This window comes from Equus caballus, chromosome 1 (assembly GCF_041296265.1).
Source record: "Equus caballus isolate H_3958 breed thoroughbred chromosome 1, TB-T2T, whole genome shotgun sequence".
Classification (NCBI taxonomy): Eukaryota; Metazoa; Chordata; class Mammalia; order Perissodactyla; family Equidae; genus Equus; species Equus caballus.
The window spans coordinates 114,098,024-114,242,202 of NC_091684.1; the positions used below are offsets into that span (position 1 = coordinate 114,098,024).

Below are 144,179 nucleotides of genomic sequence, written 5' to 3' on the forward strand. Positions count from 1 at the left end.
AAAATTATACGGTTTTCCGCAGAATGAAGCTCTAAATGAGATTGCAAAAGCCTTACGAATTCACTTTCTCTTCAACATTTATTGTTTAGATTATAAAATGAGTGTTATAAAACCACATACCTGCACATTTCCACAGTCACCAACTTATTCCCCATGAATGGAAAATACAGGGAATTGCTCTCAGAAAGAATAGACTGATAAAAATACAAAGGAACATCTTTACAGAGGGACTTAAAAAATGTGTTTTAAGAGTTTTGAGGTGTTTTATTTCCTTATCCACAGTGGAGGAGAGATCTGCTCCCATTTGACTTTTTCCAATCTCCAAAGTTTCACTCAAAGACCTCTAGGTCTCTAACCTTACCACCATCCTCTCACGGGACTTCGAAGACCTCAACCCAACACCTACAGTGAAAGTTTGCTGCTGGCTAGAGTTATATAATATCACAGAGAAAGATGAAGAATTACATTATTGTAGTTGCTGGAAGGCTATGTTATACCTATTTCACAAGAGAGATTTATAGCAGAATTTAATGAATGCAACTAGTTTTGTTAATGTCAGTAACCATACCCATGCTGTTCGTACGGCAAAATTAAATTAAGCCATTGTAATAATCTTACAAAGGGTGAATATTTCTCAGTGGCAATTCTGGCTACATGAAATTGCATTAGCTTGATGCCATGGTATTATTCATTTTGATACAGGTTGTTGACCAAGTCTGCCCCAAATGTGCCTTATAATTTTTAGGCATTTCCCTATTAAGGAACCTGAAAAGGTCTAGTTTTAGGATGTAGATATTATTGGAGTTGTCAATCTCAGCCTACTTAAAAATATCTCAAGCTAAAACTTTGGAGCACTGTTCTTTTGAAAATTAAAATTTTCCACTGTGGAGCAATTTTCACATATTTACTGTGGAAGTTATTTTTTCAGGGATCGTTGTATGAAGGGTCATTATATAGATAGGCTAGAATACTGGGAGATTCAGAACGTTAATTCAGATTTTCAAAGAGTTGCTAAAGAAAAAAATCAGTCTGGAGCTCATGAAAAATTATCAACAGACAACCAGGTTATTTTAAAGTCTTTATTTAACATTGGCTCCCTGGTAATTTTCATAAATATTTAATTCTGAGAGAATATATCACTATTAATAAATTTTGGAAATAAAATTTTCTAGGTTGTTATTTCCCTTTCCACTGATATTTTTCCAATTTATGTTGTTCAAACTTGAAATAATCTGGGCTAAAGAAAAAAGGTTGTTTTGTAACAATTTTTGAATGAATATCTGGGAAGGCCAGTGGTTTACTGTTAGCATTTTTATTTTGGAAACCTGATTGGACTTATGTAAAAGAAGAAAAATCAGGATTCTTTGATTTTCTACAGAGAAAAAAAATTGGAAACCAGAGAAATTGTACGGCAATGTTTCTTAGTCTCAAGTGTGGGTGTTTGCTATTAACTTCTTATTTGTACAGCTTAAAAATTAAGAATTGTCATCTTACAGCTTGGTTTGGCCACCCCAAATTCAGATACTGGCACTGTCAAGAGACACGTGATCCACAGAGCTGCTCTTGCAGTCATAAGTGTCAAAAGCTTAGCTGCACACCTCCCAGGTGTTCTAGGTTTCCTGATTGACTCGGCATGTGTAGCCCATTTCTAAGAGTCTTTATAAGCAATAGTGCAAGTTGAGGGCTCTAAAGATGGAGGCCCCCTGACTGCATAGGAAGTGGCAGAGTTTAACGTCTCCCAGTCTCACTTCCCAGATTCAAACATCACTTCCCCGATGCCCAGAGGAAAGTCCTTCTTAGACAGTCTCATTGTCCCCTTCTTCATGGTCTTCATAAGGTTTGTGATTTTTTATCTGCCTGATAATATCATAAAAGTCTCTCTTCCCCCCTAGTGTTGCTAACTCTAAACTGTGTTGCTCATCTCAGCATCCTCAGAACCTGTCATAGAACCTGCCACATAGTAGGTCCTCAATAAATGTTTGTTGTGTGAATGAAAGGATCCACTAAATCCACTTATGTTCCTTATATACAGACATCAGACCAGTGGGTTGTTCAAGACTGAAGACCCCTCAGAGGTGAGCTGATTAATCTTACACTTATGATAGTACCTCGATTTTGTAGAACATGTTTTCAAAAGATTTTTTTAAAACTTATTTTATCTATGACATTGAATTTGTTTGTTAATGTCAGTGAAATGTTTCCAGCAAGCAACTCTTTGTGTATTTATTTATGTGCACAAAAGGACTCAGTCCATGCGATCTGAGAATCCTTTCTGAGCTGAGCAGATAATTTGGGTGAAATAAAAAGCAGAAGGCTCTTATATAAATAATACGGCTTACTATTAATTACTTATTAGATATTCCTGCAAAAACCTGAATACCAAAACAGCATGTCTCACTGTAAAGAAATTCACAGGTAAATTAATTTGAAAAACACTTGACTCTTGAATGTTTCTCTCCTTTCCTCGACTATCAATGCAATTCTAATTTAAAATAACCAATTTCTTTTTAAAACAAATGTCATATACCACTTAAAAACTGACTTTCTAATAACACCTCTGAGTTTTCCTGTATTGTGGATATTTAAGAATTTACGTATACATTACCAACCCTTATTAATTTTACATTGCAATCAGTGGAGGCCTTAAATTTTAGTTTTAGCTATAGAATTGCTCCTTCTTCAGGATCCATTTCAAAATAAAATTCATTTTAACCTACTGATAGAAAGGTAGAATTTTAAATTACATTCAAATTTTACATTTTAGCTAATGTTTTCTTTCTATATTTTCTTCAAAATATATATTTGACAAAGGATTTTTTGTCTTTCCACTTCATAGAATCTTTTAAGCTTTGGCTTAAAGTTTTAAGGATTTATTTTATTTGTCTAATAAAAAACAATAATTAAACATTTGTGAATTTTTATCATAATCCCGTAAGATTAGAGGATCCTAATTCTTTCTTATAAATCATCTAAAATCTTGGACCATATTTTCACACAGTAGTTAGTTACCTATTGATTAAAAGCATCCTTTGTTTTCAGTAATATTTATTAGTAGCTTTCACAGTAAGCTTTGCTATCAACTTTCTTATACAACGCACACAAAAAATTGCATCTCCACATTGCGTTAAAACTAAAATAAACCTTCAAAATTTTTTCAAAGGTTTAAGACTTAAAGAGTCAGATGTAAATAACCTAAGAATATTCTGCTTGGCCATTGTTGGAATGATATTCCATAGGGGATATTGTTAATGTGACTGACAAGTCAATTATATCCCATTCACAAATGTTTTGATGTCTGCAATATTAATAATACTGCATTGCCCATGAGAAGTGCTACCCTAACTACTGGCACGGAATAGTCACAATAAATGGCAGCAAATGTAATTCTAACCTCTGACTCTGTGACAAACAGCATGGGTACTCTCTGCCGCTCTGACTTTAATTTCAGTGGCATCAAAGGGAAACTCAAGCGCCTCGGAAAATAACTCTAGCCCCATGTCTCTGATAAAATAAAATGCTTACCCACAGACATAAATTACCATGGAAATAAAAAGAGGACCAAAAAAATTACACAGTTTCCTAATGCTCTTAAATCAAAGTAGCAGAGGGAGTGGAGGGCTGTGGGTAGAGCACATGTATTATGCAGCATCGCTGCTTGGTGAACAATCTTTCATGGCTTTAATCCAACAAGTTTGCTCACTTGATGATGGGGGGAGTGTTATTGTTAATTTTCAAGAACAGAGTATTTTAACAGTCATTTCTGTGGATGTCCATTTGGAAATTTTTGCTATGAAGGCATTATAAATTAGAATTCAGTCAATATAAGGCATAACTGTGAGTTTAATAGTCACGAAAGTATCGACTCAGTGGGATTCCATGCAGCAAACCCAATGACAGCGTCCTTCCTCCCCATGTTATAAGCCATGATTTGCCTGTCTACCAGCTCTCTGTTCTTCCTTCAGTGTTTCTTAACTCCCTTCTCATATTCCTTTCAAACTTCCTTCTTATTTATACAAGAGAAATAATTGTCATTAAAAATAAACACACAAACAATATGCATAAAATTGAAGCCCTCCTTGGCACCCACTCCTTAGAGGTAACTATTGTAAACGATATGTATTGCATCTTTGTGGTTCTTTTTCTGTACAGGCACATACACATGCACATACATGTACAAAAATATAATTGCTGTGTTTTAAATTACAAATGGGATCAAACTGTGCCTATTGTTTGCAATTTTTAAGAACTTGACATGACTTGAAGTCACTTCAACAGAGATTTACCTAATTCCTTTAACATGCTGCATAATATTTCATAGTACGGATATATCACAGTTTATTTAAATATTCCTTCCTTGATAAAAATAGAAATTGTTTCCAATAGTTTGCTATTGATGATAAAGCTGTAATGAATATATATAAGTAGGACTGGTGCACACACAGGGCTTTCTCTTGGGTTTAAACCAGAAGTAGGATTGCTAAGATAATGAATGTGTATATTTGAAGTTATCCTGGGTGTGGCCACCTTGCCCTCCAAAGGAGCTGCACTGATTCAAGTCCCGCCATTCTCTACAAGATCTTATTACATTACATGCTCTCTAGGTCTTGGGATTGTCCAATGTGTTGACTCTTGCAAATCTGATGGATATGAAATGATATCTCATTGTGATTATAATTGTATTGCCCTAATTACCAATAATGTTGAGCCAATCTTCATTTGTGTATTGACATTCTGTGAATTTTCTATTTTTGCCCTTTAAAAAGTAGCAGCTTGTTTGAGACATAACTGACAAACTTTAAAGTTCACCCCTTTAAAATGTATAATTCAGTGGTTTTTTTGTATTTACAAAGTTGCACATTGATCATTCTAAAAACAAATCTTAGACCCATTAGCAGTCCACTCCGCATTACCTTCCCTGGCAGTCACTAATCCACTCTCTGTCTCCACAGATTTACCTATTCTGAACATTTCATACAAATGGAATCATACATATATACCACATATGTTGCATTTTGTGTTTGGCTTCTTTCACTTAGTGTCATGTTTTCAAAGTTTCCTCCATATTGTAGAATGTATCGGTACTTCATTCCTTTTTGTAACTGAATAATATTCCATTTTACAGATATACCACATTTCATCTATTCATTCATCATGGAAAAGTTGATAGACTTTTGAGTTGTTTGTAATTTTTGGCTATTATACATAATGCTGCTATGCTTATTTATGAACAAGCTTTTGTGTGAACATATGTTTTCAGTTTTCTTGGGTATATATCTAGCAGTAGAATTTCTGAGTCATATGATAATTATATTTATTCTTCATTTCTGGTTGGTTCTTTTTTATATTTTCCAGTTTTTTGTTGACGTTCTCACTGTGTTCATCCAGTCTTCTCTCAATATCAGTGAGCATCCTTATGAGTTTTTGTTTGAACTCTTTGTCAGGTGGATTGCTTATTTCTGTTTCATTTAGTTCTTTTTCTGCAGTTTTGTCCTGTTCCCTTACTGGGAATGTATTCCTCTGCCTCCTCATTATGCCTCTTTCTCTGTGCTTGTATCCATGTATGAGGTGAGCCAGCTATGTCTCCTGATCTTGAAGAAGTGGCCTTATGTAAGAGATGCTTTTTGAGGCCCAGCAGTGTGCTTCCCTCTCATCACCAGTCAAATGATCCAGGAGTGACCCCTGTGTGGCCTACTTGTGTCCTTCTGCTGTAGCAGGGTTGCTCTTACTACAGGTACCCAGGAGTCTAGTCTTTCCTTCCCTGGCTCGCTGTTTGTAAATCGGGTTTGGGGAGCCCCAGCACCATTGCCTACAAGGTCTAATAGCACTCTCCTGTTGCAGTTTTCCTGTTAATTGGGTAGGTATCCAGTGTAGCTGGTTGCTAGGCTTAGGGCTTACAGTTGCCATAGGCCTCAGGTCTGCAAGGCTGTTGTCAGCTCTTTAAGGATTGCAGCTGAATGGGGCTGGCCCTAGGCACAGGAGGATGCAATTGTTTCAGGCTTTGGTGGTTGGGGCTGATCCCCTTTGTGGCTCTTTGTGAAGCTCAAGTCTTCTGCAACTGATAATCCCCACCTCCCACAGGTCTACACACACCGTCAACACAGTCCTGGCCTGTGCACACTTCCCAATCCCCTGGAGCATATCCAGTCGCCCCACTGCAGAGGCCCCCACCTCTCCACCAACACCCCCCACAGTTTACCTGGTTCTCACACAGGCCCTGACCCACAGAGGTGGACACACTCGCCTGCCTGTAGAGGATCAAGGCACCCAGTCAATGCAGGTGGACAAGCAGCCTGAGGGCTTTCTGTTGGGTGGCTCTTGTCCCTAGGGTGGGCTGCCTGCCCTGGCTGAACTTCATTAAATCTGCATTCTAGTGGGTGTGGCAGACCCCAGGGCTAACAGGCCAGGGGAAGAGCTTCAGTGGTGTCTTCCAGTGTCTGTGTCAGCATGCCCGTACTAGGTCACAACAATGCCTGCCACCAGTGTCTCAGTCTCCAGAGAGGTCTCACCTCTCACCAAGATGCACCCAGAGCCTACCTGGTGAGTCTCTTTTCACAAAGGACTGTGCAGACTTCTTTCTGGTGATTTTAGGTTGCTCTCTGAGACGGATGAATTTGTGCATGGGCCCTTTAAGAGCTGGGTTTTTTCAGCTTTCTGTTGATAGCTTTTCTGGGGGTATCCCCGCTGCAGTTAATAGCTAGCAAAGCCAGGTAGTAAGACCCTCGTCTCAGTTGTGCTGAGTCTGAAGGATGCTTATAGTAGTAACAGGCCCCACTCAGGTCCCCACTTACCCAGGGAGGGCTGCGTACCTTAGGGTGGCTCCTGCCCGACTGGCTGTGAGGCTCCAGGGCTCACGAAGGTGGGTTTTTTTCTCTCCAGAAGGAATTTCTCCCTCTTCCGCCTTAGTCAGGACTGTCCCTTGTTGTGGGGCTTCTTTTTATCCAGTTTTCAGTTTTCTTTCCAGCATAAGTTTTCCAAAAAATAGTTGTAACCTGGTTGTGTTTGAAGGAAGAAGTGAGTTCAGAGTCTGCCTATGCCACCATATTGATGAGGTCTTCCCAAAATCAATAATTAAGTTTAAACTTTTGAGGAACTGCCAGATTGTTTTCCAAAGTATCTGCACCATTTTACATTCCCATTAGCAACGTTTGAGGGTTCCAAATTCTCCACATCATTGCTAACACTTTTATTATCTGTCTTTTTGATAATAGTCTTCCTAGTGGTGTGAAGTGGTATCACATTGTGGTTTTTAAATTTTTATTACTTTTTTAATTGAAGTATAATTGACATATAATATCATATTAGTTTCAGGTATGCATCATAGTGATTTGATATTTGTATACATCATTACATGATCACCATGATAATCTAGTTATCATCTATCACCATATAAGTTATTACAATATTACTGACTATGTTCCCTATGCTGTATATCACATCTTTGTGACATTCATTTTATAACTAGAAATTTTTACCTCTTAATCTCTTTTACCTATTGTGCTCACCCCCAAATCCACACCCCTCTGGCAACCACCAGCTTGTTTTCTGTATCTATGAGTAAGTTTCTGTTTTGTTTTGTTTGTTTGTGTTGTATTTTTACATCCCACATATAAGAGAAGTCATATGGTAATTATTTTTCTCTGTCTGATTTATTTCATGTAGCATAATACTATCTAGGTCCACCTGTGTTGTCACAAATGACAAGATTTCATTCTTTTTTATGGCTGAATAATATTCAATTGTATATATATATATATATATACACTACATCTTCTTTATTCATTCATCTATCAGTGGGCACTTGGGTTGCTCCTATATCTCGGCCATTGTAGATAATGCTGCAATGAACATAGGGGTACACATATCTTTTCCAATTAGTGTTTTTGTTTCCTTTGAATAGATATCCGGAAGTGGAATAGCCAGATCATATGGTAGCTCTATTTTTAATTTTTTTAGGCATCTCCATACTGTTTTTCATAGTGACAGTACCAATTTACCTTCCAACTAAGAGTGCACAACATCCTTGCCAAAACTTGTTATTTATTGTCCTTTTTTTTTTGCTTTGGTGAGGAAGATTGGCCCTGAGCTAACATCTGTTGCCAATCCTCCTCTTTTTGCTTGAGAAAGATTGTTGCTGAGCTAACGTCTGTGCCGATCTTCCTCTATTTTATGTGGGATGCTGCCACACAGTGGCTTGTCAAGTGGTGCTAGGTCCATGCCCAGGATCTGAACCTGCAAACCCCGGGCCACTGAAGTGGAGAGAAATGTCTATTCAAATCCTTTGCTCATTTTTAAATTGGGTTATTTGTCTTTTTATTGTTGAGTTGTAAGAGGATTTTTTTTTTCTTTCTTGATACAAGCCCCTCATCAGATATATGATTTGCAAACATTTTCTCCTATTCTGTGGGTTGTGTTTTCACTTTCTTCACAGTATCCTTTGAAACCTAACAGTTTTAAATTTTAATGAGGTCCAATTTATCTAATTTTTCATTTGTCGTTTTTGCTTTTTTTGTCATTGTGACAGCAAAATCCAAGGTCACAAAGATTTGCTTCTGTATTTTCTTCTAAAAGTTTATAGTTTTAACTCTTACATTAAATGTCCTTAGTGAGTTTAGAGTTTATTGTTGCATATGATGTGAGATGGATGTGAGATAGAGACAGAGGTCCAATTTCACTCTTTTGCATGTGGATGTCAGTTATCCCAGAACCGTTTGTTGAAAGACTATTCTTTCTCCATCAAATTGTCTTGGCATCCTTGTTGAAAATCAGTTGACCATAAATATGAGGGTTATTTTGCTTCCCCCCTCTGAAGTCTCAGTTGTATGGTTCTTATGTCTCTCTTTATGCCAGTTCCACACTGTCTTGATTATGGAAGTTTCGTAGTAAGTTCGAAGTCAGAAGCTTGAGTCCTTCAATATTCTTCTTTTTCATGATTGTTTTGGCTAATTTAGTACCAATTTTTCTATAGGGTAGATTTTCTTCCTCTTATTGGCCTATAGAAGTTCTTCTATATCCTAAATAATAGTTTTTAGCTTTTGTTTGTTTTTTGCTGAGGACGGTTCGCCCTGAGCTAACATCAGTGTCAATCTTCCGCTTTCTTTTAGTATGTGGGCCACAGCACAGCATGGCTGCTAACAGAGTGGTGTAGCTCTGCACCCGGGAACTGAACCCAGACCACTGAAGTGGAGTATGCTGACCTTAACCACTGGGCCACCTAGACGGGTCCCTAAATAATAATTTTGTGTTTGCGATTGTAAATATTTTCTCTGAGTCTATCGCTTGACTTTGCATTCCATTTATTATATTTCCCATATATTACACGTTTGAGGAAGCCAAATTTATTGATCTTTTCTTTTTTGGCATCTGCATTTTGCATCTTAAATAAAAAAGATTTTTAAAAATAAAATAAATTCTGTCAAGAGTTTCTTTCTTTCTTTCTTTTTTTTTTTTTTTAGGAAGATTAGCCCTGAGCTAACATCTGCTGCCAATCCTCCTCTTTTTGCTGAGGAAGATTGGTCCTGACCTAACATCGGTGCCCATCTTCCTCTCCTTTATATGTGGGATGCCTACCACAGCATGGCATGCCAAGCAGTGTCATGTCTGCACCTGGGATCCGAACCAGCGATCCCCGGGCCGCCAAAGCGGAATGTGTGAACTTAACTGCTGCCACACCAGGCTGGCCCCTATCAAGAGTTTCTTTTAATAATGTGGTTCTTCCTTTAGTTTTTAAATTCATCTGTAATTTATTTTGAATATTCTCCACGGTGTTATAGCTTTTTTTCATTTTTTCTCAATTGAACAGACAGTATTCTCAACAACATTTAATGAATATTCTTCCATTTCTCCACTATTACAAAATCCCTCCATTGCTACGTATTAAATTCTAATACATATGGTTATATCTATATCTATATCATCTATCTCTACATATGTATGTGTTTGCTTTGGGTTTTCTATTCTCTCTAGTAACTTACTTATCTAGGGCAATGCTAGTAGATACTCTTTTTTTTTTTTAAATTAAATGTTGTTTATTATTCCCTAGATGCTAATTTTTAAGGCAGAGGTAGAGGTGTTTTTCCAAACTTTAAAAAATAGATTGCAATCTCATTATGGAAAAAATAGATGTTTTTAATTACTATGGCTTTATAATATATTTTGCTATTGGTGTGGCAGTGCCCTGTCCCCATTATATTCTTTCTTTCTTTCTTTTTTTCATTTTCTTGGCTATTCTTGTATGCTATTATTTTTTGATATAAATAGTAGAATTTATTTGCCAAGTTACAAAAAGTCTTGTTGCTATTTTTGGGGGGTTTTGTTAAATTTATAAACGTTTGGCATGGTATTGCCATGATTATAGTCTTCTGTCTAGGAGCATAGGATGTCTCTTTATTTGTTTGGGTCTTCTTTTATGGCCCTGTATCAAATTGTATGGTTTCCTTCACATAGGTCTTGCAAATTTCTCATTAGTTCAACCTATTTCAAATTTACATTTGATTGCCAGTTCTTGGGAACTGGAAACTGGTTTTCCACAGAAATGATGGAATACATGGTGATTGGTCCCCAGACACAGCCACACGGGCTATGAGTTATAACAGAGGCAGGCAAAGAAGCTTAGTGGTCAGAGTCTGAGCCCCAAAGTTAGATGATCCGGGGATGTCCTCCTAGCTGTGTGACCTTGAGCACACTATCTTCTCTTTCTGTGCTCATTTTTTTGCTTGTAAAGTGGTGGTAATAGCATCTCCCTCATAGGTTGTTGTGGGGGGTTTTGTTGGACACACAGGAAGTATTCAACAAACATTAGCTGTTATTATTAATTTTTATGAGGACTTGGTTTGAGATGCAATGTGGGCAGCTGGTTCAGGCACACACCTGACTGCCTTCTTGTCTTTCAACTTTGTGACTGAGGCAAAGTTAAAAGGAATGGATTTGGTCTGGTAGGTGGGGTTGGGACACTTGGAGGCCTCCAGGTAGGGGAGGGAGAGGAAAAGCAGAATGGAATTTAGCAATAGCCATTTAAACACGAGAAGCAATTTGGATGCTGTTTTCACAGTGCTCTTCAGAGCTTCTCTCCACCAGAGGATGCCACACCATCCTAACTAGCCTCCCTACCCTGGTCCCTCTACAGCCAGGACCCCTTTGCAGCCACAGGGATCTCCCTAAAATGCAGATCTTATCGTATCATTAAGCCCTTAATAGTTCCACAATGCCCTCAAAACAAGATGTAGGCTCCTAGATGTGGTTATAGAATGTGGCCCCTTATAACTTTTCTAGTCTCATATCTCTTTTCTCTAGTGATTGTTAATTTCTTTCAGTCCCTCCCTCCTCTTCCACACTCTTTCCTCCAATCCTTTAGGCTTAACGCAGAAACCATTTCTTTCTGAAGATCTCCTTGACTTCCAGCCTCTCTCCCTACTCGATAAGTATGTGTTGTTTTGTTGCTTAAATTGTCTTCTTGAATCTGATCATTCTAAAATTGTCCTTGAGTCTGGCAACTGTCCATATTATGCCTATTTAAATGTATTTTGAAGACAAATGTGTTAAATGGATGCACAAATATTCTTTTTACCCCAAATTTCCTGGTCCTTTGCTTACCATGCAGAAAGTGTGGTGGAGATACATATTGTAAAATGCCTATAGGTAGTCTATTGTATTTCTACTTAATTTATATAATGCCAGACTACATACAATACTGCATAACATTTTTTCCCAGACATACATTTGAGGTTCCCACAGAACTTAATAGAAGCTTAAATATTGTCCAGAAGCACAGTGGTTAACCCTAGGATTGCCAGTAGGTTATGGATGCCAAGATGAATCATAAGATAAATCTAAGCTTACCTAGTTATTTCTGCTACAGACAGCGATCCAGACTGCAATCTGGAGCCAAGGTGATAGAATGCTGGTCTCAGCTCTGGTCCAAATGGGCCTTTGCCTTGAGTGGGTATGGAAAAGCTTCCAGGTCTTGCTCAGTTTCCCACCAATGAACCAACTAGAGACTCTTCCAGTGTTCTCCAAAGCTTCATCTAACTAAAAAAATTTTGTCATTTTGCACCTCTCTCCTGGAGACGTCATGGATATCTGCTGCGTTCTGAATTATTTGTTTAGTCCTTGGTGAAAGAGGCTGGACACAAATGAAACAACATATCTGACCCCTACTTTTATAGAATTTTCAATATATTCAGAATTAAGTGATACATAAACCATTTACTTTAATTTCATGTTTTGATGTCTTGAGTTTGGATAATGAGCCTGTTTGTTCAAAATCCAATTATCCATTCTATTTTCTCACCCTCAACTACATATGTGAATACATTCATTACCCACTTCCCAAACCACTCCCCAATTCCACAAAACACATAAAGAGAGCTTTGTGAAAGAGGTGGGATTCGAAGCAAGGGGAGGGGCAGATTTGAAAGGAAGGGCATTATTTCAGGTCTCAGAACCAGTGTGGAGGAAGTGTAAAATCAGGAGTGGGAAAATCAAACACCAAGAAGATAAGTTTGGGGAGAACAGAGGGAGCCTTGAGGGCGAGAGGGTCTTCAGAAGGGACCCAGTGGAGAGGGAGGAGTGGAAACATTTTCAAACCAGGATTCAATGGCAACTACAAAAGAGGAGACACAAAGGCTAGAACTAATCTTCAAAAAGAGCAAACTAAGGCACAACTTAATAAAGATATTTAAATGACTCAAACACTCTCCTTGTTTTCATCAATTAAGGGTGAAACTGGGTGAGGTCCAAATATCTACCTATGAAGTGGCCCTGAAGTTAGACATTCAGTACCCGTCCAATTATATCTGTATAGTCGTCAGCTGGCATCTGTTCTCTCATCAAAGCAATGTGACATTTAAGATACAGAGTCAAACAGATGGCTGTATTTTGCTGAACTGGACTTTAATGAAAAAGTCCAGATTCTTTTGTTGCAGTGGAAAGGGATTATTGCCTTAGAGAGTGTTCATCTTGGGGGGAAAAAGATAATGCTACATCAAAGAATTGAAATGGGGACGGGAATATTGAGATGATTTCACCTCTCATGAGAGAGAGAGAAAAAAGGAAACTTATATAATATGAAATATTCCAAATTCATAAAAAAGAAAGCTAAAGCCAGGATCCATTTAAAATCCTGGGTATTCTTGTTAAAATGAAAGAAACCATAGTTGACTTCATTCAAGGCAAAAATCAGGAACCATTGAATGAAGTATTCCTTCCACTAAAAAAAGAACAAATGCAAAGAGGTAGGATTAATACTAATTTATCAGAGGGGGAAGATTGCAAAAATTTAAGTGTTTCATAAAACCTCAGCCTTTCGAGCTGAACAATCCCGAAATGACAACGGTGCTCTCATTTTTGACAAATTATGCAGTTTCCTCCTCTTCATGAGGAGTTTGTTAGACTCCCCCTAATCTATGTTGTACCTTTATGGGCTTGCCAAAGGGAAATTATCTCATCAGCTCTGTCTCATGGCATCTTGTCAAAGATCTAGACTTGGGTTCAGGTCTGTGCTTGTCACAAAAACAACTCCTTAGACTTTTTATGTAATTTAAATTGTTTCGAAACTCCTGGTTTTGGACTTGCCATTTCCCAAATAATTATCTGTGCAACATTTTAAAAGGGAAAGCACAGAGGAGTGTGTATGAGTATGTCTTTTCCAAAGCTCATTAATTGAAAGCAAATAAATCGTAAACTCATTACAAAGCAGGGTACTTTAATTAAAAATGGGTACGTGTGATATAATAAAAACAAGAGAATGAACTTTACTTAGAATTTGATAACCTTTTATAAAAATAGTTCCTAATCAGTAGCAGAAAGGAGCACAAGAACATTTGATTCTTTTTTGTAAATGTAGATGTCTTTTCAGTAACTGTCTTTATACATGAAGTCACAGAGGGAGATTCGCTCTTGAAGGCTTAGAATTCATGGACTGCATGTGAAAGTTACAGGCTGCATGTGGCATTCCAGCACGGTACTATTCAAGATTCTGAGAATCGAGTGTCTCCAAAGAGGTTTTCATTACTTCACTCAGGACCAACTCGATATCTCATGACACAGATGGTTTCAAATCAGGGGTTTTAAGTGCATCTTCTGATAACTACAGGCAAAGGAGAAATCAGTTGCTTTCCTCCAGCTCATAAAAATAGCACTGATTGTCAGATAAACGTAAAAGGAAGTGATCAGTGAACTTGACTTTGACAAATACGAAAGGTTCTTAAGCAGCACGTCCAACAATGATTACCTGTTACCTTGCATGTGTCTACTTCAATGGAATATTTCACCCACTTGATATTGAGTTCATTTAGTTATAAAACACAAAAAATGCAATTCTCAATGCTCTTTTATCATGAAAAATAGAAAATCAGTAGAGTTCTTTTTTAAAAGACTCATTTATTATTATAGACTTTACTGTTGCTAACAGGTCATGCATACCCTTCTGGATCATTCTGTGTGCACATATTTTTTTCAGCAAAATGAGATCATACTATACACATTGTTTTGCAATTTGCTTCTTCCAGTCAATGATCTACACATTTCTACTTGAGTAAATGTTCATGTAGTGATACTCAGGCTGTGCTTGGATTACACAACTGACCCCAAATATTGCTATATGTATTGCAGGACCACACATTGAACTTGGCTGTTAAGCCACTGAGTCACTTTCAATTTAGCACCTTCCCTTTCCTATGACTGTCACTTGCTAGAGAGAATGGGCCACTTGGTCTGCAGAATGCCCCACCTTTTAGATTTGTCAGCTTGTTTCCAATTCTGCTTTTTTTTTAATCCATGATAATAAGATTCTTCTATTACTTGGATGGTCTATTTTTATTTTTTGGGTAGAAATTGGTAGTTTAATTTAAATGTAACTACAGCAGCTAATAAAATGGTCAGAAGGCGGAGTTAGTTTTCACAGCACGGTTGTCTCTTTCACTTGGCGGCCCTTCTTGTAGAATCATAAACATTCTCCGTTTGGACACTGGATTAAAAAGCAGGCTTATTTCAACATTTCCTTCCCTATTCTCTTGCTTTCAATACTGTATGGATGAATATAAATTTTTATTCATAGCATCCTTTAATAAAAAATTATGAGATTGAAGATTCAGTTCTTAGTGCTTTGCTTTGTTTCCAAATAATGCTTCTGATAAGTGGTCAGCATGAATGTATGCTAATATATGATAATAATTTGAGATCATTTTCACTGTCCCCATTCCTATGGAAAGTTATGAGTTCTTCTTCTGTACTATACCTCTGATAATCGTTCCAAAATAATGATTAAAATGGGTTAGTAATCCAAGTGTCAATCATTTTTCCAGTCTCTCTGATTTTCACATAAGTATTTGCACACAAGTATGTGAAAATCAGAGAGTTTTTTCTGGGACGGAGTTTAATAAGCCTTTTTACCAATTTCAACTGCATATCATGCAATTATAATCAGCTAAGAGCTTTAAATCTATGTAAAAATTACGTATTCTTTTAAAAACTAGCAAGAAATCTATATCAACGTTTTTGTCTATGATGGATTTATCAAACAAATATTACTCTCTGGAATTAGATACTTAAATTTACCATAATAAAACAGTAACATTTAAAAATAGAAAACATTTATAGAGTGCTTACTATGGGCTAGACACTGGAATTAGTAATTTGTAAAAATTATTTTATTTAAACTTCATGTAGATCCTTAAGGTATAGATACTATTATTATTATATTCATTTTGCATGTGATACAAAAAATAGAAATGTTAAAATGCATTTTTACTGGGCAGAGACAAATTTAAAAATGTACTGTTGTTAGAAGCAAAAGTAGAAATATGCCTAGTGACCTATACTTTTCAGGCTTGTCTATTTTAGAATAGTCCTCTGGAGAAATTGCCTGCAGTAGTTGTCTGCCATATGTCTGGGTGGAAAATACCTACCTAAGGCAGTAGCATTTTATTCCTCAAATAGGAGGAGCCAGGAAATCAATACCATGTGAGGATCGTGAACTTAGCTTCAGGAAGCATGAGGATAGAATTGTTCTAGCCTGTCACTGAGGATATTGTATATGAAGCAATTTAGATTAGAGGGCCTTTGGAGAGTTTTCATAGTAGACAGTGGTCCAAAGGATCTACACCCCTCAGGATCCCCCCCTAAAAAACCACACTCAACCTTACTTGTATTCGTTATATTGGGTATTTGGATTTACTCTACATATCTGCCTGTGCTAATGATGATGGACTCATTCATATAACAAGAGCGTTTGCTTAGAAAACAGACAGAAAAAGGACATGTAAATAATATTCTTTAAAGACTTTTTGTTTGGTGGTCTACTTTCTTTTTGGAATAAAAAATAATAAATATCTTACAGCAAGTTTAATCAAGTATCCAGAAATTAATAATCTGACTAGAAGAATGAATCTTAATTGTATAGTTTTACCCTTTATTGTGATGCATCCAGTGTTTCAGGGTTAAATGAAATTAATAATGAAAATATATGAATGTTAAATAAAAGAAGAGTTCAGAAAATAAACATTCTCCTTAATTTCTAGAGTAAAATATTGTTGGGCTATACTAATGGCCATAACATGTTGTGACTCAGACTGATTGGTTATATTCCTAGACGGACACTAAGTGTAATCTGGATGGAACAAAAGAGCGATGTTATTTCCAGAGCTCAGATTTGAGAAGGTTTTAATGAGATCTCCAAAGTCAAGAACATCTACTCAAACTCAGTGATCTCAAACAATATGGAAAATATTATTTAACAATGGTTACAGTAATAGTTACCATTACCTGGGCACTCATTTTATGCTGAGCACTTTACCTGAGCTAATTTAATCTTCATGATAATTACTATTATTCCCTGTTTGCAGATGAGGAAACTGAGGATTAGAGAGAGTAGCGTCAGTTCTCCTAACCTCAGGTCTCACAACCAGGACTGGCTATTTCCTGGGTTTCAAAGGAGGTCTGCTCAAAGTCCAAGACTTTGACCCCTACATTATAGTAGCTCCCATACTTTTTAGAGTTCAGCTCAATTTAGTACCAAATATTTGATAAAATGTGTTGAATTGTTGAAAATAGTCATGATGTTTCTACTAAAAGATCCCCCATTGTCATAGAACTGAGATCTAGAGACCATAAACACCATACTCAGCCCTCTATAAACTTCCAGACAAGTAGGGAGAGGTAAGACAATTATTAAGACCAAGTAACTATCGGTATGCATGAAAAGGGTGCATTTCTGATTTTAGCTCCCTTTCATGGAGAAAGGGTGACAATGGGAAGGTGCAAAAGTCACTAGTGTTTAAAGTACAAAAGTAACAAATGCTTCTTATGGGCCAAATGTGTCCCTGTCACGTAGAGAGCAAAATCAACAGAGTCAAATAAAAAAAAAAAGACAGTGCACAATGTCCATTGCACATCACTCTTTCTGGAGCTCTTATTGTGACTGAATGACTGGATTTGTAATATTTGTTTAGCTGCAAGTTTCCTAGATTTTATTTCCTTATTCCGTCATTAAATGGAGTATGCTTTTTTGTACATTGAAATACACATTTACTGCTCCAGCATGGTGATATGCAATTGTACATTTATCAAAATCCAGAGAAAAGGGTGTTAAATGTTATAATCAACATTTAAGACATGAAAAATTATCATTAAACTTTATAGGATAATGAAAAATCATGGGAAGCATTTAATATGTTTAGTGTCTGAAATTATTGCTTGGATAATACAGAAATGCAGCTTCTTTCTATATTATCCATCCCATCAAGTCTCTTCCTTTTGAAAAGTGTTAGCCACTATAATTTTTTCCATGATGATACTTTCTGCACAAATAAAAATCAGGTTCCCTACGACCTTTATTTCTACATAAATTCCTCATTTCTTCCAACATCAGAGGAAACCTCTTAATGGAGCCCAGGAAACCAAGTGATTATCTACCCATGAGCCTAAAATGTGAACGTTGGGGATTATCAAGTAGGTATCATTATGAGAAAACCACCTGCTTCAAGCCAGTTTCTTACTTACCACGTAATTTACCTTAATAGAAATTCTGTGTCAATTAACGCCATCCATACAAAGAGCATTGATGAGAAAATCCCACCATCCAGCATGGTCTCTAACACATAGTAGGTGCTCACCAAACAGTTTTTTTGTTTTTAACAAAAGGATGAATAATAGACATTTGAAAAATCCTAAAGTATACAGCATTACATTTATCATGAATTACATGTATTACTTTAAAAACTTTCTTATCTTGGGATGCTTTATCGTATCAAAAGAGCAAGAAGCACTGCCAAAAGCAAAACTGCTTGAGTTATTCAACTTTCATTTTGTGCTGGATGTTGTTCCAGATGCTGGAAGTTCCGGGGTAGATAACCACAGGGCCTGACTCAGTGAACTTCCAGTCATGCTCCTTTCACCAGGACCTTAAACAGAGCTTGAGCTGGGCTTTGCACTGGTAATCCACTAAATGATAAGACCACAGGATTTTATAGTGCAGATTTACATAGCTAAAATTCTTTCTAGACACTCTATAAACCCAAAGTGTAAGCAGCTACTAACCTGAAGAGAATTGCACTGTCAGTTTATGAAGGGTTGGTCTAACTTTCAAACTGGCCAACATATCAACTTCTGCAGGTTTAAGGTGGCTTTCATTTGGGCTTCCAATGGAACCAACAAAGGTAGATGAGAAAAGAGCCAAAACAAGTGGGAAGACAATTCCTGTACCTCTTTGCTTTCTTATGGATGCAGGCTGAAATTTGCTTGTGGTGTAGTCACCAAACGATGAGGAGCCTTCCAGTTTAGAGGAACCAAGAAAGCAAAGACTCAGCCCTTGCAGGGGCCAGGCCCAGGGCCAGGTCAGTATTGAAGGCTCTACCCTCTACCAGACATGGGAATTCTTTGGTCACACCTTGCTCTGTCCTGCTTCCTTTCCTTCCTTTGTCTTTGGGTCTAGGCATGGATTCTTTCCAGGTTTCTATTACTTCCATGATTCATTGTGTGACAAGATCAAGAAAAGTGGCAAAGAAGAAGATGTACTTCTAATGTAACAAAGATGTACTTCTTTGTTTCCAAAGAACTCTTGCCATGGAACATTCGGGGCGGGGGGTTGGGGGGTGGGGGAGGAACTTAAACTTTCTGTATCTGTAAAACGGAGCTAAAAGTACTTCCTTTCTTGTAAGACTGTTGTAAGAGTCAGAGAACATAATATATGTAAAGGGAGCCAGCAGGTGTGGTAATCAAATATCATTCTTCCTATTTTATAATTAGTCATCCATTGTAACGTGGATTCTGCTCCTCACTGCAACTGTTGACCGAACTTCGATGGCTGGAAGGATGCCTGAGGACTAGCCCAGCGTAACAATCCAGATGGGAGGTTTAGCATTCCATTTTTGTCCAATAGCAGTTGCTAACTGTAGTCTAAATTTTTATGCTATTGATTTCCTCTTCTTCGTTATTGGACTCTTTCAGTGGCTTTTATTAAAATGAACAGAAAAATGAATAGTATTTTATACTGTATGAGGCAGTCTTACATACAGTATCTCATTTCCCCCTCACAACAACCCCTGGCATCTTTATTCTCATTTCATAGATGAAAAACTGAAGCTGAGCGATAACAGGAAATTTACCCCACGTAAGTCGGACAACGGTATTGGACTATAGGCATGTGTTGCTTGACGATAGAGATAAATGTTCTGAAAAATGCATCGTTAGGCAATTTCCTCATTGTGCAAACATCATAGAGTATACCAATGCAAACCTAGTGGTATAGCCTACTATACATCTAGGATATATGGTGCTACTCTCATGAGACCACCATCGTATATGTAGTCTGTTGTTGACCGAAACATCATTACACAGCTTAAGACTGATTTTTCACTACTCCACTGTTTATTGCATCTCTGTCTGTTACATCTTTTGAAGTTGGTTGGTTTTACGTGAAAGCATAAATGAACTTGGGATAATTGACATAAAATGAGTAAGATTTTAGCATGGGAAAAGCGGAATGTGCACATATAATTGTGATCTACAGAAATACTCTCTAGACCCTAAAGGTCTGACTTGGCCTTAAAGTTCAAGGGGGTGTAAGAGCCCTCCTTTTGAATTTGTAACCTATGACGATAGAATTCAAGTTTACCAATTTTTATCCCCAACAGATACATTTCAACTTTTTTAATGATGAGAGCTTTCTTTGAAAATCAGCTAGGGGTCTGACATAGCCCTGTGTAGCCCACGGAAAAGGATAAACCAGAGGCTAGATTACTGCCTCATTCTTCTTTTACCTTCTTGTAATTGATCATACCGGATTAGGCGTCATTTTTCAAAATTCTCCTGACTGGCTAAAGCACTTGAAGGGTTAACACATAATGACCAATTCTTTCATTATAAGCCCAAGAACCACTAAAAAGTGTAGAGGGCCATTTGTCTGTTTTCTTTTTAAAATTTTGAATACATCCTACATCTGAATCCTTACACGTATTATGAAAGCCCTGAAATCAAACAATCATGGTTCATTCCTGGCCTTTGATTTTTATATCCATGCATGTGAAAAAAAAAGAGAGGGAAAACCAAACATGTGTGCTGCCTTTTAATAAAGATCATATTAAAAATTCAATAAATAGCAATATCTCTGATCTCTTAACAAAAGCTTCTGGTGTACAGGAAATTAAATGAAAAAAAAAACCCTGTTAATCCTTTTTGATTTCTGTACATTGTAGCTAGAAGCAGAATTCTTTAACTCACAGATTTCTCCCTTTTTTTCCTTTTTAACATTTTCTTTAAATCTTTTCTTGCACAAACGTTGTCTGGGCAACACAATAAATGCAGCTTGATTCTTGGAAACATTTAAAAATAAAGGGGGTGGGGAAGGGAGCAAGCAGTTGTGTCATTGTCTCATCCCTGTGGCCTTGAGGAGGAATCCACCTCGAACCAGGTGATAACCTGATAGACTTTATCTTGTCTTCTGCCGGCCTCCCTGAAGCCTGCCAACACTTCGGCTGGCTGTTAGGCATTTTAAATATCCCCCCTGAGCCCTAACCTCACCCCCTTTCTCTTCTTGTCAGCTGGAATGTCTCAGAGCTGTCAGAAGCTTGTTGCTTATTGATGTTTCCGTGTGTTTTATGTCTTTTCTGAGATATGACAGGCCCTGACACAGTGCTGATTTCAATCAGGCTGCTTCTGGAGAGGCCTAAGATTTTTAGTTGCACAATCCACGTCTTGAGCATACTTCAGAGGCCTCTGTCTAATGAAAATGTTTCGGGAGGCCGAAATAAAGGCCCTGTGCTCAGCAAACAGCGGCTGAGGAATTCACAAGGCTTGAAAAAAATGCATGTATGTATGTGTGCATGCACACACACACACACACAAATGCACACACCATAGTCCTCCCCCCACCTCCTTTTGTTATAAGAAAAGCAAGAAGAGAAAGTGACCTCGTGAGCCAAAGGTGCTGACACTGAATCAAATCCCTTTAGGCCTGAACTGACAGGCTAGGCCTGGCTTTAGATTACGTTATCACATCTTAGAGCAGGCTTGTAGGTACCTCAGGATTCCCTGCGTGTAAAGAGCTGGCGAGTTTACCCCTGCTGCCTAGTTAAAACCTATCACACAGAGGGCTGGAAGAAAGAGGGGAAAATCAACAACCAGAAATCGAAATAAAATGTGTAGCTGGTGGTGAATTCACTTGTTATTTACAAGGCTGGCCATGGGGAGATTAAGAATATTACAAAATTATTCTTGGTAAACCATATATGATTTCCTAAAACTTATATCAACAACTAATTTTATACCATGTTGGTCATATTTAAGCTGGGCCAATAAAGGGCTCTGGATACCACAGGCATTTTATTTAGCCTACATCATTCCATGTATTTGAAGGCCACCATTAAATCCTTTCCCAGAAACCTGAGCAAGAGCTTAGGACACTTAGTTTTGGGAGTGTGTCTGGCAAGTTGTACAAACTTGATCTGGTCAAATGACCTGACCTCTTTGTGTCTGTTCCTCCAATTTAAAATAGGAATGCTGAAGTCTTTTATTCCTCAGAAGAAGGGCATTTCATTATTGGTCTTTTGGACTTTAAAAGTCAAGCAATTGGCACAAGTTTCTAACAAGGCAATAAGGCGCCAATGAGGAGGACCAGATTTAAAAAATTCTCAGTGCCAAGTGTTCTGCTTTCTACTTAACAATGCACCTCTTGCTGACCTGCAATTAATATTTGTGATATGATTAGGGATTTCTAGGGGGAAAAACCCACTTAAATTATAATATGCCAAGAGCATCTAGAATGAAAATGTGTCTTGAAGGAAAACTAGCCAAAATGAAACGGGTGTTAATCAAAGAATCTTAAAAATTTTTTTGGTGGGGATTGGTTTTCTTTGTCCGGTAAGTGTGGAGCAGTAGAGAGAATACATGCTTGAGAGCACAGGCTCCTGAATGTTGGCCCTCAGGTTAGACGTGGGCCACAGCCTGATTCGTTTATGCTCATGTGTAAAAAGTGAGATTTCACATTATAATCTGGATTTTTGGCTTCTTTGGAAAAAAATCAGCCGGTCTAGAAACGGTGACAGTTGGCTGGCTCTGAGCCACAGCAGCCTTCATTAGACGGGCCCAGCATTCTCTGGGGGCCACGGCCGACTCTCTCTTTTTGTCTCCTCTCTATTTAGGGTCTGGCCATGGCAGCCTCTGGTCTACAAATGCTAATTTGGAGTCAGGCTGCCTTGTCTCTGGATGTCAGCTCTGCCACCTACTAGTAGTGTCACTTCAGACAACTTACTTAACCGTTCTTGATTTTCTTAGTTCCAAAATGTGAAGAATAAGTCTACCCTCAGTTGGAATGTTGATTCTTTGACATCGCAAATACAAAACGCTTGGCTCACAAAACATCTTCACTAAGTTGTTGGTTCCATCTCCCATCCCCTCCTTGTAGAGGGTAGAAATGTGATCACTCTTGAACGTGTTCTGTTTCCAAGTCAGGGTCTTTACTGTGCTAAGTTAGAGTTTTAGTGGTTTTAGCTTAAAAAAAAAAAAAGATCCTCTGCCTCTAAGCCACATTGAGTGAAAATTAACACTAAAAAAAGTGTTCCTCCACCTTCATTCCATTTTTAAAATGTTATGATATTTTTAACAATATTAATATAATAACAGTAGCATGCGTTTATTGGGTTAGTCTGTATTTTATGACTTAGTCTCGAATTTATGGCTTGTTTCTACCAGTGCTGTCACTATTAATTTTTGTTCCCATTTTTTTCATGAGCTGGAACATTGTCATAGAACTATTGCCTGCCCATGATAAGCAGCCTCTGCTATTATTATTTCAGGTCTCCTTATCAACAGTCAACACATCTCCCCAAATTATTTTTTTTAGAACAACTATGTTATCAATTTAACCCCTTGGTCACCAAAGAGCCCCTTCCTTCCAGCCACTCATAAAAATTCTGGCATGCTGTGCTGTGAAGTCAGAGAATTAGGAGAGCAGTCAGAAAGAGAGCTGTCACTATGAAAATACCGCAGGGGGTAGGGAATGCCTTCACAGTATGACTTTAAGACAGAAATTTCTAGTGGTCCTGACTCCTGACCCAGCCCAGGCGAACTGCAGCCCGGGAGCCAGAGCTGCTACTGACCCTTGGAAGGGCTGGTTGAGAGAGAAACGCCGGCCGGGAACTCCCAGAGATCACGGGCCTGCCAGGCTCTCTGAAAATGACTGCCAATTTGGCCTAGTCTCAGCTGACTGCATGCCCAGGAGGGAGGGAATGGCAGTAATAAAGCAGTTTAGTGGAGAAAGATATTGCTTCAAGCTCCCAAGGCTTCCAGTCTATTTTATGACAACATTATTCACTCCACACGCATACACACACACACACACACACACACACACACACACACCTACACACATGCACAGACGCGTGAACGCTCATATGATCATCAGGATACATATAATATTTTGGGCAGAGAACGATTTATTCCTAAACCAGAAATGCTATAGTTTAAAGCTAAGATAGAAATTATCTCAGGTGTGGTAGACTACTTTCATTTTCCTTCTATAATTAAATAATGAGAAAAAGCTGATATATAACACCAAGAGGCTAGTCTTGGACTGACGACTGACAGTTCTGTTGTCACCCCCACTACTGATGCCCAGGGCAGTTCTCTGCACTCTAGCTTACCCTTTAATTGGGAGGGGCATTTGGTTCATGCAGATGCCCAGGGTTAGAATTCCAGGAATCCTTTGTAACTCTTCAGAAAGTGACGCGACTCACATAATGCAAGGTCGTATGTATATGAACTTACAATAATGATGTATAATATATATGTACAACCGTCATGTCGGGATGGCATCTTAAAGCTAACTATACTCTACTAAAATTTGCCATTTTAAGATATTCGTGCTTTTCTGAAAAAATAAAATACTACAATTCTGAAAATTCGTAGGAGAGGAAACTGGTAATGGCTAGGGAGAATTTTATATTTTTTATAGTAGCCCCCATTTCAGAAGCAAGTATCAAAACACCATTTTACTGTTAGAGCGAGAAAGATGCTATGCTTTACAGTGAACATGAAGAACTGAGTTTTACTAGCTGCAGTCAGACCAAGAAATATTTATCAAGTACTTAGAATGTTCATGTGCTTTTTTTTGTGATTCTCACAACCACCCAGAGAGGGAGGGGAATCGCTGTTCCCACTTCATGGAGGACAATACTGAGGTCGGGGAAGTCATCGCCACAGTTAGCATGTGAGAGAGCTAACATTTTAATTCAGACTTTCAGATGTCCCCCTTCTAATTTTACAAAGCTTCGGAAGTTCACTGGATAAACAAACTTCCTAAATGTTGAGGCCCTTTGTAGCAGGATTTTGTTCTGTAAGCACATGGAGAAAACTTAAATATTTTACACATTTCTAGGAGGAGTACAAGTTTTTAAAATAAAAATAATAACGCCAGTTAACAATACGTAGACGAAAATAATAGATTTTATTTTAAAGCTGCCCTGCAGTAACTGCTTGGCATCTAGTCTGTGCGATATAGGTAGAGAAAGTAACGCTAATTCCAATCCGTTTTATGAGCAAAGTCATTCCTCTTCACATTTGCTGTAAATTGAGATTCAGATTTAAAGATCTGATCTAAAAATTTTTAAGGGAGACAAGCCAGTCTTTCCTCTCTTGTGAAAGTAACAGCATCTACGATTGACTAATTACAGGGAGAATTGGGCATTCCATGAAGATTAAGGGCAAGCAGCTAATTACACCCACAAGTGGCTAACAGCAGCTACAATTAGCTGTTTATAGGAGCAATTATTGGTGTAGCCAATTTGGTACCCCAAAATAATTACAGGTGCAAAGTCTCACATGCCGTCACAAGTGTTCTCTTTCAAGACACTGGCCCTGTGGATATAGATTTCTCCATTCACTAACCTAGACAGAAAAATAACCAGAGAGATATAGAACTTGAGATGCCAAAATGCTAACGACTTTAAAACTGTGTTTAAGAAATTTATTTTTATGCTGGAAAAAAATTGCAATTAATTTTACTTCACATGCTCTGTTAATACTTGAAGCATTAGAGAAATATAACATTAGAGAAAGCTTATAGAGAGAAGTTTCCTTTCTACTTTCTGAGGATAATACACTAAATAGTTGATAGGAAAATATGTTTTACAACATGTCTAAACCATGAAGTAAGATCTAGCCACAACATATACGAAAAGTGTTATAGTTCAACTTCTGGGTTTATTCCTTGACCTTGAGTCGAAATTCATTCATGTTCTCAATTAATAGGTGTTTCTGGAATTCCTAATAGATTTCAAGCCTTCAGTCTGGATGTGCATACTGGAAAGGAAAGACACCTGTGGGTGATTCTGAACTTTCCAAACTTCCTGAAATTTATTTCTTTCTCTGGGGAGCCTAGAAATATATGTATGATCAGAGTTATTTTTCAGCTCAGAATTGAAGCCAATAACATAATTATCTTACTATACCTCCCCCCAAAAAACACGTACACCTCCATCCCCACTAAACACAAACTACAGACAAACAATAAGCAGAAGTTCTATCTGGCTTCTAAATCATATGATAATATGATTTTAAAAATGGCTATATTTTTATCTTTTTATATATTGGCAATTTCTCACTAAAAAAATAAAAGTTCTGGTGATCATGTTGTTCCATTGTGGATTATTTCAATCATTATTTTCCTTGACGCCACAGTGCAGGCATCAAACAATCCACTCTGAGTCAGTCACGAGGCATTATTTTTAAGGGATAACGCCCCCTGATTTTGAAAAGCCAAGGTTGGAAGGCAAACATGAGACTTAATGAGATTGTGACCTATTTGTGGCTGTATATTTCCAGAAATGAATCAAATGTATGAAAAATTCCAAATCCTCTTGGTTGAATCATATAGAGACACTATTGCTTAATCAGCAAACAGCATTATTTACAAGTAGAGAAGGGAATTTAGGCTAAGAAAACAGAATGCTTGGTCTTCGCGGAACCACAGAGCTGTGATCTTGACACACACTACAGAACCTTTGCGCTCTGACTGTGCCTTTAATTCGGCTGTCTGACTTTCAGCAAGGTATTCCCAATCAGGAGCAGAAAGATCCTTTTCTGGAGGGACCAGAGATACCTAGCTTTGAAGCCCAACTCCACCACTTACTAGCTCCGTGACCTCATGAAAAATTCTGCAACCTCTTGGAGACACAGCTTCCTCACCATAAAACCCATAAAATAGGGATAATAATTCCCCTCCTCATGGGGTTGCTCTGAGAAATGAAGCAATGTACAGTATGCAGTGGGACTTCAGCTTCTGCCTGCGTTAAATGAGAGAGAGAAACTTCATAATTTCTAACCTTAAAAAAAAAATCAATAAACATCCTAAAGTATTCCTTGACTCACTCTCTCTTTACAAAATATTATTCATGACAGCTAACCCTACTTAGATCACAAAAAAGGACTCTACATTAGTTCGTTCATTAATTTTCCAAACAAATATTTATTTAGTAGAAAAAATATCTAATTTGTATAGCACTTATTGTATGCTAAGCACTCTTTCAAACCCTTTACATATGTTCATCTTTACAACCACCTCCGTGAGATAGGTACTATTATTAGTCTCATTTTGCAGATGTGGAAACTGAGTCACAGGGAAGTTAAGTAACTTCCACACAGCTGGAAAGTGGCAGAGTCAGGGTCTGAAGCCCCTGGTCTGATGCTATGCTATCTACTATGTCCAAATTTCTCAGGGCTGGGTCTAGACATACAAAATCCAAACAATTAGAAGGGCTCTCAGAATCTTTCTCTTTGTTGGAGAGAGGCCACAGCAGTTCTGCCCAATGGGGAGATGTCCTATTGTGAGGCGTGCCTTCCAAGCGTGACACTCATTGCACCGCCTTATTGTTATGACTTGCTTGTTGTCTGTCTTTCCAGACTGTGAGTTCCCTAAGGCTCTTTCTCTGCCTGTTGGCTGCCGCACACCAGTGCCTGGTACATGGTGCTTAATAAGCATGTGGTAAATGATAGAAACCATTCCAAGATGAAAAGCCTTCTTTCCTGCTGCAGAGGCTGGAAAAGTCCCTTGTTCTCGAGCACAGCAAAATGACCCAGCTGCACCGGAGACACAAGCGAGATCTACACGAGTGAGAGGTTTGTAAAATACTCAAACTGCCTTGTTCACTCCAAATAAACTAATTCAATACTTACTTAATTTGAAATATTGCTCACTTTTATGAGGAACTCTGTATGTGATTCATAAAAAAATGTTTCAAACCTGAAGAAAAAGTTCAGTGGGTTCTTTTGCCATAGAAAAACTATGAATGCAAATTGTAGCATCTTCATGAATATTGAAGCAGTCAGTATAGTAATAGACTGATTCCTGAGAAGCCAGGGAATCTGACACGACTCCCTTCATAGCTGGAGCTCCCACGGTGGAATTCAGCATGGCGAGGTCAGGGCTGGCAGGAGTTTCTCACTCCTGCTTTCATGTAATTTGGAACAAGTTTAGCTTATACGTGTCCGCTTCCCCACATTAAACGAACCTCGAAGGTACCAGAAACAGATCACTTTTGAAACCTTTTCTTTGGATGTAAAGTTAAGTAACTTCCAGAATCAGATTTGGGACTTTAGCCAGAAAACACTGGACTGTAAAATCAGAAGGGTCAAGCCATCAAAACAGAATCTAGTTACTAGAAATCCAGGAAACATTCTATTGCCTTTAAAAGAGAGGAATTGTCAAGTGAAGCTGGACACACTTTTAAATTCTAACTTGGATAGTAATCCCCCAAAATACATATCTGACCTAAAGAGAGGTAAGAATGGCAATGAGCTTGTTTAAACTGTGGAGTTCTTTACATAGCCATCTAATTATTACCTCCCTGCAAAATGGTATGTTAATTTGTATAGCAAAACCAGTGTAGGAGCATTAGAACTCAGAAAATACCTCTGCCTGGAAAACTAAATTTCATATTCATCAGTAACATAAAATTTGTACAATCGTATTCAGTCCTTTCTTTCTTTCTTTCTTTTTTTTTTTTTTTGATGAGGAAGATTGGCCCTGAGCTAACATCTGTGCCAATCGTCCTCTATTTTGTGTGTGGGATGCCTCCACAGCATGGCTTGTTGAGCAGTGTGTATGTCCATGCTGGGGATCTGAACCCGTGGACCCCCGGCCACTAAAGCAGAGCACAAGAACTTGACCACTGTGCCACCAGGCCAGCCCTTTGTATCCATTTTTTAAGAATAATATTTTTAAAAATTAGAATAGACATATCTACTGATTTGATCTGAGTTACTATTAGGGATTAGAGATGCTGAGAATTTTCTTTCTTCCTGTCGAATATCTTTTCCAAGAAATGTGGCTTCTGCTCGTTCCCCCTGATGTGCAAGGACCTCTGTTTACAGTTAGCCTTCCCTCCTCAGTAAAGCTAAACCCTGAACCCTCTTACACTCTTCTTTCCTCTCTGGCATCTTGGGAATCTGGGAAATGATGAACCTGGAGCCCTGGGCCACTGTTTGGGGCTCTTCCTCATCCAGAGTAAAGGCTGGCCCTCATTTTGTGATAAGACACGGTTTTGATCTTCAAGAGTGGGGTTCTTTATTAGTGACCATGGACCCCTTTGCCAAGGAGCCCAACAAAATCATGAGTGTTCCTCCCAAATTTTATTCTACTTTTAAAAGCATCCATGACCCACAGAATATGAAGACCCCATTTTAAGAGACTTATCTAAAAATAGGCACTAACCTCACCCTTAAGAGGAAAACACATTGCAATACTGACCTGAATGTGGATTTCAAGATTCTGATGATTTGTGAGATGAATTGGGCCATTTCGCGATGGAATGTGTTTCATGCAACGATGAGCTGCTCCCATTCCTGTGTTCGTTGCTGCTTTTCCATCCTAGCGCCCTGTTAATTTAGTGACTGAATTTCAGCTGATTCTCATTTTAGGCTGATGTATTTCTCTTGTTATGCCATGCTCCCGGTTCACCTCTCCCCACTGCCCGCAGCTGTTGGCCTAGAGAATGTCAACGTGTCACTATTAGCCTAAACCAGAGCAATCAGGAAAATTGTTGCCAAAAATGTATGGGAGTCTTTCCAAACCTTAGCAAAATTGGTTTTACAATTTTTGGTGGCACACGTTTTCATACTCTGGGAGAGGAGAATTTCCATCTAGGATGAGACACTTCCAACTTTTCCTCCAGATAAACAGAAATACAGGTCCCCTAGGTGGAAGGGAGCTCCTTGTTCCAGGCGGCTCTCAGCTGAATTTGACATAGGGGTTCCTATGTGGCTCGGAGTCTCTTTGCAGGGGTTGGTCAGAGCAGGTTTTCACCTTCTTCCTCCAGGAGATCATCCAAAATTTAGACAATCCTACAAGAGATACAATCATGTCACCCACTTGGCTGGTGCTTAAAAAATTTCATGGCTCCCCACTGCCCACACAGTCCATAGGGTGGAATACAAACAAGGTTGTTCTCAATCTTTCCTCTATCCGTGGTCAGCATACACTATCCCTGACCCCTTTTACCCACATCTCTGTCCCCTAGGCTACTTAATTTTCAGTACACAAATTGTATACAGGCGGGGGCCGGCCCTGTGTCCAAGTGGTTAAGTTTGTGCATTCCGCTTTGGTGGCCCTGGGTTCACCAGTTTAGATCCTGGGTGCAGACCTACACACTGCTCATCAAGCCGTGCTGTAGCCACACCCCACATAGAAGAACTAGAATGACCGACAGCGAGGGTATACAACTATGTGCTTGGGCTTTGGGGAGGAAAAAAAAAAGAGGAAGATTGGCAACAGATGTTAGCTCAGGGCCAACCTTCTTCACCAACAAGCATTAAAAAAATTGTATGCAGGACATTTTCTGCATTGCTCATGTTGTTACCACTTGGGTGTTTATAAACCCTCACTACCCACATCTGCTTGACAAATATCTGTTCACTCTGCTTGGCCAATGTTTTAAAAAATTGAGATATAATTTACATATAACATTGTGTAAGTTTAACGTGTACAACGTGTTGGTTTGATATATTTATATATTGCAATATGATTGCCACCATAGCTTTAGCTAAAACTTCTATCATGTCATGTAATTATCATTTCTTTTTTGTGATGAGAACATTGAAGATCTAGTCTCTTAGCAATGTTGAAGTATATAATAGAGTATTATTGACTATAATCACTATGCCATGCATTAGAACTCTGCTTGGCCCATTTTGAATATCCGTCTTTCTCTGTACGTTCTCTGACCTGGCCATTACAGATAAAGGGCATCCCCTCTCCTACAAAGAGAGAGACTAACTTGTTTATACTAGTCTTGCTACTTGGGAGTAGGTGTGTAGCTTAGCTTTACTGCTGTGGTGGAGATTGTCTGCCATCCACCCCAATCCATCCACCCTCCTTTTCCATAAGAGTATGGTTGTAGCTGGACATGCAGTTATTCAAGGAAGAACTGTATTTCTCAGCCCTCTTTGTGACTAGGGGTGCAGCGTGACCAGGTCCTGGGCAATGGCACACGAGTGGGAGTGTTCTGGGATGAGTGAGCCTACATCTGGGACAAGATAGGAAACCTCTCTCATGCCCCTTTCCCTTCACAAGCTTTAACCAAGCAGATGAGCACAGGGGAGGGCAGAGAGGCTGGATGGAAGACCAGGGGATCTGAGTGACCACGTGAAGCAGCAGCCCCCTTGTCTCCCAAGACTACCACCCAAGAGAAAGAAACCTCATTCCTTAAGCTGCTGTTTTGTTAGATTGCTTTCTGTTTCTCTCTTTCCTTCCTGCTGTCATTTTTTTATAACCACTTAACGTTTTACCTACCTGCCATCATCATTTATTGGTTTTGTGACCGTAGACAATTGACTTAACCTGTTTCTGAATCTGCAAAAATGGAGATAATAATGTCATATGGTTTTCTGAGGATTAAATGAATTGATCTATCTAAAGGGCCCTCTTGGTGTCTGGTCCGTAGTTAGTGCTCAATAAATATGAGATGTGATGGTGGTGCTCATTGTTATTAACATCTCCTAAATAATTTTTTTTCCATGAACTGGTCTCCTGGCCTCAGACCTTGCAGGTGGCATGTGACATTTATTTTTGTATTCCCGGTGCATGGGCTATAGCAGAGTCTCCAAAAATAAGTGTGGCATACATGCTTGTTGAATGGCTAATAGGGGACTGGAGTGTCTCCTCTCAAGCTCCTCCCATCCTCTGGGCTCCTGTCCAGACTCATGCAGGCCCTAATTCTCCAGCCTCTCCCTGCACCAGCACCTATTCAGAGGGCTTAGGAAACTCACCGGGTATCTGCCTGATCTGGTCCCCTGGTTCACTCACACCTTTGTGTATCACTTCATTCCTTCAGTGCACATCTATCAAGTGCCCACTATACCTAGCACAGTGCTAAGGGCTGAGGATAAGGCGGTGAACAGCACACATGAGGTCCCTCTTTTAATTACTCTTGTCATTTTTTTGAGGGGAAATAAATGATAAATGAATAACCAAATAAACAGACAAGAAAATGACAGTGGAGGGGAATGCCATTGGGGAAAACAGGGCGATGTGCTAGAAAGACTGAAAGAGGGTATTCCAGGAGGTGATGTCTGATCTGCTACCTGAACCCTGCATGGGGATTAGCCATGAGAAGAGTGTTTTACTCCATCAACTTGGGTTACCTCCTGAGCAGCCCCATGCAGCCCGTTCTCAAGAATGCCCACCTTCACTGCAATGGAAAACTGCTTCCCTCCAGGTCCCACATTTGGCCAGACCACCCACTGACATGAGTTGCCAGAGTTCATCACTTTCACAAATGTCAAAGGAAGTGAGAATCTGGGAGCTGGAAGAGTGAGCTTGGGTTCTGGAGAGGCACAACAGAGTCAACCAATTTTTTGACTTTTAGTTTGTAAACATCTGGAGATTTTCAGATAGTATACCTTATTCTGTTCAAAATATGACACTAGACGAAATGAAAGATTCTGAGAACTTCTGAACAAAACTTGTCATAATTTTACCTAGAAGGAGAAAAACAAACAAAGATAAACCCCTATTACAACCGTAGTGCCACTGGGGACCAATGCAGGCTCTGATTTGGAGTTGAAGAGGTGGGTTTATTTTGTTCGCAGCCTGAGTTCTCCAGGAGCTACATGACTATGCCAAGGCAGCTTATTAGGTAGCACTTTTTTGTTTCTTGTTTCGTTTCAATCATCACTCTCTCCAAATCTTAACTATGCCTGAGTTGGGAGAGAGGAGGCATCAACCACTATTTACTGAGCACCTTTCCAAGGTGCCCAGCTAGCACAAATAGACTTGGCTGCTTTTGTTCCAACTTCTGTTTGTGGTCCTCCATTCCTTGGTAAGAACAGTCTTCCAACCTGATGTTTATCAATTAATGCAGGCAACTACCTGCAAATTCTAATATAGAAAACATATGAAGAGTGCTTTCTAAATGACTAGCGTTTGCTCCATTCTGCTTTCCATGATAATGGCGGGCGGATGGGGCAATGGGGGAGTTGCTGTTCAGAGAGAGAAAGATATGGCATTTGTTGAACTGAGCTGAGACTCTGCTTAGGTTCCCCTCTCCCTACCCCACCCCCAAAGATTCAAACTAAACCTGTGGATCCTTATATTTAAAACTGATCCCTAGAATAAACATCACTTAAACAAAAGTGCCCTTCTTTGCTATAGCTCAGAATCACCTCTTACCGTCTTACTGTCCAGTCTTTTGTTATTGGAACCTCACTCTGACACTTCAAGATGGCACAGAATTTGATATAATGCGTTGCCATGAGCCCCATTCAGGTGTTTAGCTATTGAGCTGCTTACCAAAAGGGCATCGTCTCAAAGGTGGTCTCACCTGCGAGGCAACCCTTCGGCATGACCTTTGATGTGTTGGATAGCAATCTGATAGTGGCTCACAGCCATGGCTGCCCTAATATCCCTGAGGAGGCTTAAATGACCTGGTCAGCCCCAGGGAATTTGATTTCATGGTCTGGAGTGAGCTTGAAACTATTAACATTTCTAAAAATCATCCCAGATTATTCTAATATGCATTAGGTTGAGACTCTCTGCGTGAAGACTTTTTTAAAAACAGAAAGCATTAACAAGGCTTACTCCTCCTAGTCTCAGATTTCAATGACTTAAAATGGCATTTTTTATCAGTCACTGCAGATGAGGACTAGAAAAGGGCCCGTTATCTAATAAATTATTGCGGCAAGCATGCAATGTATAAACATTCGGAAGGGCATGGTAAAAACAATACCTTCCAGATACAATAAGTTGCTAATCTTAGTTGCCTCAAATACTTCTTTTTCCCCTTATTTAAGGCAAGTCTGTCATTTTAGCAGGACTTTGGGGCCTCTAATTCCATAACCTCTCAAATAAGCCAATGAAGAACCACCATTTGCAGTGCGTGCGCCAAAGGTTTTCTGAGATTGTAGACAGTTTACATAGGGCCATTGTAGAGGACACTGTATTTGACTGTCAGGTACATAAAAATCCCTCAGAGGCAGACATGATGCTCTTCTGCATTGGCACTAACAGCTGAACCCCTGGTAGATGTGTCTGTGCTTGTTTATCTAAAGTATCAAATAAAGAACAGTATGCATTTTAATCTCTTATCTATGAAGATTTGGGATTAAATTCAAATCCTACTTAAACACTGCATCACTATTTTCATTTTAAGGCCTGGTGAGTCTTTTTCAATTCTTTGGAAAATGAATTTAGGTGTGTGAAAGGAGATAAGCAACAGTGTGTGAACTTCTCTGCTTGACCAGTGAGCGGACAAACTATGGATAATTGACTATTGCGGGGCAAATTTTCCCATCACAGTATTTTATAAAAGTGTTTGGAGTTGCACAGAAGAGCAAACTGAAGGCATGAAATCCAATTGTTATGGAAGTCCAACCCTGGCCTCTCAATTAAGACAACTAGGTCCATCTAAATAGAAACTTTGAGTTCTACATACGTGGTTTATTTGTGACTCTCAGAGAAACTGCCAAGCATCATTTATTGCTATTGAAGTAGAGTCCCCAGCTTAGAAGGGGCCCCTGAGTAGTTCCTGAAATACATTACTTTCCTTCCCCTAGGATGATGTTCTTTAACTTTCATTCTCAGTTCACCTCATCTGGGGCACTTTTAAAAGCAGATCCTTAAATATATTGGGTTGGACTCTCAGGAGTGAGGCCTGGGGGTCTGCATTCTTAACAGTTGCCTCATCTGAATCTTAAGCAGACTGAAGAGAGAGAAGCACCACATTAGGCGCCATTCACAGGGGAAGTCTGAGACCAGAGGAGAGTCTCTCAACTCCCATGAGAATTGCTAGGACACTTTCCATATTGAGTGGCCTGGATATTTTCCTTAATAAACCTAAATAAAGAGATATGGAAACATCTCTGTCCGCATAAATGAATAAATAATAAGCGGCCAATGGTTTCTCGTTCTGTCCTCCTTTTGGAAGTTGGTCTGATTAGGATCTTGTGATTATTCTCTGAGGATCTCGGTTGTAGCATGCCAAGTGTCATGGTCCTGAAGAAGCTCTGTCATCACTGATCCTTAATTTTGTTGTCTAGAGGAACTACGTGCCTCCAGGAGCACTCATCAGGCTTTTCAACATGAGTGAAATCTTATGAAAAGAAATGCCCGATTTACAAACTCCATGAGTGTGGCAAAGTCCACCAGACCCTGTAATGGGGGAAGGACTTTGCAAAAAAACCCTAACTTAGAAACACCCGGCTCTGGACAAACGAGCCAGACATATAAAGACCGTTCACACCTCCCTCCTCTCCTTGTCCCCAGGCTTTCCCCTGGGGTTGGTGGAGTCACACTGTGGCAACTCTGAACTTTTAGATGATGTGAGAACTCAGAATTACAGGAAAGAAAGGACAAAGAAAAAAATTAGGGGAGGAGTCTCAAATTGGCAGCTAGCAGAGTGTTTTCATTATTGTGAAATTTCACATAAAAATCTGGAGTTCCAGCTTTTCTTGAAGAAGTGAAAAATATGGCAACACTGGGACTGCTCCCACGTGGCAAGAACTGGCCAGAGATGAGCTGGGTTAGGCACTGTCCAATTTGCTGTAAGTCTTTTCAACCCCGAATCCATTGTTCTAGACCAAGCCCACTTTCCTTGCTTCTGTCACCTGCCAGCTCCTCTAGTAATGTATTTTGTGACCCCCTAGCTTAGTGCAAGTTATTCCTACAAATAGCTCCTTCTCCACTCCAAAAATGCAGAAAGGTTTTACTTCGATTCCTGAAATTCCAGCTATCAAGCACATGTTAGTATAAATTACCCTGACCAGATTGCTTTTTTTCAGACCTTTTGAGTGTTGAAGGAATGAGTGTTTTTCTTGGGGCTAATGATCAAGAGAAAATTGAAAAAAGCTTGAATAGGGAGCATGTGAGGAAGGCTGAGATTTTCACGAGGCTGTGGTGAGGCAGACAGTGGCTTTGGAATGGGATGAGGGAAACGTATGTATGGATGGAGGGGTGCTGTGAAGATTTAATTTTACTTGTCAACTTGAGTAGACAACAGTGCCCAGGTGTTTGGTCAAGTATGAGTGTAGATGTTGCTGTGAAGGTATTCTGTGGATGTGATTAACACCTACCATCAGTTGACCTTGTGTAAAGGGGATTGCCCTCTGTAATGTGGGTGGGCCTCATCTAACCATTTCAAGGCCTTAAGAGCAAAGCCTGAGGTTTCCCAGAGTAGAAATTCTGACTCCAGACTGCAACCTAGAAACTCGGCCTAAGTCTCCAGCTCGCTTGTCTGTCCTACAGATTTTGGACTCAGGACTATAACATCAGCCCTTGCCTGTTTTTAGCCTATGGCCGTGCCCTATGGATATCAGATTTGCCAGCCTTACAGTCCTGTGAGCCAATGTCATAAAATAAACACACACACACGCACACATACACACATATACACGTATCCTATTGTTTTGTTTCTCTGGAGAACCCTGACTGATATAGGTGTCTATTTTAATATTCGTTCTGGGGTCCTATATGATCAGAAAACAGATCCCTAGATGCGCTATGTGGCCAGTCCTCTTAGCATCATGATTCCATAATGTATTCATCCAACAGCTTCCTGTGGTCTGTCCTGGGATCCCAACACATCCCCCACAGGAACAATATTATAAATTATAAACAACGATTTTAAAACCACCATTTGGAAATTATCTGTCCATGAACTGGGGAATGCCCATAAAGAATAAATGATGTGCAGACACAGAAACTAGAACTTCACCACTGCCTCAGGGTGACCCTCAACGCACACCCCTCCAGGGGCTGTGCACTTGCTCCATTGTTCAACACATTCTAAACAGGTATTCTTTCAGCTGTGATTTTGGTTTTCACGTGGTTATGTCATAAGAAAGTTGGCTTTGTTATTTCAAATTCATATTTGATGTTTTTTACTTGACATTATTTTGCCAAGCTTGAATATCAAATACTTATTTTCTAGCCCTGGCAGTAAATTATTTTTGTCTGATTCCAAAAATAAAACTTATCTTTTTACGCACTGATTCCCTGCCCCTGAGGATTTTCTCAGGCAGGTATGAAAGTTGATAACTCAAGAGAAGTTCCAAAATTCTTTAAACTATGCCACTAAGCAAATTAAAACAAAAAATGGTACTGGTTTGTAAGTAGGCGTCTCTGGAGTCTTTTTTATTTATCATCATATGCCCAAGCGCCATCATTATATCACTTTAGAGTTTACAAAGCACTTTACATTTTAAAAGGCAATTTGAGTGTCCTCCATGGGCCAAGAAGTGTGTAAGAAACTGGGCACTATGAAATGTGCAAGAGATATAAAGAAATTATGTATTGGTTGTTACCTTTACGAACACTCTGCTTACCCATCTAGCCATCCATCCATCTAGTTGTCACTCGGCATTATTTCTTAAATGCCTGCTATGTGTCAGAGACTTTGGTTGATGCCAAGAATACAAAAATAAACAAGATAGACATGGTATCATCCCTCCTGGGTTTGATAGTCTAGCAGGGGGAAAGGCAGTTAAAGAAGACATGATAATAACATATGATAAGTATGATGAAAGAGGATGAAGAGAGTCCTAAAGGAGCAAGGAGTAAGGGAACTGAGGCAGGGCTACTGATGTTGGGAGGACATCCTTGGAGACCAGCATCTCTATGCTGAGACCTGAAGTATTTGTAGGGAAAAGTGAGAAGAAACCTAATTACCTAGCAAAATAGAGCATTCGCATTTGATTCAACAAGAAGTAGAAAAGTGACTGAACAGATACATAAGAAAAATTTGGGAAGATAATCAAGGATCTCCCATTTTTAAATAGGTGCCACAGCCAAATGGTTTTTCAGTTGAGGGCAATGTAACTTTTAAAAAGTGTATAATCATGGTGTTATTTACACTAGTACTTTTCAAACTTCAATATACTTACATTCACCTGGGGATCTTGTAAATCTGAAGATTTTAATTCAGCAGTTCTGGGGAAGCATGAGATTTTGCAGTTTTAATAGGTACTCAGATGATGTTAATGCTACTGATCTAAAAACCACACTTTGAGGCACAAGCCTTTAGATTAATCCAAACCAAAGTTTCTCAGTTCAAGTTATGAACCTGGAAGAACCTTAATTTCAAGACCTGGTAAAACAGTGTAATTTTGCTTCAAGTATGAATTAAAAATGTATTAACAAGTTGAATTTGGCAATGTATTATAAAGATAGCATATCATGACTCATAGAAATTCAGAAAAGATTCAATATTTGGACTTTTACCAACATAATTAATTATATCAACAAATATAATCTATTTAATCAGTGGATAAAAAAGACATTTTCAAAAAATTCAGAAGCTATTACTAATAAAATCTTTATAGCAAAATATAACTACATATCATTAAAATCTATATCTCAAAACCAACGATCAACACCATATTAAACAGTGAGATACTGAAATCATTTTATTAAATTCAGATTCAATGCATAATTCTCACTATCATCACTATTATTTAACATTCTTTTGAAGGTTTTAACTAATTAAATAAAGCAGGAATATGTAATAAGTTGAATTACTTATTGAAAAAGAAGAGATAAAATTATATTTATTGGTAGAAGATATGATTGCATACTTGGTAAACCTACACTAAAGAAGCCACTAAAATCTATTAGAATTAATAAGATATTATGGATAATTAGAATTGATAAGGTAATATAGATATTCATAGCCCCTCATGTATAGTAATCATTAGCTGAAAGTGGAAAGAAAAAAAAAGTGCATTTACAATAATGAAATAGAAGGTAAAATTCCAAGAAAAAAGTAACAAGAAGTCATAAGATTTAAGTGAAGAAAATTGCAAAATCTTATTGAGGGTCAAAAACCTGCAACAAATTAGACAGAATAGTGAGTACTATTTTTATTTCACGATATCATAGAATGGCAACATTCTCAAGTTAATATAAAAATTTGATATGATTTTAATTAGGATTCCAATCAGTTTTTTTGAGGATGAGTAAGGAATGTGACAGAAGGAATTTGAAGTTCACATGGAAAAATAAATATTGAAACTAGCCAAGAAAATTTTCCAAAAGAAAAAGGAAGTATAAAAATAAACTAATTAAACATTCAGTGAATATTTGAATACAGTTAGCGTGGGAAAAGGCCTTCTCAAGAGACTTAAGAAAGTTTTCAGAGGGAAAACACACATAGCCTGGGAAGATATATTTGCAAGGCATGTGAGAGACAAAGAATGAGTCTATGAAATCCTACAAGTTATAAGAGATACAAACAATAGAAAAATGGAAAATGGACATCAGCACCCAGTTCAAGGAAGAGGAAATCGTGGCAGACAATAAACTTAGTCAAAGATGCTGAACTTCTCTCACAGGGAAGGGGCCACAAATGAAAATAAGACAACACTTTCATCGTTATTATTTGCAAAATGAAAACAGCAACAAAAATAATGTAAAAAGCAGTAAAATATTATCAAGGAGGTAGGCAAATGGCCCTCTCAGATATTGCTAATGAAAGTCTAGATTATTACAACCTTTTGGGAAACAATCTGGAAATATCTATCAAACTCAAAAGTGCATGGTGCCCTTAGACCCAGAAGTCCCACTTGAGAGAATCTATCCTTTTGAAATAAAGGCATCAGTATGTAAGGACTTACATACAGGACGATTATTCTCACTTGCAAAGAAAGAAAAATACAAGGAAAGAAGACAGAAAGTAAGAAAGGAAAACATCCTGAATATTCAGTAATAGCAAAATAGTTTAGTAAATGATGGTGTATGGGCAGCACAGAATATCTTGCAGCATTGAAAAGAATGTTGCTGTATTTCTCTCTTTTGATCTAGATAAGGTCCCTGACATTGTTAAGGGACAAGAGCTAGCTGAAGAGTAACATGAATAATAGGATCCCAGGTCTGTAATAAAGACTTCATATGTATATGTATATATATGTTTGTAGAGGTTTGATGTGAGCATGGGGAAAGCTGTGGATAAATTTAGAGAAGGCTCTTTGGCCCGATTATCTCAAAGGAGTAAATAACGCAGAGTTTTAGGGGGACCAGATGAGATGATTACATTTTCTTTAAAATAATAACAATCATGCCAACAGATCCCAAGACAAACTCAAAAGAATGATTGGCTGTTAGCTAGGAGGAGGCGGAAGTGGGGAAATGTTCCAGGTAAGGGGGACAGCCCAGGAAACAGCCTGATACGAAAACTGAAACAACTCTAGAATGGAAAGAACATGGATTGGAAACAGCTTTGTAGAGCAGGTCGCTGAGTTTGGCTTGGGACTGAAACCACTGAGAAGAGGTTGGTTGCTTTTAAGCCAGGGAGAGACCTGATCAGATTTGACTTTTAGAAGTGATTTTGACTGTGGAGCCGAAGGTGGACTGAAGACAGCGGAGAGAGAGAAAAGAAACCAGCAGGAAGGCTGCTACCATCGTTCAGTTACAAGTGCTGAAGGCCTGGGCATGGCACATGGGGGATGAGGCGGCAAGAAAACATGTGAGGATCATTTTGGAGACAAAACTTAAAGGCCTTCATGAGTAGTTGGATGTATGTGATGAGGGATAAGAAGCAGCTGAAGTTCCATTGGCTGCATGGCTTGATGTTAATACCCTGACAGAGGCATGGAAAAGATGGGAAGGAAGGGTGGGTCGAGTGGGGAGAAGAATGAGTAGTTTGGGTTTGCTGAACCGGCTCTCCCAAGTTTTCTCATTTAATGCTTCAGTGCCTTGTCTCCTCTGACAGTGGCACCTTTGGAGGGCCTGATACTCATGTGGATGGTTCGGTTCTGAGGTGTTAGTTTACAAATAAGTTGCCTTGACACTCCCAAGTCTTGGAGGAAATGCCAGTTAGAGCAGCATGCCATAAGTCTGTTGGCTGTTACTTGCAACTTGCAGACTGGCAGCATGTCCATTGTTGGAGGCACTCCCACCTCAGGGTGGATCTGATAGCAGCTGTAGCTATTTCAGCTCCCCTAAAGCAGACACCCCCCCATACACCTCCCCCATTACTTCCAGAGAGGAGCCTTAGCCTCATCCTGTGGTGCCACAGGGATCCAGGCTGAATACTCACCGTGACTCAAAGAGGAAACCTGCGTTATCAGTGTCTGCCTAGCAACTGAAAGGTGACACGTGGGGCCTTCTTTTCAACCCATTTCCTCTTGATGAGAAGAAGGGATTCTCCTGCGAGTTATTACCTGAAATAATACCATATGGTAAAATGTAAACAACATCTGCATATTCATGTAATAATTTCATCTGTTTAATTAGTTCCAGCAAAGCAGTTTACCCTCTGAGGCCCTTGCTGTCAGCCCAGCGCTCATACATCCAGGGCTGGCTGTCGGGCTTGACAGCCTTCTATTGTTCATTCTCTGCTTGCACCTCAGCAGTTACTGTAAGTGAATCTTCCGAGGGGTGGGGCGTCTGTCCCCACTGATCCAGATACAGTGTGGGGAGCTGTCAGCTCGGCATAGGGCTCCTAAAGACAGACTTGACAGATCAGGTGATGCTGGAAAAAAAAAAAAAGACAGATAAGATTATTTCTTGTGGTTTCCTAATTTGGATGTGAGTTTAGATGAGCTCTTGTGGTAATGAGGGTTTAATTCTTTGACTGTGACCCAAGTGGAAAACTTTTGAGTCAGACCAACAACACAGCAGAACTAGGGTCCTCATCCCATTTGGCTCCATCTCAGGGCATTTGACAGCACGTTTGTTTAGCTGAACATGAAGCTAAACGGTGTGCCTTACAGGCTCAGGGCATCCATGTGGTAAAGAAGCTAAACATTTGAAAGTGAACACACACACACAATACAGAAGTGTGGAGTTGTTCGTTTCAATTCAAGCAATTTGTCTTCCCGTTTCCCCCAGAACAGAGTTGAAAGTGATCTTAAAGATCCTTCAGACCAGAGCTTCTCCCTGGGGAATCTTGTTAAAATGCAGATTCTGATTCAGTTGCTCTGATGGGGGGTCTAAGATTCTGCATTTCTAACAAGTCTCAGGGGATGCAGATGCTGCTGGTCCATGGACCATGCTATGAATACTAAGGATTTAAACATCATACTAATTTTATAGATGAGAAAGAAGACCAGAGAGTTGAAGTGACATGTCCAAAGTCAACCAGCTCATTAAAGGTCAAACCAAGACTAGAACATTCACTTTATTTGAAGCCCATGGCTTTTCACATTTGGTTGTTTTTTAAAAAAATTTTTGAAATCTCTTAAACACACACAAAAAAGTGCTGAGCTGGTTTTCTTGAGAAGCATATAATTAATATATAGATAGCAATAGACCTCAGCCTCTCAATGACCAACAATTTCTTTTTAACCTCTAAGGTCAGGTTGACATAAAAAACGGTGAAGTGGTAAACTTGGTCATTGTAGTTCCTTCACCTTCTAAGAAGAATTCCAGGATATTTTTATATTTCTGGAGATAAACAGTTCTTATGTTAGAGAATCTGAAATCAGCTAGAAGCCAAGAGCTATCTCGAATGAGGGCTGTGAAGAATCGCAGGGGTTTGCTCTTCTCTTTGACATCCCAGTCAAATCATTGTCTAGATTTGGTCTGAGCATCTTTTCTATAGGGAGGAAACTGATTCTTGGGACATAACTCTGCGTTTGTGACAGCAAGCTAAATGTCATATATCTCTTTCTTATACTGACCCCAAATAGTCCCAACATATGGGCGTGCTACCACTCTCTGGAACCATCAGAACTATCTGAAGTTGGATGCAAAATTAGTGGATATGTGCTTTTGTTCTGGGAAAATCGTGACCCCCCCCCCCCCACCAAAAGATAAAACCGTATGGCTAGAGTTCAGTGATTTAACTCATCTGCGCTGTATCTACATATTCATCTCTAAAATAGCGTTATTTTTAAGGGTATTTCTACACCATACTACTTTATCACAGATCTGGTTAATTCCAACTTAAAAACTCCTCACTAAATATGAACCATATCAGGCCCTCCATTTGGCTTGTCAGCCATAAGGATTGGACATTCCCACCTTCAGACTAGCTAGAAGTTGTGACTTTGTTGTCACTTGGCTGTACATTTTCAGTGTGTTTTTTTTCCTATTCTAGAAAGAAATCATACAACTAATGGAAACATTTCCCCCCCGCAAAGTACAATAAAATCATTCTTTTAAGTTTCTCCTTCCATTAAGTGGCTCATATGTGGAGATTTTTATGCAGCTCTAAAGTGATGCCTAAATTAGCACTCAGAAAAGTCAATTATACTTTTAAGGCGACTGTCTATAATTGTTATGGTCTCCTTGTGCACGTATCCAAATTGTTTCTAATGGGCATCTCAGGGCATGGGGGTTAATGTATCTTGGTGAAGCAAAAATGCTGGCCAAAGCAGGGTTAATTTATCAAATAACTTTGCATGGTGTTGTTTCAAAGCAATTTTAGTGGTCTCCAAGTCTACTTAACTCACATCTGGGCTTTTACAGTGTTTTAAAGTAAAAATATAGCATTAAGTTGCTTTATATTAACTCAGTTGCTTTAGGTAATTTGGTTTAGAATCTACCCAGGTTGAAGATTTTACTTCTACTTTGAAAATGAAAAGAAACCATCTCAAAGATGAAAACATGCCTAATTAAGCTATTTTTGATCTCCTATTCTGTCAGTTCTTTGCTTTCTTTTCTCCCTCAGAAACTTGATGAGGGAAACTCCCATGTCCCAGTTTGCTGGTCTCTGACTAATCCAGTGGCGCTTGCTATGGCATTGGCCATGATCAATAACTAATTATTAAACCAGCATTTCTTTCCAGGGCTCCTTGTTAAAAAATTGCTTTTGGCTGAGAGAGAAGGAAAAAGGTCATCACTTTGACATGGTCGCAAGTCTTTCAAAATCCAGTGGGCCGTCCAATTGAATTACTGTCCTAAACTAATTGATATAAATTTGAACAGAAGAATGCTTGTTACTGCAGAATCTCATAATGATATCCTTGGCAAGAAAATCTTGGGGAAGAAAAAAATCCCGGCACCAATTACAAAGCATCCACATACCACTTTAGAATTACAAATTGGAAAAAAATTAAAGTTGGGGTGGGGAGGTGGCTGGACAGAGTTTGATGGCATGTTCAGACTTATCATGTCCACAATATTATGAACACCGAGGTAGTCACTCTCTCCTATTTTTATAGTCATAAAAAGGCAGAGAATCCTTTGATACATTATTTAACTTCTGTACTGATTATAACTTGTAAAGAATTTGAGTGGCAGCTGTCATTTCATCATTGCCTAGGGCTCTTGGTTTGGGCCAATTTGTTAGGATGTTGCTTTCTGAATGACACAACTTTGAAAACTGGGATTGTAAAAAGAGCAGCAAAAAATATTGCAAGCATTAAAAAAATAAACTGTTTCTCCCAGTCACCAGCCCTCCTCCCCCCAATTGGCGAATGACAAGAGAGTGAATAATGTAGCTTCCCGCATGAACTCCTTTATGTTTGCCTATCGATTTAAACATAAGATTAGACTAAGACATCCAACACATAGGTTTGTTTTGATGAAAAGTTTAGATTTGGAGCAACTGATTTAATTGAGCTGTCGAGTGAGAAGTAGATCTACTCTACCAATTTGTGGAGAAAAATCTCTTATGCTGGTGTTTCTAATTGTGCTTCAGAAATGGGCATGCCCTCTAGGAATCGCACTTTCCCTTTTATTGTTGACTTTGTGGGACTGCTCCATCAGGCTAGGCCAGCCTTTTTCCAGCTTTAGCCAATCTCCAAGTATTTGTCCCATTTGAGGTTGAAGTTCTAGAAATTTCCTTTTCTCTGAAATGCTCTCTGCCTTGTCCTGATAGAGTATCTTGAACATTCATATATACTGGATTTATTTCCCATTTTATTAAACTGCTTAGAACTCATTGAATTATTCCCTGCCTCTTTTTCCGCTCAATTTTAAAAACAAATTTTCAAACAATAGCCTTTATAATATAAGCAAGCTCTAGAACTCAACCCTCTTTTGCAGTGTTTTAGTTGATTCTCTTTGTTGGTACTCTGCAATATGATAGAATGCTTAAAAATTTTACAGATTTTTAGTCAAATAACTTTCCTTTAAAAAATTTAAATCAACGTTTTTTTAAAATATCCTTTGTGTCAAGTTTGGTCAGATAGCACAGTCATTTGGTCACTATAGAAAATTGTATACCATTGAGTCATAATGACAATAACCATAATCATAGTCAACATTGAGTCAGGCAGGAGGCTGGGCCCTTTCCTTATATTTTTTCATTTTCCTTCAAAACAACCAAATCGGGCACATAATGTATTTTAATTTTATAGATGAAGAAAGTGAGATCTATAGCTCTTAAGTAATTGCTCAAGGTCCTGGAGATCAGAAATGGCAAAGTGGATTTGAATCCAAATCTGTATAAGTCTGGAGCCTGCAGTCCGTAGTGAAATTCTATCATAGTGATCATAAGCTGAGGACTTAGGAGGTTCAGTTACTGGGAGGGCCAGGTGTCAATGGACAAATGTTTTTTGAGCTGGACCCCTGGGATGGGACTAGTGTTCGCAATGTCTATCAGGAAGCATGAAGGTGCCAAATAAACAATAAATGCTGGAGTTCCCTCAACCTCCTTTAAATCAGAACTGGCCTGATGCCTAAAAGGAAGCATTTGTGGGGCAATCTTCAGGGAGAGAAATGGGCGGCTGGGATGCACAATGAGATATTCTAAGATCTTTGGGAAGAGTTTTTGAGCCCCCAAGACTATGGGTCCCAGCCTTGTTTTTTTTCCAGCAGAAAAGATCTTTTACTGAAAAACATCTGTCCCAGACCATCTGACATGTTCCACTTAATCAACGACCTGTTGTTACCCAGGAAGTTTAAGTGGGGGCTGGAGTAATTGACTCCTTGGTGAGAATTTACTTGCTTTCAAGATGAGTTCAGAGTAAGAGTGATGAGGAAGAGGGAAGGATGGAGTAAGACAGTGGGCAGTGTGTGGGGAAGTGAGTCAGCAGGAATGGGTCGTAGGGGAGGGTATGGGCAGCCATAAGAGTCAGAGGAGCAGAGGAAAGAAGGAAAACCCCAAGAAACATCAAAGGGCCTCAGAGAAAGAGGGACTGGTTCCAAATGCTACCTTTACCTGATCCTAATTCTACATTATCATTTTTTGTTCTTCTCTTGGAAGTGGAATCCAACACAAAAGAATGGCTTGGAATTTTATCCTGAGAGCCAGCAGAGGTCCGTTAAGGTGAAGAACATTCCGAGTGATACGTGCGCCCATCCACTGATAGAAATATGATCAAACATACTAGTTATAATAGTCCACTTGCAAAAAAGATTGTAATTTCATATAGAAAATGGGCCTCAGATTAGAAACGAGATTCAACTATGAGCTGTTTACAAGAAATGCACAAACAACATAGTAACAACAATGAAAACTGGGAGGCAAAAATACATCTGGAAAAATACAAAAGGAAGAAGAATAAAGGTTTACAATCTTAATACCAAAGTACAACTCTTTGGTTGTGGGGGGTGGTGCCGGGGTGGGGAGGAGAGGAGAGAGGAGGCCATGATAACAGGAAAAAGCACAGTGAAGGCACAATAACATGAGCCTTCATACGTGGATAACATTATATTGAGAGAAAAAAAAGAAAAAAAAATATACTGGGAGACTTTAAGCCATCAAACAGATAAAAATGAGCACGGTTTGGGGAGATCAGAACAATATTGTAAGAGTGTGTAAAAGCAGCCTTTGCGTGCTAAAACCCCAATGTTCCCAAATGAAAATTTGAAGCTCAAGCATCTGAATGAAAGAATTTGGCCTCACCTCGACCTTAAATTAAAGTTAATTGCTTGTCTGACTCTCCTACTTGAAATGACAACTTAAAAAAGAGAGAAAGCAACCAAGTCATTTTTATTTCTGTTTTCTTGTGGCGTCTTGCTCTGAGCTTTGTACAGGAAAAGGAATCAGGAAGTCTTTTTCAAATAACAGAAATGTAAGCAACAATGAGCCCATTTGTCAGGAGTAGCACATAAGTGGTACTTCTGCTTCTTAGCCGCCTCCCCATGGCTGTCCTAGAATAAGGTCACACATTCCCCCAGTGAGTTGGCTTCTACTCTGTGTCCAAATTCACTGCTAGTCTCCTTCCCACTTGCTTCAGTTCAGTTAGGTCCTTGACTACAGTGGGGATATTGGCTTGTGGGGGTCTCTCTTTCTGGATCTCCTTGTTCCTTCTATCTCCCTTTCCTTCCAGGTGTTAGTGTACATATCACTTTTTCTGAGAAGCCTTCACTTGCATTTAAAAATGTTTCTGAAATTTGTTTTTATCAGCTTGGTAATATGTGCAAACACAGAAATGACTGTCACAAAGGAAGAAGTTTGTACTCCCAGATGCCTACAAACAGGAGGCACGCCGAGCCATGCAAGGCCACATAGGGACGTGCCGGGGTCAGACAGAAGGCAGAGGAAGTGAGAGGAAAATGTGGGTAGGGAAAGACAGGCTAACCAGGCCTGGGATTGGCTAATTTGAATAATTTCAGCACTCTGGGCCCTGGGGTTTTCTCTAGTTGTCTGATACCTGGCCCTTGGGTGGTTAGTATATATGGAGAGTAGCCCAGAGTGTGAGAGCTGGATAAAGAAGCGAGTTGAGGAATATGGGCTTTGGATGGTTGGTTTGCATATGTAAGCAGGAATTGGTTAGCCCTGAGAGGGACTGTCTCCCCAAGATTAGCAAGTCTCCAGATGTCAAGGTATCAGAAAACACAGAAAATAAAAGGCATAATTAATACACACCTATGACACTTCATCACATTATTGTTTTTGTTTTCTTCCTAGCACTTCTCATATGCTCTATGTTCAAAAACACTTCTACCTGCTTCTCCAAGATTTAGCTGGGCATGTTTTTTTGTAGTTTTCATCCCTGCCTACACATTAGGACCACCTGGGGAACTTTCCTAAAATACTGTTGCTGGAGACGCAAGCATGGATATTCTTATTTGATTTCTCTGGAGTGGAGAATGAATGGGGGTGTTTTAAATTAGGTAACTCTAAGGTGCTCCCCGAGTTGAGAATCACTGCCCAGCCAATGAATGCATTGCATGTAATGATCAGGAGAAACCCAGTTATGATAATTTCTAAATGTTGACATTTACTCAGAGACAAGCAAGAAGGTAGTGACTATTTACATAAATTATATGCATTTAAGAGCATTTATTTACTTAGAATTTTAAAATTAAACTAAGGGTGACATTGAAAAATCATCATCTATTTTGGATCTAATGCAATGCAATCCTATTTTTTCTGTATTTATGAGTTAATCTTCTTAATTGAAGAATTTTATTCATTGCAAGCACTTATTAGAGTTTTAAAAGTTTGAGATGTCATCTAAAAATTCCTGAATCATATGAGAGAACTCAGAACACCAGAGATGAAATGCTAATGAAAGTTAAGAGTAGAGTTCAAATAGACCCTGAGATGGAAATGAAATTCCTCGATGAAAATGGATGGAGAATACTGAAGGAAAAAAAAAGGGAAGAACAATTGGAAATGAGAAGGGGAGAAAAACACTGTTAGAATAATGAAGTGAAAGTACTGGATTCAAATAATGAACACAGTGAAATCAGTGCGGACTAGCAAGAGATAGGAAATATGAATTACAGCCGAGAGAGCTGCCAGATATTGGGGGCAAGAGTTAATCCCATCAAATAACATACCAACTGCTATCCTGACGGAGAGGTTTCACTCAACCTGCTGTTGGAGGCCCTGCTTCTGTTATGAGAACTGCTCATGGCTGAATACAGACTAACACACAAGAAACCTCACAGAGAAGTACAGCACAACCTAGAAACACTGTCCAGTTCAGTGAGGCTGAGCTGAAGTCCCCAGCTACATGTTCAGAAAATGATCGTTGGTTTTATTCAATATTGTGTGTAAGAAAGAAGGGTACCATATGTTTGTTAATATTTTATTAATTACTATTGATATCTATTAGAACACTGCATGTTAGAACAGCTGGAACTAGTTGGTAATTATTGTATTTTTTTGTTTGTTTACTTGTTTTTGTCTGGTTCCTCCAATAAACTATAAGCTTCCTGAGAGCACAGACCGTATCAGTCATGATCCCTGTTCTCTCCTTGGTTCCTGCCAAATTATTTGGCACATGGTGGATGCTCAGTAAATGTGGCCTGTAATGTGATATAATGCCCATACTATAGGACACAACTATGGGAGCAACATAAAATAACACCAGGAGGAAAAAGAGGGTCCAGAGTTGGGAAGGAGAGCTTGAATAATCCCAACTGGAGACTATAAGTAAGGTTTTTGAAGAAGGTGGCAAGTGAAATGAGCCTGAGAAGCTTTCAAAAAGTAGCAAAAAAAGAGCAAGAATTGAGCTTACCACCGCAGCCCCAGGTGTGACCACAGGGTTCCCTGGAAACATATCAACAGACAAGTGTCAGTACTCCTGTCTCCTCAGTCTCTGCTGGAATCATCCCCTCTTGCTCTTTCTGTTCCTTGAATCTCAGCCACCCAGAGGATGCCATGATTGCCAACCTCTTAGGTGAAGGGTATATTATTTTATCTGTGATCCACCTTGCCAATTCCAGTGCAATACTTTTTTTTTTTTTTTTTTGCTGAGGAAGATTTGCCCTGAGCTAACCTCTGTGCCAATCTTCCTCTATTTTGTATGTGGGTTGCCAGCACAGCACGACCACTGACGAGTGGTGTAGCTCCACACCTGGGAACTGAACCCGGGCCGCCAAAGCACAGTGTGCCAAATTTAACCACTAGGCAACCGGGCTGGCCCCCTCCAGTGCAATACTTCTCTTATCTGCCTTTCAAAAATGTAAAAGAGGCTGCCCTAGAGCTTGACAATCCTGTGATACAACCAGTGGGTTAATTTTTTTGTGGGTTAAATTTTTTGCACTTTATCCTCTCCATTCCATCGTGTCTCAGGCACAAGAGCCTCCAGGATTCTGCTAGAAAACAGAAAGTAGCTATATGCCACATGCATATAAATAGTCTATATGTTGTCATTCTGGGAATTGTCCAGGCTTACCTCTCATGCAGCAGGTCAAAGGGAGGAAAGCACTAAATAATGAGTGAGGAGAGAAATGATAACTTAATTAGCAATCTTACCTATTACTAAAGGTTTTGAAAAATGATTTTTGACATAGTTACTGACTTATCTAAGGACACTGTCTTACTTTCACAATTGTTTGAATGTTTCTTATTTCCTAAAAAAATTCTAGTTCTAGTTTATTATAGAAATCAAAGTGAAACAGACCAAGTAGCTCTGAGGCAGGTTGACAAAGGAAAAGCAGTTTGAACATCCTCAGTGTGGACCAAGGAAAACAACACATAAACACTGCTGTTTCGCATTTTTCCAGTGACATAAATATGAAGGTATGGAAAACCTATAATTAACTTTAAAAAATTCCTCTTCCCACTCCCACCCCCCCCAAATTCATCACACTCTATCTGCAGAGACAGCTCAATGAAGAAAGAAAGGTCTCTTTTGGGATTTACAATATATATTGGCCCTTAAAATTATAACTTGGAAGTAGGTGGGCTCTACCTTGGTCCTCACCGAGCTGTGTTTTTCACGACCAGTGAAAGAAAGCTAAAAGTGCAAAAAAAAAGCATGTAAACCAGCCTCCCCACATGAAAACAGAGTCAGCCTATTGCCATTTCCACTTCAAGGGTGACCTTGTTTTTGGGCTCTGCTACTTGAATTTAGATCTGAAAGACAATTCTCAGCTTCTATTTGCCCTTTCTCAATCAATCAAAAAGAGTCATGGAAATAATTATTAGGCTAGATAATTATTTTACAAAATGGAAGGTGCTTTCCTTGTTCATTTACATTTCAGTGTCACTCATTACTTCTCTGAATACTAATCATGGTGTTCAGCCTTGATCACTTATTTTAAGGCAAAGGGTCAGCTGAAGAGACCAACCAAGGAGGACTCTGAGCATTTGCAATGTAAAAGAAACTTTTCACAGAGGAGTGTTAAATAATAAATGCAATCCCAGAGATGCCACCTTGCATTTCTGTCAAACATGGAGAAGAGACCACGGAAGCACCACCATCGGCTGTCTAGTCCTGGAAGTGCTAAATTAATAGCGAGTTGTCCATTGGTTCTCGTCAAGGTGGGAATTGTTCTGTAGCTGTGATGTGAGTAGAGAGAAGACTACATTTGATCAGGATTTGGAAGTGTCACAAGATTTCTTACCATCTCATATTTTTTCATTCTCACGCGAGCAAAAGTCAGAGTGCTGAAGCAAAGTGTTTTCCTTGCTATTATTATGTCTGTCTTCATCCAAAGTAAGCTTTTTAGGAGACTTCCCTTCCTTTTCTAGTCCAGTTTAGCTGGCTTCTGGAGGCATTCAGCTCAAATTCTCCTTACAGCTGAGGTCTGCTTATCACTGCTGACTCTCATTTTTGGAATGTCTTGTCTTGAATGGTGACCTGGCTCAGTCTAATAGCCTGTCTACGAGCTGAACCCTGGCCTGACCTGGTACTAAGCAAGGCTTCCTTAGTTCTTGGAAGATAAAACAAATGTGCAATTGCTGCAACAATCTGGTCTGAGATATAAGATACGTGGCAGGCCCGCACTTCCTCTTTATTTATTTATTTTTAATTGACAAATAATTGACATACATCTATGTCACCTATTAGTTTCAGGTGTACATCATAGTGATTTGATATTTATATACATTTTGAGATGATCACCATGATAAGTCTAGCTACCATCTGTTACTGTACAAAGTTATTACAATATTATTGACTATGTTCCCTGTGCTGCAGATTACGTCCCCGTGACTTATTTGTTTTATACCTGGAAGATTGTACCTCTTAATTCCCTTCACCTATTTCACCTGTTCTCCCGACTATTTCCTACTCTGGTAACCACCGATTTGTTTCCTGTGTCTATGAGTATGTTTCTGCTTTGTTTTTTTTGCTCATTTGTCTTGGTTTTTAGATTTCACACATAAGTAAAATCAAATGGTATTTGTCTTTCTCTGTGTGACATTTCACTTAGCATAATACCCTCTAGGTCCCTCCATATTGTTGCAAATGGCAAGATTCATTCTTTTTTATGGCTGAGTACTATTCCATTGTAAATATATTCCACATCTTCTTTATCCACTCATCTATCCAAGGACACTTCACTTGCTTCCGTATCTTGGCTATTGTAAATAATGCTGCAGTGAACATAGGGGTGCATATATCCCTTCAAATTAGTGTTTTCATTTTTTTAGATAAATACCCAGAGGTGCAATTGCTGGATTTACGGTTGTTCTATTTTTAATTTTCTGAGGAACCCCCATGCTCTTTTCCATGTTAGCTGCACCAATTTACATTCCCACCCACAGTGTACGAGGGTTCCCTTTTCTCCACATCCTTGCCAACGCTTGTTATTCTTTGTTTTTTTGATAATCTCCATTCTGACAGGTGTGAAGTGGTATCTTATTGTGATTTTGGTTTGCATTGCCCTGAGGATTAGTGATGTTGAGTACTCCATCTTTAGTTAGGTTGTCCGAGGACTAGGGTTTTCCTCTAAGTTCTGAAATTCAGTACCATGAAACATTGACAGTTACAAATCTAAGGTGATTTTGAACTTAACATTTACCTTCTGGGTCATGACAAGGGAAACTGTGGAAGAGAGGGAATTAGTATGCTTAAAAAGTTGTCATGTGTTTTCCCATCAGTCTTCTCATTTCTTCTATTCAATAACCTTGCTACATACGGATTCTCATAATGTCCATTTTTCAGTTGTGAAAACAGAGACCTGGTGGCAATTTGAGCCTATGACTTCTTGACCCCAGTCCCCGTCCCTGTGCTCTGCATCACGGTGTTTCTCCCGTCTTCTGCCCAACAAGGCCCAACAAGCATCACGGCCTCCTTCCCTTCTCATGCCCCTCAAGGTACCCTTTTATTAATTTTTCTATTTTGAAGTCATGGCATGTGTTACTGGTTGTCTACTTATAATCCATCCTTTGCAGGATTCCCCAATTTAGCTTAGGGTAGCAATGTACCCACTTAAGAAAATTAATTTCTCATTCTTCTTTGCAACCAAGAGAGGCCTTGTCTACTTTGGTCAAGAAGATATGAGCTGAATTCTACTGGTGGTGTTCCCATGAAAGTTATTATTGCCCAGATATAAAGGGACAGATGCTGTCTGCCTTTTGCCTTTGATCCTTTACCTTTCTGCCTTGATTGAGACTGTACCCACACTCACATGTTGCAGTAGTGGTCTTACAAACACAAGGATGAAAGAGACACAGTAAGGATTGCTGAATGGAAAGAAAGAAGGTGCCTGGGTCTGATGGTATATTACAGCTACCTTGCCATCCTTGGAATCACCTAGTTTTGGACTTCTTAGTACAAAGGAAAATCATTTTATTTGGGTTTCTGTTACATGCAGCCAAATGCAATTCTGAGACACAAGACTATCTTTGTAATTAAATTAAATGTACCCTCTAATAGCTTATTGCTGAGGGGTAGTAACAAAGAGGGTTGTTAGGGCTGGAACAGTAGGAATCTTAAATATTATGAAAAAACGTTGTGAAGTCAGTGTTCCAGTTATCAACTGCTATGTAACGAATCACCCCAAACTTTGGGGCAGAAGGAATAATTTTTTATGATGTTGACAGATTCTGTGGGTTAGAGATATAGAAAGGACAAGGTAGGGGATGCCCACCATGAGGTAGGGGACATGATGTCTGGGCTCAGCTTGGATGACTCAAAGGCAGGAGGTGTCTTGAGGACTGAGGTGGAATCAGCTGAGGGCCTGCTTACATACATTCCAGAGCTTGATGCTGGCTGCGGGCTTGGGCCTGAGTTGGGGAATCAGCTAGAATACCTACAAGTGGTCCCTCCATGTTTTGTCTATACTTTGTTGCAACATGGTGTCTGGGTTCCAAGTGCAAGCAACCCAAGAGCTGTACCACTTTAGTAGCCTAGCCTCAGAAGTCACAAAGCATCACTTGCCCCATAGTCACAAACCTGCCCACACGTGGGGGCGGGGGCACATAGACTCCTCCTCTTCTTGGGAGGAGTGCCAATGTCACAGAAGAAGACCACGTGAGATGGGAGATTACGTCATGGCCATCTTGGAAAATACAATCCGTTGAGGCATTCATTGGAATTTGCCAGGCACCCGCAGGAATACTAAATTCTCTTTAGGCTGCTTTGGACAAGAACAGAAAGAAAAGGCATAAAAAACCAGTAAACACAACTTTTATCTTTTCAGTTCCTTTCAGTTTTATATGTTTGTCAAAAAGATTTAAGATACCAATGAGCAACAGCTTCCACTGATTGAGATGTTCCTGTGGGCCAGGCATGATATTAAACTCTTTACACACGTCGCCACTTTTAATCTTCACAATACCCATGAGGTAAGAATTACTATCCCCGGATTACAGATGAGGATCAAAGAACTTTCCCAGTCTCTATAAGAGTCACATTGTTATTCAAACACAAGTCTGCCAGTCTCCAATCTTTCTACAGCTTTCTATAACTTTCCATTCATATAAGCTAGGAACTGCCTTTCCTGTCCGGTCCTTTTAGCTCAGGCAGCTCATGGCTGACTCCCTTGTCCCACCTTATTTGGTCCCAACTCATGTATTCTTATTCTTCCAGCAATGCCCCGGCTCTTACTGCCTCAGTTGCCTGCCTGAGGGCCCCTTTGTTTTGGATCTATGAATGGAGATTTCCAGCTCTGGCTCTTCCCTGGTATTCAGTGTCCACATTTGCCTCATGTGGGAATTTTCTACTCCAGCTTTTCCAGCTTGGAGGTCCCTGCCTCTCCCTTTCTCCTCTTGGGAAGAATTTAGACATAGGTAATTGGCTCAAAAAGGAACCTTTGTTTGAGGATTGCCAACTTGTATTTTCTTGTTCACGTATAAAGAAGACAACTCTATTCCATGCAATGATGTGGCTTTAGTATCAAGCAGTGGAAACAAGTCTTAGAAACAGTTGGATGTATTGGTTTAAAACTATCAGAAAATTTGTGTAGGGCAATCCTTCTCAAACTTTTAAACGCATGTAAGTCACCTGGAGATTGTGTTAAATTGCAGACTGAGGCGCATTAGGTCTGGATGGAGCCTGAGATTCCGCATTTCTGACCAGCTAGTGCTGCTGGTCCTTGGATGACACCTTCAGCAGAGAGGCTCGGGCAGCGATTCTCAGGCTTGGCTGCACATTGGAACCACCTGGGGAGCTTGAAAAAAGGCTGACAACTGAGTCACACCCAGAGATTCTGAACCAACCCAAATATGATGTGGCCTGGATGTTAGGATTTTGACAGCATCTCAAGGCCATTCTAATGTGTAGCCGAGGTTGAGAACCGCTGCTCTAGAGGGTTGTACTTATTCACTCACCAGACAATTTATTGTGCAACTACTGTGTTCCAGGCTCAGTAGGGAGATGCTAGGGACAAAACAATATACAAAAAAGACTTAGACTCTAAAAGAGAAAACAAATAAATAGGAAAACAAACTCCTAATAAGATGTGTTAATTCGATTTAAAAACAACAATGAGATTTCATGTATGAAGTATAATACCACTTGAAAGAAAACCAATTCTGGAAGTGTTAATGGCAGTCTTCTATAGATTTTGGTGAACTTGTCAATTGTCCTAGTAAATAAAGAGATATAAAATTGTCCAAATCCTTGGATGCAATAGCTTCCCTCTTAAGAATTTGTCTTGAGTGGAGAAGGAAGATAGACCCGGGAAAACTCTATGCCTTGACATCTAATTGAGAAGATTTTAATAGTGAAATAGAAAATTAGTTATGACCCCCAAACTCATTGAAGTCTTGTGTAACTATCAGTGTGTAAGCTCCATGCAGGCAAACACCATGTCTGACTTGCCATTTGCTGCAGACCCAGAAGCCCAGGGCCTGGCACATGCTGGGGTCTTAGGGAGTATGCACTGAAGGAATTACTTAAAAGCCATGATTGTAAAGAGGAGGAAAATATGTGGAGACATTTGAACTATGATATTGGGTTACAAATGGAATTATAACATTGTATGTTTAGTGTGATTGCAATTACATCAATATTAAATAATTTCCAGAACAAGCTGAGAGAATAAATGCATAATAATATTTTCTTCAAACCAATGGAAAGTGGTAAACCGTGAAAATAGAAATAACTGTGTCAGACAAAGGAGTTTATAGATGATTTTTATAGTTTTCAAAAATTTTTTCTTAATATTTTCATAGAGTTTAACAATTTACAAAATGGGGTTGGGATCCACCCAGGTGTTTAACAAGGCCACAAAAAGATTCTTTTGATCCCTGATCTAATTGTAATCCACTGTTAGAATGCTCATAGTGTGCTTTACATTTTAGTTCTAATCACACTTTGTAATTGTATACTTAACACGTGAGATTGTTTAAGTCGGCCTTGGTTTCCAGATGGAAACCAGCATAGGAGAGCAAGGACCATGTGTTGTGTTGAGGACAAATGAGATCTGGCATGATTCAAAAAGTCAATAACATTTGTGATGTGAATGAATAGTTAATGAGGCCCATTAGGAATACCTGATCTTAAATTCTCTCTTCCAGATACGATGCTGAGCCTTGGAATCCCAACCTGCTATTTGTTGAAGTACTTGGTTGGAATTAAAATGACTTTTAAAGGAGAAATAATATGGCTTATCTTTTTTTTTGGGGGGGGGGGGCGGTGAGGAAGATTGGCTCTGAGCCAACATCTGTTGCTAATCTCCCTCTTTTTTACTTGAAGAAGATTTGCTCTGAGCTAACATCTATGCCCATCTTCCTTTATTTTGTATGTGGGTTGCCACCACAGCATGGCTTGATGAGCAGTGTAGGTCCACGCCTGGGATCCAAACCTGTGAACCTGAGCCACCAAAGAGGAGCATTCCAAACTTAACCACTATGCCACTGGGCTGGCCCCAATATGGCCTATCTTTAGGTGAATGAGAACTGGCTGGTACCTGGGCAGCAATACCAGCCAGATAAATTTTCACAACAGGTTAGCCCTACACTGACAGATGTGATATCAAAAATATGAGACCGCTCCATAATTAATAATGAAAAAGTTCTTCAGATAACAAAACCTCTACTATAAACTGACAATACTCCCAAACCACATGCACTTTTTTTGTTTTTTTTTTTGGTGAGGAAGATTGGCCCTGAGCTAACATCTGTGCCAATCTTCCTCTATTTTTTTGTATGCAGGATGCCACCACATCATGGCTTGATGAGTGGTGTGTAGGTCCATGCCTGGGATCTGACCCATGAACCCTGGGCCACTGAAGCAGTGTACCTGAACTTCACCAGTATGCCTCTGGGCTGGCCCCAACATGGACTTATTTAATATTGAGACTTTCTCAGTTATCTAAGTTCTGCTTGGAAAGATCAGCAGAAAGTGGGGATGTGCCATTCCTACGCCCAAGTGGCCTGGAATTATTCCTCTCCCTTCTCCTTGCTCTTTTTGGTATCTCAGGCTGCATGTTCCCCACCCTCAGGTCAGATGACTTCTAGATTGGGTTCCGCCAGCAGCAGGCAGCGGCAGGAGACTAGAGGAAGGGTACAGCTAGGGTATTTCTCTCTTTCTTTCTCTGCTTTGGCTGGCAGCTCCAGAGAAGCTGTGATCTGTGGCTCCAGCTTCTCCTGAGTGACTTCCTCTGTCTGTCCGGTCCTACGACAACAATGACTTCCTGCCCATGCTGCTTTACCTTTCCTGGCTGGGCTTCTAGGTTCTTCCATAATCTGTGAACCAATCTCCCATATTATTTGTTTTAATTAACCATAGTGTTTCCATCTTCCAGGTTGGACCCTGATTGATTCATGCATGATTTTAGCTCATTGTGAAATGCATGGTTTTAGTGGGGTTAAGATCATGTTATAAGAACTGTTCTAGAGAGGCAATCTAAAACTCCTTAAAGTTCCAATAAAATTTATGTCATTTAGAAAATCTTGTTTGAAGATTCTATCCAATGTCTTTCTAAGATAGATCCCTCTAATCAATTCATCCTAGAATTCAGAGTCAAGAATGTGTTTTCCTGCAGACTGCAAGCTCCTTGCAGACGTAAACTGGACTTTATTCTTCATACCAACGGCACTCAGCACAGTGTGGAGCATATGGTGAGCGAGGAACAAACACTTTTAAATAAGTGATTGATGAAATGGAGAGACTTGCGTGGTTCCTTTCATCAGACATAAGAATGCACACCATAAGATTTCTTTTCACTTCACGTCTGCCAGGAAGCTCTGAGGCCACTTTCACAAATAACCTTAGGTTCTTGGGGTATGTCTGTTTCCTTTACATATCTTTGTTCTGTTCTAAAATTTTTCAGGTTCCTTTTTCTTTTTTGGTTTATAAGCTTCCTTACATCTTTCATAAATACTTCATAACTGAGGATGTTGAAGAATCTGGAAAACTGACTGGGAAAATGGCAAGGAATGAAAGAAGATATTATTAAAAGGAATGAAATCATGTTCATTATTATTATTTTTATTTATGTTTCCTTTCTCCATGTGCTCCATAATGCTTATTGACTTATAGAATGTAGATAAAATTATCCTATTCACCCATTTTCGTTTTTCCAGGTAAGGCTTTGTATCATTTTAACTGTTGACCATTCTGTTTTTATAGCAAAGAGGGAGGTTTGCAACTTGATTATACAAGGTAGAGATCCAAGCATTTTCATTTCTTTTCTTTTTTTTTTTTGGCTCCTCAGCTAACAACTATTGCCAATCTTCTTTTTTTTCTTTTTTTTTTTTTTCTGCTTTATCTCCTGAAACCCCCCCGTACACAGTTGTATATCTTAGTTACAGGTCCTTCCAGTTGTGGGATGTGAGACTCTGCCTCAATGTGGCCTGACGAGCAGTGCCATGTCCGCGCCCAGGATCCGAATCCTGGCCTGCTGTGGCGGAGCACGCAAACTTAACCATTCAGCCACGGAGCCGGCCCCAGGCATGTTCATTTCTAATGAAAGGAGCATTTTCCATGTGTCTTGACTCAAGGAACAGGAAGGTTTTCTCTGGGAACTTTAGCAAAATCTGTCACTCTTCAATTCTTCAAGAATGGAATCGAATTGATAAATAACAGTGAGTCAACCCTTCCTGAGTCCCCACTATGTGCCCTCACTCTCTTTAAAGCACGTTTCATGCATTAGTTCACTGAAGCTTCATGCTGACCCTATGAAGTAAACCTGTTAAGGTGCCCATTTTATAGATAAGGAAACAGAGAGAGTTTCAGTACCTTGTCTAGTTCCCACTGCTTAATGGCAAAGCAAGTTTTAAATCAAGAAGATCTGATTTTTGAATGCTCTCAATCACAGTTATACACCGCCTAATAGAACTACTAGAAATCTTAGACAGATATGGTTGGCCTCAAATAGATATATATTTGCAGAGAGAACAAGTCTGACACATGCCTAATATAGGACAACGTAGATCAAATTTATCCCATTAATTATGACATAAACCATAGAGAAAGAAACCAGTATTCTTTTCACTTGGTAAAATAAGAGAGCTGAGGCTCAGAGACATTCAGGGCCTGCCTCAAGTCACACAGCTATTTAGCAGGAGACTCAAGAGACCAGAGCACTATGGTCTAGTGCTTGGCCTCAACTCATTGGAAACACCTGTAAATTAAGAGCCATAGTGCAGGAGATAAGCTCACTGTCTTGACTCAGTCTTGAGCTCTTTCTGCTCCTCTTACACTTTCCTGCTTTGCATACAAAAGATCACCAGCCTGAGCCAATTGAAGGTCTCTTCTGAAAAAAAATGAATAATTTATATTTCTTTATACATAATGCCTATATATTTCCCTTACAATGAAGTACATATGTGGTGGTAAAGAGTTAAACAAAAAAAGCATGCATTAAAAAAAAAATCCGACCATCCATATAGGGCCTTCTCATCGCTATAATGATATCAGTTGCAACAAGTCCAAGGCCCGACCTCATTACAAGGGTTTAATTGCATTGTTACACAGTCTCACTTCTCCTCTCTGGCCTCTTTCTCTTTATGACAGCTTTAGAAAGGAATTTCAGCTCAAGGTCAAAGGAAATTAATTACTGCTTTCTTAATCTGTGCTCATCTACATTTAGAAAACTTTAGGCTTTCTACCAACATATTTCTTGTCTCCTATTTGTATAGACCCAAACTTATAAAAGTAACACCTCAGACCTTTGTGGAAAAAAAAAGTGCACAAAAGCACTCCAACAGCACGTACTTAATAAGTGTGGATCATATCCCAAGAAAGCACCAGGTGTAGAAGAGAAATTCCTGCCATTTAGCAAAAATAGCAATGCTTTAAAAGTTGAGAATTATCTTACATAGAAAATTGCATCCAATAATGAGACTGAAAGCTATTAAACTGGAGTGTTAATAATGTTAATCTAGTAATGCCAGTAAAAAAGAATGATCTAAGATAAAAGGGCCACGAGTGGGTATATTGATTGGCAATAGAATGACATAGCTATAGATTTAAACATGGCTTTCTGTGGAGCATCCCTATCTGTAGTTGGTGTAAGCTTTAGGAAGAACTTATCATTTTCGTTGTTACACTAATATTCTAAAATGTCCTTTCCTTTCTCATTTCTTCATTGGCCAGGGAGATGCCAAGTCAAAGGATGCAAGTCAATGAATGCAAAGATTGAAGGATTGGAAGTCTGGGTTTTATAGCTTATCAATAAATATAAATGTAAATCAAGGATGAATAACTCCAAACACCTCTACCTGGGTGTGTCTCTTGCCTATCAAGGGTGCTTTTTAAGGCCTGGTAATAGCAGGAGGTTCTACTGGACATCAGGAGATGTGCATTTCAGTGGCAATTCAGACAATAAGGAAAAGAACAAACTGATATAATAATGACAGGGAGTGATAGATGCTAGGTAGAAAAATAAAGCAGTATAAAGGAAAGAGAATGGAGGTGGGCAGTGCTCCTCTCTGTGAATGTGACACTTTAATGGTAGTCTGAGTGAAGCGATGGAATGAACTTAAGATCTGGAGGAAGAGTATTCTGGTTAGAGGGAACAAGAGTTTGAACTGTTGGAGGAACCACAAGAAGTTTCCCACATGAGGCTGTAACATGAAAAAGTGAAGCAGAGAATGGTAATGGATGGAGTTGGAGTTGTAGTCAAGTTCAGAAGATGTAGGGTTTGGTAGCTTATGGTAAGAACTTTATTTTATACATAATGGAAAGACAGTAGAGAGTTTTGAGCAGTAGAGTGAGGTGAACTGATTTAGGTTTTTAAAACATCATTTGGGCTGCTGTTTGGAGAATAGACTGTAATGGGCGAAAGAGGAAGCAGAGAAAACTTTTTGGAGTCTGTGCCCATGATCCAGGTTGCACTAAGCTGTTAGTAGTGGAGGTTGAAAAGAAGTGGATGGATGAAAATCAGACTGAAAGCACTGAGAAGGACTGGAATTGGAACATGAGAAGAAAGAAGTCTTAGTGATTTTTATATTTTTTGCCTGAAAACCAAATGAATACATACTAAGGTGTGGAAGTTTGAGGGCAGAGTGGGTTTAGGGTAAGGGTGTGAGATACCTTTTATACATCCAAATGGAAATCTCAAGTCAGCAAATTGATATACAAATCTGGGAGAGAGAAGAGGACAGGAATGAGGACATGAATTTTAGAATATATCTTCATAGTATTTAAACCAGTGGACAGAATGAAAGAATCTAGGAGACGGCGAAGGTCAAAAAGGAAAGAAGGGAAAGAGGGACTACTGTTTGTTTCATTTCTGCTAACTGTTAAGCTTTATGCTAGTATAGATGCTTTTACTTATATCATATCATATCATGAGGTAGATACAATGGGCCCTCACTTAGTGTTGAGGATATGAGGACTCAAAGATATTAAGGAGTTCAAAGTCATGCAGAAAGTAAATGGAATAATTGGGACTCAGTCCCTAATCTTGAGTTCTAATTTACATGACAACTTAGGTCACAGGTAAAATAGCTTTGAATCAGTAGAGATAGGAGTTTGGGTGGGGCAAGGCACATTGTGGAAGCAGTTACAGATAACACAGATTTGAAGCTTAAGCACCCAACAAAATGGTGAAAACTCTACAGAATTGGAGAAGTCAATGCTTTGCCTGAAGTCAAAGAGGAGAGCTTCATGTTTAGCCTTAAACCAACTTGGCAAGATATGAACCGATGCAGTCATAGTAAGATGGGAAAGCAGTGCTGTGTATGAAATGTACACATGGTGATGATGTGTCATGAAGGTGAATTAGGACCTGTGATAACTGATGCTTGGCTTCACTGATTCTCATCTTATATACGATCCTTGAAATTGCTCATTTTGAAGACAGAGGCTAAATTCCTACAGTTGAGTCTCCCATGGTTCAATGATAACTTTTTAAGGTTTGTAAGGAGATACAAGACTTTGAAGAAAATTCCATCTAGCTTGGCTTCAGAGGACATTCCAACATTTTAGAGTACTCCTGATAAACCCCAGATAAAATGACTTACTTGTTGGTATCCTACTCTTTCTATGTTAGCATCAGACTCCTCAATGTTTAACCACACTATGATTCACTACATTCTATTCATCTGCTGAGTTCCTTGTGCTCACATTTGCTCTAGTGCCCTGGTGGCACCTAAGTTTAATGGTGTTCCATCCCGCTAATGGGGTCTCCCTAGCTGACATTGCAAGCTGACATTTTTATATTATTTGCTTGATTATTTAAAGCTGAACTTTCCAATATGGTAGCTCCGAGCCACTTGTGGTTATTTAAAGTTAAATTAATTAAATTAATTAAAATTTAAAATTCTTTCCTTTGGTCACACTACCCCCATTTCAGTTCTCAATAGCAACATGTAACTAGTGCCTACTGTTTTGGATAGAACATATAGAGAATATTTCTGTTATCACAGAAGGTTCTATTGGATAGCATTGGGTTTTTTTTTTTGAGGAAGATTAGCCCTGAGCTAACTACTGCCAGTCCTCCTCTTTTTGCTGAGGAAGCCTGGCCCTGAGCTAACATTGTGCCCATCTTCCTCTACTTTATATGTGGGACGCCTACCACAGCATGGCGTGCCAAGCAGTGCCATGTCCACACCCAGGATCCGAACCAGTGAACCCCGGGCCACTGAGAAGCCCCATGTGTGAACTTAACTGCTGCACCACTGGGCCGGCCCCTGGATAGCATTGTTTTAAGCTGCAGTGTTCTGCTTATCTACAGATCCTCTGTTTTTCAAATATATCAACTCTTTAAGAACTTTGTTCTTTGTAGCAATTGATCCAAAGACCCCCTCCCAATCCCCAGCTAGACACACACACCTGCCCCAATGACCAAAGTTCAGTTGATAATGTCATTGAGAACAACTGGGGATGGGAAAGTAGCAGCCAATGGTGAATGAAGACTGTGCAAGGGTTAAGTGTCTTACCAGTGGAATGCTCCAGCTAAATGAGCATGCAGAGGCAGAATGATAGCTCAGAAGGTAGGAAAGTAAGTAACAGTCATGAGGTAATCATTACATTGGCATAAGCAATAGAATCTTCTATTTTATTCTTAACTGAATACTTTGAAGTAGATCAAGAAAATGTGGATCTGGCAAAGGAGAGTGCAAAGGAATCACTTAAATCTTTGAAATTCAGGAGTGGTTAAAACAAGTCAATGAATTTTGAGGCTAATTTGCCTGGAATAGGGTCTCAAACTCTGTAACACCACCCCCTTCCCTGCCCCACCTCTCACCTTTCCACTCATGTAAAAGCTGTCCTAACAAACACCTGGATGCCAGCCCCTCTGAACCTGCTCTTTCTCACACTCTACGCACAGTCATTTGCATAATGATGTTAAAGTAAGGCATTGGCTGTAAGTCCCAGCCTATCTTCAGTTCTCGTAAATTTGAAGTCAATTATAAACCACTCTAAACCACAAGCCTAAACTTAAAACTTTAAGATTCTTATCCTTGGAAGAACCAAAATATGAAATGAAATCGATCAATTTAGAAGTTGAGTTTCATGGTGGTGAACAGGGAATTCTTAAATTTTTTTTTTGCAAAAACTCCACTTTCTACAATGAAATTAGTAGATTCTGAACTAGGAGATTTTTTAAAAGTATAAATTAAATTTTGGACCAAAACTTCCTTCAGGGCAACTCTTTTTACCTGGGCTTATCACATTACTTAAGATTGTGGAATCATTTTATCTCAGCTGTCACTATTCTTGTTGTTGGTCACAGTTATTGTCACTTGTTCTGTGCTAGATGAGGAACCTTAGCCTGGAGAAGTCACTACCTCACAGTCACATCCCCGGTAAATGGCAGAGCTGGGATTCGATGAAGGCAGTTCTCTGCCTCTCTGATAGAATATTTTTCCGTATCTTGTAGAAACTTAAAATCAGGATAAAGGTAGACTGACCTTAAGTTCACTCAGAGAAGATCACGTTTATGAACATGAATCTTAATGTGTCAGGATGAAATTGTTAAAGTGTCACGAGAGAAGTAGAACTGTAAAGCAAGTTAGCGTTTCCTATACCTGCCAGAAAACAAAACCCATTTACCAAAAATGTATTAAAAACATTTCAGTAGAAAGTATTGCAGCAGTGAATGCCTAGCTGGATATCCTTGCAGCTTTTTTTTGGTGTTCTAAATTGGTAATCTGAAAACTTGTATTGGTCACACTGAGCAGTTGTGTATTGATAATACAAGAGCAGGAAATAATTAGGAAGGAGAGGGAAGGATAAGAAGTTTAAACTTACAGAAGTAGTCGTCCCAGGACCTTTTCATTGTGTTTTCCCTAATGCCACTGCTCTGGCCCTGTCTGCATTCCTCCTCAGGCTGGGTTCATGGATGGCCCAATAACTGGTCTCCTGGTCCCCTGTGTTTCCTTCTCTTGAAGCTCTTGTCACATTGTATTCTCATTTTCCCTCGTCTGGGGCCACCACTTGTCTGTGCACTCCTCCATGGCATCTTTGTGTCTCCATGTGTGTCATCCTGCCAGGCCCATAGTAGAATCTCAACAATTACTTGATGAGTAAATAGATAATTCAACATCACTTAGTGTCATCAGTTATAGATAAATACCTCTCTCCAAAGGTGGTTTGATCCTCTAGGCAGCAATAGATCATCTGACCTACCCAGGAATCGTGAAAATTTCCCACCCATGGAGGGGAGTGTCTGATATCTGGAGTCAGGGCTTTGAGGTGCTTCTGGTGCTGGCCATGCAGGAAGCAAGTCTCTTTGCAAGGCTTACTTAACAAACACTTGGCACGGATGTCAGAATTCAGTCGTCAGGATATATAACAAAATGCTTTGACACAGAGTCCCTTTCTCTCCTCTTTCCCTCTCTCTCTCTCCATCTCTCTTTCTCTGAATATATATATATTTTTTAAGTCTTATCTGAAAGGTCCTGCAGTGCAAAATGAAAAACTATTCATCAAACAAGGGTCTGGCCAGGTTAGACACTTCGGTCAAGCAAAGTAATTCCACCTACCTGCAGTGTAATTGACTGCAAAACTAATGCTATAGTATGTAAGGCCATTGTCACATAAAATTGTTAACCTAAAGAAAAAGCAGAATTTTCTTTTTGCTAACATGACGGGATTAAATGTTTTTAGTAAGTGAGGTTCACATATAATTGACTTTGATGATTGAAAAAAGAATCTTGAATGGGCTTGGCTGTATTTTTTGATCATTGGCCAAATTTGAATATACTTAAAAGCAATAAAAAGGAGGAAAGTTATTCATTTTGTTAAAAAGTCCTTTTGACTCATGGGAACTGAATAAAATGAAATTGGTAGCTTTCTAAAATAAGGCTGCTGGTTCTTCCAGGAAGTTCCTCTTATTTCACTTCTATATTAAAAATATGCCTTTTTATAAACTCACCATTAAATTTGGCACTCAGACTCCTACTTAGCTCCGATAGAAAACATCTCAAGCGTTTTCTGCTTTGAGGTAGCCTCTACGTACCTTCCAATTTAAAGGGGGCTTAGATCCCTTTTATCAGATTCCTACTCCTTCCAATCAAATTTCTTGATTTTGTAGTCATTTCTCATTGCTACTTAATTCTTTAACTCCACCCATTCTCGTTGATGCCTTATATCCTTGAGCTATTCCAGAGACAGGTATGAAGAAGGGAGTTGTGTTGATTCAGAAGAACAAGGTAAAATCCCACGATCTCTAAAGGATTACTCAGGCCCTTTTTGTACATTCCCAAATTCTGTTGACATCAAGGTGATAGGCTAAGATGACAAAAAAATACCACTCTCAAAGGCCCCTAGGGGCCAGCCCAGTGGCATAGTGGTTAACTTTGCATACTCTGCTTTAGCGGCCCAGGGTTCACAGATTCAGATTGTGGGTTCAGATCATGGGCATGGACCTACGTATCACTTATCAAGCCATGCTGTGGCAGCATCCCACATACAAAATAAAGGAAGATTGGCACAGATGTTAGGTCAGGGACAATCTGCCTCACCAAAAAAACGAAAAAGACCTTTCCCTGGAATGGTCTAGGTTAACTCCTTCATATTTTTTTAGGTCCTTATTTTGAAGCTCCATTCTCAATGAATCTTTTCCTCACCAAGTCTTACTCTGCGTCTGTACTCTTAACTACTATGAAATAGTGAAATATTGATAATGTATATATATACACACATATATATAAATAATAAATAATCCATATGTTGATTATAGTGTGATATGACTATAACTAACAATGCTAAGTGGAAGAATTGCCACATACAATAGGATATATAATGTATAATTCCATTCATATAAAGCACAAAACTGGGCAAAACTAATCTTTGCCATTAAAAATCAGGAGACTGTTTCCCCTTGGGGAGGGCAGTGGCTAAAAGAGAGTAATGGGTCCTGATAATACTCTGTTCTGTTAAATTTGGTTGGCAGTTACATGGGTGTGTTCAGTTTGTGAATATTCATCGATGAGCTTTTCTGTATGTATATCATATTTCAATAAAATACAAAATTCAAAAAGAAATGACCATATTAACATAGTAAAATTTTGAAAAGTGGGAATACAAATGGTTGATAATATAAAAATATTCAATCTCATTAATAACCAGGAGAATGCAAATTAACACAATAACAAAATGCCATCTTAAACTTATCAAAAAACAAAACATTAAAGAAAAGATAGATGATGTCCTGTCTTGTCTGGTAGGGAAAGAGACCCCTTATTCAGCATTGGGGAGAAGTTGAATTAGCAAGGCCCTTTTGGAGGGCACCTTAATAATATCTGTCAACATTTTAATTATATGTACTTTATGAGTACAATTTCTATTACTAGATATTCATCCTAAAGAAATATTCACATTTATACACAAATGTGTACATACCAAGGGTCTGTATAATAATGTTGATTGTACAAATTAAGAAACAGAAACAAGTCCATTGTGAATGACAGCTCCTTTGACGGCCCTCACTGGTGGCCACCCCCTGACGTTTATTGTTTTAAACTGCTAAGTTTTGGAGTAATTCATTACTCAACCACAGATAATCAATAAATCAATTAATAGAATAATGCTTAAATAAATTATGGTAATTCTATATTGTGCATTTTAAAAGAATGCAGTATCTCTATATGTATTGATATGGGAAGATTCTTAAGATGTATTGTTAAGTAAAAATAATAAAGTTGCAAAACCTCATGTACAATAGGCTTCCATATAATTAAGAAAGTGAATCTCTGCATAAGTAATGATATATGCTTCTAAATCCAAAGAAAAAGTTTTAAAAGGAAAATAATGAAATTGATTTGTGAAGAGAATTTGTGTGTGTGTGTGTGTGTGTGAGTGAGATTGGCCCCAAGCTAACATCTGTTGCCAATTCTCCTCTTTTCGCTTGAGGAAGATTGTCGCTGAGCTAACATCTGTATGAATCTTCCTCTATTTTATGTGAGATGCCACCACAGCACAGCTTGATGAGTGGTCCATGCCCAGAATCTGAATATGTGAACCCCAGGCTGCCAAAGAGAAGAGTACACACTCAACAACTACGTGACCTGGCTGGCCTTGGGAAATTTTTACATAATACTCTATTGCGTATAATCAGTTGAAATTTTTAAAGTGAGAATGTATTCACACATTACTTACATAAAAATTATTTTAAAGTACATTTGGAAATGGAGTTGTCAAAAAGAAAAACCTAAAAATAAACTGGCAGCTCATTATCCACTTATAACTTTTCCTATTTCCATTCTTTTCTATTTCTCTCCCTTGCCATGCAGAGATAAATATAGATATAGATATAAAATATGTGTTAACAACATTGAGATGGACTGTACATGTTATTTTGGAAACTTTTTACTTAATATATAGTAAATATTTACTAGGTCACTAAATATTTTCCAGTAACACGCATACTGAATATCTGCAGATTATTTCAACATATGGTTGTACCTTAAATTACTTAACCTGCTATTGTTGTATATTTGGCAGTTTTCAATTTTTCGCTGTTACAAATAATACTGTGCTTAATATCTTTCTGGCTTAAACTTTGCACAGTTCATGTTTATTGCCCTTAGCATTAATTTATATAAGGGAAATTGTGGGATCAAAATTAGGGACTGGCCCCATGGCTGAATGGTTAAGTTAGAGTGCTCCATTTTGGGGGCCTGGGGCTTGCTGTTTCAGATCCTGGGCATGGACCTAGACACTGCTCATCAAGCTATGTTGCGGCAGCATCCCACATAGAAGAAATAGAATGACTTACAACTAGGATACACAACTATGTGCTGAGGCTTTGGGGAGAAAAATAAAGAGGAAGGTTTGCAACAGATGCTAGCTCAGGGCCAATCCTCCTCCCCTCCCTGTCCCCAAAAATTAGAGAGAAGAAAAGTCTGTTTCTTTTCTTAAAAAAAAATGTATGTAATGAAAATTTGGGGCTTTTTATACACTTTGCAAAAAGATCACAGGCACAGTAGTGATGAATAGAAAAGAAAAACTGAAACTAATGGTGCAATATCATGCTGCCCAACTTAAATATTGGCCCCTTTCTTCACTGCTGTTTGCTGCAGAAAATAATGGTGATGATGATGGTAAATGGTGATGATAACGATTATGTTTACTCAGTAGGCTAGCTAAATACACATCTAAAAGAAGGAGGAGAAAGAAAACACAACCTAGCCATTCTTTTCTCCCTAACTTCAGTACAAACAATATTTAAAAAGAACTCTGCTGATGAATGTCTTTCAAATATATAAGAATCATGGTGGCGTTTGTTTTCAAAGAGACTTTTGACTTAGAACATATTTGTAGCCCTTGCTATGTTTTTATAGTGTTCTTGACAAAGTCCTCCAGTGTCCCAACAGATTCATACACTAACATCTACAAGTATTTATGACAGTCAAATTAACTATTTAAGGACAATTTTAGTTTGCTGAAATAAGACTTTGTGAGCAATAGTCTAGCTATTGAGAATGGTTCTGGGAAGTAAATGATGAGTAACTTCTGATTTCTTGATCCCTGAAATTAAATCTCTTTTGAAGCAAGAGTTTATAAATAAATATATAATGAAAGCAACAGCATGCTCTTTTTTTCCATTTTACTTGGAGAAAGCAGCCTGGACTACATTAGGAATACAGGAGAATAACCTGAAAATGGTTGAGGCATTGATCTTGTTCTGACAAAGCTTACTTCTAACAGCAGTTAAAGATGATGGCTTAGAAGAGCCAAAGTCTTTTTCAATATCATAGATAAGCTTAATAGACATCAGTATATGTTAAAGCCAATACTTTAAGAGAGGATAATGTATTTATTTTGTTCTTGTTGTATAAAAAAGACCTCCCTTTCTGGGATTCTATATAATCCAAAAAAGCATAATTTTTATTAAACTCTCCAAAGGATCTAGTGAATATTAGGGAGGTAAAACTAAACAGTCAATTTTTTTTTTTTAAAGTAAAGGGCTGAGTGGCAAAAATAGCATGTGAAAATCATTAGTAAAATCAGTACCCCACATCTTACAGAGGAAAAAAATAAGGCCCAGAGAAATTTGATGTCTTACCCAAGATCACAAAACCAGTTCATACCAGTGTCAAAACTAGAATTTTTCTCTTCATCTCATTCTCCAAATTGGGTCTCATCAACTAACATAATTGCTTCCCATTGTTCCACAAACTTTGTTTCTCCTCAGTAACATTATATGACCTTCTGGTTGCAAGGTATAAGAATTTCCTAGTCTAGCTAAAGCTCAAGGCTAGATTCATATTACCCTTTCAAATGTTATCAAACTTTAACTCTGCCCTGCTCTCAAGCCAATGGGAATGCCAGCACTTGCTTCCCAATAGAAGAAAATTAGGAAATACTCTTCTAATGAGCATTCTACCACCCAGGCATAGGTAAGACAGGCTGCAGGTTCTGCTCAATTTCCAGCTTACACTGATGCACGATATCAATTGTTTCATGGAGGTCTTTGACCTAGGAAGAAACTCCAATGTTCGAATGAATTTTGGACCCAAAAGCTTGTACTAAATAATTATAAGGAGCCAATAAAAATAGTTTCAGGTTAGAGGAGTGATGTCCTCAACATGCTGGAGCGAACTGTTCCCTTTATCTCTCCCTCTTTGAACTACGACTAAATGGACATTCATTGATCAATGCAGGATATCCACACAGCACAACAGGACACCTGAGAGACCCATACAACTATATATCTGAAGGTGGATAGACTGACCCCTAGGAGGTGGTGGAGCAACGTGAGCACTCCTTTGCCCCCAAGCAGCCCTGTGCATGTGCACAAATACTCTCCTGATTGGTGTGAACACCCAAAGTACTGCTGTGGCTCCAAGAGTGGGAGCTCACCTCAGAGCAACTGAGGGAGCAGGTGGAAGCAGCCCTGAACGCATGTGTGATTGCTTCCCTATCAAGTAGGAGAGCCCACAACAGCACTGCCATCCCAAGGCATGGCCCAGGCTTGGATTCTGTGATGAAGCCCTGCCCACCAAGCACAGTGGCCAGTGCAACTGTAAGAAGAGGTGGTGGTAGATCTAAACACCCAGGTGAACATTTTCCCTGCTGGCACAAGTGCCCAAAGTACCCTGCAGCTTCCAGCAGATGGGATGGGATCAGAAACACAGCTCCTGCTTCCCCACAGTGGTAGCAGGTGGAATCAGCAACCTGATACTACCACAAATGCCCGGGCAAAAGATTAGTTCATCAAACACCCTGAGAAACTACAGCAACAATTGAGAGCAGAAGGAGAATAACCATTCTCCAGAAACCAATCCTGAAGTCACAGAAATTTACAATCTAAATGACAGAGAATTCAAAATAGCTGTCAGTGAGTTACAAAAAAGCACAGAAAAACTTTTCAATGGGCTCAGGAATAAAATTAACGAAAAGAAGGAATACTTCACCAAAGAGATTGAAACTATAAAAAAAAAAAAACATGAAGCAGAAGTTCTGGATGTGAAGAACACAATTAAAGAAATAAAAAAAATCTAGAATCCTTAAAAAATGGAGCTGATATTATAGAGGAAAGAATTAGTGATTTAGAGGATAGAAACATAGAAATACTTCAAGTGGAGGATGAGAGAGAACTACAATTTTTTTAAAAAATGAAGTAATTCTTTGAGAAACATCTGACTCAATTAGGAAAAGCAACGTAAGGATTATAGATATTCCAGAGGGAGAAGAATGGGAGAAGGAGTAGAGAGTTTGTTCAAAGAAATAATAGCCGAGAATTTCCCAAACCTTTGGAAGGAACCAGACTTCTAAATACATGAAGTCCTAATTACATCAATGCTAATAGAACTTCTCCAAGGCATATAGTAGTAAAACTGACAAAAGTTAATGAAAAAGAAAAAAATATTAAGGGCAGCAAGGCAGAAGAAAATAACCTGCCAAGGAACCTCTATCAGGCTTTCAGCGGATTTGTCAGCAGAAACCTTACAAGCTAGGAGAGAATGGAATGATATATTCAGAATGCTGAAAGACAAAAACTTTCAGCCAAGAATACTCTCCAGTGAAACTATCCCTCAGGTAATATGAAGAAATAAAACCTTTCACAGATAAACAAAAACTGAGGGAGTTTTTTGCCACCAGACGTCCCCTACAAGAAATTGTTAAGTTATCCCTCACACCTGAAACAAAACGGCAAAGGTCTACAAAGCTTTGATCAAGGAGATAAATAGACAAAATCAGAAAACCACAGCTCTCTTTCAGAACAGGGAAGCAAATATTAATTATAACTTAAAAGATGTAGGAAAGGAAAGCATCAAAAGTAACTACAAAGACTTCAACTTAGTCACAAACTCACAACACAAAACAGAATAATTTGTAACAATGACTCAGAAGGGGAAGAGGAGTGGGATGGAATCTAATTAGGCTAATGGAGATAAGAGGCTATCAGAAAATGGAATACCTCATCTACGAGACCTTGTATTCAAACCTCAAGGTAACCACTAAGCGAAAAATCAGAGCAGAGCCACAATTCATAAAAAAGGAGAAAACTGAGCAGACCTCCACAGAAAACTACCAAAATGAAATATGGGCAATCGGAAATACAAAGGAAGAGAAACAACGGAAGCATAGAACAACCAGGAAGCAAGAGAGAAAATGGCAGTATTAAGCCCTCATATATGAATAATAACTCTAAATGTAAATGGATTGAGTTCTCCAATAAAAAGACACAGAGTGGCTGGATGGATTAAAAAACAAGATCCAACAATATCCTGCCTCCAGGAAACACATCTCAGCTCTAAAGACAAACAGGCTCAGAGTGAAGGGATGGAAGATGATATTTCAAATAAATGGCAAATAAAAGAAAGCAGATCTTGCTATACTTATATCAGGCAAAGGAAATTTCAAGATAAAAAAGGCAATGAGAAACAAAGAGGGGCAATATATAATGATAAAAGGAGATTTTCCACCAAAAGGATATAACACTTATGCATATATACGCACATGACACAGGAGCAGCAAATTATATAAAATAAGTATTAACAGACCTAATGGGAGAAATTTACAGCAATACAATAATAGTAAGGGACCTCAACATCCCACTTATATTAATGCTTATATCAATCAGACAGAAAGTCAACAAGGAAATAGTAGATTTAAATGAAACTCTTGATCAGATGGACTTAAAAGATACATAGAGAGTATTCCATCCAAACCCAGCAGAACACACATACTTCTCAAGTGCACACGAAACATTCTCTAAGAAAGACCATATGTTGGGAAACAAGTACAGCCTCAACAAATTTAAGAAGACTGAAATCACATCTTTTCTGACCACAATCCTCTGAAACTAGAAATCAACTACAAGAAAAAAGCTAGGAAACTCGCAAATATTTGGAGACTAAACAACATGCTAATGAACAACAATTGGATCAATGAAAAAATCTAAGGAAAAATTAAAAAATACCTGGAGACAAATGAAAATGAAGATACAGCATACCAACTCTTATGGGATGCAAGCAAAATCAGTCATAAGAGGGAAATTCATAGCCATACAGGCCCACCTCAACAACAAGAAAAGTCTCAAACAGGTAATGTTAAACTACACCTAACAGAACTATAAAAAGAAGAACAAACAAAGCCTAAAGTCAGCAGAAGGAGGGAAATAATAAAAATTAGAGCAGAAATAAATGAAATAGAGACTAAAAAGCAGTAGACAGGATCAGTGAAATTAAGAGCTGGTTCTTTGCCAGATTCACCAAGATAAAGAGAGAGAAGGCTCAAAATACTAAAATTAGAAATGAAAGAGGAGAAATTACTATGGATACTGCAGAAATACAGAGGACTAAAAGAGAATACTATGAAAAATGGTGTGCTCACAAATTGGATAACCTAGATGAAATGGATAAATTTTTAGACTCATACAACCTCCCAAAACTGAATCAGTAAGAAATAGAGACTCTGAATAGACCAATCACAAGTAAAGAAACTGAAACAGTATCAAAAACCTACCCCAAATTAAAAGTCCAGGATGATCACTGGTGAACGTAGATGCAAAAATCTGCAACAAAATATTGGCAAACTGAATACAGCAATACATCAAAAGGATCATATACCAGGATCAAGTGGTATTTATATTAGAGAAGCAAGGATTGTTCAACATCCACAAATTAATCTATGTGATGCACTGGATTAACAGAATGAGGAATAAAAATCATATGATCATTTCAATAGATGCAGAGAAAGCATTTGACAAAGACCCAACATCCATTTAGGACAAAAAAACTCTCAGTAAAATGGATATAGAAGGAAAGTACCTCAATGTAGCAAAGGCCGTTTGTGACAAACCCACAGCCAACACCATACTTAATGGAGAAAAACTAAAAGCCTTCCCTCTGGGAACAGAAACAAGACAAGGGTACCCACTCTCACCACTCCTGTTCAACATCATACTGGAGGTTTTGGCTAGAGCAATTAGGCAAGAAAAAGAAATACAAGAAATCCAAATTGGAAAGGAAGAAATGAAACTCTTGCTCTTTGCAGAGGACATGATTCTATGTATAGAAAATCCTCAAGAAACCATCAGAAAACTATTAGAAATAATCAACAACTACAGCAAAGTTGCAGGAAACAAAATCAACTTATAAAAATCAGTTGCATTTCTATACACTAATAATGAATTAGCAGAAAAAGAAGTCAAGAATACAATCTAATTTACAAAAGCAACACAAAGAATAAAATATCTAGGAATTAATTTAACTAAAGAAGTGAAAGACCTATACACTGAAAACTGTAAGACATCATTGAAAGAAATGGAAGAAGATAGAAAGAAATGGAAGAAGATAGAAAGAAATGGAAAGATATTCTATGCTCACAGATTGGAAGAATAAACATAGTTAAAATGTCCATATTACTTAAAGCAATCTACAGATTCAATGCAATCCCTTTCAGAATCTCAATGACATTCTTAATGGAAATAGAACAAAGAATCCTAAAATGTATATGAAATAACAAAAGACTTCAAATAGCCAAAGCAATCCTGAGAAAAAAGAACAAAGCTGGAGGCATCACAATATCTGACTTCAACATATGCTACAAAGCTATAGTAATCAAAACAGCATGATACTGGCACAAAAACAGACACACAGATCAATGACACAGAATTGAAAGTCCAGAAATAAAACCCCACATCTATGGACAGTTAATCTTTGACAAAGGAGCCAAGAATTTGTAATGGAAAAAAGAAAGTCTCTTCAATAAACGGTGTTGGGAAAACTGGACAGCCACATGCAAAAGAATGAACGTAGCCCATTATCTTTCACTATACACAAAAATTAACTCAAAATGTATTAAAGACTTGAATGTAAGACCCTAAACCAGAAAATTCCTAGGAGAAAATATGGGCAGTACACTTTTTCACATTGATCTTAGCAGCCTGTTTTTAAATACTATGTCTATTAAGGCAAGAGAAACAAAAGAAAAAATTAACAAATGGGACTACATCAAACTAAAAATAGACAACCCACCAACTGGGAGAAAATATTTGCAAATTATATATCCAACAAGGGGTTAATATCCAAAAGATATAAAGAACTCATACAACTCAACAACAAAAAGCAACCCAATCAAAAAATGAGCAGAGGATATGAACAGACATTTTTCCAAAGCAGGTATACAGATGATCAACAGGCATGTGAAAAAACGTTCAACATCACTAATTATTAGGGGAATGCAAATTAAAACTACAATTAGATGTTACCTTATACCTGTCAGAATGGCTATAGTTACCAAGAGAAAAAAATAAGAAATGTTGGAGAGGATGTGGAGAAAAGACAATCCACATACACCGCTAGTGGGAATGCAAACTGGTGCAGTCACTATGGAAGACAGTGTGGAGATTTCTCAAAAAAATTAAAAATAGAAATAGCATATGATCCAGCTATCCCACTACTGGGTATTTATACAAAGAACTTGAAATCAACAATACAAAGAGATTCATGCACCCCTATGTTCAATGCAGCATTATTCACAATTCCCAAGATGTAGAAGCAAACCAAGTGCCCATCCACTGATGAATGGATAAAGAAGATGTGGTATATTTACACAGTGGAGTACTGCTCAGCCCGAAAAAATATGAAATCATCTCATTTTCAGCAACATGGATGGACCTTGAGGGTATTATGTTAATCGAAATAAGCCAGACAGAGAAAGATGAACACCACATGATTTCACTCATATGTGGAAGACAAATACACACATGGACAAAGAGAACAGATTAGTGGTTGTCAGAGGGGAATGGGGTTGAGGAGTGGGCAAAAGGGGTAAAGGGGTCCATATATGTGGTGATGGATAAAAATTAAACTATTGGTGATGAGCACAATGCAGTCTACACAGATAGATAACAATGTACACCTGAAATTTCACAATGTTATAAACTATTACACCCTCAATAAAATTTAAAAATAGAAATACTTTCAGATTAGAAAAGAGAAATTTGAATGACAACATTTGGCTTTAAAATAATGGAAAGAGCTAGTAAATCAAAACTGTAGGATTACAGAACTGGAGACTGCCTTACAGTTAAACTTTACAAATGAAAGACTGAGACTACTTAGGATCAGCCTTAGAAATTGAATCCAGTTCTTTTGACTTCACTTGTAGTGCATTTTCTACTCCCTACATACAGGACTTAAGGGTTTTTCTCTTTTTCAAGCCAGTTTTGGATAATTCCTCTTTATAATATAGCCAATTTCATCCAGAAATCTCTCTTGGATTTAATAAAAGGTGAATACAATCTCTTCTACTGATGAAAATCAATTATGCTTAAATTAGAGTTTCTCTTAAGGCTTTCTCTATGTTTGCAATATATAATTTGAAACCTTTGTCTCTTTTGGGTTTCTACCTTGAGGCACATTTGAAGTTAGATGTTCCAAAACTGGAGCCAGTGAAGGGATACCCTTTATTTGTGAAGACAGACCCACCAAATTCAGTGAGGGTTTGAGTGACTGAGCCAAACGAGGTGCAGTTTCTGAGAGCTGATATTCTAAGACGTCATTTTTGGTATCCTCCAGAATTATTCTAGGTGATCAAACTATGATTCCAAAAAGTTCTGCTTCAGTAATTTAAAGAATTATTTAGACCTAAAGAGTTAGTACATGGTCTTCACTATATACAGAAAACTGGAAATAGTGGACTGGAGGGCAGGAAAAAGAAAACGTGTGACTAGATTTAGGAAATTATGAGTCGTCTACAGAATATTGAATATTGATGCTGTAGAATTGCTGGGTCCCCTTAGAAAGACTATATAGAAACACGATTAACTAAGGGTTAATACCTACACATAAAGTAATACATCAAACTGTCATGAATAACTCACAAAGAAAGAAAAAAGAAGATAGGCTTTTCAACACTGAATTGCTTATGCTATTAAGTGTTAAAAATGTAAAAGTTCTGGAAACCTACAAATTAGTTGAGGGGGGAAAAAAACAGAAAGAAGTATCTTGCAGGTGAGTTCCAAAGTTAAACGCAAAAGAATGATTTTTATTTTCTCACATTTTAAAATGCTTGAAATCAGGATGTACCTTATAATTTTAAAATTAATTACCAGCACATTTTCTTTGTTGGTGATAGATAAAATAAGGGCTCACCTTATAATCAATATTCTCTTAGATTCACTTTAAGGAGATGTTTTTGTTTTTATTTTTACATAGGAAAGGAAGGAAACCACAGTCAATTATAAACTGTATTTAAGAAAGAAAAGGAAATAGAGAAAATTATATATTTATTTTTGTACTCAAAGATTGGAGAATACAGAGTCTTTTAAAATCATACAAGATAGGGGCTGGCCCCGTGGCCAAGTGGTTAAGTTCACGCGCTCCGCTGCAGGCGGCCCAGTGTTTCGTTGGTTCGAATCCTGGGCGCGGACATGGCACTGCTCATCGAACCACGCTGAGGCAGCGTCCCACATACCACAACTAGAAGGACCCACAATGAAGAATATACAACTATGTACCAGAGGGGCTTTGGGGAGAAAAAGGAAAAAAATAAAGAAAAATCTTTAAAAAAAAAATCATACAAGATATATTTATCAAAATTGCCCATGTTCTGAGCAAGAGAGGAACTACTAGTAAATAGTAAATAATTGATATCACAAAGAACATGTTCTGTGACTACAACACTATAAATTAGATATGAATAAGAAAAAAATAGTCAAAGAACCGAACATATTTAGATATGTAAAGTACTCCTTTAATAATTCGTGGGGCAAAGAAGAAAACATAGAGAAAGATAAAATATATTTAGATGTCAAAACTAAAATAGTAAAGATCAAATTACATGGACTGTAGATAAGGCAGTACCTAGAGGAAAATATATAGCCCTAAATGTTACATCATAAATAATAAATGCTGAAAATTCTTTAGCTAAGCATTCAGCATAACAATTTAGAAAAAGAACAAAGTAAAAAAATAGAAGGAAGGAAAGAGATTTAGAAATTAATGAAATAGCAATCCAGAAAAACACAATTAATAAAAAAAAAACCTTTGATAATATTGATTGAGAAAAAAAAGTGAACCTATAATAGGAAAGACAGTATAGAATTAATGTAGAGATGGACAAAAAAACACCCTGGAATAGGGTATAGAGCTGAGCAACAGGCTCACACATGTTCATGTGAAAACATGACATCTAACAAAGTTGATATTGGAAATTAGTGGAGGAAAAATGGATAATGCAAAAATGAGACTGGATTAATTAGTGATCCTTGTGAAAAAAATTCAACAGCATCCTCATATTCAAAAAATCAGTTCTTGGTAGGTTAAGGATCTAAATCTGAAAAGTGAAACTTTAAGTATCTGGAAGAAAAAATATTTTAAGATATTCAGATACAGAAGGATTTCCTAAATGACAAGATAAAAAGATAAAGGAAAACGCTGATAAATTTGACCATGTTAAAATTAAAACAAACAAACAATGTAAAGAAAAACAGCATTAAAAAGTAAAAGGTTTTGTTACTTACTGGGAGAAGATATTTGCAGCTTATATGACCAAACAAAGGCTTAATATCTAGTACAATCATAAAGCCCTACAAATCAATAGAAAGTCAACAACTTAATAGAAAAACTGAATGAATTTATACAATAAAATATGAATGGCTAATAAATGTATGAAAAGATGCTTAACCTTACATACTGATCAAGGAAATGCTAATTAAAATCACAAGGAGATAACTATTGTGCAACCAGCAAATGTGCAAAACTTGAAAGGCTGATGCAAAGTTTGATGAGAATGTGCAGCAAAAACAACTTCTTTGAAAAATAATTTGGCAATACTTAGTAAAACCAAAGACACATATACTTCATTTCCAACCACTTCAAGCTCCGGGCTTAGAGCAGTAGTTCTCAAACTTTAGCCTGCATCATAATCACCTGGAGGGCTTACTAAAATCTGCTGCAACGAAAGAATTTGCATGGACAATAAGTTCCCAGATAATGTCAGTGCTGGTGGTCTCAGGAGCGTGCCTCAAGAACCACTGTCCTAGAGAACTTGCCTGCATGTACCCGGGGAGACAAACATAAGAATATTCATTGCACTGTTTGTAACAGCAAGCAATTGAAAGCAACTTCAATGTCCCTCACTGGGAGAATGGACAGAGAAGTAAATTGTGAGGCACACTTAAACAGCACTTACAATTAATGAGTTTGATTTTTACAAAGAAGTTAATTGGAAAAGAGGAAAATATATACAATATGATACAATTTTAATGAAGTTTAAATGCATGCAAAATCATCCTGCATATTGTTTGTACATTTATATAGAAATTTAAAGTACAAGTAAAAATATAAAAGGATTAGTAGGAAAAATATAAAAACTTGTACCGTAATAAAAGACCAACTTCAGAACTGTGGTTACCTCTGGGGAGGGAAGGGGACAATGGAATCCGGAGGAAGCACACGAGGGGCATCAACTCTACCTGTGATGTTTTATTTATTTATTTTTGTTGAAGAAAAGACCTGAAGCAAAATGGAAAAATGATAAGATTTGATGGGTACACAGATGTTTGTATATTATTTTCTAATTTTTATTATATTTGATGATAATCTTAATTTAAATGGAGATAGAGATACTAAGTGAATTCAGAAGCCTGAAGGCTCAGTCACAGACACAACATTGGGTTGGATGGAGTTTTCCTCTGACTTTGATTTTGAGTTTCTTTAATCCCAAAATTTATGCAAAAGCAAGAAAACGGAACAAAACTAGGTATTTCTGAGAACTGGGAATCTAATCAGTTCAGAGTACATAATGATGACAATAGTCATATTTTTAATTAATGTTCTATATATTTATACTCTACTTTCATATGGATATTTAAGCTTATTTAATCCTCTCAACAACTCAGAAATAAGCAGAAATGAAGTTATCATCTCCATTTTACATATGAGGAAACTGAGGCTCGAGAGGCTACGGTATCCAATAGCTAAGTAAAAGCCTGAACCTGGGCAGCCCCCTTGGTCTGCTAACTTTGATCTCTATCCTTGTATGTAGGCATCCAGGAGAGGTAGGGGTTTTGCTGGTAAGTGTTCAAGTCAATCTTATTCCAGCCTGGTAGGGGATAAAAGTTTTTACTTCAGGGGCCAACCCGGTGGCATAGTGGTTATGTTCGCAAGCTCTGCTTCAGCGGCTGGGGTTTGTGGGTTCAGATCCCCAGTGTGGACATACACACCTCTCATCAAGCTATGCTGTGGTGGCATCCCACATACAAAAAGTAGAGGAAGATTGACACAGATGTTAGCTCACCGACAATCTTCCTTTCACACACAAAAGCATTTTTTCCTCCAAATTTGTTTTGACGCTGACTAACAAGAACTCAAGGGATTTCTGCCATATTAAATTGCTTTCTGCCAGTGAGCTGTTCTGCTGACATAAAGCTTTCAGTTTTTCTAGGAGAAGCTCCTGGAAGCAGCGATGTGGTTGATGGGTGAAGCCTGGGTTTTGAAGTTTGTGTGGACGGTTTTCAAGTCCTCATGCCATCTCTCACTAGCTGTATGAAGCGGGCAATTTTATCAGCATTGAGGAGCCTCAGTTGCCTCATCTGTCAAGTAGGACCCCCTCGCTGGTGAGGCTTGCAGGGTCTACTGTGTGTGCAGGGTGTAATCAGTGCCTGGCGTGTAATAACAGCTCAGTAAGTGGGTGCTACTCATTGAACAATTGTTACATTTATTAGTTGAGATACTGCCAACTTGTGAAATTTATTCCCTCTTTCTCACTTCCTCCCCCATGAGCTTTATCGAATTCAATATGGAATACACTGAAAGGTAAACATGGAAGTCCATGCCTGTCTCACCAGTCGATTTCTGTCAATTTAGAATGGAGGAGGGGCGTGGGGAGAGAAGAAGGAGGGAAGGAGGGAGAGAGAGAAAGAAAGAGAAATTTCATTTCTAAGATTTCTAAAATTTCTGAAAATTTTCAATTCAGCAAAATACTTGAACAATTACAGAGCGGAAGAAGTCGCAAAACATAAATGCAAGCTGTTCATGAATATTTATTGAAAAATCTGACCTATGTTTAGACTATTTCTTCAAAAGCAGCAATGGAATAAAAAACAAAACTAGCCTGGTATTTTTGTGTAATCATCACTGCAATTGTGGTGTAATAGACAAATTACTTGTGAATTGCTGCAAACAGTGAGAATTTACTGGTTTATTAAGTATTGATATTTTGTTTAAAACTGTCATATAGGTAAAAACACTTGAGAAGTAGTGCTTCTAGAAAGTGTCAGTAAGCATAGTCATCCTAGCAACTCACTAAACTTTTTGCTTAAGGCTTCTCCTGGAAATAATAAATTTGGAAAGAGGTGCTGTAATAAATAATGGCTAGATTTAACTTGAAGCATCACTACCAGATAGTATTTAATAATGGCCTTTGGGTAGTGTTGCTGTGAACTAAGCTAACTTCTTCACTAGGAGACCTTTGAGAAAGAGGAGGGCAAGGAAATGCTCCGTGTCATGGTTGACACCCATTCCAACCTCCCTTTAATTTTAGGAGAGGTTGTGAGCATTATTCTGCTGCATACTCATTTCTAAACGAATGGGCCCATGCTTTCCTGCTGGTTTAAGGCTGTAGATCTTTCTTTATGCTGTTTCCTCTGCCTGGTGTGCTCTCATCCTGCCACCTCTGTCCCTTCCACCTGGAGAATCGAAGTCAACAGTTAAGGAACTAATTTAGGAATTTCTTGAAGAAACACCAGCCCCCAATAGTACTGCTGAGTCTCTGCTCTGTTCCGATAATAATAACAATCAGATAATGATAATAAACTTTTATTAAATATTTTTGTATGCCAAACATTCATCCAAGCACTTTATATAACTTATTTAATCTTCACGACAATGTCATGAGAAAGGTATTATTATTGAAAGAGTCAGGGCCTGACTTCTGACTATTTGGCTTCATCACTCATTTACTATGTGCATACTCATCATTATCTCTCCAGTGTAGGGTTTCTTCAACTATTCATTTTCCTAAGATGACAGCAGTTAAACATGAAAAATATAAGGGATAAAAATAAGCTTATTTTTTTTGCAAATAATCTCTTGGAAATTCACAATACATAGTCATAATTTAAAGGCTCAGAGAAGTCCTATAATAAAGAAAGCTGTGTAATTTTGCCTCTCCCAGCATTTCCCAAAGAAAACCATGGCCAGATTCAGACTATTTTGTTTTTTCGTCCTTTTTCTTCTCCTTATGCTCCTCTTCCAACTCTTTCACTTCCATCCCCCTTCTAACAGATACTGGGTAAACTTGCTCTAATGCCCACATGTAGTTTTATGCTTATCAATCTATCTTGTAATTATTTATTTTTACATTTATTTCTTGTATTGGCCTGTGAACTTCTTGAGGGTGAAACTGTGTCATTCGTTGTTATGTTTTTAGCTCTGTTCACTGTGACGTGAAAGTGGTGTGCAGGTTTCTTGTTTGGCTGTGTTCAGGAATGTATCTGAGAAGCTACCTCCTCTGAGAAGGGAGAAGTAGGCACCGAGATGACTAACACATTGGACCTTGGTGATTAGTAGGTCAATTGTGCCCCCAACAAGCCCAAAATATGAAAGACAGCTAGGTAGACTCGCCCAACACCAGGATGTTGATAATTAGCGTGAGAGCCCTCCAGTAAGTACACATCCAATTCTGCAGATGCCTGGGAGAACCCTATGGGTCAGGAAAAAGAGCCATTGATTGACTGGCCTATAGAATGCCCATTTGGCAATCTAAAGGTGTAAGGCCATTTGGCGCTTTATTAGCTTATGATGCAGATGTGGACACAATGGGCCTGGAAATCCCTTGAGACCCAGGGCATCAGGCTACATGATGGAATTTGCTAGAAGAAGCTTTTCTAAAAATAATCTTTTTATGAGCAAAGGCAGTACAGTATCCTAGGCCAAAGTGGCTTTATTATCTCTTACTCAAAGACTGCAAGTAAAACTACAAACGCTTATCGTAAATTAAAGCCATATGTTCTCAAATATGAAACAATCGTTAACATTGGTTAAGCAATTTCTATATTCCAAGCGTTTTATTTATGTTAACTCACTGAATGTGCACAGTAACTTCATGAGGTAGCTATGATTACTATCCCCATTTTACAGATGGAAACTGAGATATAGAGAATTAAGTAACCAGCCCAGAGTCATATAGCTAGCAGTTATGGAGCCAGGATGAAATACTGCTGGTTTTGTTTCTACCATTTATTGCACATTTCCTATACTATAAAAACTTCTTATATTGTGCTCAACATTTTAGTATCTTATAGCTGATTTACATAAGTAGTTTGAGACTGTCATACTGTTCCACGCTGAAGTTTGAGCAATAAAAAGGTGACCATTGTGAAGGATGACTAGGAGATTCATAGCCATGGTGAAGTTGACATAGGTGTTAGAAAAGTACACATGAGCCTTGGAGGAACAGGAGGAAGAGAAAAATCTACGCATCTCTTGGACTTGTAAATCTTACCTCTGGTGGAGTAAAATGGTGTTATGCAGGAAAAAGACAATGGGATTTATGAGATCATGGAAACTCATTCTTTCATCAAGGTCTCCCCTGCCCCCTTTGAGAGATCACCTACTATGTGCAAAGTGCATACAAGCCTTAGGGAATGTGACTGGCATCAATTCATCTCTCCGTTGGTTTATCATCCAGCACTTCATACCCTCAAATAAACACAAAAGTAGTAAAACAAAATGGAGTTCAGAGAAAGGAGAATTTACATCCACATTAGGGATTTTGGGGCCTGGTCTTGAAAGAATGGGTCTTTTGGCGGCTATTTGAGGAGCAGGAACTTTGATTTATGGCAAAAGATATTCCTCATGTGCTAAGCAGAGTGAATCAAGCTCCAGAGTTGAGATAGCAATGCCTTATTTAGAGAATGAGGAGCAGCCCTGCTCAGAGACAGGGCTTGGAAAACAGATGGAGAAGTGGTCTGCTAAGTGTCTGCCTGAGCAGAGGATGCTGGCGTCCTGAGCAAAGATCTTGGGAAGCCACTTTCAAAGCCATTTTCATATCTCTATGAGGCAGGTTTCAAATGCCTGGCACATAGTAGGTGTTCAATTAGTATTTGTTGACAAAATGAGTGAATTGCACAATGTAGAAAGGCAAAGTGATTGCACAGCATCTCAGCATTGCCTACCAACCAATTAGCCTGAGGCCAAATAGTAAACCAAGCTATAGAACATGTTAGCCCTCAATTCCTGGAACAACTTCCAGACATTAAACTGCTGGACTTGCTCTTTGGGAGTGCCCAAAGGTGACCAGGGCACTTGTAGCATGCTCTTCTCTGTCTAGCCTATATCTGCTGATATGAGCTATCTTCCTCTGGGCTGTATAGAGTTTTTTCTTGTTTAAGACAACAATGAGAACTAGAAACTCCAGGACCTTAGATTTATCCATATATCTGTAAAAGCCTAGCAACCAAAGGTATTATCTTTATTCGGAAGAAGTAGAGCACTTTCAAGGTTCAGAAATATATATATAAAAATTGAGTTCTGAAATGGTCATTTTTTTCCCCCTCAGCTATGCCATTATAGTGATCAGCCAAGCTTCGGTAAGGTAAATACTTTTGGAAAATAAGTGGAAATTTGCTGCAAATCAGTCCCTTTTGTGCATGGCCGCGGGAGCATGTTGAAATGTTTGGACACTAATACCCATTCATTTTCTTGGCTCCATAAATAAAAGCCGCCAGCTCTGCGGCGGCCGTGAAATGGTATTCTTCAGGGCTCAGCAGGAACCCCCATCCTTATTACCACTGCAGGGGGCAGGACAGGCCCAAAATAGCAAGACAACTAAATCAAGACATTTTCAATGTCTAACAAAATGACTGTGTTTTAGAAAGAACCAAAAGGTTGGAAAAAATTGGACAGCTTTTGTACTTAGTGTAATACCTTTGTTAAAAGAGTTCAGACGGGAAAAAGGAATCTTTTAAAAATGCATAAGCATATTTCTGAATATCATTTAAAATCTTCAAAGATCTTATGAAACTGTAAATCGGATGCACTGATGTAGTCATCAGAGGATTCAGGCTGAAGATATATTCCATTTGGGGACCCCAGACGGTGGATTGTCGTGTGGGCTGTCAGAAGAACTGGGCTGGTCTTATTATGTGTGTAGGTTACATGGGGGAGTAACTTTAAAAGGAGGTCAGAGAAGCCTTTGAAGGAAACTGAGCGGCTATTCTGGCCTGCAAATCTTTCTCAAATTAAGTTTTTTTTTTTCTAAATAGGCTAGTAGACCTGAGCATGTTTTCACTATTACCCTTTCTTTTATCAAGGGAAAAATTATCAAAAGTATTTCCTAAGAATCCTAAAGGCATGGCAATAACTGGGCAGGGAGGGGAGCCTTGGAGAAAAGTGTTCAGAAGATATTATTGGATTTTCTTCTTCTCACTGCCACCCCGCCCTGACAGTTAAGAAGGACTGTTCACCCATTTTGAATAAACAATTAATTCCTTTTGTTGTCATATTATAGCCCACAAGTAAGTATCCTGTCCAATAACAATTAGGACTGAATTCTTTTGCGTGGTGCAATACTACACATCGTCTGACATTATTTTAATGAAGCATGTAAATGTAACTCATAATTCTGACATAAACCAGTCATTTTATGTAGTATAACTCGAAAGGTTTCCTCAAAGTGTAAACACCATAAGATTCTTGCCAAATCCTTCAAAGTTAACATGCCACTCAAACCTAAAATATAGGTCTTTGGGATTTTTGAAAGTTGATAAACAAAGACAAAACTACCCCCACCCCCTCCGATCTCATCTTCAGTCTTTTATGACTCAGACTTTAATGAGAGCCATAAACATTACCTTGCCTAATAAAAATTCCAGTATTTCAGAGCTGGCTCAGAGAATGTGATCCACATCTGGTGACAACTGGAGCTAATTAATATCTTTATAGGTGTCTTCCATCCGCTAGAGTTTAAACAGAAATAGTCAGGGGTGCTTACATCAAAGCCCGAGGCATCGAGGGCTGTTGCTTGCTTTCCAGTCTGAACTGATAACAAGTAGACCAATTTTTATAGGATTGTAAAAGCTAAGTGTAGAGATGGTTCACGCAGAGAAGCACTTTGCTCCACTCTTCTTGCCATTCTGTGCTCGTGTTCTGGTTTTGTCTGCTTTAGGCTAGCCTGGCTAGTTAGTTAGACATATGGACAGGCAACAGGAGAAAAAAAATACTAAAAAGAGGCAGGGAAGCTAACAAATAGCTATGCTTAGGTTTAGACAAAGCACACAGTGACCCATACATACCAGATCTTCTTACAAAGATCTTTAAAAATCAGCTCTGTGAAGCATTTGCTTGTGGCACAGATAAGGTTTATCTAACGAGACCAAGTGAAAATTAGAAGGCAAGATGAACTAGCACAACTGGTGCTAATATGTGTTTTGAAGCGTACCAATTGGCCTAGTGCAATGTCACAGCTCTAGGCTAAACATGCAGGTGGTCGAGGGCTTCTTTTTCAAAGGTTGCCCTACAAAGAGCATGCCAGCCCTTCTCTGTCAATATGGGCCAGTACCCCGGGAGCTCCTGGACAATCGGAAAATAATGACATCAACCTGACCATGGTTAAGTACATAACATGCTGAAGGTTCACGGATGTGTAGCCTGGAACAATAAAGGAAAAATAAAGACGCTTGCTTGGCGGGCCCCAGCTGTTATTAGCCATGCTGTGGGATCAAGGAAAGGTATGATATGGACTGCCATTTCAATTGGGACCAGGTTAATCTCTCAATTGGAGGAGAAGAAAAACAACAACAGGAAAGCAGCCATCAGAATGAACGGAGGGGACCAACGACAATATCTTTATTTGCATAATCTGTGTTTAACCCTTTACTAATAGAGACCACGTTTCCTTCAAATAAGCTTAATTTTCTTTAGACTGGTGGGCAGAGAGCCCGAACACCTCAAAGTTCAACCAATGAGCACACTATCTAATATTCATTTAATATGTATGGCTCAGACTTACGGCTTAGGGGGGAAAACTCTAACCGTGCAGATTAAAAGTGACAGGCATCTCTGAAGGGAAACACTATTGGAATTTATTCTGGCCCGGCCTCCACTGCTGACTTGGTGATCTTCAGAAAGTGGTTTAATCTCTCTGCTTTAGCTTCCTTACTTGGAGTCTTACTTGAAATTAAGTAAGAGAGTTGGTAATTAAGTAAGCCTCACAGACCAATATTGTTCGAGAAATTTCTTTAAAAACACAAAGAGCTATCTGCATGCTTATTAAAGGAAACCTGAATTGCTGATTGCATACTCAAATACAGAGGCAATTCTGTGTGAACGAGCGAGTTTGTGGATGAAGTGTGCACTCTAGAAGGTGAGGGGCATCATGGGGGATGCAGGCAGCAAAGAAAGATGTGAACTAAAATTTTGCCAGAAAGTGGTAAGAGAAACTGGAATTTCTCAGGAAGAAGGACTGAGGTTTTAGCCCTTGTTTGTTCTGTTTCTTTGTTTTTGAATTTGTTTTCATCTTTTCCTGAACCATCTATTTCTACTTACATTTTTTACTTCCCAAATAAAATAGGAGGACAAGGAACTTTGTAAATTTAAAATGATCACTTAGAGAAGGAAGATAAAGATGGCCCCAAATTGTTTCTAGTTCAGCAAAGGAAAATGTTCTTAGGTTCCAATGCTCCCGTTGACTTGGTTCAGTGAGTCTCAGGTTATTTTGAACTTTTAAAGAGGTGGTGGGCTGAGGACAGGTGCATATATATGTTGTACCAGTTTTTATATAATTAACCGTGGCCGCATCTCCACAAAAAGACTGTTTTGAACAATCATTGTGAAGAATTCTTTTTTCCCCAATTACTTACGTTTTTTAAATTATAAAAGTACATCCTACAGAGCTATGTATACTAGAGTAGGAAAAAAGTTTACATAATCTTAGTTTCCAGCTCAAACAGAATAACTGTTTTGACACAGTTCATTCTCTTTTAATTATACTTGTATTTTTCTTCCTTACAGAGTCAAGATCATGTCATATATAAATTGTGTTTTACTTTTTTCTCAGTCAATATTACAGCACACTACTAGAATCTTCATAAACATGCTTTTTATCTGCCTGCATGACATTTCCTCTTCTGAATTGAATATTTTGGGTTGTATCAAATCTCTTATTTAATATTAAAATAATATTACTCTAAATAATGATACAATTAAATCATTTTGTTTGTCTTCCCTCATTTGTAATTTATTTCTTAATATAAATTTCAGCTAGAGAGGCAGAGTAAACTCTTCAAAAGCAACAGATTATAAAGAGCCTCTTTACTATAAATCCTATTTAAAAAAAATCACTCAAGTATTTTTAGCTTTAGCTCCAAGGATAAACAGGAAAATGTTGTAAGACTTTAGAAACATGTTTGAATAGACCTTTCATGCCTAGTGGTCAGAATAGGCGGTGTATCACACACAGATAGAGATTAGAGTGTGTGAGAACTCTTCACTCCTTATTGGAAATGATCTTAGCCAAACTGCTAGCCCAGCCCAGTCTCTGGACATTAGTTTATTGGCATAATTGACTGAATATTTAATGAAGCTTGTGGTGTAGGGATCTCTTCTACTAGATGCATGGTTGGACATGTCCCAGAAAACTTCTGGGATTGTGAGGGGCTTTCCATGGATTGACTCTAACCCAAAGAATCATCGATAAGAGTATGTTTGGTTTTGATCCCATGATCATCATAAGGCTTTCTCTTAATATATACTGTTTCCCTCCTTCAGGCTTTACCCTGGATTAGCATCTACTGTCCTGCTAAGGTTTCAAGTCCGGCGTGTTTCCAGTGGATGAAAACTAACCCTGTGTTACACAAAGAACCTAAGCTACAGCAATCTAGATAACTTAAGGGTAAGTGCAGCGTTAAGCCAACTTTTTCTTGATAAACTGATGCTACATTTTATAAGTGGTGTGTTTGTGAAAACTTATGCATAGCACTTTTGTATTCAAATCCAGTACCATGGTTTTTATGAATTCCTTCTTAAGAAAACAAATATTTTTTGTTTGGGTTTTCCAACACTTTCTTATCAGAGGTAGCTTTGGATCTTTAAAAACTCTGTGTACCAAGGCCAGTTAGCTAGTAAAAGTAAATTACACACTCATTAAACATTTGGAAAGTTTATTCAAGATGGAAGTTGATTGCAGGTCATTGGAGTTATGAAGACTCCAAAACAAAAAGAACTGAACCCCAGGAACCGTAAGATTCAACATGATAGGAAAGTAACCCATAAAGAACACATTTTTCTTTGAACAAAAGTTTCATGGCTCGTCTGTTTGAATAGTTTCCATTAAAGCTCCTTTTTAACAGTGTCTGTGAATAGATTAAAATGTCACAGATTAGATCAAAGAAAAGGAAGAAGGATGAGGAGAATACGTAGGAAATGGAGAATCAGAAGTACCATTACGTTTTTGGAGACTAAAATATAAACCAATAAAAATCGTAGGTTTGTTAAAATAATAAGTTAAGGCATGAACAATTAATTTTTAGACTATTTGTCTAAGAACTTAAGAAAGAGAAACATGTTGAAATGAAATGGTAGAAATATCTATCATTAGTCAGACTCTCAGTTTCTTTAATTAAAGAATGGATGACCAGTCTTTGGCTTCTGCCCTTGTTAAGTCTCATGGAAAACCAAAGCTTGCATTTCTGAAATCCTTGGCCAAGTCTTCTGTTAGAGTAAACATTCACCTTGGTAATTATGGAATCACTTTTGGCGGAGACTCTAAAGACCAATCTTCAGCTCAGTTTAGCTCTAATCAAGGATCACTCAATAAATGATTTCTAATATGACGCATATGACTGAAACCTATGTCATTTCATATGGAACTATTATTTCATAGAACTACCATTAAATTGTTCCATTAAAAATGACAATCACTCTAAATTAGGAAACACTTTGTATTGTGAAGAACATAAAATAAATCACATAGGCTAAAATATCCTTTCTTAGCTTTCTTCTATCTCATTCTTCACCAGTTGTCCCTTGCCAATATGGTTTCCCTTTAAATGGGAAATTGGATAAAGTTTAGCAGTTAAGCCATCATTTTGTTTCCCTGGCAAATAAGCTAGTTTTGGAAATATATTAAATCCTGTCTCATTTCATGCAAAACTTATATATAACCACAGTTTGGTGTTGAGTGATAGGTAGAACCTCATAGCATCCAGAGAAGTGTGTGGAATTCCAGTTAGCAATCTGAAATGGCTCCAAATCATTCTGGCCTGGAAGCTTCACAAATATGTTTCGTCGTGAAGCCTCTAGTATAATATATATATTACAAGCATCTACCATAATCATGTGCATACTTAAAGCTACCAGCTGCTTTTAAGTCTGAGTGGGAAGGAGTAGGGGATTAATATTAAATAATATTGGCAACTGTTATTCCCATCAAATTTGTTATTGTTCCAGATGCAATCTTAAAACATTGTCTAATTTTGTTTCTCATTCATTTGTTCTTTCCACAGGTATTTATTATAGAGGAGTGCTATTGTCCAGTTCTGCATTGGAAGAACAGAAGTAATTATACTACTGTAGCTTCTAATATCCAAGCGGGAATTTTGCTTCATTAAGTAAATGAAGAGATGAGATTAGAGGTGAACAAAACTAGGAAGAGAATCAGAAGGAGAATTAACATTTCTTAGTGCATACCATGTTTTAGAAACTTAGGCGTTGCCATGTAATTCTCACAGCATCATTTACATATTTGTGTTGTCATCCCATTTTAGAGATGAAGAAACAGGTACTCAAAACGATGAGGTCACTTGCTAAAGATCATAGTTCCAGGACCTGAACTGGGATCCACATGTGTCTGCCTGACTTCAGAATCCTTTTTACCATCAATATATTACCTATTAAGAAATGACTGTGATACTACTCGGATTTCTAGAGAATATTAAGCGAAACACATACTCTTTCTTTTCTGCTCATAAGATCATCAAGACTTGAATTTATCTTTCTAACTGGATTGACAATGATGTTCAACATAGCAAATACCCACTGCCTTTCTACTTTCCAAAACTTTCTTCCATTGTCACTACCTTGAACAAGGAAACCTGTGTCCCCTGCCATCGCCCACAAAATAAATAATACCTTTCCTGAAAAACATTTCTAAAGTTTTGAAAGGTTAATACAAATGATAAGAAGAAATTGAAACACTTTTTTTCATCATTCAGTTTTTTATGTTGGTAAATTTCTATCTAAACACAATTTCCAAGATTTTTAAAGGAAAAAGTATGAAGAAAAAAAAGATAATGGATTTATTTATTACTTTTCATTTCAAATCATCATTTGCAACCTATTTTCTTTTCTTTGGAAAGGAAATTTTTGAGGGTCATCCATGGTATTTGAATGGATCTGGAAAACCTAATGAAAAGAGTTGAAATGAACGAAGAACACTGAGAATAGAAAATTCTCTGTTTATCCAGAGAGGACTGCATCTGTAGGATTCCACAGCTTCCTGGACAAAGTCCCCACAGGAGGCCACCTGTAAGAGTACAAGACCTTCAGCCTCTGGGGGCTGTTTTGCCTCCATCCTTTCCATACAAACAGCCCGCACACATTCTGTGCTGTGCTAAATCTGGTGATGGCTTTTCTTAAGTGTGCACCTGTCCATTAGGAATGGCAACGAGATTCCCAACTCGTTTTACATAGGCTACTGCACAGCAGTGGATGTTAATGACTTTGGAGTGTTTTGTCTTTGACAATAAGCCGGAATCTTGACTATGCAATTGACTGCAACTACATAAATTGCTATTTGGAATGAATCTTAATATATACACTTGTGTATATGAATACAGCTAGCTGCACTTTCCCCATACGATCATGGTTGTTAACATTCTACCCATTTTAAGTGAGCAAATTTGAATAAAATGCCTTCGTAATACATTCTGTGTTAACATCAGCTATTTAAAAAGCCCAAGGATTAAAAGTTAATTCCATCCTTTTAATTCAAGGGACATATAAATGGCATTATGGGTAGAGCCAACTCCTCTTTTATCAGTCCTTTCATGCTGCCTCCTCACTAATTCTTGGTTGTTCAAATGCTACCTACATAATAAAAGCCTTGAGTTAATTTACTAAGATTTTACACCAGTGCAAATGAAAGAAAGGAAAGTGCTAAACAAGGCAATTAGCACTCTGTTTAGTGCACTCCCAAAATAAATGTAGGCAATTTACAATTTGGCAAATGGCACTCTATCCAGATCCAACTCATTTATGCCTAAGGGGGTGGTACAGTTCATTAGGGGGAAAAAGTGTTTATATATATTATGCTATTGAGGCCCAACCCATTTTGTACTCCAGCAACAGATGCGACTCCTCCTGAGGTTTATTAGTGTTTCTTGCAGAAAAATGCCAAACTATTACGCTTTCAAATAAATGGTCCAAAAAGAATGCCTTTTACTGTGGCGTATTGGTAGCTAGCTTTACGAGATGGGGGAGTGTACAAGTGTGTGTAGGGGATGGTTTGCAAAACTTATAGTCATAGGTTGGAGCCGCTTTTGTAGCTCCCGGAGTGTGCGTTTCCACTCTGATTCCAGTTGCCGAGATCCGCTGGAACTGTTCATTTGAAGTACTACTGACTGTCTCTTAATTGACAGGAAGGTTGCTCCAAGCCTTTTATGTTTATTCTTGTAAGCCTCTTATTAGTGCAAAAATAATAGATGTTGTTAATGCAGAATCACAACCAACATTAATATTTAAGATGCTTGAATGATAAAGGTTAAACATGTGTTTATATTGCTTTTGAACAAAGAGCTTCACAAAATAGTTCAGAAATGTAACGATGGGCCAGGCTTGGAAGAATTGTGCCCAGTCTGAGTCTCTCATTCTTTGGGATTTACTCTTTATTTTAGGGAGGTGAAGTTTCTCTAGTTCAGTTTCACAGATGACTGTTGTCTGGAATTTGGATTCCCGAGGTAAAGAAAATATGAAATATTGACATCTGAGGAAGGAAGTTGCAATAAAATCCACCAGCTTTCCCTGTATTTTTGTTTATTTCTGAGTCTATATAGTTCCACTCAGTGATTAAAAAAACAAAAAGACAAGGCAAGGTAAAAGCATTCTTTTGTGCCCTCTAGCTGCTGGAAGCACAAATGGAAAATAAAATTCTCTGATGATTAAATTCACCTAATCTGGCTTGGAGGGGGAAAAAACACTATTTCGATGAGCTAGAGTTCTTTTTTCTTTATACAAATATACCCAAATAAATAAAAGTTTACCTTCTTGAATTAATTGCATTTTCATTTTCAGAAGACAGAGCAGAATAATAATTCAAGAAGACCTCTTAGAAAATCAAACTGTTGTAACACTTCTCTCAAGCAGATGATTAATGTGACACAAAAATTTTGGACTCTGCATTGCTTTGACTATTGATCACTGATTTTAATTCTGTTTCTAAAGGAAGTTGAATAAGGATTGCGACCTAGAGTGACTTTGACTTGTTTGTTTGTTTCAGGAATACTGTGATGGTTTTTAGAACTGATGACAAAGCTAGGAAGCATATGTATGTTTATGAAAATGAATGAGGCATGTATACTTCATTTATATGTAACCTTCTACTTTAAGGTCACTCTGCATGGAAATATTATCTAAATCAGTCCTTAAGAAAACGTTGAATTTGTGGATGACAGTCCTGATACGAGTTTCGGTTACAACCCTTTAAATCTAGGCTACATTTCAAATATAAAAATCAGTACCCCACGTGGTTCCCTTGCCACTGAAGAGAAGAACGTTTGTGAAGGTAGAATAAATGGCTTACTTGTGGGATGGTTCCACAAAGGAAAGACCCAAATGCCCAATTCATCATGTGGTTCTTTTCTGGGGAGGAAATGTCTTGCAGCTTGGCACATGCATGCTGCTCAGAATTGTGAAAAAGTGAAATAGTCTGAAATTTGCAGAATTGTTAAAAAGAAAAAAATTTCTCCGGGTTTCTTAAGAAAACGGTTTCCTAAATGCCCTATGTTTTGCAGTGTATCTTGGTGAGTGTGTGAGTATGGGGGAGGGGGTGGATGGGGTGGGAAGGGAGTTGAGCTGTTTAATGATTCAAGGAAATCTACAAGAAATGTTTTTCTCCCCCTGAAGTGAATGCACAGCTCAGAGGACTTAGTTGACGAGTCTCACAGCCATACCCAGTAATTCCCGATACAGTGGAGAGTTCACCATAAAGGGCTCAGTCTCAACAGATGTTCTAAGTGGCGCCTCCTGAGTCGCTCTTGTGTGGTGGAGAAATACAGAAATCAAGCTAAATCAAATTAGTCAGCAGAGTAAGAAAATAAAGGTCAGGTCCACCAGCATCTGAGTAAACAGCCTATGCCAATATGGCCATCTTCAGTCAGGAACTAATTAAGGGCTGATTGTCCTTCTCGGTGAAACCTCAAAAATGCATGGTGCTGAATTATTAAAAACAATAACAAAAAAATAATACAAAAACCCCACACACTCTGCAGTATGCCAGATGAAAAGATAGGGAACCATAATATCCACCGGAATTGTGTCTCTTGGATAGAGATAGTCCCTAAGTCCCCAGCTCTCTTTGTTTTGATTACAATTTTTCTTCCTTGAAGGGAGCAGAAAGTACGCTCGAAGCCTGAAGCCTGTCTTATGTTACAGCTCCTTTACCTTTGTCTGCCTATCTCAGCTGGTATTTAATTGGTCAGCAATAGGAGGGAAGTCTCCTTTGAGGTAATGAATATTGACTGTTTATGTTGAAATGTCACTGTGAAAAGAAAGCCCAGCACCAAAGAGGGAGAACCCAGTGTGAGAGTCTCAGACACAAAGGAGACACCAGTGAAACGGAGGCATTGAAAAGCAAAGCAGCTGAAATTCAAAGAATAGATGAAACAGACATGGCCTACATGTGTGGGAATTTTAAGCTAGCCGTTGACAGGTGAAAAAGTCATTATTTTACCTGTTATAACCAAATGCCATTGTGTGTTTTTCCTAAAATGACACGGAGGCCGTGACTCATAGAAGTCTTTTAATTGAGAAACCATCCTCATCTTTTAATGAATAACTTTCGTTTCATGAAGATAAATGAGGCAAACCTAATGGTTAATAATTATCTGGATTCGAAACCGCAGAAAAGGGGAAAGAGAGGAGCTACTTGGCAGGGTAGCCCTCTCTTAAATTGGTTAGGTCCAGCATTTTCGAACAAACCTGCTGAATCTGAAGTTTGGGCTGTGGTAGTTAGAGATTTCAAGGTAAAAAGGAAAGGGAGAAGGGTATCTCAAGTCAAGCAGAGTCTGCCAATTAGTTTAGATGGATTGAAAACTTATCATTTCATAATTTGGGACATTATTTTTGGTGTACCTTTGTAATTTAAAGGTGGCCCTGGCTGACAGCTGAGCTGGTGTCTCTCACCCTTTCAGCCCTGGTCAAGCACTTCCACATTTAAGTTGGGTTTGCTGGGAGGTTTGGCTTTTTTTTACCCACAATGGATTTTATGTCATTGTGTGAATCGGATTTTCCATTCTTATATTTCCCCCAAATGGTGACAAGCCGGATGAGTAATATCAGAAAAGTTCAGCAAACAGAGAATTTCCAAATGATTTAAATGCGTAGGAAGTTTTAACGATGCCAAGTTTTTAAATCTGGGAGGACCCCTCTCCAACCCTCTTTGGGCTTCATGACCATTTTGCAAATTAATGATAGCCCCAAGTATTGTATTTCTTGCCTTTTTATTGTGGAAAAGAAGGGAAATGAAACAAAGAGATAGCTATGTAACTATTGAGTCACACTCATGGGAAAAATAAAAAGACTGAAGAACCGAAATAAACAAAAACTTGAGTTTCTGGTCCCCATGAATAGGCAGTTGTATTTACAGTGTGGCTTTACTGTTCACATATTTAAAGTTCACATATTTGAACTTTATCATAATTGAGACCCCATCATTGCAAATTTCTGAGGCAAGAGCTCATTACCTTTCTCTTTGGATCGCTCCCAAATGCAGAAAGGATTCCCTGTTTTTATTGCCCAACCATTCAATTATGTTTTTTAAAAGCCCAATAAATAAAAGACGACATCTTGAATCACATCCTGTGTCACACTTGAACCCTAGCCTGTGACACTCACCTCACTCGGACTAACAAGCTGCACGCCCCGAGAAGAGTGATACCGCTTCATTAGCAAGATCTGTTTCACCTTTAAAAACCCTTGGCTTCCCGTTTGCGTTAAGCGAGATTGAGACGTCTTGGGCCTCTCCTTGACATTTAGGAATCCTCCAAGACAAAAAAGGAAGTCATTACATCTCCAGTTCACCTGCAAAGAAGATGTCATTAAAAGAGGAAGCAAAATGAAACCCTGTCAACTTGTTAGGGCCCAAAAGGTAATTCTGCCATCAAATATGGAGTGAGGGAATGATACGGAATCCTATTATTACTGACACGAAAGAACTTACTGGGTCAAAGGTGTCCAGTGCCAGAAAAGTTCAGGTGTTGCTAAATTCATTAACATGTCAGTTTGAAAAGATGTGATGTCATTCCTGTTGTCTGTAGGGATGAAAACGGAATCTGCTTGCTCCTGTCAACAAAGTATCATCTTAATTTCATTTGCTCTGCACCTGATTTGCCATCTGTAAAGGGTTAAGGGCCATGGGCGATGGCTTCTTAAAAGGCTACTAATATTTGACGTATATCATTCTAATCTGCCCTTTTCATCACCACTCCCTACCACCAAAAAAAAAAAAAATGTTGCTAAGTCAACACTACTTGTAATAGTTTGCTTGCCAGATTTCTGTTAATGAAAGTCATAGAGGGACTGTGAATCTCTGCTGCTCTTTTATTTATTTGTATTATTAAAGATAAACGTACTCACTTTTCTTTATAAGATTATGTGGCTTTATATAATCATGAGAAATTTTGATATGAATTTGACATTTAAATCTCCAGACATTGGCTAAGTTCTCTCCTTCTTCATTTGTGGACATTTTCTTCAAATTTTATTTCAATAGGTTCTTTCGAAAATGTGAGGGACTTCATAAAGCGTGTCTTGATAAACAGGATGCAAACACATGCTATGCATTTGAGTTGATAAAGAATATTTATTTGGCAACTTGTATCAGAAAATATTAAGGTTGATATAGCATAGAAAGCAAATATAGACTAAAATAAATCACTTTGTGAATAAAACAAATCACAATTTAATATATCATCAGATGGTATCACATTTATTTTTCTAAAGATGTGTTATGGATGGTTTCAAAGACAGACCACATGGTAATAATTTAATTTTTAAAATTTGAAGTATCATGCCAGTATAATCAAATGTCAATTAACTGTATGGATGATTTCAAAAAAGTGAAATAGCCAATTTTCATACCTTGATTCAAGGCAACATTTATTTGCTTAATTTGTTATTCAAAGGATGATTTGGAGGTTTTTGCCATTTTCTTCTAGAAAACTGTAGTAGTCAGTTGCTAATGAGGAAATGACCAATGCCCTTCCTAGCTAAGATCATAGTGTAGTTTCTATTAAAATAACGTGAGTGCCTTTCCAGTTTGTGTCTTTCTAATCATTACTATTTATTTTATTTGTATAGAGGTAGAGCTTAGGAAACATAACATATTGTTACTCTTAAATCTGTGATATTAATAAACAACATAACATTATTTCACGCACGCTCTTTAAATAAGTTTGTAGGTCCACATTACTGGTAAATGTGGAATCTGGTTGGTCTACTTCACATGTGTTCATATTATCTCTTTACCTCCACTGCCTTGTCCTACCATCAATCTCCTCTGCGTAAAATGGAAAAGTACTTTCTTAAAGCGCAGAACGTAATCCCTCTGCAAAGAGATGTATTGTTGAGGCTCATTAAACTTTGCCCTTCCCTTTCCCCAACTATTTCAATTAAAAATTCAAATATGTTCCTGAGACTCTTAAGCCTGCTTTAAAAGGGGAATTTTCCCAGTTCTGAAATATGAAAACTTTTATTTTTAAGCAATCTATTAACACATTGAGGCAGTTTGAGTGTTAAAAACAACCATAAATAACATTGGTAAGGTGCACATAGATGTATGGCCACATTCATGATTTCCTAACCAATCAGATACCTTGTTATTTTTAATGCAACCCTAGACCAAGATGTGATCTTCAGGCCCCCATTTCAAAATTCCATTCTGAATGATCACGCATGCCCTGAAATGCTGTGTGCAGACTTTCTGTGCAGGAGCCATGGAGGGTTACAAAAATTCAGAAACAGATAACTACGGCACGCAGCTGTTGTGGGAACTCGGGTTAGCGGGGCTCGCCTTCATTGATATATGGAGCACTTAACCTAGTAAGAAGCACAGAGGTGGTGGGAAGGCTCCCCCTGGACGAGTTTTTCAAGTTGATCCTGGTGGTTGTATTGTCTGTCCCTCTGGGTAGGAGGCGGGGGGCACACACTCTGGACTTTTGCCTTGTAGGAAGAAAGAAAATCAATCTTCGTGCCCCAAAGATGGAACTGCTGATGCAGAAAGTCACTGAAGCATTGGAGTCTTGTAAGGAAGACTCTGAGGAAACGGCTGCAGGCTTCAAGCAAGATGCTGGACTACATCAGTGCTCTCTGGAGATGCAGGGAGCCTCAAACAAAGATAGGAAGTGTGTGTATTGGCATTGGCCCCAAGCTGGTGTGGTTTTGATTGAGAAAGAGGAAAAAAACAGCTGAAATTTGGGATGGGTCTGTATATTGGAATAATAAATACAACGGAAATACTTTGTTTCTTATTCACTAAAGTGTGGCCCGTACCCTGCTCAAGAAAAATCGTGCTCAGATTACCATCAATCATTTTCTAGAAGGGCTTTTGTAACTCTTTTGATATGTATCAAGGTTTGCATATAGTGCTTTTTGTCTAAACTTATTATTTGGCATTAGTGATTTCTCACAGTGATGTAACACCCTTCAACCTGAAGATTACCAAAGCATTCTGCAGCTAAAATCGTTAAAAAAAATTCCAGATTACAAATGCTAGTAAAGTCAGTGACTGAATTGCTGTTACTGCTTGGAAGGCAATGCGTTTATTGAAAAGAGCCATTTGAATGAAGTGATTATTTTAAGATCAAGAATAAAGGGTGCAAGACCTTTTCACGGTGGCATTCAATGTAAACACTGGCCTTGTTGCTGAATTCTGCTGCCCTTTGAAAGTCCAACCATTGTTTTGGGAGCACCCATTTGTGACACAGGACAAGCAAGAATTGCAAGACCCAGATGAGGGTACCTGGCTGCACTACGTCCTACATTTTCAGATTTAGACTTTATTTTTGGTTCCTACAAAACCATTCACAATTATACAATTTCATTGGCCCCATCTCTTCAACGTAACAGAAAAGAAAATTGTTTGTGCAGTCAGTAAGAATAACGGTGATAATTTCTTTGACTTTTTACTATGCTTAGAATTTCCAAAATTCTTTTGCTTTCCCATTCTTTTGCCTTAGGAAGGGCAGGTAATCAAAAACAAAAAATGAGGAAGATACAAAAACAATGTTTTTCTGATGGTGCAAGGAGGAAATTTTTTTGGTTCCTAAAGAAGATAGGTGAATTAATTGTGGCAGCTTTTGAAAACCGTTTTTCTGTCACTGCAGCAATGCTCCTGGCAAACGGCCTAAGAAGAGAGCCCTGTAGTTGCTGATCTTTTCACAGTAGGGAAATCTGAGCTTTTGGGAGCATGAAAGGAGTGACGCAGATGATATTTGATATTGGCAGGGCATTCTCTGATTTGACCCCCTCTCTCTTCTAAACCTCTTCTTCAGACTTGTCCCCAGCAAACCAAAGGCAGGAAATGGTTCTCCAGAAAGCTGTGAAGTGTAAGCAGGGCCCCCCACAACCAGGCTTTCTAGGAACCTTCATTGCTCGCTTACTGTGGGTTCATGGGATTGAATGCAAATTCTACTTACTCCAAATTCTGCTATTTAGAACCATGATCCTGAGTGGCTGCATTTCTGTTCTTATTCAGGGGGTTAGGGCGACCAGTTTCTCTGTTTATTCCTATAAAATTCAGCCACTTGGCAGAACGTAGTAGGTCAGTAATGAGGTGTTTTGGAGTGGCAGAAATCCACAGTGTTTCAAGCTGCCCTGATGCTAAAGGATGGAGAAAATAGGGCATGTGCCTCAAGTGGCGCTCATTTATTGCCAGTACTAAGCTGTGCTTCTGACATTGACTTTGAGGAGGAAATTATGACATTTAAAAGAATCTCCCAAGCTTTATAAAAAGCATGTGAATATCTATAAATATTGATCCAAAATGAGTGCAATGAATAATTTATAGTGAAATATACTTTCTTTGTCTTTCAGTTTTTAAAGCAGCTTGGTTTTTTTCTCTAAAAAAAATATGGTTAGACGAGCATATTTTTCCTCTATCGTTTTAGAACCATTTCTTATTTTTAGAAAAAAGTGTGTTATTTTCAAAGGATGTTTGAAGCTGGGGGAAAAATTCCAACAATACACAAATTACCAAAATGGAAACATATTGTAGGTGTTCTAGTTTTAGGGAGAAATATAATTTGAGATTTAAAAAAAGGTTTACATAATTTGTTGTCATAATTTTGTTGTCTTTGATGCATGTTCTGATTTTGAAGAATCATTTAAACATTTCTTATGTTTACTTGAATAAAAACAGGGATTTCATTTGTTGGAACTAATGATTCCAACCCAAAATATACTCTTGTGTAATGAGAGCAAAATAAACAGGTGCACTCAGCATCTTTCACAGTATGCCTGAGAAGGGGCAGCCCGTTTGGAAGATGCACTAAATATTCTCAAACCTCACCAGGAGTTGGGCTTTAATTGATCACAATTCTGGGTCTTTTTTGGAATGCCTATCAATATTTTCGCAAAGGGTCAAAGCGTCTTTCTCTTTCTTCTTTTCTCTCTATACCCCTAGACACAGATTTGTGGAAATTAATGCCTCACAGTTTTCTTGGAGAAGCATTGTTTGTTAGTTCATTAGGCTTTCAAAATGGCTCTAAATCCACTTAGATAAAAGGGTTTTATTTTTTTTTTTTGTTTTTTCCTTGTCGAGCTTGCCGTCTCAGATATATTGATTTTTGTTGTTATTGATTTTAAATTTTGTTAGTTTTTTGTTTGACTCATGTAATGGAGAGGAAGGCAAGAAAGAAGGAATTTATTGAGTGCAGAAGTTGTCATTTTGGGGAGCTTTTGAGGACTGGGTTTTTATACCACATCCCGGCGCTTTTAGTCCGTTTGGTCTCTTGGACTCACCAGATGTCTTGTAGACGCCTGAGACTTGTGAAATATTGTTGAGAAGCACGTCGGATTCATGTGACTCCGAAAATCTAGCAACTGCGCATGACTATTTTTCTGAAGTCTCCTTGCAAATCTTTAGGTAAACTTTATTTCTTCTGAAGAAAATCAGAAAGTTGTCCTGTTAAATTTGATAGACTATAAAACTAAAGTGCTATGCAGTGTTTTCCTGAAATACCAAAACAGGAATTCTATTTGGATACCTGAAAATGCATGCTAGTTCGAAGTTTGCCTCTCTTCTCCAGAGACAGTTTGGTGCTGTACCAGAGTGAGCAAGGGTTTTAGAGTCAGCAGAATTGGGTTCAAATTCACGCTCTGTACCGGTTGCCTGCGAACCCAGGCAACTAACGTAACCTCCTTAACGCTCGCTCTTCATTTGTGAAAGAATACCAACAACAACAATAATAATAATGCCTGCCTCATAAAGTTGTTCTGAAGATTGAATGAAAGTGCATATTTGACTTGGTATGGAAAAGCTTCTAAATTAAGATGTTTCTCTTCTCACCCTGGTCTGTAGCAGTAGCCTCCAAACCATTCTCTACTATTTCCTCCTGCTATATATGTTCTGGGAAGAGATATCTTCCTGAAATAGATATCTGATTATGAAATTTCCCTGCTGAAAATCTCTCAGACTCCTAGTCACTCATGGACTAAGTTTAAATTCCTTAATCGGTGTTCAAAGTCCCCACCACATGCCCCAGCCCTCCTGTCCTGGTCTTTCTTTCCCTCACGTGCCTCATGTTCCAGGACAATCAGTGCTGTTTCTTCCACATCCCAGTTTTATTTTACTGCTTCAGCTCTTTTGTAATTTCCCCTAATTGGGATTAATTTCTTTTTCCTCTCTGCTCTCATGGCATTTTGCACCTGAAACATTCTCCTCTGTCTCTCCCACCCACTGTATATACAAATTCCTTTGGTCCAGGGTAGACTCTTAGTCCTTTGAACAGAGCCCCTCAGCACCTAGCATGTATGTCACTGCCTTCACACTGTGACTACTCAGACGTATCTCTCGGTAGAATGACCATGTAATTTTTCATCTAACCTGGGACACTTGTCCGAGAAAAATGTTCCACTTGATGAATCCTTGGACCACAGGAAAACCAGGTGGTCCATAACTCAGAGGTGGGAATAAGAATAGCAACATTGCCCATCAGAAGTGCAACAGGTTTCAAAACCAGTGAATTTACTTCCAAACAAATCCACCTACAAAATATCTGTTGGCTGTAGAAGAGTCACATATTTCTTGGTCTAGTTCTGCCTCTTTGTAGGATGCTGCTTCCAGGACTACAATGTGGTTCTAGCTCTGTATATGGTGAGTGATTTTTCTTATTTTTCTCAGTCCCACAGACTTGCTAGGGGAATGCTGACAAAAACCTGCTTCCCAACAGTAGGTTGAGCTTAAATCTATATTTGAGGAATGGAGTAACCACTTCAAGGGTTTAAAAAATTGAATCAGAAGCATCAGCATGTTCATAGCTGGTTTAAATCTAAGCCAATCCACTATAGATATCTGTTGGGAGGGGATTGACTTTGAAAAGCATTTGGTGACATTTTTGATATATGATTGGATTTCAGAAATGATTATAGCACACATACAAGATATTTAGTGAGGATCATTGCTCCCAGAATGCTTCAATTTATGACATAAGAGACCACTGGGGGGAAGCTCCCATATTCCCTTTAATAATGTTAGTGGCAGCATGGAGTAAGCTGTCTTTGTCCATGTTATTTAAGTCTTGACAATAAATTTGGAGTTGACTACCTGGTAGAGTGATTGGTATGTTAAGCAAAATTATGTTTGAGATCCAAGCATTAGGCTTTCTTAAAATTTGTAGTCTTTCCTATATTAATCTTGCTGTTACTAAGAAAGAAATTTTCTAATGTCATATGTTAATCTCATTATCTTTAATGGATTGATTATTTCTAAATGTCATGGAGGGGGGATGAATCTTACATTAAGACTCTCTGTTACTTGGATACACTTGTGACAATTGAACAATGCTATTTGCACCATATTTATTTAATGTCTACATCCCGTGCATGGATGTATTGTTTGCACAGAAAGTTTGGACATCAAAAAACATTCCCATTTTATCTTAGCTGTCTGTTCTAACAGAGGCAAGCCTAAAGGACATAAATGCCACATCCCTCAGACAATTGTGTGAATAACTCTCCCCGGGTCCTTTCCTTCTGGGTTTTGGCCTTGGCTCCCGGTGTTCACAGCATTAAGAGGGTTAAAGGTTCTGGCATGGTGAATTTATTGTTGACATCTCACAGTCCTTAAAGGCAGGATCACTAATGGGTGACCTTGGGGTTCGACCGTTCCAGACCCGAGAAGATCAAGTCTCACCCCCCTCCTGCAAGTGCGATGACCCCTCTATTCTCACTCTCCCTGGCCTAACCTTTAACACACTGATCTTTGACCAAAATACTAAGCAAACACCTGCTTGGATCTGTGGTCAAAGACTGTGGACTTGACGATCTCTCATAATTTCATGTGAATAAGCTATGGCAACAATAATGAAATGTAGAGCAGGTCTGCGGACACGCTTAGAGTAAGTAATTATATTATTACTGACCACATACAGCGTGGATTCTGTAACAACCCGTGTATATGGTGAATCAATGTTAATCAAGCTGACTGGAGTATTAATGAATTGTCAGTGGATACACTAAGGCTTCTGTTAGTATTTGCGTTAAGCCTGACAATAGGGCAACAATATTTATTCCCTATTACTGAAAGAGACTAATCCTAAAATTAATTTTACAATACCTTAGATTTACCATTGACAGTAATGCAAAAATACATTAGTGTTTAACAAAGGAATCAGGAGTCATTTAAGACTAGATAAAAAAATACATGGTGAGGTCAGCTGAGACGAATTTTGTGCTTTGAGGGAAGGAGGGAGGAATTTTGTGTTGAAAACGACTCTGAATAGTTAAAGATAAAAAGAAGCAGAGCACTTTGAGTTGCCCTGAATTGTTCCACTGATATTTTGTAAAAACAAGTTCACCCGATATATTATCGTCCTAAATATGAAACCACACTAACAAAAGTTTCTACGAAAGACTGAGGGTTTCTTTCACTATGCAGAGTAAAGTATTATTGAAAACAGAGATATTTTCTAGTCTTCATCAGTCTAGTGTAAATTGTTAGAGCCTGTTATTATAAATCAAAATAAAATTTAAAAATTAAAAAATAAATTAAACCGAATGGTTAAGACTCAACTGTTGCTTATCCAAATATTTTAGAAATAAATTATGTGTTTATGAAACATGATTATTATTCCCTACTTAGAAACCTTTCATTAGTTTCCAGTTCTGTTTTAGAAAGTGAATATGCCTTCTTCTATTCCCAGAGAGCACCAACTGAGAGCACCCAGATCTTCAACACCAGAATGGAATTATGTAATGTATAGAAGAAAAGTCATACTTCATCACATATTTGCAACTTTTTTCTGTGTAGTATAGTGTTCACATCTTTGAATGAAATAATTAATAGGACTGCAGAATCATACTACATCAAATCCAGATTTTTTTCTCTAAATTAAAATTGGTAGTGTTTTTATCAATATATTGGAATCTATTTTGTCCTATTTCCTCTTTGATTTGGGCAGAGTTTGTCATTTTCTTCTGAGTTAATATGTGTCATGAAGCGAAGCCACAATTTAGAGTCTTGGGTGTCTCACCTGTCTCTACTCCATCTTCTTGGTGTTATTCAGAGGTTTTCTTTGTCATTCTCATGGCACCCCTCTAATTCAGACTCATTACTCCTTGGCTAGACAAGGCGAGCTGGGAACTATTTGCATCTCCATTTTACAGATGAGGAAGCTGACACAGAAGTCACACAGCTAGTAACTGGCAAAGTTCAGATTTAAACTGAGGCAATCTGACCCAAGAAGCTTTTTCCTGACCACTATGCAAACTGCCTTAAAACCCAAGTAATAAATAAGTCCATAGAGAAGGCCAGCAACTTGGTTTCTACCTCTGCCGTGAAACCTTGTTTTACATTGCAATAGATTCAACTGAGTATATGTCAGCTCCTTCTCTAACTTCCTGAGACCTAAAACTGAGCCTTACTCATCTTCACTTTCCCCAAGCACTTAGCATAGTGTTGGGCACTCAGCCGACATCTAAAATATATATGAATAAGTAAAATAACAATGGAAGTGTACATAAATTATAAAAATGAATTTTTCTTACCCAATGTAAATCACGTATGACAAGTATCTTTCCTTATTGTTTTGGTATCTGGGTCGATAGAAGAAATTTAATTAAAAGTCCTTCTCCTAATGAAACATCATGATTGCCTTGACCAAAAAGTCATGGAGATGCAAAATCTTGATCTTGATTAATTTGGACATATCCTTTGGGCATGCATATGCGTCCTCTTCTGGCAATGATATTGTCTACCACAACCAGGATAAAGATGTTTATATGGATCTTTTTGCTTCTGAATTACATGGCCTAAGAATGAAGTAATCTGAAAGCTGTGAGTTCTCATGCATAAAACATAAATGCCAAATAAGTTAACTTGCTTAATTAAAAAGAGAATGCACATGGGTGTGATTAGATGGCACAGTAAGGAATGGTTTTCTGATAAATTTTAAGATAACTCTGGGAATAAAGTTTCAACTTGCTTACTTTATTTCATACACTCAACCAACAGGCCCTAAATTTCCAATTAAAAAAATAGATCTTAGAACTGATATGGAAATGATTGGAGGCTTGAGCAAGGGGAGAATAGGGACGAAAAAGTCATTGATCCATTCAGTTCCCTTTGTTGTAGGCGGTGGTTAAACCACGGTGTCTGTTTCATCATAGTGACTCATTATAAACTGATGGTCTGGCAAAACCAAGAGCCTGAGGAGGGACATGATGAGTTACACGGCCAAAGCTTAAAAACACTTATGCTTCAACCTGCTCTGGCCTCCACGAGAAAAATTTCATAAGCAAATTTCTGCATCAATATTATATTGTGGAGCCACTTTTCCTCAAATACGTTTCTTAGCGAAATGACTCAAACTACTTTAAAAAAGTTGTGAATAAAATAAAAGTGTCTGCTACTGGTATTATAGGAGGCACCTAAAATATCTTTAGCTAGAATTCATCATGGTTCAACACAAACACAGTCTCTTTTCTGAAAGAAAAGGATTTTAGGTCCATGCTTATGGAGGGGAGAAAAAATATAGGGAATCATTGTTTATTACAAATGGCTTCAGCAGCATAAAGGGTTCTGAATTTTCAAACTAGAAATTGTTAAAAGAAACCAATAATTGAAAGCTTTCTTGATGGCTACTCATGTATATGCGTGAACGGACATATATATGAACATCATTTAAAGGACTGTGGCTTTGAGTTTTCAAAGAAAAATTCAATGGTATATAATGATTTGAAAAGAGCATTCCTGAATGAAAAATGTGCATCAGTCAAAAGCATCAATAAATACGTCTTTTTCATATGCAAATTAAAATTTCTTTAAAGTAAAGAAGGCATTGTTTTATAAATAGTGAGATAATATTCTTGAAAAAGGTTACCAGTGATTACATAAGTTATCTCCTTCATAAAGAAATTTTGAGCTCACAGTTGCTCTTTTCATTAAAGCCGGCTTCGCATCTAGACTCATGCTGAAAGCCAAACTCTGAATTTTAATTAGAGATAATAAATAATTACATCACTTAGGAAACAAACTATTAAAGACTGCTCGTACCATACTACTGTATCTGAAGGGTGGCTAGCAATACATAAATCACATTAAAGGCAATAAGTGGTAGGTGGAAAATTGGCAACAAATGGGGATAAATTGAAAATTAACCAGATAAAAAAGTAAATATGGATTGGGCCAGTCACTATCTTGAGTCCCTAAGAGCTCAACTTCTTGCTTTGAGAAGATTATAACATTCTCCACTCCCCAAATAAGAGGGTGACTCTATTTATTTTTGATAGGGGCTTGGGGGGAAGGGCAGAGTAAGCTGTAACTTCTATTTCTTCCAACCAGAAAGATTAAACATTTTTTTTCTCCCCCTTGCTTTTTTCTTTTCTTTTTTTAAGAAAGGACATTGACATCTCAAGAGAAATTACTACCCCAGAGTCAAGGGCAGAAGAAATGGAGAGACAGACTTCCCCAACCTATACAGCCCAGAGGGACCAGCTGACGTGGAGAAAGCAGAGATTTGAGCCATTAGAGTCGGGACTGGGGCTGACACTGACCTGCGCCGACACTGGCATTGTCCCGCCATCTGCACAAATCTGAACTTTGCCTCCAAAACTTGGCTTCTCAATTAACATGTCCAGCTGGGGGAGAATTCCGTCATTTCCCTAATATCCTTATTGCCACTGGCCTGACATATTAATATTAAAAATATATGTGCACAGATCAAGGATTTTCTTAAGCACTTCTGTTTTTATTGCAGATAATAGGCAGGAGGTGAAAGCAGACACAATATAATTTGAAAAGCATAACCCTGATTAGAAACTGATTGGAATGCTGTTATACCTTACATTTAAAACCTTTTTATTATTAGAACTAGCTGTCAAAACCAGGTTCTGACTCTCCTGCAAGATAGATGCAAGGGCATACAATGCTTCGCTACTTCTGTGCAAATAAATTTATAGTTCAAAGTGCCATTTTCTTTGACTATGTCCTTAAGTATCAGAGATCTGTCATGTGCATTGCGGAGGTGTTGGTAAAGATGTGTCGTCTAGCTTTAATTTGTTCTTTTTTAATGGATGCTGATCATTATTCTGAGGTATTGTTCATTTTAATGTGTTATTCATTGACGTGGTAAATAAATAAGACCATAGTATCACTATTTGATGATAAATGGGCAATATTTGTGAGCGTGGGGAGATGGAGAAGTTATTACCTCTAATTTTGAAAGAGGGAGGTTTTCATATAATCTCAAAGTTAGCAGGGGCTTCTGAAGTCTCTCGGATAAAGGCATGGCTTCTGAAGCCTGACTACTTGGGCTCAAATCCCAGCTCTTCTCAACTAGCTGCATAACCTTAGCAACTTACTTACCTACCGCAACCATCAGTTTTCTCATCTTTAAAATGGGGTAGTACCCAGCTTTGGATGTCGTTGGGAAGATTAATTGAGATGATATGTGAAAAGTGCCCAGAAGAATACCTGGCTCGTCATAAGCACTCAGTAACATTAGTGATCATTTAGGTGTTCCGTCGTGTTCTAATAATATCACTAAATGGTTTTTGAAGCCTCTGCTTAAAATATACGTTGTGATAAGGAGCTCACCAGCTCCTCCTGGCCACCTTTTGCCCAGTTTTACTTGTTAGGAAGCTCTTTCAAGATTCTTATGTGATTTTTGTCTATTTCAGCCTTTCACCCTGTTTTGTCCTTGTCATCACAGGGAACAAAGCTAATGCTGCTTCTGGCAGAATACCTGTGAAAAGTGGTAGGAGATCAAAGCAGGAGCGCTATCACTCGGAGTCCTGCTCCTTTTCATGCTTTCTTCTCTAGGCCCTCAATCCTCACACCATCCAGACTAAAATTCCCTGCTCTTCAGAACTGCCCAGCCCAACCATCCTCCTCAATGTCCCAGAATTTCTCTTCAAACTTAGCTGCCTTTAGCAGAAGAGCCTGAACAGTGTAGTGGTCCAGGCTTTGCAGCCAATTAGAGCTGGTTTCAAATCTCACGCCCACCACTTCCTAGCTGTGTGACTTAGGCATGAGCACTCAGTCTCATCATCTGTAAAGTGGGGATGATGTTTCCATCCTTGCTGGCTTGCTGTGAGGATGACTGGCAGAATCCCCTAGAAAAGTAGTAGGAGATGAATGTGCGAGAACTTCTACTCTTAGTCGCATGTTTTTTCATCATTTAGGGCTAGATTCTCTTCTCCATCACTTTTAAACAGTGATACCGTTAATCCTCTTTGTGTCTCAATGCTGGCAGGACACCTAGAACCTAAATTAACTCAGCTCTAAAGGAGATGTTGCCCTTGAAATACAGCACATGGGGGAACGGTAAGAAAGAACAGTAGAAACTCTGGTAGGTGGGCTTTCATTCAAAGTAGATTCTACACAATGTATTGCTGGGCCTGACCCAAATAAAGGAGGGAAGCCTCCTGGGATTGCTGACTGAAGCCATACAAAGGCAGTGTTTTATGGAGAAAATGAAATCAAAGCTAAGTTGACTATCCAGTTAAATTGTCAGCCAGAGATCTGAAAATCTGGGTATAAGTGACTTAGTGGGGGAGAAACCTGGACAAGCAGATGCTAATGGGTGGGTTGAGACCAGAAGTATATGCAGCCTGGAGACATTTTTTTGAGGTTAGGAGTGTAAGTGCAAAAGCCGTTTACAGTGATTCCAGGCGGGAGGTGGAGAGAAAGCTCCTGGGGTCACTGACCAGGGCGTTGTGTCATGTGAATCATCACAGGCCTGCTTGGGCCTCCTCTCATTCTCTGTTGATTGACTGACCCTACTGCTTCCCCACCAGAGGCAACGTGACACAGGAAAATGAAACTCAACTGAAAACTGAAAAGATAAACCTGCTTGAGCTGATTCCAGACCGCCAGCCACTTCAGTTCACCGGTCTCAGTGTTGTGGACACTTGTCCAGTTGAACTATTTGGAATAGCCTGAAGATTCCTGTTTCAAGATGCAAGCTAGCTATCATACCATTCTTTGGTTAAAAAAAGCAATCACAAATGTTACTTGAAAGAAGATTACTTTTTTATGGATTTTGACTCAGTGCAATTCTGCTATATTAGAGCAGTTATTATTGTTGTAGTTTTGTTCCTAATGGTGGTTGCGTCTATTTTACTATCTGAGATAATTTGGGGTGCTTCTCCTAGTTTATATTGAAATGTTGATAAAGTTTACATCTTAGTACTTAATTTTACCATTGTTCTGTTGGTGACCAGACCCTATTTGCATATATGGATATATTGATCAAGCATAATATATATGCATGCATTTATTTATAGGTATAAGCTATTCAATTTTGCACATATATGCATCTATTTATCTATCTCTCTACCTACCTATGTTTCAGACAGAAATTCTGTTATTCACGTTTCAGGAGTAGCTGTGGAAGGGAGAGACAAGTTGTCCCCAAATAGCTTGAATCAGTTTGTACTACAGTTGAGGAAAGGAAAAGAAGAGTGTAGGAAGCAAATATTGGTCAAACACCTACCATGTGCCATGTATCATGCTGGACAATTTTATGTATATTATCTCTACATAATTCTTACAACAACCTTAAGATGCAGATATTATCTTCAGGATCGGAATGAGGAAACAGTGTCTTGGAAGTGCCTAACTCTGTAAAGGTTATTCAGCTTGTATGGCAGACCAGGCTTTGAACTCAAGCCTGTCTGATTCCAAATCTTACGTATTTCCACTACAACTTACTGCGTCCTTAGAAAACAAAACTGGCTGGGAATATACAAAACTCCAACACATAGTAATAAACCCTAACTAATGTCTGTAGCAGGCAAGAAATAAATACATACGTGGCAGGTGTATCATCTCTAACTCAGACTGTCTTTATCCAGCTAAGTGACCTTGAGCAGGTTAATGCCCTTGTGGAGCCCCAATTTCTTTATCTGTAAAATGTGGGGTTTGTGTTAAATTATCTCTAATATCCCTTCATCTCTAATCCTCGATAGCTTTTTCATTACGTCCCGCCATCCCAGCCCTGGCGTGTGTGCCCCTTGCACCCTGAATCTCTCTGAACATGATGTGTGGGTCTGCCTCTGTGTGACGTGCAGCGTCCTGAAATGTAAACCTGACTGAGTTAGCTATACACAGAGAGTTTCGTTCCACAATGGCCACTAATGATCCCTAATCAAGACACAATCTGAAAGGTAAACAATCCAACAGCTCCTTTGTTTTTGTGAAGTGAGAACTAAGGGTTATTGATTATTCTTCTGACCCAGGACGGATCTGTATAGATCTGGGGAAGATTGATGGCTCTTTTGATGCGAGGATCAGCCAAGCCTGACAACACAATGCCACATTAGAACTGTACTGTCAGTACAGCACCTGACCACGCTCCGCTAGCTTCCTCTTCCTCTTCTTCGTTCCCTTGAAAAAACTCTGGTCAATGATATTCACTTCATCACAAGGTACATCATAATGAAGAGCTCTGCATTAGTTCATGGTTTTTAGCCTGGGCTCCTCTGACCATTAGGGATTGAAAAAAATGAGACGTATTTTCATGCTGTAACATTCACATTTTCAAAGCCACATGGAAACTGTGCGTTTATTCACAGTAATGCGGTCTGGGCTATTTGCTCAACTGTGGGTTGATTCATCTGCACCATATTAAAATAACAAACAACAGAGTTAGGATGATATGGTCTTTGCCACCTATTTTAGAGATCCTGGGTTTCATGCAAAGTCTTGACATTTCCTCCACTTGACTGCTGGGAGTGCTGCTGCCGGGCAAGACATAGACCCACAATTGTCACTGTGGGTTTGAAGTTCATCCTGGGTATTAAAGCCAGGTCTTGGTGACACTAAGGGTCTCTAAGAGGTCTGCTTATTGCCTCATCACCCCTGGAGTTTACTGACTTCTCTGAAGTGCTTCACAGCCTGTCCGTCACTGAGCAAGAGAGTCTTTGGGACCACAAAACTTCTACATGGATTTGCCTGGTTTGTAAAAGAAGGGTTTTGAGATGGAACATAAGTCATTACAAAAATGCAGGTCTGAGGTCCTAAACATTTACCTGGAGTAATTTGGAGATGTTGGAAGTTAAGGCCATCAGCCACTTATTTGTTTGTAAAAAGTGCCTAATTGAGTCCAACTACTAAATATTTAAACAAGCATTTATGTATATGTATTAGTAAATCTATCTATCTATCTATCTATCTATCATCTATCTATCTATCTATCTATCTATCTATCTATCTATCTATCTATTTATCTGTTGTTAGTGTCATTGAGTCAATTCCGACTCCTGGAGACCCTCTGTACAGCAGAGTGGAACCCTGACCATTCTTTCTTGCTCCATCCTCTCCCCTTCTGGCGCTATATCAGACGATGCTCCACTGCTATTTATAGGGTTTTCATGGCCAATGTTTTTGGTCCTTCTTCCTAGTGTGTCTTGGTCTGGAAGCTCCGCTGAAACCTGTCCACCATGAGTGACCCACTTGATATTTGAAATACTGGTGGCATAGCTTTCAGCATTGCAGCAACATGCAGCCACCACAGTATGACAACTAACAGGTAGGTGGTATGGTTCCCTGACCAGATACAAACCTGGGCCATGGAAGTGAGAGTGCTGAATTTTAACCACTAGACCACCAGGGCTGGCTCTCTCTCTCTCTATATATATTTGTAAACGCTATTCATATTTTTATCCACAATTTTCCCCCAGTGTAGTTGTACTTACCTAAGGAGAGACTTTACGCTGCAATACCATGCAAAAAAGTTGATCACAGGTTAGCTCAGCTGTGTAACTAGGGCATGAGAGGAGAAGGACGCAGGAATAGAGAGGGAAGGGAGGTGAGATTCATCCACTCATTTGAGAAATATTCCTCTACTGCTGAGTGTTTTTGTGTGTGTGGCGGGGCAGGATGCTTTGGCTAAGGTTTTAAATCACCCTTGATTTCATAATGGTTGAATCAATGAACATGTTATAGACAGAGGCCAGGCTACATACAAATCTTCTAGCTGCTGGTCCACTGCCTTTCCCAGCTTGCCATGCTTCCTTCTGGTCTTTGAGATAAGGTAGAAGGGGCTAGCCTAGCTCCATGTTAAGGGCATTATTCAGACAGTTCAGCAATGGTTCCTGCTGTTCTTATCCCCCTTGCCCTGCTCCACTTCTCTCATCCCAACTCATTGGCTGCCATCAGAAGATCCTCAGAGTTTATTTTAATGATCCCAGGAAGCAGCAAGCCTGTGCCCCGGAGCTACAGACCTTCAAAGCAGCTTCCAGGATGGAGGAAGAGCCCCACCCCCGCCAGTCAGCTTGCCCGTGGAGGTCAAATGTGATCGCTGAGCGGTCAGAGTTAGGTCACTTACAAACATAGAATGTGATACACCTTCCATAAGGTGTCTGGACTAGCAGACTGTTTTGTCTGTCTGCACAATTGTAGGGAAATGTTTTCAACCCTGCAATATGGTCAAACATGCTCATCTGAAGCATATGTTTGCCTGACATGGTTTATGAAGTGGCTCTAGTTTCATCAGCAAAAATCCCGTTCTTTCTTCCAAATATCTCTCATGTACTTCTCTTCAGTCTATATTTTACTTCTCACTCCTTCCCAAAAGAATTAGAGCTGACTTCAGTGACTATAATATGATAGCAATACATCATTAACAACAAATTAAGGAAAAAATGTCAGATCAAACGGGAAGAAGAAGAGAAAGTTTTATCAAGGCTGAGGAAAACTACAGCAATAGAGCTCAAAACTTTTTTGTGAGTTTCCTAATGACCAAGGCAAAGAGAGAAGCTTGATAGACTTTCTTCAATGAAACAATGAAAGGAAGCATGTCTGCTCATGAAAGAAACACTGCTTCTATGGCTCAGTTCCATTAAAAAAAAAGAGAGAGAGAGAGGCTGGCCCGGTAGCGTAGTGGTTAAGTTTGTACACTCTGCTTCAGTGGCCTGGGGTTCATGGGTTCGGATCCTGGGCATGGACCTACACACCTCTTGTCAAGCTATGCCGTGCTGGCATCTTACAGACAACATAGAGGAGGACTGGCAACAGATGTTAACTCTGGGCCAATCTTCCTCACTGAAAAAAAAGAACAGGAGGTAGGAGGAAAATTACATAGGGACACTGGACATTTAATACTTTCAATATAACTTAATTGCTGCTAGAAACTGGCTGGATCCATTAGCATCTCACTTATTCAAGGAAGACTTTTCAGTGAGCGTAATTAGCTATGTGGTATGGATTTATGGGGGTTGAAAGGCCTCTGTGTCCTCTCCCCTCCCAACCTCCCCCAATTATTTGAATAATCTAGAGATTGTTGGCAAACTACGGCCTCCAGGCTAATTCCAGCCCACCTCTTGTTTTTGTAAATAAAGTCTTATGGAAACACAGCCTGCCTATTTTTTTATTAATAGCTTGGCTGCTTTTGAGCTAAAATGGCAGAGTTGAGCAACAGTGACCATATAACCTGCAAAATCTAAGATATTTATGACCTGGCCTTTTACAGAAAAAATTTGCCAAGCCCTGGTTTAGAGAAAGACCTGAAAAACCTGTCATTAAAACTAACAACTACCTGCTTAAATTTAGTTGCTCTGGGAGAGGTAACCCACTAAATCATTATCCGCCATTAAGAACTTTGTGTAAATGAATCTTTAACTAAGTAGCTATGTATGCCAGCAAGCTAATGAAGAGAAGAGAGGAAATGGGACCCAGGACAAATAAATTTTGTTTAGGAAGACAATAAAAAGAAACAACTGGGAGCATGCGGTATTTTCAGGGTAGATAAGCCAGGCTGAGGTTTCATAGTAGAGGGATCAGGAAGACCAGCCGGTAGAATGATGGCAATAGATGGCCTTGGGGGTGAAAGGAAACGGGGAAGTAAGACATGGTTTGCAGGGAAAAGGGCTGTGAAAGGGAGATTGAAGATACAGTTCTTTTCTAAATTTTACCTAAGAACAACTGCGGACGTGCAGAACGTGGCCTCTACCACTTTTTTCAGTTCTCCAAGTAGCACAATATATCACACGAGTGGTCCATTTAAAGGAAGTGTCCAAAAAGAGAGAATCTGGACTAACAAATATAGGGAACTAATAATGAATGTGGTGGCTTTACGATTTCACATGGACTCGTAGATCGCAGCATGCTCATTTTTAAAACATATGTATAAATGTCACCCCCAAATGTCAGTGGAACTGGGACATTTTTATCTATTTTTATTCCATGTTAGGTCTAGCCCCCTTACCTGTGCTGTATTTGTAAGATTAACTGAAGAAGCAAATGAAAATATAAGATGAGACCTAAAGGTCTTTTCTACTTACATTTTTATCTACCTTAAACTTGGAAAATTTGGGGCCTGATCTTCTTCTTAAAAGAGAAAGGTAGAAAAGTTGACATACTTTTTAGAAAAAATATATCTGAACTTTGTCTTCACATTAGAAATCTTTTTGACCTCCATACTCAGTTGATTTAAAATGTGTGAAATATACAGGATCGCTTTCTATATTTAATTAGGGAAGTAGGAAAGTTTCAATTCAAAGATGTATATTTTGAATATCATGGGCATATTACGTTTTGCTTAACAAAACTTCCTAATGAAATGTTTTTTTCCCTAATATGAAAATCTTTCTTTTTAAAAATTATCATCTTTTTTAAGCTCTTATTATCAAAAATCTGTCTGCAGCTTTAATGAATCTAGAATTGAGTAATTAAAAGAAAAAGAAGAAGACCCTGACATAGAACTTAATAGAAAGGAAATGTGTTTATTGGGCTCCTCCTGCCTGCTTTGTGGAAGCTTCTGAGGGAAATGGAAGTATAAGAAATTAATCATTCTTTCTGGGTTTTTCAAAGTAGTAGGGGAAACCAGGCCAACGGAACTAAAACCAGAAAATCAGTGGTTGCAGAATTGTGCAACACCTACTGTAAGTTCAGTAGAAGACCTAGATGGTAGAAATTGATTTGCCACAAGCCAGTTGGAAAAAATCTATGGGATACTCAAGGCTAAGCATCGTGATTAATAATAAAAATGCATCATAAAAGGTGAATATTAATGATTCGTATAATCTACCCTTTGTAGAAAAATGGATAACCCTTCTTAGAAATAAATTAAAAAATAAATATTATATTTCTCAAAAATGTTTTCTTAATGAAGACAATTGGAAATATGGTAAAGAGCAAAATTCTGAATATTCTTTTATATGTTCAATTTTTAAACAAAAGAGATCTTTTTCATTCTTTAAAATATGATGAAATTATGATGACATGAAAAATAGGGTCGTTTCTTGGAGAATATGCTAAGATAATGCTGTGCTCATAGGTAGCTGATGTCATTTTATAGTATTATCATTTCTGTAGTCTTGAGGCAGGAATTTTATTGTTGTTGTTTTATTCTGTTTTGCTTACTTCTGTATACTCAGGGCCTGGAACAGTCCCTGGAAAAGAGTAAGCACTCAATAAATATTTGTTGAATGAATCAAGGTGGGAGAGGGTATAAGCAGAAAGTTCTGTGAAGTACAAGGTGCCATAGGAATGCAGACTAACAATGAAGGCAGATGAGCAGAACTGTTCCTTTGATGAAAACATCCTTCTTTCCAATAATACCATTTTTCTAGGCAAGTAGCATATATTGGTGTAGACTGGAGAAGGTAGTACCAACTACCTTGGAAACACTTTAAAAAATTGTAGACTAATGAGCATAAATTACCTGTTTTTAATTTGATGCTTAATACCAAGGTCTATATATTATTCAACAAAAGAGCTGTGCTGAGTTGTGAGTTTTCATGCTCTGAAATTTTGCCTTCAAAAAGAATTTTTCTTTTTGAAATCTGAGACTTTTGTGACTCCATTAACAGTGAAAGGTAAAAATAATTAATAGGGTCAAGTTTTGAAATCACATTCACTCCATTTTTAATCTCCATTTTCAAAAATATGAAGTAAAAGCTTTCAAGCTTCACTTTTTAATAAGGAGTTTGGGAAATATTGTTCAGAAGGAGTATCAAGGATTATGCTTTTGAACAACAGGACATCGATGAACCAAAGTGGGACAGTATGGACTGTAAAATACCATACACAGGGACAAAGGGAGAACAGAGCCCAAAGCTGAAAATGTGTTTAAGGCAAGTAATACAATTTACTCAGCGTACCTCCTACCTACGTCCTGATGACTTGACTAGGCATTTTTACTTGGTCTTAGGGATGGAAGACACGTAGCAACTATTACTAACTAGAGAAGAAAGAACTAGAAAAGCAACTTGGATGCCCAAATGTTACTTATACCATTTTATGATTTGATTTTTACAAATGCATTTCTTTAAAAAGTACAGAAATTCATTTTTCATTGTTTAAGGGCAAGAAAACGAAAGCCTTCATTCTAGGAGTAATTTTCCTCAGTGGAAGAAAAATAGAAAATGAAAATTATTGTAAAGAAATAATATTTTGCATGGTTCCCTTTTAAGATAAACCATTCATTCAAAAATAACTGGCACACTGAATGGTGAATAAGATATATTTAATGAGTTGAAATCACTTTGGAATTTTCCTAACTATTTACAATACACAGGAATGTCTAGTATCATTCACTTAAACCCTGTGTCATAAAAATCTTATCCCTTTGGCAAGTTATCTGATTAAGAAATGTGAATTTTACTATATGTAAAGTTCTTCTGATGATATCAACTATGATTCTTGCGCCAAACTCCCAAATGTGTCAAAGTTAAGCATTTCTATTTCATGAAAAACATACAAAACTGAGTGTCAAAATATTCAGGTCAATTGGGTGCAGTACAAGCTGTATCTTATGCCACAGACATTCCATTAAAATGTCTCAATAGCAGGACCCATTTTTACCATTTGTCTATTCCAGTTTTAAAATAGAGATTCAATTAGCACATTTCACTAAATCATGGAAATAATACTTATTCGTATTAAGATGGAAGTTTCAAAAGCTATAGCTTATCTCTTTATTTTTCCTATACTGTTTTTCTTTTTTCCTTCTAAATGAAGTGTTATGTAATCAAAATAAGTAGACTTCCATGAACTTTGTCCAGAAATATTAGCCAGCTAAAATGGCTGTCTGACCATTTTGGAAATATGCAGATAATGAAGACGTCACTTGAAATTGCACATGCATTTAGGATATGCAAGGAAAAGTAATATACAGCAACGATATCTTTGATCATGGAAAGGACTCAGAAATACGAGAACTGTGTCAAGGGTGGTTATCATCAGCCCATTTTCTATTCCCTGTGCACAAATCATTTCATGCATTCTACAAACCAAGCCCCGATGTTGGGCTTCAAAAGCAATTTCAGCAGCAAAATAAGGTGCTTTTCTTCAATTTTCAAGCCATTTGTACAAGGTTAGTGTTGTTTACCCACCTGGTACACTGATATTTACATACCCCTTTAAAGAAAATTGGTAGGTATGATTTATGGAGTACTGTAAGAGCACAATTTTCCATGTAGTGCACCTAATCTGAAAGGGCACTTGCAAAGGTCACTCTGGCCATACAAATACCAAGTCTTCTCTTTGGAATAAGTTAGGATATTCATTTTTCTTGGAAAATGTCAGCAGTACCCTACTCCAGGGGTTAGTTTATGCAGATAAATGCGTAAGCCTTTAATCTTAGAGCAAAAATACTCTACACAAATGTAAAAGCAGTCCATCTATCACTGTTAAGACCTGTAATTTGTTTTTATTTAAATCTTGAGCCAGGGCAAAGTGAGCAACCGGACCGTTAACATGGTATCTCACACATAAGCCGCGATCAAGACACATCAACAAGCTGAGACTCTCAACCCAGGTGGCTGGCACAACGCGTGGCTCGCACCGCCAGGGCTGCTGTTCTCAGCTCCCCTGCACTTGCTCCTTCTGCAGCTAGAGGCTTCCTGGCCAAGTCAGTGCGTCGGAAATTGTCCAGTTTGTTTCCTCTCTCAGTCGGCATTTTCTCTGCCTGTGAAAAAGCACTAGCCCAAATTCAGGTGAACGAAACATCATGACTTTTTTTTTTAACTTGAGGATTGACTTCAACTCAACTAACAAATTATATCCTCTGTGAGTTTATTTTCTTTTCCCAAAGGAACAGTCATGTTTAGAAAAAATCTCACTTTTCTCATAGGTAATCATCCCAAATCCTGATATTTTTACGTTTGCAACTGACAAGAGAGACAGTGAGCGGTCAATTCTATTTAATACGCATTGGCATGTTTTATACTCTTGTCTTCTTTTCTTCTTGTATAAAAGCTATTCTTGAAACTTAAGCTTCATCCAAAATCATTGTTCTCTGAAAAAAATTTTTAATATTAAATTTAAAAGACATGAGTAAAAGGGAAAAATATGATTAGGAGATGTGTGCATGTATTTCCATAAAGTGAGACATGAAGGTGAGAATGCGGGAAGAGGTACTCTGTCTGTTTCCTCCATGTGCTTTTGCAAATGAGCATGTGGAGTTTATGAGAGGCGAATGGACAACCCAGTGTGATCCCTTGAATTTGGACCAACAGGGGACATTGATCTTGCCATCTCAATACCGTCAGACTGAAAGGAAATTATAACCATCCCTGCAATAGATTTCCTTTGGAAAATGTGGATATCTACGTGGAGATGCAAAGCAACATGCTAATAACAGCTGACACCAGTTTATGGTTTTCATGGAGAGAAAATGCAAAAATATACTACCTGAATTGGATTCTGGCACCATCCTAAAACTATTTTTTCTTTCAAAGTATTTAAGTGGGTTTGGTGATTTGATCAATATATGTAGTACTTCTTGTGCTAAGCTGAGCTCAATGCTATTGAATAGATTTTAAATATCAAGATTGAAAAAAAGACCACCACTGAGTTTAGCAACCTAGGAGAAAATTGTAATGTGTCAATAGTAGAAAATCTTTAATCTCCAAGTGACCAAATTTAGCACAAGTTCTCCATCACATCAGGTCAAACATTTTAGTCAAAGGAGTGCAGATGATTTCTGAACAGTGTTGTACTCAAATCAGCGGATCTGGCCAAACTTCTAAATTGTTGAAGAAAATGGTATGCTAACAGATGTAAAGGAGATTGTACAGGATTCATTCCCAGTCTGCAAGGTGCACTAGGACAGAAGGTTAGTCTTTCTTCCTTCCTCCGCTATTCTCCCTGAACCCATGGTACACACTGCAGGTCTGAGCTTTGGTGTCTAATAGACAACTCAAACTTGTCATATCCAAAAACAAACTCCTTGATCTTCCATTTGCAAACTTACTCATGCACTGTCTTCCCCATCTCAGTTACCCGTGACTCCATCCTTCCTGTTGCTTGGGCCAAGACCCTGGGGTCGTCCCTGATTCCTTCTTCCTCTCATATTCCGTATCCCATGGCCAGCAAATCTTGTTGCCTTGGACTTCAATCTGATTCCTTCTTACCATCTGCAGTAGACTGAATGTTTATATCCCCCCTCCCCAAAGTCATATTTTGAAATTCTGACCCCCAAGGTGATGGTATTAGGAGGTGGGAACTTTGGGAGGAGATTAGGACATGAAGGTGGAGCCTCATGAATGGGATTAATGCCCTTCTAAAAGAAACTCCAGAGAGACCCATATATGAGTCCGGAAGAGTGCTCTTATCAGACACTGAATATGCCAGTACCATGATCTTGAACTTCACGGCCTCCAGGACTGTGAGAAATAAATGTGCATTGTTTATAAGCCACCCAGTCTAAGATATTTTGTTATAGCAGCCTGAACTGTCTGAGACACTACCTTTATAGCCACCACCCTGATCCAAGTCCCACCATTGTTCCCTAAACAATTACTGTAATTTCTACCCTTGCTTTCTACAACTTCTTCTTAACACAGCTTCTGGAATGTCCCTATTACATTATCAATTAGATTAGATTATGCCACTCCTTTGCTAAAAATGCTTCAACGGTTCTCTCAAAATTTTTCCATTGGGCACCCAATCTCTGAGTGATCTGCCTGCCAGTTCTCAAACCTCACCTCCACCCCCACCTCATCGCCTGTTCCTCTTCTCCTTGCTCACTCATCCCTGTTACCCTGTCTCCTTGAAGTTCCCCAAATGGGCCTCCAGGGCTTTTCTCTTGCTGTTCCTTCTGCCTACAATTCCCTTTCCTTAGAAGGAAATATGACTGGGTCTCTCGTCTCCTTCAGGTCTTTCCTCAAACACCACCTCCTCACTGACGCTTCTATAAAATCATGTCCCTGTCTCTTGCTGTCCCACTCCCATACCCATTCTGGCACTCCCAATCACCCTTCGCTGCTTATTTTATTCCCACAGCACTTATCACCATCTGACAGAGCATATGTTTTGCCTATTTTATTGTTTGCTGCCTGTCTCCCCCCAGTAAAACATAAATCTCCGAGTTTACTGCTGCATCCTCAGTGCCTAGAAAAATGTTTAGCACGGGGCAGATCTTCAAATATAAATATTTGACAGTTCAACTGACAAATGCCTTTAACTACGTGTGAGATGCCAATAATTTTATAGCTGTATTCCTCTACTTACGATGTTTCTTCCAGAATGTGTAAGCTTCAGGCCTCACACAACTGCCTCTATACATTAATATTTCATAAATGAAACATATGAACTATGTGTGAAATTAGAGACCACAAGTAGCCTCACATGAGTTCAGGCTAAGTTCGGTCACAGTCATGACTGATTGAATTAAGGTCTTGACCTTGAGTATGGGAGACCTGAATGGATGAGAACCCTTAGGAGAGAGGACAGGACAGTGTGGGTTCACATTCCAGCTCCACTACCTACATGTTGAGTGGTCTTATGTAAATGATTGGGTTTTATGTCCCTCAGCTGTTTCATCTGTGAAATGGAGCTGTGCGAGAACACCCTTTCACAGAGTTGTAGTTTGGATTATATGAGATAATGTCAAATCCTATGTAAACTCCAAAAGGTTGCACCTGTCATGATTACCACTTAAATCACAGTAAGACCATGCCATATCTTGTACGTCATATATGATTTAGGAACATGTACGCATTATTTTGCACAGTGCCTGCCATGTCACAGGCAGCAGATGGACAGTGACCATAATTACTGCACGTATTTAAACATCACCTGGATCTTACAGCCCAATTCTAAGAAACAGTCTCTATTCAGTATCAATATTTAGGATAAAAAAATTAAATTTTACTGTCATCACACTTGCTGCAGTTTTAAATGTTCAAACCCAGATTACAAAAATAGTTAGGAAAGGATTCTATTGGCTCAATATAACCTAAGACCAGAGTTAACAAATTTCAGCCCATGGGTCTTATCCCACTCTCCACTTGTTTCTGCACAGCCCAAGAGTTATGAGTGTTTTTTTGCATTGGTAAGTGGTTGAAAAAATCAAAAGAATAGTAATATTTTGTGACACATAAAAATTTTATGAAACACAAGTTTCAGAGTCCATTAATAAAGTGTTATTAGAATCCAGCCAGGCTATTTTGTTCATATATTGTCTCTGGCTACTTTTGTGCTACAGAGGTAGAATTGAGGAGTTGAAACAGAGAATGAGTAGTCCACAAAGCCTAAAATTTTTCGTCTCTCTCCCTTTACAAAAAAAGTTTGCCAAGCCCTGGTCTTACAAAACCTAGTGCCTCAATTTAACAGTAAACCTAGTTTTGTTTTCTTGCTTGAGTAGCAAAGAGCACTTGAGGTGGGCAGAGTCCCATAAAAGTATGTTTCTGAATTACTGCTGAGTAGGTTACGTGTGTCCAGGTAGAAAGATGTTCAGAGAAACACAGTTCATGCTTTTCGTCTTTCAGATGCTATTTTCTCCCTTGTCTCCTGAACAAAATGGTAGACCACATTTTACGTCTTCTGTAAGAAAGCCCGATATGGGCTGAACAATTAATTCTTTTTCTCACATTGCCTTCAAGTGTGGTCCTGTGCTCCAGGTCTAGGTAGAATTTGGCCTCAAAACTTCATGCTTCTTCAGAATTATTTCTTTGAATTAGTTTCCCTTCCTTCAGAATTTTGCATGCTGTCCCACAAACATGCTTTTCCAGAGTTGTCAAGATCTACTAAATTTAGGAAAAGTAGATTGTCTTATTCTGGCTTAACTTTTTTCTTTTCTTTTCACCTCCCCTAATTTAATTCCAGCATTTCCTTGCCCCATTCTCTTTAAAGCTCATCAATGGATAATTCATTAAAACAGAAGAGCACAGTGTTTTTGTTTGTGCAGAAGGTGTGGGTGGGTGAAAGATGGCTTTTGGGGAGAGCTTGGGAACTTCAACATATGGACAGGACTGACTTCAGAGCCCTTAACTGCACAGTGTTCTTTCTATTCCCTGTCGGTGGGCAATTCCCATGGATACAGCTGCCAGGCTACCGGTCTGGGGTCCACTCCTCTGCTCAAAGGCTCTTGATGGGGAGACAGCGCAGTTTCTGAGGCCCCATGAAGCTTACTGCCCTCTATTAGGAGCCCTGTGACAGAAAGGAAATATCAGACCTACTTTCCCAGCTTCTCCCTGAAAAGGGCCCTTGCAGCCAGAGGACTGACATTTCACTGCATTTCTGCTTTAATTAATGTCTAGGAGATGAACTTTGGTTCCCACCCACAGCAGCATAAATTAGATGGAATTAAATGCAGTGCTTCTTTTCAGTTCTGCTACTTCACCTGCTGGCCATCATTTTCTCCATTAAACAATACAACCATGTAGTAGAATTCTGGATGGCATCCTAGAATGAAACATGTGAGCCCACAAAAATCTGTTCCTTGATACCAGTCTTCTGAAATCCGGCAGGTCTTGGTGGTCATTGGGTACCTCCGTTACTGTCTGACTGCACAGTGAAGTGGAGAGCATTGGGATCTGGGAGGCAGGGTTCTCTGGTGTTTCTGCATGGGTCCTTCAAGTTCGGGGAGCAATGAGAGGCTCCTGGTTAAAGACTGCCAGCTCTGTGATATGCAAAGGAAGTAGGCAGACGCATGTCATGCGTGGTCTCCCACTGATGGCAAGGGCACCTTTTCCACTCACCATAACCCCTCTCACTTTTCCACTGGTGCCATTGCAGAACGGAGAGTACCACGTGGAGCTTGCAGATCCTTAAGAGCCTCCATACTGCTGTCATCTTAGGGGTTGGATTCTTCCCCTAGTCCAGTGAGAAAGCACACATGTAACATAAAAGAAATCATTTAGCTTAGGGTCGCAAACAGGTTCTGAATTTCTGCTAGGGAGGCCATTGTCACCACTGGTTAATGAGAGCACTGGGGTCAGACTCACCATTTACTAGCTCTGTGGATTTAGGCAAGTTACTTAACTTCTCTGGATCTCACTTTCCTCCTCTACGAAAGGGGGATAATAATTGTCCCTACTTCACAGGCTCATGATGAAATCTAAGTGAGATAAACCCTATAAACAGCCATAAAGTGTTATAGACCTTTGCTATTGAGGAATGTACATGATAATGGTCAGATTTTGTTATTGCTGCTGTGATGATGATCAAGACATGCCAGCATTTTGGTAGGTCCAGGGCAAAGAAGAGTCCCTCTTTTTGCCTCTCAGAACCTCTTAAGACTATAGACTCTTTAGCTTCATAAATAACCCAAGAAGGTATGGCATAAAAGTAGTGAATCAAACTGGTTTCAGTTGAAGGAGTAAGACTGATTATGGACTTCTTAAGCACCAACAAGGGCACTCCTGCCGCTAAAAGTGCTAGCGTGTTCTCAGACTGCTTTCATAGAACTGTAACATCCAAATTCTCAGCAGTAATGGTCCCACTGGGAGTACCAGGTCTAGTCCTGAGACAGTTCTGGGTGTTTTTTGTTTTTCATTTATGTATTTTTTTTTTTTTTTGAGGAAGATTAGCCCTGAGCTAACATCTGCTGCCAATCCTCCTCTTTGTGCTGAGCAAGACTGGCCCTGAGCTAACATCCATGCCCATCTTCCTCTACTTTATATGTGGGACGCCTACCACAGCATGGCTTGACAAGCAATATGTAGGTCCGAACCTGGGATCCGAACCAGTGAACCCTGGGCTGCTGAAGAGGAATGTGCAAACCTAACTGCTGCACCACCGGGCTGGCCCCAGTTCTGGGTGTTTTAAAAGTGCTACTGATGAAGCAGGGAGTGCCCAGGGAAAGCTGACCAGGAGAGCAAGGGGGCATCTGGGAGCCACATCTCATGAGAAGTGAAAGACTGAGTGAGACTATGTTTTCCCTGGGCCAAGAAGACCAAGCGGTGAAGTGATTACTGTTGAGAAAAGGGGCATTTGTTTGCTTTCCAAAATTCAAGTTTCGAAATTAATTTTTCCATCAACAAATTGGTCTCTTGGTGAAATTTCCTTTCCTGGGCAACGGTGGAATTCTATTCATTGAAAAGACTGTCTTTCTGGGAGGTCTTTGAAGGGCATCCTCATGATAGGGAGGTTAAACTAGCCGGTTTCTGAGACTCTTCCAAATCTAAATTCTGAGAGGGATTTTGTTTGTTTGTTTTTTGCAAGAAGAAGCTTGTTTACATGGGCTTTGAGCACTAAACTTTTCTCTCTTTTCTGTAAGATCTAGATTTACTCAATGGGTCTGAAATATAAATGTATGTGTCATGCCTATCAAAGAGGCAGTTTTTCCACTAGGGGATGTTCTTTGGAGAATTAGTGGCATTAAAAATGCATATTTCTCCATCTAAGAAAAACACTTCCCTTACATTCTTCAAAAGCAAAACAGGCGAAAGGATTCATATGGAAATCCTCGTCTTTGAACGTGAAGTGTGACAGCCACTTCACACTGTTGCCACACAGGCATCCAAAGTAGTGCAAACTGGATGAGCTTCCAAACAGGCGGTTAGTTTGCCATTGAAGCATGACCAATGCCTCAGCTACAACAAGCAAACAAGCGGCTGAACATGTTAACATAATTTTCTATCATTTCTATTTGATGTGGATTGGGTGGAAAATCTGGGATGCAAGCCATGATGTAGATTTTCAAAATTGATTAGCATTTTCTGGACATTGGCAGCCATTTCTATGGCATTTCAATGTGAGTTAAAGTTGATTAGTGCTTTTGGAAAAATGTGTACCAAATTGCTGTGCAAATTGAAGTGGCTCCAAACATGGGATGGTGACAGGATAAAGGCATACAATAGAATACGAGATCCATGTGACTAAGGCCACCCTGGTGAACTGAGATCTTGGAGGAGAGGGTGTAAATGGTTCTGTGCAGTTTTAGATTAGCTGTTGGTACGTGTCGAACACTTAGACTCTATTTGTGACAATGTGTAAAATGGGTTGCATGCTGGTAGGAGAAAGGTTGTTTGGGTTTTCGTCATAACATTAATCGTGGATAAACTCATTTTAGTTGTTAATGTGGAGGCACTATATAATTTTGCAGAAATTCCATGTTGATGTCCACTCTTTTGAAAGTCTCTGTGGTTTTAAAAATTATCATTGCAAATATTCGACCGACCCCAGATGACTATTAGTAGAAATGATAAATTGGTTGCAGTTTTGCAATTTCTTGATTTCTTCCTAGTTTACCGTACACAACCACAATTTTTAGAGCCACTGTGTCCCTTCTCTGTTATCAAACACAAACAGAAAGTTAAGGAGTGAGTCATAGCAGGGCACATCTCAGAAGAATGAGAACCTTCAAAGGTCAGCTTTTCTTGCTTGTCAATAGCTGACATTTAAGCATTTATTTCAGACGTTGCTGATAATGTTTTTTGAGATAGTCAAGAAGAATTGCTGTGTTGGTATGCAATTATGTTCATAATGAGATGCAAAAATGCAAATATGGTGGTACGTGCCAGTTCTTTGGAGTGCTTTTTGTCAGAATTGCAGGCACCATGAGACTTTGATAGATACCATGTCACTACCCAGAGTTAGAGAGCTGATAGCTTTTAAAGGAGCATCTATAACATGATATCTCTAGATGCTAATTAGCAGGAACCTTTAGCAATGATAAATGTAGAGGTCATTTGTTTTTTCTTGGTAAATTTTGACAACTTCATTGAACCAATTGTATCAATAGGATTTGTTGCTAGTTGCAACAAACATCTTTATCCTTTTATTTAATGTGCCATGTAAAATGCATTGTATATTCATAAGTGTATCCACTAGAAGACTTCCTTGCATGACTGATTTTTTTAAAGTTCATTTAAGATGTAAATAAGGGTATAACCCATTAACTGACTCCATCAAGTACTTGAAAAATATATGGTATCTTTTCAATATATTATTTCATCTTTGCAATTTGTGCTTTTGTAAAAAAAATCAAAGAGGCTATGTAGATGAAGGCTATGAATATTACTGCATATTATATGTTATTCTAATTGTTAATCTGATATAATTTTCAGGAATCACAAATTACTTACAGTATGGAAATGGCATTATGAAGAGGCCATAAAGCAAACTCTTATTTCCTGAGCTTGCTTCTCCACAAGCAAAGCATTTGTACTGAATTCTCACAATGGCAACAGGAAGTGATAATTTGGAACAATGAATGATCTTGGCCAAGAAACTACATAGAGAGAGATGAGAGCTGAGGCATGTGTTTAAGAAACATTCCATGAACGTCTACTGAGTGCCATGCTCAGGCTAGATATGGATGAAAGCAAAACAGCCATTCCCCTCAAGAGACTTAGGGTGTAACAGGGAAATTGGATATGAAAACAAACAACTACTTTACAAAATGACAAGGGCCACATAGAGATACCTATGAGGTGCAAAGAAATTCTCAAGAAGGGGTCTCAATTCCCAGGTAGCCTGGCTCCATGAATGTCTCTGCCCATGGACAGTATACTCTTTTGTCAACTTCCCACTTCCTGCCTCAATCATTGACTCTGGAAAAGGAGGATGGTCTCCCACTTTCTGTCTGCATTGTTGTGAGGCAATCAAGCAGCACATGCAAGTGCTCATGGGCATGCTGAGACCAGGAGGGGTAACAGCTTTTGTAGAGGAGCCACCTCTTTCACCAGTCTTTCCTTATTCCTAGGATGTGGAGGCCACAACTGCCAGAGAATTGGTCTGGGTCGATGACCTAACCAGAAGTGACAGCTCCATGAGGGCAGGGATAATATTTTGTCATCAACTACAAGCTTTGTGCCAATCTATTACAATGCCTGGCACAGAGTAGATGCTTAAAAGTATAAGGCAAGGGAGTGAAGAATCAAAATGCTGTTGAGTGTCCTTATGTGTATAACTAGTAAGGTCCAGTAGCGAAAAAGAAAAGTCATAATTACAAATTATTTTTTAGAAGTAGAAGTGGAAGTCAGAGAAATCCAGTCCAAGATAATTTCCCAATTTATCTAATAAGCAGTGGGTTGCACAAGGCTCCTGGTTAGCTGGTACTAGATAGGAGAGTATGAACTACTTTCCAGGGTAGAGTTATTCTGTCAAGCATAGGTCAAGAAGCCACATCATATACAGAGCAAGTGAAGGAAGTGAGGTTGTTTGACCAGGAAATGAAAAGATTTTGAAGCTCGTGAGTGCTGTCTTCAGCTGTTTGAGGAAAGCCCATATAGTCGTCGTGTAAATGAGAAATTTATTTTATTTTGTATGTCTTCAACAGCTCAGATTTAGGCCAATGTGTGCAAACTTAAAAGGGAAAGATTCAACATAGGAAAGATATTTCTAAGGGTTCTCTGTTATAAGAGGTGCAGAACTATAGAATGGATGACCTTTTGTTGACCTATAATATATGGGGCTCAGGTAATAGTTAATTAGTCACCGGTCATTAACGGAACTGCAAGGTCCATTCCAACCCACAAGTGAAAACAGATGATACTAACTTAGTAGCCAGGTACACTGGTGATTTTAGCTCTGCTCTTAGAAGAGTTCCCAGGAAAGGACAAACCAAGGAACGAATTCATTGGAAATAACATAATTTTGCTTACACTTTGTAGACTATTTAGCTGGAACTGAGGGATTGCAATGCATCATGTACTGCTATGTCCTTTGGCCAGGTTTCTGCCATCAAAGTATTGGCTAAGTCTCTTTTCTCCTTCCACGTCCTTCTAACCTTGTTCCTTCCCCTTGCATAGTCCATTCAAAATTACAATGTTGCTGAAACAGACACATACTACTAATTTTGAACATCTTTCATTTTGGTGAACCGAGGTTGAGTCCCTAAGTGTCTTTATTGCTGGTCCTGAGTTCTTGGGTTTAAAATTCACTTGGTGTTATGCACCCTTCAGATGTTAGTTAGAGTTTCATTCATGCCATGGCTATCTATTTAGGTAATGGGCCAGCATGCTGGAGAAGAATCAATACGCAAAATGTGGAATGGAGAATAAATGTGCACCTTACATTCATTAGATTTCATGTAAATGACTTATCCTAACACTTATGGTCAGAACCAAGATGATGGTAAGGGCAACAATTGTCATCAACAATATAAATAGCTTTGGTGAAGAGTGAGTGGGAAATAATCATCTTATGAGAAAGCAAAAGAGTGGGTCTGTTTTTTTTCTTTTTAAAATGCTCCAAGTTTCACTGTTAATTATGACTTAGTTTTCACATTCTGGACACACGTATTTCTGACTGCCTGTCAGAGATGTTATAGCAATAAATTGTATGCCTAGGTTTCTACTTGGATATAAAATTTCCATTTCAGGAAAAAAATGATACCTCAGACATTGCATTTCAGGGTGATAATTGTACTTCTCAGGTGGTTAAGAAAAAGATGATCTACAAATAGTAATTAAAAAGTTGTGCCCCAAGGGAATGGGGATGTCAGATATGGAACTGAAACATATGAAATATTAGACTTGTGACTTGACCCTGTTCCACTGTATTCAGTATTATAAATTCCAAGCACATTTACGCTTCAATATTTGGAGGTGACAATTTGAGGGTGCACTAGGTGGAGAAAAGGCGACATTTAGACTAGTGTATTAAACCACCCCTTAGATAGCATAGCTTCTTCTCCTCAATGCTTTAAAAATGTCAGGCTATTAACATTCGTAATTAATCAGCTCCAAGATCTCTTCTGCACTTTAGAAACACTTGATTGGCAGAGATGGCGACTGACTTAGTTCCCCTGCCTTACCCTGGAACAAGATTAAAAGAGGTTTGGTAAGGCCGAGGTTGAAGTGCCAAAGATGCATTACACTTGGTCTACACATCATTTTAGAAGTTTTAAGATTAGTTTCTCTCGCTTCACAATCAGAAAAATTCGAACAAAAAATTTGGATTTCTGGAGTCTCTTGTTTGAGAGGGTGAGGATTGGGGGGGGACTCAAAAGATCTAGCAATACTGAGTCCATAGTCCTGCATAGCCATAGCTTGGCTGGAGCTGAGTCGTGACGGCTTCCTTAGAACAAGCCAAGAGTGCTTCAAGCCATGAGCACTTCAGTTTATCACAGTCTCCACCGGGCATACACTATTCATTTCATTTCTGCTGCTCATCTCGCTCCTGCACGGATTTGAGTTTGTGTTCAACTTTGATTCTGAAGGGAGTCCTAGCCCTGCCTGTGATTTACAGATCTAAACAATGCTAAAGTTTACAACATGATGATAGAGGGTCTACTACATTCCACACTTTGCTAGGGACCAGAGTCAAGATTAGAAAGATGTGATTTTTCTCTCAAGGAAGTAGACTAGCTCGAGAATCAGATACAGAGCTAAATAATGAGGTAGCAGAAGCTATGCTGCAATAGAAGCACGTTCAGAGGAGGAGTGACTCACTGTGCAGGAGGAGGCAGCATCTAAACTGGGCCTTGAAGACCAAACAGATGTTATCTACATAGAAGGAGGAAGAATGACATTGCAAGGGAGGAAGCATCCTAAGTAGAAGCATAGAGGGACACAAACGAACAGAGTGTTTGGGGATTGATGAATACCTCCTCATGGAGGGAGAATGGGAAGATAATGGGAGATTACTCATGTGCCAGGTCACACCATGGAGTTTGGCCATTAACATTTATGAAATGAGAGGGGGGAACCTCGAAGACGTTAAAGAGAGAAGTAACTCATCAGGTTTATCTTTAGAAAGAAGACTTTGCACAATTGTTGAAACATAGGTTCCTCGGAAGGCAAGCTGTGCTAACAACATGAAGGAAATCTTGTCTGTGGGTTAGCAGTAAGGCATCGGCATGGTATCCCATGCGACTTAGGAGGATTTGGTTCCATACAGCAGAGGCGTGCGTTGTTTTGCTGACTGCTATGGTATTTCGCCGTGTTGCATCCGTATATAGCCATCAGAGTGTATCAGATGACTGCCAATGATGGCAAATCATAGCGTCAGTGCATAGGTACTTTCTTTGCCATCACCATATGCTGCCACTTGAACAATAGGAATAAACAGATTATGTGGAGTTCATGTGCTGCTGCCAAGAGAATCATTTGGGTTCCAAAGAGTGTCTGGGAATCTCATTACTGTTAGTAGAGTGCTTTGAAATTTAGCTAAAGGTGATTGTTTCAAATGAAAAATCACACAAGTGGAGATGGCATAAGACAGGATAACCTTGTCCATAAGCATGTCCATCTAGAAAAACGGCTGCCAGTTGGTGGGGGAATAATGCGGCTGGGAAGGATCAAAGATGGTATGATAGCCCCCATGTGGAAAGGGAGAGTCAAACTGCTGGTAGTTTTGCCATGGAGACAAACTTGACTGGGTGAGGCAAAGATGAGTGCAGAGCACATATTGTCTGACTCTGTGCCAGTCTGAGGGCGTGGGCAACCACACTCTGGATGGAGGCAGATGGCAAACAGCACCTGAAAGTGGTCCTGAGCAGTGCTGTAATGTTCAAAACTAAGTGCCATATGTACAACTTTCTGAAATGATATGATACATTGTCATTGTGGATCTTAGTTTGTTTTCAACTTCTCTGGCAGGTGCTTAGTTAGGTCATATGATCCTCTGATTGTGTGCTAAAAATCACAAAGGAAAAGAAGACCATAGCTCCGATTTCCTGTCCATAGGCCCTGTGCACACTGCTCTCATAATTTTGATCACACTCTACTGTTGTTTCCTCACTTGTCATCCCTGCTAGATTGTTGGGTACTTGAAGGTGGCAATTTTACTTTTCATCTCTTTTCCAAGGACCATATTTCTCAAAATGGGGTACAGTGGGTCTAGTGGTATGTAGTTTTTGAGGCAAAGTGCGAGTGCCATCTTAAGCAAAGATTTTGGAAACCAAGCATTTTACATTAAAATGTTTGCATGTATGAAGGGGCACAGAGTGATATTTAATGGCATGCTGAGATTAAACAGACATTGCTAAAATTTTTTAGCTTGAGTTGGGCTGCTTTGGGCTAATCCCTTAGATCTGGCTGGGGCAGGGAAAGAGCCATTCATGCCCTCTGTTATTGGGAGTTCTTTCACAGGTCTAGAAGCAGTCATCAGTTGTTTCGTACTTGCATGTGGGAAAGGAGGAAGAAGGAGGGAAGAGGCTGGTCACACCCAGTGCTTTTCACGTAGTCATTACTACGTTATACGTGGAGCCTATGCCTAGTTAGGCAAAGTCAATCATCGAGTCAGTAGTCAATGTCTGGATGGGCCAGTTGGCTAGTTATGCTGCAGTGTTAGAAAGTCCATCCTAATGATGGCAAATTAACTCCAAGTATATTGGCTTCAGAGGAGGCTGGGTAAGAAGCATGAGAGGGGAAGTGCAAATTCATCTCTCCTACGGATAAATGAAGCCAGAGATATGCTTTTGGAGGTCACTTTGCCTCCCAAATACAGGGTATCAAATTCCATTTGATGAAAAGTTCAGGAATAACTTCATTGATTATGCACACTTCCAGGCTGAAAATTGATGCTCCTGTATCTTCTCACACTATTTAATTCTCCCCTACTGGCCTTTCCCTTCTAATGTAGATTTTCCACTTATTCCCTAGAAATAGCAAATTCTTGGCCATCCACTCACTCCTCATCCTGCCCCCTCCTGTGGGGACTGAGAGTAGACAGCAATATAATGCTAACAAACTGTCCACTGGACACTTTAATTACTAATCTTAATTTTTTCCCAGCCTAAATCCATAGTTTAAGCCCAGGAGTGTACAAATTTGGTTAGACTTTTTGTACATTAACTCATTCATTCAATAAAGATTTATTGAGCACCTCCTGTATTTTATCCAGTAGGAACACAAATGGCATCTTGAAAATACAGATGCGTCAAGAGTGATAGTAAAAGATGTGTAACTATGAAGATTTCCTCATTTTGCACATCTCTTTTTATATTATTCTCTAGAGAAAGCTAAATAGCTCTTTATTGGTGAGGGTAGGATAGTTTCATTCATCCATTCTTATCTATGAGATAAAAGCAGGTGTGTCACCTGTTTTGAGGGGAGGAAACTAAAGCACAGAGAAGGAAAATATTTTCATGTCCTAAATGCCACCAATTTTCCTACAACTGAGGTTTCCTCTTGTCTTCTCTCTCTCTTTCCCCTCGTGCCTGCCTCTTCCTGCTTTAAAGTTAGGTAGACCTAATTTTGACACTTACTGGTCATGTAGGAATAAGAGAGAGGCTTACATGGTGACTGTGGATATTCACTGAGATAAAGAAATGCATGTGCAAGCCCTTAGCTCAATGCTTGCACTGAGGAAATAGTCAATGAGCATCAGTGTGCCATCCTCCTCCCTCCAGCAGGGGGTCTCCCGTGGAACTGGTTTTGATCCTTTTTGCCTGATGGCCTCACCAAGGATCCAAGTTTCAACTACCATGCCAGTGCAGATTGCTCAAGACCTGTGTCCTCTATCATGGCCACTCTTTAGGGCTCTAACTCCACTCTTTCATCAGCTATGGACCAGAACATGTACTACTGACACTATTTGACGGAAAACAGTTATCTTTGCCAAATCTACTCATTCCTTTTCTCCACATCACCCTTTTTAATGGTGCCCAGGCTCAAGGCTTAAAACCATCTTCTATGCCTTTCTTTTTGTCATCCACCACATCAAATCAAAGGACAAATACACTTAATTCCACTTATCCTTCCTTCTCTCCATCCCTGCTTTCCCAACCATAGCACAACACCTTGTCATTACGGGTTGTCTTGGATTATTGTTAAAGCCATCTTGCTGGTCTCTCCGTTCTCAGTTAATTTCTTCTCCTTACACAATTTCTATCAGGTTCACCTCCTTGAAGCACAGCTCTTAGCCCCAGCCTCTTTGGTGGTGTATCATCTCTCACAGGTTAAGTCCAATCTTGTTGATAAGGCACTAAAGGAGTCCATCCCTTTCTAACCATGTTTCCACAACTTGGCCTCCTCGAGTAGATAGCCCTCATTCCTAATCCACTGTGTCTTTTTCTCCATATTTTTGCTCCTGCTCTTCCCTCCGCATGAAATTCCTGTCCTTCCCCACTTCTCCGGGCATCTTACTAGTCTTCAAAGACTCCTGGATGCCACCACCTCCACACATCTTCCCCTGATCCCTACTCCTTTGCAAGCTTTTTCTGTCTTATTAATGTACTTCAAGGGTGCTTAGGAAACATTAGGTAATCAAACAAATAAGTGAATTAGTGAATGAACAAGTGAATAAGTGGAGGAATATCTCATCACACATCACAGTCTCTGAATGAAATCAACATGTTATCACTCTAGACATCTCTAGGTGGAAAAAAAATATGGAACGATTCGGAAAAAAAGCAGAAAATCAACATTCAGCAACAACAATAATAAAAATCCATTTTCCTGATATTTGATCTCTTAGAATTATGTTTTTAATGACTGGAAATTCATTCATGAAGTTATTTCCTTTATTTTATGTTAAGATTTTATTCTGTTCCACTGATCTGAATGCTTGTCCTTATATGAATACTGCATTGTCTTGATTATTATAGCTTTCTGGCAAGTTTTGAAATCAGATACTTTGATTTGTTTGTCTGTTTCAAAATTATTGTGGTTCTATACATATTGCTTTTATTTTAATTTTTAATGCTTGAAGATATTACACTCTTGGAGTATAAGAATGATAGGTTAGTAGATTTAGTTAACTATCAGAAGGATGGCCCTGGAAGGAGGCTCTAAATTCATGGGTTTGTTGACAAAAGCTGCTACTTTTCTATCATATATACATAAATATATTGCATGTATAAATGTTTGTAAAAATTGTGTGCATGAATGTACACACAGCCTATACTGCATATGTGAATATCTGTGTATATTGTATGTATGTATATACTTTAAAACAAATTAATTCTCTACCTCCCTGTGCATTGGTGGTCATTGGTGCTCAGGATTCTGTTCAATGCCTGTTTTGTCTCCACCCGGGCTGCTCTCTGCGAGCCGGCCTCCATCACTGCTGGTAGGTAACTATGTGATATATAACTTGCAAGCAGCCCTGCTGTTTGTTACTGGCAATTAATCTCTCTGGTGCCTTTCTTCCATTCAGACTAAGCCTTTATGTTCTAAATCCAGCTATTCTAACGCTCCCCACTTGTGCTGTGTAGAAAAGACTCAGACTGGCAGATTATCGCAGGGCAGTTAAGCATGTAATTGCTCAAATGAGTTAAAATCCCTTCAAATATCTGTCTTTGTACCTCATCACACCACTTCACGGACTCAAATATTTGACAATTGATGAAGATAAACTAAAGGGGCCTTCATTAGCTACCAACCACCGTGACAAGCTTCTTTCAGCGAAAGGCTGGTGAATTTTGGAACTTATTATCTACTTAAAAACTGCAGGAAAGCAGAAAAATACTTCAGTGAACTTTAGAATAGAGAAAGCTAGAAGCTTTACGGGGGGGTGGGGTCAGAAAAAACTGTGGTTTGCTAATCTAAGGCTGCACTTAAAAATGTGGGGTAAGATGGACAGATGCACTTATCCAATAAAGGAAGGGAAATATTATCACATTCTCATGGCACCATCGTTAATGACTGTGTGTTAAATTTAGAGGTAATTACAGAAATGGAGAGAGGGTGGCAGAAATCCAGTGCTATGCAGAGGCTGATCTTGGTGTGGGGTTGTGTGGCTGCCAGGAGTGATAGCCCTCTGCTCCAGGATAAAGTCAGGTGCTGTGCTGAGCAAATATCATGGGAAATGCATGGAACTTTACTCTGGCACGAACCCCGGCCAATCCTCTGACTTTCAGGGACCTCAGTGCTCTGTGTTAAGCTGTTAAGACCGGATGCCAAGGAAAACAGGTGCTAACATGACCAATGGGCATTTGGGTAGAGTAGATGCCGGATTTGAAGTGTGATGGCTTTGCATCTCACCATTGTGAGATGTAGGGCAAACTATAGCTTTGATTTCTTTATGTATAAAATGGACCTACTAATTCATATTGCAAATGATTTTTCTGTGAGGATGAAATGAGAGGAGTGCTTGATATAAATATCAGTCATTGCTTTATAAAATGAGGATAAATAGAATTTTGCACCATGTGTTTCTGGTTAAGTGAACTTGCAAACTCTATTCCTTACATAATAAAAATAGCTGAAAAGAACAAATACTCCAAACAATAAACATACAAAAATGGTAGAAGGAAATTTATGAAGAATCACATTTTCTTCTTTGGGATTGGTTTCCATTAGCTTATCATGGTTGGGCTGTCCTGATTGCTGTAACTGAATGAAGGCTATCAGTTTCTCACGACTGTCTGTGGAGCAGACTCACCCAAACAGGTTGTTGGCTATCCTGGCCCTGGCCAGACATTTCTCTCCTGGCTGGTTAAATAACATGGCTGGTTAACCAACAATGGTGAGTGGACATCTTTGAATGAGTCTTGACTTTATTGAGAATTCATTTGGTGTTTTATTTTTGAACCTGATGTTGGCTTTTGTTTAGACATAATAACTCTAATTAAATGTTTAAGCGGATGTTCAAAGAAGGAAATGACTATTAAACCATTACATATTAGCTTTTATATGCTATTCAGTTTGCCAAGGGCCTATCTGTTGCCATATATATAGACACACATATGTATACATTCGGGTTGCACGAAAGTCAGCCATGGTTTTGATATTCTGCCCATATTGACAGTTTGGTTATGATTTGACCCTGGCATCTGAAAGGCTGGAGCCTTTGGAATAGCTACTTCCTGGCCTTAGTGTGTAGTCAATGATCAAATGTTCATGTCTAGTAAGTGTAAGTAGTACAGTGTAATACAGTATAAGTAATACAAACAAGATATATCTTTTGAATATACTGTGGTATCTTAATATTCACTTTTTGTAGAGATAAGTGTTCTGCATGTAACTCTAAGTGAACATGTTTTCATGTTTTTTAATTTTGTATTTAATATGTGGAAATGCCATTAGCAGCATATAAAATATGATTTAAATGCTATAATTATTTTGCAAGTTATCACTTGTATGTGCAAAAATGAGTTTGACAAAATAGATTGATAGTGGATATAAATATGAAGAAATTAGATTAGATAGGTAAATTAGAATATTTTGGAGTCAAAAATTATAAAATTTTAATAAAAATACCACAGAAATAAGAGTAATAGGGATAAGGTTATGTGATAATTCTAAACTTCACAGAATTCTTTATGGTTGGCATTTGTAGCATTAAACACAATAACCTTTAGAAACTGTATTTATCTTTAGATATTTAATTCGATTTAGAGCAAGTCTTCCAAATAAAAGCATATTTAGAGAATTTTGTCATGTTGCGTGAGGATGAATTTAAAGCAGAATGTCAGCTTCGCCAATTCAAAATTTTTCTGTAAAGAAAAGCTTAAAATTCAAGCACTGTTTCCTAGTGGTTAAGTTCGGTGCGTTCTGCTTCAGTGGCCCAGGTTTGCAAGTTTGCATCCCGGGTGTGGATCTACGCTATTCATCAGCCTTGCTGTGGTGGCAAACCACATATAAAGTAGAGGAAGACCGGCATGGATGTTAGCTCAGGGTGAATCTTCCTCAGCCAAAAATTTAAAAAAATCAGATACAATAACATCCACGATGAATCTTCATTTCGAATATAAAAATGAACATAGGAGATCAAAGAAAAAATTAGAGAAATCAAGATGCTGACCCGGGGACTTCTAACAACCTAATGACTGTTCTCACACCTTAATGTCATACTTGAAATTTGACCCCAGCAGTTTTTAATAACAGAACTGAAATAAACGTTTTAAAGTTAATTTCCATAATTATTCTGTAATCCAGAAGAGTATTCTCTGTTGGTGACATGTAGCATCAGACTTGACTTTGACCAGTCCATATATTAACTATGTATGTACAAATACAGAATGATGCTATGGAATGTACACCTGTTCCTTTTCTTTTCTTCTTTTTTCTTTTTGGCACCTGAGCTAACATCTGTTGCTAATCATTTTTTTTTTCTTCTTCTCCCTGAACCCCCCAGTACATAGTTGCATATTCTAGTTGTATGTCCTTCTGGTTGTGCTATGTGGGGCGCTGCCCCAGCATGGCCTGCTGAGTGGTGCCATGTCCATGCCCAGGATCTGAAGTGGTGAAGCCCTGGGTCACTGAAGTGGAGCCGGTGACCTTAACCGCTCCGCCACAGGGCCGGCCCCCACCAGTTCCCTTTCTACCAAGTTTTATTCCTTTGCTTTAGATCACAAAGGAATCTGAATTTTTAAATTGCTTCTTTGGGCATTTAGGTCTTTATACAGTTTTTCTTTATCCTTTGATTTCTAAATATACTCTTGAGGTCTGTACTCCAGGCTTAATTGCTGAGAGTGGTTCTTTAAAAAATTCTATTAATACAGCCTTAATTTGTATTATTTTTATTATTTGTGAGATTGGTCCTTAATTTGCTTTTCAAAGATTTTATTGTTTTCCTTTCTTTCCCCCAAAGCCCCCCAGTACATAGTTGTATATTATTCTTTGTGGGTCCGTCTAGTTGTGGCATGTGGGACGCTGCCTCAGCGTGGTTTGATGAGCAGTGCCATGTCTGCACCCAGGATTGGAACCAAAGAAACACTGGGCCGCCTGCAGTGGAGCCTGCGAACCCAACCACTCAGCCACGGGGCCAGCCCCCTTAATTTGCTTTTCTCTGCTAGCTTGTCAGTTATTTGAATCAAGGCTGTTCTAGGTTCCGAAAATGATATTGAACATTTTCCCCTTCTAGAAGAGTGTGAAGTGTCATCATTTTCCAGAAGGTTTGTTACTGTTACTTCATAAAGTCATTCACATCCCTGGCCAAGGCCATACTGCTTACTTTTTACTCTCTAGGCATTTTGCCTTTCCAAGTGCTGGGCAGAAGTGCCCATCTTCTCCACCACAGCTCCTGCTCCCCACATTGCTTTTCCTATTTCATGGAAATGTCATCAAAGTCCATACATGCCTTTCATGTTATTTCCTATGTGTGGGAAGCCTTTGGCTTCCGTATCTACCATCACTATTCCAGTTACTCTTCAACATCCAAAGTCAATTTTCCCCACTCTGTGAAAGTCTGATGTCCCTATCCTGTCTGAGACATCAGGAAGAGAAAAGTTAGATACTCTTGTTATAAACTACCCCACTTCCAGTAAGGCACATTGTTAACTTCAGGTGACATCATAGTAGAAATTTCAGGCTATGTCAGCATCTTTCACATCTGCCATTTATAAAGCACAGAACAAAATGTGGAACCGAGTCTTTAGCAAAATGATAAGCACACAAGAGCAAGGTCAGTGTTTATTGGGTTCATTGCTATATCCCCTGGACATGGAACAAAGTTAGCCACTCAGACAATATTTGTTATATAAAAAATAGATGTGAAATACACTCATGAGTGAATTATGGAAATGATTGGCATGGGTCTAAGCAGCCTATTAAATAAGATCAGAGCTAAAGTTTGTGGATATTGTACTGTATTAGCAAATACACACATGCACATACACACTACTTTTTTTCAGGCGATATTAGCCAATACTTTTTCCTTACGATTCCTTTTAGTATTTCTTTACTGTGTATAACAGTATAAATTGTTCTCTGGAATATATTTAAATACAGGCATAAAATTATGTTTTGAATTAGATATTATGCTTCTGTTTATAGTCTAAACACAAGTATATTACTTATGTAATTAAAAAGCTATTAAATTAAAAGCCATCTAAATGAAATATTATAAAATTGAAAAGAAAATAGAGAGAAACATGTATGAATCTCTGATCTTAGGTTGGGAATACGTCTTCAAGTATAAAAGCAAAAGAAGAGATCATGATTTGACTACATTTAAAAGTATCAATTTCTCTCTCTTTATCACATATACATAATATATGCATATTTTATATATACACATATATTTAAAATGAAAAGGTAAATTTAAATAAAAAATGATTATTTGCAATAAAATACAAATATATATATTTATGTATTTCTTATCAGAAACCGTGGATATTAGGAGGAAATGGTATGTTTCAATTGCTAAAAGAAAAGAATTGTTGACCTAAAATCCTATAATCCAGAAGAAATATTCTTCAGGTATGAAGGGGAAATCAAAACATTTTCAGATGAAGGAAAAGTAATAAACTTGTCTCCAGCAGACCCACTCTAATAGAATGGCTAGAGTAGATTCTAGACATGGAAAAGAAATGATGAAAGAAAGACTCTATCAACATCAGGTAGGAAAAAAGACATGGTAAGCAAAAAATGGGTAAATACAATAAATTTGCATTCTTCTCTTGAGTTTTCTAAATTATGTTTTACCACTGAAGCAAAAAATAACACTGTCTGATGTGGCTCTAAATGCATATAGAAGAATTAAGAGAAGTGCATTTTAAGCAAAGAAGGGAAAAGAGGAGTTAAGATGTCTGCATTTCACTCAAACTGGTAAAATGATGACGCCAGTAGACAGTGATGTTGTGTAAACGTAACAAAATATCTGTAGCAATCACTAAAATAGTTGTATAAAGTGATACAGGAAGGCAGAGGAAATAAACAGAGAGACAGAAAACAAAGAAAATAAACAGAAAACAAGGAAGAACATGACATACTTAAGGCCTAACATGTCAGTAATTCCATTATGTGTAAATTAGAAGACATAGATTGTCACAATGGATTAAAAGCCATAACTATATTTTTCTATAAGAAACTAACTTCAAATATTATGCCATGGACAGTTTAAATTAAAAATATTTAAAAATATATATATTGCAAACATTAATCAAAAGAAAGCAGTAATGGCCATATTAACATCAGACAAAGCCAACTTCAGAGCAACAAAATTGCCATAGATGAAGAAGGACATTGTATACTAAAAGAGGGATAAATCCATCAAGAAGATACAATAATCCTAAATGTATGTACCAAACAGGAAATTTAAAAAATGTGAAAAAACTATGAGTGTGAATTATAGGAGTGTGGAATACTTGCAGATTTCAACGCCTCTCTCAACAGTTGATAGCACAACTAGACAGGCAATCGGCAAGGATGTAGAAAAACTCGAATATCATCAACCATCAGAACTGAATCCACATTTATAGAACGTTCTACCCCAAACCACCAGAATACACTTCCTGTTCAAGAGCTCATGAAATATATACCAAGATAGATCATATTGTAGGCCATAAAACAAACTCTACCTATTTTATAAGAAATGAAATCATACACGCTATAGTGAAATCAAGCTAGAAATCAACAACAGAAGATAACAGGAAACTCTGAAAACACTTGGCAACTGAACAACACATTTCTTAAAAAAAGCATAAATGAAAAAGGAAGTTGCAAGGGATATTAAAAAAATTTGATCAGGATGAAAATGAAAATACAACCTATCAAAATTTGCAGAACAGAGCTAAAGCAGTGCTAAGAGGAAAATTTGTAACACTAAATGCATATGTTTATAAAGTCTCAAATTAATAATCTAAGTTTCTGGCTCAAGAACCTATAGAAACAAGAACAAAACATCATGACCAAATGGGATTTATTCCAGGGATGCCAGGCTGATTCAATATTTAAAAATCAATCAATACATTCCATCATATTAACAGGTTAAAGAAGAAATCATGTGGTCATATCAATCAATGCAGAAAAAGCATTTGACAAAATTTGACATCCATTCATGATAAAATCTCCCAGAAAAACAGGAATAAAAGGGAATCTCTTTGATCTGATAAAGAGCTTCTACCAAAAAATCCTACAGCTGATATTATATTTGTGTGATGGTGAAAGATTGAATGCTTAATTTGTAAGACTGGGAAATAGGCAAGAATGTCCACTCTTACTGCTCTCATTCAATATAGTGCTGGCATCCTATTCAATGCAACAAAGCAATAAAAGGAAATAAAAAGGCATAGAGATCAGAAAGGAAAAAATAACACTGCCTGTATTTGTAGGTGACATGATTGTGTATATAGAAAAGGACACAATCTACCAAAAAATATAGAAAAACTTCCAGAACTAATAAGTGAGTTTAGCATGGTCATAGTATCTAGAAGCAATTATATGTCTATATAAATACATACAAAATAATTGTATCTCTATATGATAGCAATAACGTGTGGACATTTGAATTAAAAGTAAAATACCATTTACAATGAATGAAAAACAAAAATAAGTATTTAGATGTAAATCTAACAAAACATACACATGGCCTGTATGCTGAAAATTGCAAAATGTTGATGAAAGAAATTAAAGAATATCTAAATAAAGGGAGAGACATACCCTGTTCATGCATAAGACTCAATGTAGTAAAAATGTCAATTTTTCCCAAATTGATACACAAGTTTAACACAATTCTTGTTAAAATCACAAGATTTTTTTGTAGATGTGCACAAGATTCTTTTAAAATTCATAGGTAAATAAAAGGCACTAGAATAAGTAATAAAATTTTGCAAAAGAATAATAAAATTGGACGAAGTAGTCTACCTGATTTCAAGACTTATTATGTAGCTACAGTAGTCAAGAGAGTGTGGCACTGCCATAAGCTAGACACATAGATAAATGGAACGGAGTAGAGAACACCAAAACAGACCCACACAAATATGGACAAGTATTTTTTGACAAAGGTACAAAAGCAATTTAATAGAGGAAAGAGAGCCTTTTCAACAAATAGTGCTGGGGCAAGTGGGCACTCATAGGTAAAAAAGAAAACATAGTAAACAAATAAAAAGCCTTCTACCTAAATTTTATACTTTATATAAAAATTAACTCAAAAGAGATCACCGACTGGGGCTGGCCCCGTGGCCCAGTGGTTAAGTTTGCGCCCTCCGCTGCAGGCGGCCCAGTGTTTCGTTAGTTCGAATCCTGGGCGCAGACATGGCACTGCTCATCAGACCACGCTGAGGCAGCGTCCCACATGCCACAACTAGAAGAACCCACAACGAAGAATACACAACTATGTACCGGGGGGCTTTGGGGAGAAAAAGGAAAAAATAAAATCTTTAAAAAAAAAAAAAAAAGAGATCACCGACTTAAATATAAAATAGAAAACCATAAAACTTCTAGTAAAAAAGAAAAATATTTGAGATCGGGGTTAGGTAGAGATCTTAGACTTGAAAACAAAATTACAATCTATAACAGGAAAAATTGACAAATTGGACTTCAACAATAAAAACTTTTGCTCTCTCAATAATCCACTTAACAGAATGGAAAGACAAGCTACTGGCTGGGATTGAATATTTTCAAAACATGTATCTCAGTATGGACTAGTATTTAGAATATATAAAAAACTCCCAAAACTCAAAAGTTAAAAATAAGCATCCAATTAGATAGAATATGGGCAAAAGGTATTTTTCACCAAAGAGGATATATAGATAGCAAATGAGCACATGAAAAGTTATTTAACATTATTAGAGAAAGACACATTAAATCTGTGATGAGATATCACTACACTGCTATCTGAATGGTTAAAATGAAAAAAAATAGTGACAACACCAAATACTGGAAAGAATACAGAGAAACTGGATCACTAATAGGTGGTGGAAATGTAAAATGGTATGCCCACTTTGGAAAACAGTTTGACACTTTCTCAAAAATCTAAACATGCAGTTACCATATGACCTAGGAATTGTACTCCTAGGCATTTATTCCCGAGGAGAAAAAGTATATATTTTCACACAAAACCTGTATCTGAATGTTTATAGTAATTTTTTCATAATACCCCAAATTTGAACAACCTGACTGGCAAATGTTTCACCAAACTGTGCTACATTCATACCATAGAATACTGCTCAGCAATTAAAGGGACATACTACTGATACACACCACAACCTGAACGAATATCCAGGGAATTATGCCAAGGAAAGAATGCCAGCCCCAAAAGATAACATATGTGTTTCTATT

The 144,179-nt window shown here is 38.5% G+C and overlaps 1 long non-coding RNA gene across 1 annotated transcript; it reads left to right on the forward strand.

Annotated features, from left to right (window-relative positions):
- The first annotated feature begins 27,387 nt into the window (after nt 1–27,387).
- Nucleotides 27,388–92,157, forward strand: LOC138917186 (uncharacterized). The gene is made up of 3 exons (XR_011424886.1): nt 27,388–27,603; nt 89,004–89,127; nt 90,740–92,157. It is a non-coding gene; the product is annotated as an uncharacterized lncRNA (long non-coding RNA).
- The last annotated feature ends 52,022 nt before the right edge of the window (nt 92,158–144,179 follow it).